This window comes from Poromitra crassiceps (assembly GCF_964638095.1).
Source record: "Poromitra crassiceps genome assembly, chromosome: 27".
Lineage (NCBI taxonomy): Eukaryota > Metazoa > Chordata > Actinopteri > Beryciformes > Melamphaidae > Poromitra > Poromitra crassiceps.
This window is the reverse complement of record NC_139650.1, coordinates 11,175,938-11,320,116: the sequence shown is the minus strand read 5'-3', so window position 1 is coordinate 11,320,116 and position 144,179 is coordinate 11,175,938. Positions and strand designations below refer to the sequence as shown.

At 43.3% G+C, this 144,179-nt stretch overlaps 8 protein-coding genes across 8 annotated transcripts; 5 read left to right on the top strand and 3 right to left on the bottom strand.

Moving 5' to 3' along the window:
* Positions 1-35,245: 35,245 nt before the first annotated feature.
* Positions 35,246-37,093, bottom strand: LOC310799046 (uncharacterized protein; the record flags this gene model as incomplete). The annotated part of the gene is made up of 1 exon (XM_083661614.1): positions 35,246-37,093. The coding sequence occupies one exon, from the start codon at positions 37,091-37,093 to the stop codon at positions 36,131-36,133; it is 963 nt and encodes a 320-aa protein (XP_083517740.1). The 3' UTR covers positions 35,246-36,130.
* An 18,811-nt stretch (positions 37,094-55,904) lies between these two features.
* Positions 55,905-65,612, bottom strand: LOC310799183 (G2/mitotic-specific cyclin-B2-like). The gene is made up of 3 exons (XM_083661750.1): positions 63,911-65,612; positions 57,583-57,693; positions 55,905-57,495 (listed from the first exon to the last, which is right to left on the bottom strand). The coding sequence occupies exons 1-3, from the start codon at positions 64,031-64,033 to the stop codon at positions 57,427-57,429; spliced, it is 303 nt and encodes a 100-aa protein (XP_083517876.1). The 5' UTR covers positions 64,034-65,612; the 3' UTR covers positions 55,905-57,426.
* Positions 65,611-91,452, bottom strand: LOC310799045 (uncharacterized protein; the record flags this gene model as incomplete). Its single annotated transcript, XM_083661613.1, has 11 exons — positions 65,611-65,815; positions 65,966-66,588; positions 66,806-66,985; positions 77,023-77,080; positions 77,734-77,851; positions 78,429-78,683; positions 78,868-79,206; positions 80,991-81,215; positions 81,536-81,625; positions 81,899-82,045; positions 91,446-91,452. 10 exons carry the CDS (start codon positions 91,450-91,452, stop codon positions 66,280-66,282), a joined length of 1,728 nt encoding a protein of 575 aa, XP_083517739.1. The 3' UTR covers positions 65,611-65,815; positions 65,966-66,279.
* Positions 91,453-92,470: 1,018 nt separating this feature from the next.
* On the top strand, positions 92,471-95,575 carry LOC310799238 (uncharacterized protein). Its single transcript, XM_083661811.1, has 3 exons — positions 92,471-93,205; positions 93,566-93,882; positions 95,135-95,575. Exons 1-3 carry the CDS (start codon positions 92,961-92,963, stop codon positions 95,164-95,166), a joined length of 594 nt encoding a protein of 197 aa, XP_083517937.1. The 5' UTR covers positions 92,471-92,960; the 3' UTR covers positions 95,167-95,575.
* A 15,424-nt stretch (positions 95,576-110,999) lies between these two features.
* On the top strand, positions 111,000-112,631 carry LOC310799044 (uncharacterized protein; the record flags this gene model as incomplete). Its single annotated transcript, XM_083661612.1, has 5 exons — positions 111,000-111,157; positions 111,234-111,473; positions 111,747-111,836; positions 112,157-112,381; positions 112,603-112,631. Exons 1-5 carry the CDS (start codon positions 111,016-111,018, stop codon positions 112,629-112,631), a joined length of 726 nt encoding a protein of 241 aa, XP_083517738.1. The 5' UTR covers positions 111,000-111,015.
* Positions 112,632-121,500: 8,869 nt separating this feature from the next.
* Positions 121,501-132,801, top strand: LOC310799043 (uncharacterized protein; the record flags this gene model as incomplete). The annotated part of the gene is made up of 7 exons (XM_083661611.1): positions 121,501-121,718; positions 123,261-123,542; positions 124,243-124,327; positions 124,450-124,662; positions 124,956-125,042; positions 131,005-131,244; positions 131,590-132,801. 7 exons carry the CDS (start codon positions 121,501-121,503, stop codon positions 132,055-132,057), a joined length of 1,593 nt encoding a protein of 530 aa, XP_083517737.1. The 3' UTR covers positions 132,058-132,801.
* Positions 132,802-134,170: 1,369 nt separating this feature from the next.
* LOC310799042 (uncharacterized protein) lies at positions 134,171-136,646 on the top strand (the record flags this gene model as incomplete). Its single annotated transcript, XM_083661610.1, has 4 exons — positions 134,171-134,918; positions 135,135-135,625; positions 135,776-136,285; positions 136,615-136,646. The coding sequence occupies exons 2-4, from the start codon at positions 135,523-135,525 to the stop codon at positions 136,644-136,646; spliced, it is 645 nt and encodes a 214-aa protein (XP_083517736.1). The 5' UTR covers positions 134,171-134,918; positions 135,135-135,522.
* Positions 136,094-138,656, top strand: LOC310799275 (arylsulfatase I-like). Its single transcript, XM_083661869.1, has 2 exons — positions 136,094-137,004; positions 137,438-138,656. The coding sequence occupies exons 1-2, from the start codon at positions 136,882-136,884 to the stop codon at positions 137,729-137,731; spliced, it is 417 nt and encodes a 138-aa protein (XP_083517995.1). The 5' UTR covers positions 136,094-136,881; the 3' UTR covers positions 137,732-138,656.
* Positions 138,657-144,179: the final 5,523 nt, after the last annotated feature.

Below are 144,179 nucleotides of genomic sequence, written 5' to 3'. Positions count from 1 at the left end.
TAATTATGATCGGTAAGCTGAAATCATTCGGGAAAATGTGGGCAGCAAGTTCACCTGTTATTGCTTGGCAACTTCTGGTAGTGCACTCCTAAGGGAACTACTTTTTTGTGGGGGCGGAGACAAATAACAGACAGAAAGCATCTGTTGTCTCAAATGACTTTAAAATGTGATTATTTCTTGATGAATAGCTTTGTTTACATCTGTACAACTGTTGTATAAAAGCAATATCACACTCGAGGTCGTGCTGTTTGTACTCTAACATCGTCACGGCTGTGATTATCTTCCCTCCCCTTCGTGTGATAGTGCTTAAAGGGACAGCTCACCCTAAAATCCAAAATTACATGGTTTTCTTCTTACATGTAGTGCTATTTATCCATCGACATCGTTTTGGTCTGAGTGTAACGTGGCCCCACTTTACCACATTAAAACTGTTCAAGGGTTTCCAACCAATAAAAGCGTTATCCGACAACGCCACCTAGGTTGTTTGGTAGAGCCTAGGACTCAAATAAAAAAGGCTGCACAGGTTCTTTAAAAATCAGGAGTGAGCAGAGTTAAAAGTTGACCACCAAGGTAAAAGGAATAACAATGTTTATTAATACAAGAATGTTAAAAGGTTGTCCCTGCCCAGTCCCAAGTCCACTGCTGGAATCAAAGTCCGCTAGTCCCGTCCTCCTGTTTTGGTCCTCCCGTTTTCATTTAGGGGACCAAGACACAGCGTCAGCCACCGCCACTCACTTCACACAAAATCTACTGCAACAAGTATCCACTGCACCGCAGGCAGGTCACTGCACCCTTTGTGAAAGACGAACCCGTAGGTAGTAAGCTCAAAAACATGTGCAGTCAAACACAGCACTCTGATCGAGATTAGGGGGTGATCTGCTGTTAGCAGCCCAACAAAAGTCCCAGCAGCCTTGGCAAGGGGGTAACACAAATAAAATAGGACGGTGGGACAATTAAAAGTGGCTGGGGATAAAAGGGCCCATTAAGATAAAAACAAGGAAAAAATGTCTAAGATTAAAACGTTACAAGGGGATTAAAATCTGGCAATCGCCGTATTCAAATAGTATGCTGGAAGGAGGAGGAAGGAGCCAGGGGTAAAAAACGTGTACTTAACTCGAGAGAGAGGGGCTCGTTGAGATGCCACCCCTCTGCTGCGGTTCAATGGCTTCCCCCTGGCTTTCACCGATGATTAGACGCTCCGCTCCACCGACACCTCGGCCGGATCCCAGGTCCTCGTCACGGTGCCACACACCTCGCCTGTCTCCTGATCGTTGGGATGCTGCTGCTGGCTCCTCCGTCTTGGACTGCGTCGAGCCGTCTGTTCCGTCGGCCCACTCCGCCTCACTTTAGCTCGGTGCGTTCTCTCAATACTAGTCTTGGAGGAGGAACGGCAGCTTGAAAGAGACTGGGGAGCCCCACCCCGCCCACGGCTCCCAGTTCCAGGTGGAGCGGCTTCCGGGCCTTCCCCCTCTCCCCCGTGAATCCGCCACGGTGCGCCCATAGGTACGCGTAGGAGAGAGGGGTACTCGGCGGCCATCCCAGCCGAAGCCGCTCACACCTGCATCTTACCCAAGCCGCGGGCAGGGCTACACACGGCTCCCCATCTCAGCTGCTCCTCCTCTGGACTCCTGCTGTCAGCATGGCATCTTCATTCCCTCTGGTCTCTGCTTGTCTGTGGTTCCTTCACCTTATATCCCCTCACCTGTGACGTCTGCACAGGTGAGGGTACTTGCTGTGATTTCAGGGACAGTCAGACAACAGTTCTCAGTAAAACAGAAGAGATACAATAAATATAAAACTGTCCCCATCACATGAGTTGCTGAGTTTTGGAGATATCGGGAGTAGAGATTTCTGCCTTTTCTACAATACAATGGAACTGGATGGCACTCGGCTTGTGCTGCTCAAAACGGCAAAAACATACATTTGGAAAACTCAACAGCAATGTCTCTTTCCAGAAATAATGACCAGGTTACCCAAGATAACACAGACCTAGTTGTGAGCAGTTTCATGTCGGAACTAACTAGTAGCTAGTGGGTGTATTTCGGTCTAAAGAAGATAGTTCCTACATGAAACTGCATACAAGGTTTGTGGATTATCTTGAATAACCGGGTCATGATTTCTGGAATGAGACATATTGCTGCTGAGTTTTTCAAATATATGTTTTTGTCACTTCGACCAGCACAAGCCGAGCGCCATCCAGTTCCATTGTATTTGAGGGAAGGCAGAAATCTTTAGGGTTGATATTAGTGCTGCATGATTAATCAAATCGCAATCGCAATCGCGATGTCAGCACGTGCGATTACATAACCGCAAAAGTGTGCGATTATTTTATTTTTTTCACTTTGAGTGTGTGTGCGTGTGTGTGAGCCTCCTCTAAACTAATGTTACACGCGACGCAGCAAACACACGTTTCTCTGCCATCACACTGGGCATCAACACTAGCGGGAGACTTCTCCCATGCACTCCCGCAAATACGTAATGTTATGCGCATCACGGTTACATAATATCTTACCGAGAGGCAGAGAGAGAACATCCATGATCGCTAACAGCAAGCTATGCTAATAACTAGCTAGCCTGTTAAGAAACGCATGTAAACAGCCGTGTGATTAGTGAGAATGTCAGTAAAATAAGGAGAGAGCTGCAGGTGCTTATGCAGAACTAGTGCACTATTAAGTGCACAGTGGGTAATGACCCACTGTGATGAAGAATATAACAAGATTAACAAGGTTGATCGCAGCAAAACACGGTTGCAGCTGCCAGCACTGGCAGCATCACCTCTAGGCTAGCAAACTAGCCTGTCACATGATGCCTTCATGGTCCCTCGTTAAAGTCTGCAGATGCACGTTACCTCACCTCTCTCTCAAGAAGCGTCACGTGAGTGTGGCGTTTAAGGCCATCTGTCGCTACAAAATAAATAAACGGGGTGTATCATTAGTATTACTGGACAGACATGTAACTAACTTTGCAACTTTGCTGAGCCATCTTCTATGTGCTGTAACACAGTGCAGTTTCTATTTGTCTGGTGTTTATTTTTTACATGTTTGGGACAGGCAAATATCTCAAAATGTTTTATTTTTTTGTAAAGATAATTTTATTTCAAATTGTTTTATTTGTTTATTTTTTATATATTTTAAATTGTAACATATTTCATGTATTTTAGTCTGTGATATGTGAAACCGTGGTATTTTTGTCCAAGGTTATCATACCGTCAAAAACTCATGCCCGCACATCCCTAGATACCATTTGTTTATTATATCGCAATCACAATCGCAATATTGTGCACCATAATCGCTAATCGCACCTTTCCCCCAAATCGTGCAGCACTAGTTGATATCTCCAAAACTCAGGCAACTAACACAAAATGATCTAGGTGGATAAATAGCACTACAGGTGAGAGGGAAAATGTGTATTTTGGATTTTAGGGTGAGCTGTCTCTTTAAGTGAAGTTTGTCTTATACCCCGTCACACCATTATGGCTTCTCTCCAGTGTGAATGCGTGAGGCTAGCCTGAACACTTTCTGTGAATGTGTTGTTGATGTACTGCTAGGTCACTTGAGAGACTGAACCTGCCCACACATTGGTCACAGGAGTACGGCTTCTCTCCAGTGTGAATGCGTTGATGTGATGTTAGGTGACTTGAGAGACTGAAGCTCCTCCCACATTGGTCACAGGAGAATGGCTTCTCTCCAGTGTGAATGCGTTGATGTCTTGTTAGGTTAGTTAAGTCACTGAAGCTCCTCCCACATTGGTCACAGGAGAATGGCTTCTCTCCAGTGTGAATGCGTTGATGTGTTTTTAGGTGAGTTAACTGACTGAAGCTCCTCCCACATTGGTCACAGGAGTACGGCTTCTCTCCAGTGTGAATGCGTTGATGTGATGTTAGTTGGCTTGAGCGAGTGAACATTCTCAGACATAGTTCACACCAGTGTGGCTTCTCTCCAGTGTGAATGCGTTGATGTGTTTTTAGGTATTTTAACTGACTGAAGCTCCTCCCACATTGGTCACAGGAGTACGGCTTCTCTCCAGTGTGAATACGTTTATGTGTTTTTAGGTCACTTGAGCGGCTGAAGCTCCTCCCACATTGGTCACAGGAGAATGGCTTCTCTCCAGTGTGAATGCGTTGATGTGTTTTTAGGTCACTTGAGTGGCTGAAGCTCCTCCCACATTGGTCACAGGAGAATGGCTTCTCTCCAGTGTGAATGCGTTGATGTGTTTTTAGTTGACTTGAGTAACTGAAGCTCATCCCACATTGGTCACAGGAGAATGGCTTCTCTCCAGTGTGAATGCGTTGATGTGTTTTTAGGTGACTTGACCGACTGAAGCTCCTCCCACATTGGTCACAGGAGAATGGCTTCTCTCCAGTGTGAATGCGTTGATGTATTTTTAGGTTACTTGACTGACTGAAGCTCCTCCCACATTGGTCACAGGAGAATAGCTTCTCTCCAGTGTGAATGCGTTGATGTGTTTTTAGGTGACTTGACCGACTGAAGCTCCTCCCACATTGGTCACAGGAGAATGGCTTCTCTCCAGTGTGAATGCGTTGATGTGTTTTTAGGGTACTTGACTGACTGAAGCTCCTCCCACATTGGTCACAGGAGAATGGCTTCTCTCCAGTGTGAATGCGTTGATGTGTTTTTAGGTCACCTGACTGACTGAAAGATGTCCCACACTGCAGAGAGCGGTGGTGTTTTGGTCTGTTGGTGTCTCTCTGTTTCATGGAGAAAGATATAAAGGATATAAGTCATTACTATCTCTGACAAAGTATTTTATGATATGAAAGCATATGCTAACAGACAAACATATCTTGTTGTATGTACTGTGTAACCAGTGTTTGGGGGAAACACATTACAAAAGTAACACATTACAGGTAATATATTACTTTTAGCAGTAACACAGTAATATAACGCCAATAGGATTTTGGTAATATTATACCAGTTACTGTACTATGTCAAGTAATGTGAGTTACAACTTGAAACTGAGCTGCTGTCCGCTCTTCGTTAGGGTGCATTGAGTTACATTATGATGCATTCATCTACTCAGTAAAGTCAAGTATAAGGTAAATTATAACGTTATGACTTCACAAAAGAATATTAGAGGGAATTATGCCCCGTTTACTGTAACCTCCTACACTATAGTTCTAAGCAGCTTATAATAATTAAAACTACTAATGCCAAGACTTTATTTTTTATTTTGATCAAAGCACATATTTAAATAAAGATATAATCATTTCCTAATCAAATTGTGTGTTTTTAAATAACCACTATAGATAACAATAACAAAGTAAAAGGATAACATTTAGAACTGTGGACGATTTACATTGACTTTAGGGCGGTTGACATTCTTTTTCGGGACGGTCGTTCTGCGGTTATTTTGGCGAAAGCAACGCAAAAGTAGTTTGATAAGTAACAAGTTACTCTACACAGACAATAATATTGTAAAATAACTTATTACTTTCAAAAGAAAATAACTAGTATGTACATTTTGAATGTAACTTGCCCAACACTGTGTGCAACATATCAGAAAATTGCACATCATAAAATAAATGGCAAGTCATTTTACTTCATCCAGACCTGGACAACAGCAGCAGCCTTGCATTGTGAAATATCTCATCAATATCTCATAAAATCATAAACCAACAGATTCTAATGTTCTCACCTCTTGTGAAGAAGTCATCTTTGTCTCTTGCTCTCTTCCTCCACCAGATCTCTTCCTGCCAAAAAGCTGTGACATAATCAAACAGAGACTGTTGGTAAGACAGGGAACACAATGATGATCATAACAATGCTGTGAAATCAGTGTAGTGGAGTATAAAGTACAATATTTCCTTCTGAAATTATAAGTAGGAAGTATAAATTGATTTGTGTCCACATTCATGCCCAGGTTAATGTTAGGCCAAGAGCAGCCGCAGAGGAACCAGTCAGGAAGAGCCAGGAGGAAGCCAGCCCTATCAGACTTATTTCCTGTGTTGAAATAGACTAGGCCTACAGCCTGTGTGTTGATAGACTAGGCCTACAGCCTGTGTGTTCAAATAGACTAGGCCTACAGCCTGTGTTGAAATAGACTAGGCCTACAGCCGGTGTGTTGAAATCATTGACAGTACATAATATCTGGACCACCTTAGCTATATGTTTTTGACACGGCAAAATGAAGCTCACTTCCCGATATTGTTTGATTTCGTTTGATTGGATGAATGGATTTTCCTGTTGCATTGTGGGAAATCTGTTCAAACCTGGAGCCGGGAAAACAGGAAAGGGCGTGAGCGTGGACGGGACTCGGGGAAGGGTTTCCGGTTTCCTCCGCCACGGCATCCATCTTGTTCATGTTATTTTCCCTGCTAGCCGTTAGCTTGGCTAACAAATGTTGTTAACGTTAGTTGCTATTGCTAGCCTTGCTCCATTGCTGTCACAGTGAATACAATAGCCCGAAGAAAAACCAGAGTATTATTTCCTCCAGACCTCGCGCTGCGTCACCAGCCTGCCGCTTGCATCTTCCACAAAATCGAGGTAATCTTATTTTCTAACGTAACGCTAATTGCATAGCATGACATTAACGCTAGCTACATGTCCATTTGTCATTACAGGAGGACGTTAGACTAGAGTAGCATAAGTTAACGTTATACAACGTTAAACAGTATTGCATGCTGCACAGATTCGGACGTAGACAGAAAACAAACGCAGTTCTGTTTACCTAGGTTACCTCTTTGAGATGAGGCAGACTCAAAGTAGGGCTGCACGATATATCGTTTACACATCGACATTGCGATGTGCGCATGCGCGATAGTCACATCGCAGGACGTGCGATGTCAAAAGCAAATTAACTCGTCATGTTGCTTGATAAACTCTCACTTTAGGGGTAGCCTACTGAGTGAAATGCAGGCTCTCTCAAAGGAGAGAGACGCCCCGCTACTGTACTCACTCATTTAATGCTTAGCTTCAACACAACAAACATGCACAGAGAGCAAAATTGAATTGTTTTCGCTTATGTTGCGTTGCTGACAGTAGCCTGTCTGTAAACGATGTGATTGCGGAGGCGGACCTGTTCACAGCTTGCAGCGCACTAGTATACAGCAGGCTGGCTGCTGTAACTCAACATGTCCGTGGAGTGGAGATATTTACTCTTGAAACACCAAAAAGCAAGACCGCAACTTATGACACGAAGGCTAAAGTGATTACTGAGAAGTTGTCCGTGTATCACCGCAGCTCTCTCTCCCCCTCAGTCTGATGAGGCATCAGATGATAGCAGTAACGTTACGGTAGAGGTAATCATACATAGCGACTCATTTACACAAAACATGTCGGTGAAAATAAAAAGACAATAGACATAGCTGGGCAATTAAATGTATATTTATTACTTTTCACGAATGAATTGTTTGTCACCGGTCGGCTGCATGTGAATCCTCGTCTCTCTGTACTGCCCTGCGTGCGCTCAAAAACCGGAACTCCCCAAATGCGGAGCGTACCACTTGGTAGTTTCTGGAGGGGGGTCAGACCAAGTGTGTGAAGTAACCATGTGTGAAGTGGCAGCGGTGTTTCATTGTTGATTTATTGAAACGTTAGAAGAACGAAAGAAGTTGAAAGCAGTGATTATAATCAATTAAATCTAATGTTTTTTTGCAAATAGCATCATTGGGAGGTAGATTCTGGCACTCAATATTAGGGGTGGGCAATATATCAAATTTATATCCATATTGTATTGTGATTTGAGACTATAGTCTTAGATGTTGGATGGTAATATGGTGATACAGCATACATGTTGTCTTTCCCTGGTTTTAAAGGCTGCATTACACTAAGTGAAGTATAGGCTAGTGACATTTTAAAGTAGAATGTCATAACTCACTTTTTCATGTATGTAAGTCATGGAAATCCATTGGTCAAAATGTGTATGCACCCTGATAGATGACGCTCTGAGGCCTACCAGTAGGTCACAGCCCAGTGGTTGAGAAACATTAAAATACCTAATTTCCCCTCCAAAATCAGATGGACTCCTCTACAAAATCATCCCAATCATTCTAGAAATATTATTTTCTTTCAAATAGAGCTAATCTGGTGAAAATCTGTATTTTTTCATATCGCAATATATATCGCATGGGCGGGGAATATCGCAATGTCAGTTTTTTCCAATATCGTGCAGCCCTAACTCAAAGCATACTCATATGATCTACCAGCTAATAGCGTTATATATCTAGCTAACGTTAGATGAGGGGGAACAAGCTGGGGGTTCAACTCCTCTGGATAGTTATCCACCTCTGCATTTACAGTATTTACCAATCGCACGTAGTGTTGGGTAAGCAAACGTTAACGTTATACAGTGATTAACAGTGTCTAATTCGTTTCTTCCAGGGGGTAGCTGCTGTCCAGTACCAGATGGGACACACAACAGAGGATCATGATTTGAAGATCAAAGCTATAATATTCTGTTCTCCTGAGATTAACTATACACGTTACTGCTGATCAGTTGTTTCAACATAGGAAATTGCAATAACACACAAGCCAAATGCTGACATGAGAGATTTGCTTTGAACAATTGTAGCTATCTGCCAGTGACCGGAGAATATTGTTATATTTGCTTGTTTTAATGCTTTTGTCAATAAACATTGTCAACAAAGATAGCCTTGTTGTATATTATCATGTATCTGAATGTCGCAAATATGATCGCGCAGAACGATCCATTAGTTGTCTGGTCAGGGGCAGGTTGGATAAAATGATCAGGTGTGATATAAAGATTGTTGATGTCGAGTGAACACAAACTACGAACCGAAGATTGGACGAGGACATGACGACGGAGAAACAACCGATCAGCAGTCTGCTTCAATCAACGAATGCTTTATATTTATTGAAATGAAATATGGTGATATCTGGTGGTCTGAAATTACTCTCTAGCTAGGCTAACTGGCTCATATTATGTCATATTATTGTAACGTCTGAATCAGCGTTTCATAACTTTATAATATCCTAACATTACTGTATAGCCTGACGTTAGCTAATGCTACCCATCCTTCCATTGGTGTATGCTGCCTTTAGCTTGTGGTATTATGGTACAGTAATATTGTCTAGCTAGACAGACAAGTTTATCTGAAATCAGGGTGACAAGATCCCTGCTGCTAGCTCGTCTGCCTTTCTGTGTCACAGAGTATCTTGCATGTTTACAGTATCTTAACAGACTGCATTACATGCTACACCATGCAAATATATTTTGATATAATTCAAACAATGGTTCCTTTCCATGGTGGGCTGGACTGTATGTATTGCTGTGGAAAAAGTTACATTTGATTGTTTCAAGTGTTACACGTTATTTAACTGAGCTTTGCGGAATTACCTCAACACAATTGTGTATCAGCTTTAAATGTCCAATATATACATCATTAAACAAACGACCAGCAGCATTCAAATGTGCAAAAACGTTATATTTATTGAAATGTGGTGATCATGTCACAAGTCACATTACATAACGATATAGCGTTAGGTGTTCTTTTGATCAACAGACCTCGGGGGCTCTATACTGTTGCTAGCTAGCTAGCCGCAGATCAGCTCTGAAGCCCCAACTTCAGAGCTGCCCGTCCACTAAAACCCGATTTCGATATAGCGTTTTAGGTGTTCTTTTGATCAACATACCTCATCACGGGGATCTATACTGTTACGTGTGTCTACTAACATCATTAAAATATCATAAGGGTAACGCTGTTTCTGTTATTTTACTTTTATCTCTGGCTACGTTGCTAGCTAGCTAGCTAGCCTGCCTTGGCAACTGGTTGGGATCATCTGATTTCCTGTGGCTGGTGTAAATCAAAGAAAATCCCGCCCCCAAAGTTATAATTTTTATCGGCTCTTTTACTCGAAATGGGACCATAATTTAGAAAACGGAGCCCAGGGGAGCATGAAAAAGACTTGAAATTGTTTATTCAGACCATAAGCTCATTCGGAAAATGTTTATTTAAGACACAGAACGAGAGAGAAGTCGGCTCATTTTTACATTGGAGCCAATGTACGTGTCGTCACTTCCGGACCTGACGTGCGCCCCCCTGCGGACTTTTCGAATTAATGGAATTTCACGACTGGCTTCATACATTACCTAATTCTGTTGCCCACTGGTTGAAATAGACTTGGCCTACAGCCTGTGTGTTGAAATAGACTAGGCCTACAGCCTGTGTGTTGAAATAGACTAGGCCGACAGCCTGTGTGTTGAAATAGACTAGGCCGACAGCCTGTGTGTTGAAATAGACTAGGCCTACAGCCTGTGTGTTTAAATAGACTAGGCCGACAGCATGTGTGTTGAAATAGACTAGGCCGACAGCCTGTGTGTTGAAATAGACTAGGCCTACAGCCTAGTAAGGAGGGGGGGGGGGTTGGTATTAGCAAAGAAGAATAAGAAAATATTCCTAGAACTAGGGTTATGCTCGTAACCTCCGTTACTCACTCAGTCCAGGAATTGGCACAGTTCAAGTTTCCACGAGCAGTCCGGGAGTTTGGCACAGTTCCAAGATGTGCGCGGACGGTCCGCAGGTGGCTATGATACAGGCGAGAGGAAAGGCTTGCTTCTTGGTTTACAGAACGAGATTAGAGGCCTTGCTTCTGGTAGCTGCTTGGTCAGCACGAAATCCAACGTTGCCAGAGGAAGTTTGAGCATCCACAGGTGGCTCAAACCGCTATCTGGTGTGTCCGACTGTCCGTGATGATCCTCTGTAGGCAGGCGTAGCAGCAGCAGCGTATGTCTGCTGGGTTAACAGAGCGCTCCACGCTGATAGACGTCTTTAGCTAGCTTAGCCAACTAGCTTGCTAACAGTGCATTGACTGGGGAATAACTCTCAGTAACTTCTAGCCGAAGTCTACTATATATCCACCAGTCTCACTTACAGTTTACACTCCCGATTAGTAGGTCACTAAACTGGTCAACGATAAGACTGTAGGAGCAAAAACGTGCGTTACGTTTTCTAAAAGTTTCTTAGATATCTGGCTGCTAGCAATTCACCATCATCTCATGTTGTTTTCTTTTTCCCTCTCTCCCGATCACTTCCTCCTTCCGTTCCACTGAACCATCACCCTCGCTCCGGATTGGCCATTCTTCTTCATAGGTAAGTAAACTTTTATCATAACTCATACATATTCTGAATGAATATTTCAACCATTTCAACATAATGCAATATAATACAACTTATTTTGGCAACATGAATATAGTGTAACTGGTTGGGTTTGTGTGCACTGTTGTGTGTTGTACTGTTCTGTCCATGGGCATTTACGGGGGGTCTGTGAAGGCGACATTTAGCCAGTGGGGGGGGGTGAGAGAGGGATTCACCTGTGATTGGCTGGGGGGAGGGGAGCTGTGGGCGAGAGGGGAACAGCTCGGAGAGTTGGTGCGTGGAGCCTGAGGAAGACGGCTGTGTTTGGGGAGAGCGGAGAGCTAGGAGGGAGCTAGCGTGGTTTTGGGGTGTGTGTGTGGGGTTGTTTTGGCGTCGGCTACGGCTGACAGTAGCCCCGGACCTGTGTGTGAAACAGAATAAAGTGCGGTGACTAGATCCTGACTCTCGCCTCGTTCCTGACAATGCTACAATATTATTTCAAACGTACAACTGTACCCAAAATAACTTATTAACCCAAATCACTTTTTCAACTGGGTTACACTTACATTTAGCCACCCGCACAGATAGAAGTGACTAAAAAGCAGAATGGAATGGAATGGGTGGTCAACAAGCGCCAAATAACTTTTATGGAAAGAAATGACAGCTCCATATTGCCCCATTGCAACATCAGCGCCCAGCAGCCTCCGCCATTTTTTATTTTTGGAAGCGTGACAGCGCCAAAAGAACCTCGCACAGGCTCGCAGTGGTCAGCTGCGGTAGCGCGGGCCCCTATAATCAGCCTCTCTAAACAGTAACTCAACGGGAGAACACTCTAAATTTCGTGGATTCACATCTTTTCTGGGCTACTGCAAATCTTGATTGAAGTGGTGTAGTGCAGGGATGTAAAACAACAACCATATTGTGGAAACTAAGCAAAATTTTTCGTTTTCTTTGTTTAGTTTTTTCAAGATAAATAGCTAATGCGGCTGTCGTCCACTCCGTCAGAAGTGCGTTGCCGTGGTTTTAACCTCGGGTCCTTTGCATTTACTATTTATCTTGAAAAAACTAAAAGAAAAAAAAGAAAAATTTTGCTTAGTTTCCACAATATGGTTGTTGTTTTACATCCCTGCACTACACCACTTCAATCAAGATTTACAGTACGCCCAGAAAAGATGTGAATCCACGAAATTTAGAGTGTTCTCCCGTTGAGTTACTGTTTAGAGAGGCTGATTATAGGGGCCCGCGCTACCGCAGCTGACCACTGCGAGGCGCATTCTGTTTCCAAAAATGGCCGGAGTGTCGTCTCTTTCCTTCCATGCTCTTTGCAAGCGCATCGCTTCTTCTTCTTCTACTAGTGTTTTATGGAGGTTGGCAAACAACTTATGGTGCATCACCGCCACCTTCTGAAATGGAGTGTGGATCAGAATATCAGAATGCACATAACTTCTTCTTCCCCTTCTGCTTCTTCTTCTTCTTTTAGGTTTTATGGCGGCTGGCATCCATGTGTTGCATTACCGCCACCTACTGTATTATAAAAGCGTCACATTTCAAACTACTACAGTATGGCAATACTGTAACAAGAATGCCAGCTTCCAATTTGTCTTTTCATGTTTGGTTAGACCTTTTTCTTGTATGACTGTCTGTTTAGGTCTTGAGTGCTGAGGTACATAAAAAACGTTGTTTGTTTTACGTGGGTGTCTTGCCTTCAGAAACGGTGGCACAGCTGATTCAAATAACATCCCACTGTGCCACCCTGACTGACAATATATTCACAAACCATTATGGAAAACAACACTGAGTGGATTATTAATGAACGACATCAGCGATCACCTGCCTGTCTTTTCAATTCATGAATGTGATTATAGGAAGAAGTTTAATTAAGGAAATAAAATACAAGAGAAGCAGAACTGACAAATCTATAGTTGCATTTAGAAATGATTTAATGATTTATAACTGGAATGGAGTATGTGAAGAATCTGACTTTGACAAAGGATAATATGGTCTATTTCTAGACATATCCAACACTTTAATGAGGAAAAACTGTCCATTAAAACAGTATAGCAACAAGGATATTTACGCACTAGTAGGGACAGCGATATGATACATATGGAGACACTAGTAGGGACAGTGATATGAGACATATGGAGACACTAGTAGGGACAGCGATATGATACATATGGAGATACTAGTAGGGACAGTGATATGATACATATGGAGACACTAGTAGGGACAGTGATATGATACATATGGAGACACTAGTAGGGACAGTGATATGATACATATGGAGACACTAGTAGGGACAGTGATATGAGACATATGGAGACACTAGTAGGGACAGTGATATGATACATATGGAGACACTAGTAGGGACAGTGATATGATACATATGGAGACACTAGTAGGGACAGTGATATGATACATATGGAGACACTAGTAGGGACAGTGATATGATACATATGGAGACACTAGTAGCGACAGCGATATGATACATATGGAGACACTAGTAGGGACAGTGATATGATACATATGGAGACACTAGTAGGGACAGCGATATGATACATATGGAGATACTAGTAGGGACAGCGATATGATACATATGGAGACACTAGTAGGGACAGCGATATGATACATATGGAGATACTAGTAGGGACAGTGATATGATACATATGGAGACACTAGTAGGGACAGTGATATGATACATATGGAGACACTAGTAGGGACAGTGATATGATACATATGGAGACACTAGTAGCGACAGTGATATGGAGACATATGGAGACACTAGTAGGGACAGTGATATGAGACATATGGAGACACTAGTAGGGACAGTGATATGAGACATATGGAGACACTAGTAGGGACAGTGATATGATACATATGGAGACACTAGTAGCGACAGTGATATGGAGACATATGGAGACACTAGTAGGGACAGTGATATGAGACATATGAGACACTAGTAGGGACAGTGATATGATACATATGGAGACACTAGTAGGGACAGTGATATGATACATATGGAGACACTAGTAGGGACAGTAATATGGAGACATATGGAGACACTAGGACAGCGATATGGATACATTTGACCTTAATTATGATCGGTAAGCTGAAATCATTCGGGAAACTGCAGGCCGCAAGTTCACCTGTTATTGCTTGGCAACTCCTGGTAGTGCACTCCTAAGGGAACTACTTTTTGTTGGCGGAGACAAATAACAGACAGGAAGCATCTGTTGTCTCAAATGACTTTAAAATGTGATTATTTCTTGATGAATAGCTTTGTTTACATCTGTACAACTGTTGTATAAAAGCAATATCACACTCAAGGTCGTGCGGTTTGTACTCTTAATATCGTCACGGCTGTGATTATCTTCGGCACTCAGGCTGCGTCCTCGTGCCTACGAACGAATCGTAGCCGTGACGATATCACAGTACAACAGCCCTCCCTCTCGTGTGAATAGTGCTTAAAGGGACAGCTCACCCTAAAATCCAAAATGACATGTTTTTCCTCTTACATGTAGTGCTATTTATCCATCGACCTCGTTTTGGTGTGAGTTGCTGAGTTTTGGAGATATCAGGCGTAGAGATTTCTGCCTTTTCTACAATACAATGGAACTGGATGGCACTCGGCTTGTGCTGCTCAAAACGGCAAAAACATACATTTGGAAAACTCAACAGCAATGTCTCTTTCCAGAAATAATGACCCGGTTACCCAAGATAACACAGACCTAGTTGTGAGCAGTTTCATGTAGGAACTAACTAGTAGCTAGTGGGTGTAGTTCGGTCTAAAGAAAATAGTTCCTACATGAAACTGCATACAACAAGGTTTGTGGATTATCTTGAATAACTGGGTCATGATTTCTGGAAAGAGACATATTGCTGTTGAGTTTTTCAAATGTATGTTTTTGTCACTTCGACCACCACAAGCTGAGTGCCATCCAGTTCCATTGTATTTGAGGGAAGGCAGAAATCTTTAGGGTTGACATCTTCAAAACTCAGGCAACTAACACAAAACGATCTAGGTGGATAAATAGCACTACAGGTGAGAGGAAAAATATTTATTTGGGATTTTAGGGTGAGCTGTCCCTTTAAGTGAAGTTTGTCTTACAGCCCGTCACACCATTATGGCTTCTCTCCAGTGTGAATGCATGAGGCTAGCCTGAACACTTTCTGTGAATGTGTTGCTGATGTACTGCTAGGTCACTTGAGAGAGTGAAGCTGCCCTCACATTGGTCACAGGAGTACGGCTTCTCTCCAGTGTGAATGCGTTGATGTAATGTTAGTTGACTTGAGCGACTGAACCTTCTCGGACATAGTTCACACCAGTGTGGCTTCTCTCCGGTGTGAATGCGTTGATGTCTTGTTAGTTTACTTGACTGACTGAACCTTCTCGGACATAGTTCACACCAGTATGGCTTCTCTCCAGTGTGAATGCTTTGATGTGTTTTTAGGGCATTTGAGTGACTGAAGCTGCTTCCACATTGGTCACAGGAGAATGGCTTCTCTCCAGTGTGAATGCGTTGATGTGTTTTTAGGGCACCTGACTGACTGAAGCTCCTCCCACATTGGTCACAGGAGAATGGCTTCTCTCCAGTGTGAATGCGTTGATGTGTTTTTAGGTGAGTTGAGTGGCTGAAGCTGCTTCCACATTGGTCACAGAAGAATGGCTTCTCTCCAGTGTGAATGCGTTGATGTGTTTTTAGGTCACTTGAGCGACTGAAGCTCCTCCCACATTGGTCACAGGAGAATGGCTTCTCTCCAGTGTGAATGCGTTGATGTGTTTTTAGGTAAGTTGAGTGGCTGAAGCTGCTTCCACATTGGTCACAGGAGAATGGCTTCTCTCCAGTGTGAATGCGTTGATGTCTTTTTAGGTCACTTGAGTAACTGAAGCTCCTCCCACATTGGTCACAGGAGAATGGCTTCTCTCCAGTGTGAATGCGTTGATGTGTTTTTAGGTTACTTGACTGACTGAAGCTCCTCCCACATTGGTCACAGGAGAATGGCTTCTCTCCAGTGTGAATGCGTTGATGTGTTTTTAGGTGAGTTAACTGACTGAAGCTCCTCCCACATTGGTCACAGGAGAATGGCTTCTCTCCAGTGTGAATGCGTTGATGTGTTTTTAGGTTAGTTAACAGACTGAAGCTCCTCCCACATTGGTCACAGGAGAATGGCTTCTCTCCAGTGTGAATGCGTTGATGTGTTTTTAGGTCACCTGACTGACTGAAAGATGTCCCACACTGCAGAGAGCGGTGGCGTTTTGGTCTGTTGGTGTCTCTCTGTTTCATGGAGAAAGATATAAAGGATATAAGTCATTACTATCTCTGACAAAGTATTTTATGATATGAAAGCATATGCTAACAGACAAACATATCTTGTTGTATGTACTGTGTAACCAGTGTTCGGGGGAAACACATTACAAAAGTAACACATTACAGGTAATATGTTACTTTTAGCAGTAACACAGTAATATAACGCCAATAGGATTTTGCTAATATTATACCAGTTACTGTACTATGTCAAGTAATGTGAGTTACAACTTGAAACTGAGCTGCTGTCAGCTCTTCGTTAGGGTGCATCGAGTTACATTATGATGCATTCATCTACTCAGTAAAGTCAAGTATTGGTTGAAGGTAAATTATAACGTTATGACTTCACAAAAGAATATTAGAGGGAATTATGCCCTGTTTACTATAACTTCCTACACTATAGTTCTAAGCAGCTTATAATAATTAAAACTACCAATGCCAAGACTTTATTTTTTATTTTGATCAAAGCACATATTTAAATGAAGATATAATAAGTTCCTAATCAAATTGTGTTTTTTATGCAAATAACTACTATAGATGACAATAACAAAGTTAAAGGATAACATTTAGAACTGTGGATGATTTACACTGACTTTAGGGCGGTTGACATTCTTTTTCGGGACGGTGGTGTCGTTCTGCGGTTATTTTGGTGAAAGCAACGCAAAAGTAGTGTGATAAGTAACAAGTTACTCTACACAGACAATAATATTGTAAAATAACGTATTACTTTCAAAAGAAAATAAATACTATGTACATTTTGAATGTAACTTGCCCAACACTGTGTGTAACATATCAGAAAATTGCACATCATAAAATAAATGGCAGGTTATGTTATTTGATCCAGACCTGGACAACAGCAGCAGCTTTGCATTGTGAAATATCTCATCATAAATGTAGGAAGAACCACGTCAACAGGCTAATGTTAGCAAAGTTAGCGAGGGAGAGAGAATACTTAGCAATCATTCAGACATACAGTACAACATCCTATAAATAGGTGAGCTAACAGATTACATTTACCAACAGATTCTAATGTTCTCACCTCTTGTGAAGAAGTCATCTTTGTCTCTTGCTCTCTTCCTCCACCAGATCTCTTCCTGCCAATCAGCTGTGACATAATCAAACAGAGACTGTTGGTAAGACAGGAAACACAATGATGATCATAACAATGCTGTGAAATCAGTGTAGTGGAGTAGAAAGTACAATATTTCCTTCTGAAATTATAAGTAGGAAGTATAAATTGATTTGTGTCCACATTCATGCCCAGGTTAATGTTAGGCCCAGAGCAGCCGCAGAGGAACGAGCCAGGGAGAAGCCAGCCCTACCTGACTTATTTCCTTGTTTGAAATAGACTAGGCCTACAGCCTGTGGGTTGAAATAGACTAGGACGACAGCCTGTGTGTTGAAATAGACTAGGCCTACAGCCTGTGTGTTGAAATACACTAGGCCTACAGCCTGTGTTGAAATAGACTAGGCCTACAGCCTGTGTGTTGAAATACACTAGGCCTACAGCCTGTGTGTTGAAATAGACTAGGCCTACAGTCTGTGTGTTGAAATAGACTAGGCCTACAGACTGTGTGTTGAAATAGACTAGGCCTACAGCCTGTGTGTTGAAATAGACTAGGTCTACAGTCTGTGTGTTGAAGTAGACTAGGCCTACAGCCTGTGTGTTGAAATAGACTAGGCCTACAGCCTGTGTGTTGAAATAGACTAAGCCTACAGACTGTGTGTTGAAATAGACTAGGCCTACAGCCTGTGTGTTGAAATAGACTAGGCCTACAGTCTGTGTGTTGAAATAGACTAGGCCTACAGTCTGTGTGTTGAAATAGACTAGGCCTACAGTCTGTGTGTTGAAATAGACTAGGCCTAGACTGTGTGTTGAAATAGACTAGGCCTACAGCCTGTGTGTTGAAATAGACTAGGCCTACAGTCTGTGTGTTGAAGTAGACTAGGCCTACAGCCTGTGTGTTGAAATAGACTAGGCCTACAGCCTGTGTGTTGAAATAGACTAGGCCTACAGCCTGTGTGTTGAAATAGACTAGGCCTACAGCCTGTGTGTTGAAATAGACTAGGCCTACAGCCTGTGTGTTGAAATAGACTAGGCCTACAGTCTGTGTGTTGAAGTAGACTAGGCCTACAGCCTGTGTGTTGAAATAGACTAGGCCTACAGCCTGTGTTGAAATAGACTAGGCCTACAGCCTGTGTGTTGAAATAGACTAGGCCTACAGCCTGTGTGTTGAAATAGACTAGGCCTACAGCCTGTGTGTTTAAATAAGACTAGGCCTACAGCCTGTGTGTTGAAATAGACTAGGCCTACAGCCTGTGTTGAAATAGACTAATCCTACAGCCTGTGTGTTGAAATAGACTCGGCCTACAGCCTGTGTTGAAATAGACTAGGCTAACAGCCTGTGTTGAAATAGACTAGGCCTACAGCCTGTGTGTTGAAATAGACTAGGCCTACAGCCTGTGTGTTGAAATAGACTAGGCCTACAGCCTGTGTGTTGAAATAGACTAGGCCTACAGCCTGTGAAACACAGACTGTGTTTTGAATTGTAACTTCTCTAGATTATAAATTATCTCACATGCTGACATGGCAGCCACTACACTACAGCATGTCCACTACACTACAGCATGTCCACTACACTACAGCATGTCTACACTACAGCATGTCCTCTACACTACAGCATGTCCACTACACTACAGCATGTCCACTACACTACAGCATGTCCACTACACTACAGCATGTCCTCTACACTACAGCATGTCCACTACACTACAGCATGTCCTCTACACTACAGCATGCCCACTACACTACAGCATGTCCACTACACTACAGCATGTCCTCTACACTACAGCATGTCCACTACACTACAGCATGTCCACTACACTACAGCATGTCCACTACACTACAGCATGTCCTCTACACTACAGCATGTCCTCTACACTACAGCATGTCCACTACAGCATGTCCTCTACACTACAGCATGTCCTCTACACTACAGCATGTCCACTACACTACAGCATGTCCACTACACTACAGCATGTCCACTACACTACAGCATGTCCTCTACACTACAGCATGTCCTCTACACTACAGCATGTCCACTACAGCATGTCCACTACACTACAGCATGTCCACTACACTACAGCATGTCCACTACAGCATGTCCACTACAGCATGTCCACTACAGCATGTCCACTACACTACAGCATGTCCTCTACACTACAGCATGTCCTCTACACTACAGCATGTCCACTACACTACAGCATGTCCTCTACACTACAGCATGTCCTCTAGACTACAGCATGTCCACTACACTACAGCATGTCCTCTACACTACAGCATGTCCTCTACACTACAGCATGTCCACTACACTACAGCATGTCCTCTACACTACAGCATGTCCTCTACACTACAGCATGTCCACTACATTACAGCATGTCCTCTACACTACAGCATGGCTATTACACTACAGCATGTCCACTACACTACAGCATGTCCTCTACACTACAGCATGTCCACTACACTACAGCATGTCCACTACACTACATCATGTCCTCTACACTACAGCATGTCCACCCTCTACACTACAGCATGTCCACTACACTACAGCATGTCCACTACACTGCATGTCCACTACACTACAGCATGTCCACTACACTACAGCATGTCCACTACACTACAGCATGTCCTCTACACTACAGCATGTCCACTACACTACAGCATGTCCTCTACACTACAGCATGTCCACCCTCTACACTACAGCATGTCCACTACACTACAGCATGTCCACTACACTGCATGTCCACTACACTACAGCATGTCCACTACACTACAGCATGTCCTCTACACTACAGCATGTCCACTATACTACAGCATGTCCACTACACTGCATGTCCACTACACTACAGCATGTCCACTACACTACAGCATGTCCTCTACACTACAGCATGTCCACTACACTACAGCATGTCCTCTACACTACAGCATGTCCTCTACACTACAGCATGTCCACTACACTACAGCATGTCCTCTACACTACAGCATGTCCACTACAGCATGTCCTCTACACTACAGCATGTCCACTACACTACAGCATGTCCTCTACACTACAGCATGTCCTCTACACTACAGCATGTCCTCTACACTACAGCATGTCCACTACAGCATGTCCTCTACACTACAGCATGTCCACTACACTACAGCATGTCCTCTACACTACAGCATGTCCACTACACTACAGCATGTCCTCTACACTACAGCATGTCCACTACACTACAGCATGTCCACTACACTACAGCATGTCCTCTACACTACAGCATGTCCACTACAGCATGTCCTCTACACTACAGCATGTCCTCTACACTACAGCATGTCCTCTACACTACAGCATGTCCACTACACTACAGCATGTCCTCTACACTACAGCATGTCCACTACAGCATGTCCTCTACACTACAGCATGTCCACTACACTACAGCATGTCCTCTACACTACAGCATGTCCACTACACTACAGCATGTCCTCTACACTACAGCATGTCCACCCTCTACACTACAGCATGTCCACTACACTACAGCATGTCCACTACACTGCATGTCCACTACACTACAGCATGTCCACTACACTACAGCATGTCCTCTACACTACAGCATGTCCACTACACTACAGCATGTCCTCTACACTACAGCATGTCCACTACACTACAGCATGTCCACTACACTACAGCATGTCCTCTACACTACAGCATGTCCTCTACACTACAGCATGTCCTCTACACTACAGCATGTCCACTACACTACAGCATGTCCACTACACTACAGCATGTCCACTACACTACAGCTACAGCATGTCCTCTACACTACAGCATGTCCACTACACTACAGCATGTCCACTACACTACAGCATGTCCACTACACTACAGCATGTCCAAGGTTCAAGGGTTTTTATTGTCATTAGATGCTTTCGCATGAACAAGTTTGGCAAGAACACGACGAGACAACGTACACTATGTTGGTGACGCATTATTTACTGTCCTCTTCTCTTTCTGTTACAAGTAGGCTTATCGTTACCCTGCTAGTTACAAGTAGGCTTATTGTTACCCTGCTAGTTACAAGTAGGCCTATTGTTACCCTGCTAGTTACAAGTAGGCCTATTGTTACCCTGCTAGCCGGGCGCTTCTCGCTCATACTGAGCATTAGCTACATTTCTGCGTTTGGGCCAAGCAAGTTGCAATACCATTCCGGAAGTGTGGGGGACATTAGTGAGTACACAGTGAGTAAACAGTGAGTCGTATGTCCGGGTTGCTCCAGATGAATGATTTTGTGTTTTTCAAAGGCAGAAAAGTGGATTTTATGCAACAATTTGGAAGCGGCAACTATATTTATTTAGAACAGTGGTTGCCAGTGGTGCCACGGACCCCCAGGGGTCCGTGGCACTTTGCCAGGGGGTCCGCGAAAAGTTTTCATTTTTTTTTTTTTTTTTTTTTTTATTATTTATATTATTTAAAAAAATGCTACATGTTACTTATTCCTTCTCAAACTACTTCCTACATGGTGCTAGTCTATCAAAATATCTTGGCTGTCATTGATTGTGTTGCATAGTGGTTTTCTGTACTGTTGACAAATTGTGATATTGCAAGTCGCTTTGGACAAAACAAAAGCGTCTGCTAAATGACGTAATGTAAATGTAATGTAATAAAAAAAAATATATAGATATTTTTTTTTTTTGCAAAATCTTCATAGTTCAACGAAAATAGTTTATGCTTTAAATCTAAAATGGTTCATGGATTACATTCTAATAACAAACCTATCAAATTAAAAGTCAAGCACGTTACCGTGGAAACAATTAAGCTTAGCCCAAAATCACAAATCAGAATGAGGGGGTCCCCGGTATATTTTCTATCTTGTAAGGGGTCCTTGGCTGAAAAACATTTGAGAACCTCTGATTTAGAAGAAGAGGGTGTTGGGCGTCGGATAGCGTCTTCACTTCAAGTTTCTGGCTCAGGTAAGGGTTGCTTTTAAGACCTAAGGGAACTGACGCCTTACACGACCACTTATACTAGGGCTGCATGATATTGGAAAAAACTGACATTGCGATATTCCCCGCCCATGCGAAATATATTGCGATATGAAAAAATACAGATTTTCACCAGATTACCAGAATAGCTCTATTTGAAAGAAAATAATATTTCTAGAATGATTGGGATGATTTTGTAGAGGAGTCCATCTGATTTTGGAGGGGAAATTAGGTATTTTAATGTTTCTCAACCACTGGGCTGTGACCTACTGGTAGGCCTCAGAGCGTCATCTATCAGGGTGCATACTGCATACACATTTTGACCAATGGATGTCCATGACTTACATACCTGAAAAAGTGAGTGAGTTATGACATTCTACTTGACATTCGACAACATGTATGCTGTATCACCATATTACCATCCAACATCTAAGACCATATAGTCTCAAATCACAATATGGATATAAATTTGATATATTGCCCACCCCTAATATTGAGTGCCAGAATCTACCTCCCAATGATGCTATTTGCAGAAAAACATTAGATTTAATTGATTATAATCACTGCTTTCAACTTCTTTTGTTCTTCTAACATTTCAATAAATCAATAATGAAACACCGCTGCCACTTCACACACTTGGTCTGACCCCCCTCCAGAAACTACTAAGTGGTACGCTCCGCATTTGGGGAGTTCCGGTTTTTGAGCGCACGCAGGGCAGTACAGAGAGACGAGGATTCACATGCAGCCGACCGGTGACAAACAATTCATTCGTGAAAAGTAATAAATATACATTTAATTGCCCAGCTATGTCTATTGTCTTTTTATTTTCACCGACATGTTTTGTGTAAATGAATCGCTATGTATAATTAACTCTACCTTATACCATGGTCTGGGTGAATACTCGATTCTGATTGGCTGCAAGGTGTCCATTAAAAAGTGATATTGTACAGTGATAATGGACACCTAGCTAAATGGTCTGTTCACCGTTCATATCAATGCGCCATAGTTTCATCAGTGTTATCAGGAGAGCAGTTTGAGCTCTATACCCCCGTTAAGGGTTAATATGACAATTTTGGATGTTGAGAAAAAAATTGACTCGGTCAAAGTAAGTATTTAAATCACCCCTGTGTGCTCAGTTTATCAAAAATAACTCTTATTTACAATTTTGATTTTCGTTTCGGAGATTTTTAACCTCGCGTCACCAGGCTCTTCTCGGCGAAGAGGATGTTTCCCTCGGCTCGTGCACGAGCGGGGGCGAGCCCTTTGAGAGAGAGAGAGAGAGAGAGAGAGAGAGAGAGAGAGAGAGAGAGAGAGAGAGAGAGAGAGAGAGAGAGAGAGAGAGAGAGAGAGAGAGAGAGAGAGAGAGAGAGAGAGAGATGCATGCAGTGCGAGCCCCCGCTGCACTTTTCACTTCCTGAAACTTCGCTCTTAAATGTTAATATACTTGGCCAATACGTATCTATCATACAAAATAAAGCAAGCAGCCAAACGGTAATGTCTTCATTTAATGTAGAACGCAAAACATCGTTAAACCTGCATTCCTGTGATGAAGTTAACGTTTGAGTCGGCTTTAAAACGGAGATTGGTGGAGGTGGGAGGGACTATTTTATTTCGTGGAATTCTGATTTACAGTATGAATAACAGACATTTAGCCATTTAGATTGCTTTATTTATTACACATGGAAATATAAATGACTGGTCTTATTGTTTTGTTGGCAAGTGACCATGGTATAAGCGGGTTAATGCACTTCGAGGTGTACATTATCACTTTTTAAGGGACTTCGCGGAGGCAAACCATCCTCGGCTTCGCCTCGGACGGTTCACGCCTCCGCGTCGTCCCTTAAAAAGTGATAATGTACACCTCGTCGTACATTAACCCTTACGTAACTGCTATCATGTGATGCAACATCAGAGACTGAAGGGGGGAGACAGCCGCAGTGATAACACGGACAACTTCTTAGCAATCACTTTAGCCTTCGTGTCATAAGTTGCGGTCTTGCTTCTTGGTGTTTCAAGAGTAAATATCTCCACTCCATGGACATGAGTTACAGCAGCCAGCCTGCTGTATACTAGTGCGCTGCAAGCTGTGGACAAGTCCGCCTCCGCAATCACATCGTTTACAGACAGGCTACTGTCAGCAACGCAACATAAACAAAAACAATTCAATTGAGCTCTCTGTGCATGTTTGTTGTGTTGAAGCTAAGCACTAAATGAGTGAGTACAGTAGCGGGGCGTCTCTCTCCTTTGAGAGAACCTCATTTCACTCAGTAGGCTACCCCTAAAGTGAGAGTTTATCAAGCAACATGACGTTAATTTGCTTTTGACATCGCACGTCCTGCCATGTGACTATCGCGCATGCGCACATTGCGATGACGATGTGTAAACGATATATCGTGCAGCCCTAACTTATACCCAAACCCGACCAACGTTAGTTTGGGGACCGAGTGACATACTTCCTCCTCCTTTGCGGGCTATTCAAGAGGTTAATTGTCAGCTGTCGCAAGTTGCTTTTATTTGCAGATATGTGTAAAGTTTCATATTAAAATGTGCATGATAAAAGCTCCAAATACTGAAAGTGCCTTAAAGAGAAAGTAGCAGTGAGCCGCTTGGGCGACGGTACCACAGAAGAAGAATATACCATGAAGAAGAAAGGCCCTGTAAAACTAGCCTAGGCTACTGCAAAACTACGTTAGCAGCATAGACGTTCAGAGAGGACTGGTCGTGTTTGGGTATTTTAGCTCGCAGTAATTAACGTAATTCCCCAGACTCTGCTAAGGAAAAGGCTATAGTGAATGATTCAAACAAGATGTCTCCAGAAAGATAAGAAGTTTGACTTGTGCTTTCAGCCATTAAACCAGGTGGAAACAGCACATGATCATTTGTAGCAGCAGTTGAAACAGAATTTTGATAGAATATTGGCAAAAAAGTGGTCAGGTTTGGTGCCGGTGGCGGCTAGACGCGAAAGTGGAGCGGCGGTTTGATTGGAAATGCGTCGTAGGTCCCCGGGTGCTAATGCTCAGTATGAGCGAGAAGTGCCCGGCTAGCAGGGTAACAAGTAGGCCTATTGTTATGTGTGCTTCTACAGAAAGAAAAGGATACATCAAATACCAGATTTAAATTGGTGTCATATACAGATGCAAATGACTCGGCATAGCAATGTAAATGAACTCTTATTACATATATGATTGAAATGTATATGACTTACATTTAGCCGCCCGCACAGATAGAAGTGACTAAAGGTGCGTTCACAACCGACCTATTAAAGTGGCTCGTAGTGGACACAAACATCATTACATTGCGTAACGTTATAGCCCCCAGATGTCTGTCAATTATTGTGCCTGTTGAATGCTGTTGACGAGCGATTTAAACACAGCGAGAGAGCGATTCCAAAGGGTTGAATCGAGCGACACAGAGAAAAATAAATATCTCGGTGTGAATATTGCCCCCGTGGCCTAGTGGTGGCCAGGAGGCTTGTTTCAGCTTGGCCGCAGGATTTATTCTACAAAAGGTACACAATATGTTTATCACATATTAAACTCGGCTTTAAACTAATGACATTGACAAATGACTTTGACTTGACTTCAGACTTTAGACTTTGAACCGTACATGCTCTATACTATAACAGTCCAAAAACACACAATGTGAATACTTGTCACTTTTCCATTCAATAAACCATTCGGTCGTTATACTCATGAAAATACATGCAGTATTAATATAAACATTGTATCAAAAATGAATATCTATAATCTGTAATGTCTGTAATAGTTTCTATTTTAATTTTTAAATTTCCCTTTAAAAAGAAAATCAAAATAATAAAGTGCTTAGCAGTAAACTCTTCAATTAGATTAAATATAGATTCAATATAAAATAACATTCACACTCTAGAAAAACCAACTAAACCCATACGCATCCATCAACAATAACTTTTGTTAAAAGTACGGAATGCTCCTTTAATGAGCAAAGTCTCAATCTGTCTCAATGCGCACTTCAGGCAAATGGTGCCATGTGAAACTTAACAGCTAACTGTAGCATCTAGCATGTAGCTCAGTACTAAACTCCCAGGTCCACTTAGCTTAGCACATTAGCATGCAGCTCCTGACCAGACGCAAACACAACACAGTCCCCACTACCACTACTTCGACTGGAACTGACAAACTACCAAGACAAGCAACATGCTTAACTACCAAATAACGTTGTGCTTTACATTTATGGAGGAATCTAAACCCACCTGTAGTTATAAAACCAGAGACACGTTGTTGGCTTGTTTCAGCTTGGCCGCAGGATTTATTCTACGATGAGGTCTCCGTGTAGTTTTGATGACCTCTCAAGCGCTAGGCGCCCTCTAGTGACCTAATGAGTTACTTAAGCTAGATGACAGAAAGTACAATGAAATGACATTTCCTTTGCTTATCAAACCAAATAAACTTAAGGGGTGACTGTTTTTATCATTTTAACTTCACATTCTAATAATGCAGATCAATCTTTTTAAATTCACATTTTAAAAATGCAAATAACATTAACTTTATACTCTATGAATTGTTTGATCTCTTTTTAACCCATTTTATACTATGAGCTATAATTACATTTTTACCCCAAAACTATGAGCTAAACCATTTTATACTATGAGCTATAATTACATTTTTACCCCAAATCTATGAGCTAAACCATTTTATACTATGAGCTATAATTACATTTTTACCCCAAAACTATGAGCTAAACCATTTTATACTATGAGCTATAATTACATTTTTACCCCCATTACATGAACACAGCTTAAGCAGAATGGAATGGAACAAGGGTCAACAAGCACACCACTTCTTCCCCTTCTGCTTCTTCTTCTTCTTTTAGGTTTTATGGCGGTTGGCATCCATGTGTTGCATTACCGCCACCTACTGTATTATAAAAGCATCACATTTCAAACGACTACAGTATGTCAATACTGTATCAAGAATGCCAGCTTCCAATTTGTCTTTTCATGTTTGGTTAGACCTTTTTCTGTCTGTTGAGGTCTTGAGTGCTGAGGTACATAAAAAACGTTGTTTGTTTTACGTGGGTGTCTTGCCTTCAGAAACGGTGGCACAGCTGATTCAAATAACATCCCACTGTGCCACCCTGACTGACAATATATTCACAAACCATTATGGAAAACAACACTGAGTGGATTATTAATGAACGACATCAGCGATCACCTGCCTGTCTTTTCAATTCATGAATGTGATTATAGGAAGAAGTTTAATTAAGGAAAGAAAATACAAGAGAAGCAGAACTGACAAATCTATAGTTACATTTAGAAATGATTTATAACTGGAATGGAGTATGTGAAGAATCTGACTTTGACAAAGGATAATATGCTTTATTTTTAGACATATTCAACACTTTTAGGGATGCACGATATATCGGCAATCATATCAGTATCGGCCGATGTTAGTCATTTTTTTACATATCGGCATTAAATTGGTCCGATGTTGCAATGTTAATATTGGTTATCGGTAGCCAAAATTTTCACATTGAGATTAAACAATGTGGTAAATTTATGAATTATGGGCTTTTCCAAATGTTTTGGAAATAAATAAATGCATTTCTTTTTCAAAACCACAGTGTTTACATGTGTTTTTCACTATGTACAAAATTGTATTATCATAGAAATGTGTTATTATACAGATCATATCGACATCGGTAAATATCGGTTAGCGGCCGTAACAGCAATGTCAATATCTGTTATCGGCCAAAATGTTCATATCGGTGCATCCCTAAACACTTTATATGAGAAAAACGGTCCATTAAAACAGTAGAGCAACAAGGATATTTACGCACTAGTAGGGACAGCGATATGGAGACAAATGGAGAAACTAGTAGGGACAGTGATATGATAGATATGGAAACACTAGTAGGGACAGTGATATGGATACATTTGACCTTAATTATGATCGGTAAGCTGAAATCATTCGGGAAACTGCAGGCCGCAAGTTCACCTGTTATTGCTTGGCAACTCCTGGTAGTGCACTCCTAAGGGAACTATGTTTTGTTGGTGGAGACAAATAACAGACAGAAAGCATCTGTTGTCTCAAATGACTTTAAAATGTGATTATTTCTTGATGAATTGCTTTGTTTACATCTGTACAACTGTTGTATAAAAGCAATATCACACTCGAGGTCGTGCTGTTTGTACTCTAACATCGTCACGGCTGTGATTATCTTCGGCACTCAGGCTGCGTCCTCGTGCCTACGAACGAATCGTAGCCGTGACGATATCACAGTACAACAGCCCTCCCTCTCGTGTGAATAGTGCTTAAAGGGACAGCTCACCCTAAAATCCAAAATTACATGTTTTTCCTCTTACATGTAGTGCTATTTATCCATCAACATCATTTTGGTGTGAGTTGCTGAGTTTTGGAGATATCAGGCGTAGAGATTTCTGCCTTTTCTACAATACAATGGAACTGGATGGCACTCGGCTTGTGCTGCTCAAAACGGCAAAAACATACATTTGAAAAACTCAACAGCAATGTCTCTTTCCAGAAATAATGACCCGGTTACCCAAGATAACACAGACCTAGTTGTGAGCAGTTTCATGTAGGAACTAGCTAGCATCTAGTGGGTGTAGTTCGGTCTAAAGAAAATAGTTCCTACATGAAACTGCATACAACAAGGTTTGTGGATTATCTTGAATAACCGGCTCATGATTTCTGATGAGACATATCGCTGTTGAGTTTTTCAAATGTATGTTTTTGTCACTTCGACCACCACAAGCCGAGTGCCATCCAGTTCCATTGTATTTGAGGGAAGGCAGAAATCTTTAGGGTTGACATCTTCAAAACTCAGGCAACTAACACAAAAACGATCTAGGTGGAAAAATAGCACTACAGGTGAGAGGAAAAATATGTATTTTGGATTTTAGGGTGAGCTGTCCCTTTATGGCTTCTCTCCAGTGTGAATGCGTGAGGCTAGCCTGAACACTTTCTGTGAATGTGTTGTTGATGTAATGCTAGGTCACTTGAGAGAGTGAAGCTGCCCTCACATTGGTCACAGGAGTACGGCTTCTCTCCAGTGTGAATGCGTTGATGTGATGTTAGGTGACTTGAGTCACTGAACATTCTCGGACATAGTTCACACCAGTATGGCTTCTCTCCAGTGTGACTGCGTTGATGTATTTTTAGGTGACTTGACTGACTGAAGCTCTTCCCACATTGGTCACAGGAGTACGGCTTCTCTCCGGTGTGAATGCGTTGATGTATTTTTAGGTCACTTGACTGACTGAAGCTCTTCCCACATTGGTCACACCAGTATGGCTTCTCTCCAGTGTGAATGCGTTGATGTGTATTTAGGTGAGTTAACCGACTGAAGCTCCTCCCACATTGGTCACAGGAGAATGGCTTCTCTCCAGTGTGAATGCGTTGATGTGTTTTTAGGTGACTTGAGTGACTGAAGCTCCTCCCACATTGGTCACAGGAGAATGGCTTCTCTCCAGTGTGAATGCGTTGATGTGCTTTTAGGAAACTTGAGCGGCTGAAGCTGCTTCCACATTGGTCACAGGAGAATGGCCTCTCTCCAGTGTGAATGCGTTGATGTGTTTTTAGGACACCTGAATGACTGAAGCTCCTCCCACATTGGTCACAGGAGTATGGCTTCTCTCCAGTGTGAATGCGTTGATGTCTTTTTAGGTTCATTGGGAGACTGAAGCTCCTCCCACATTGGTCACAGGAGTACAGCTTCTCTCCAGTGTGAATGCGTTGATGTGTTTTTAGGTGAGTTAACCGACTGAAGCTCCTCCCACATTGGTCACAGGAGAATGGCTTCTCTCCAGTGTGAATGCGTTGATGTGTTTTTAGGTGACTTGAGTGGCTGAAGCTCCTCCCACATTGGTCACAGGAGAATGGCTTCTCTCCAGTGTGAATGCGTTGATGTGTTTTTAGGTGACTTGAGTGGCTGAAGCTGCTTCCACATTGGTCACAGGAGAATGGCTTCTCTCCAGTGTGAATGCGTTGATGTGTTTTTAGGTTAGTTAACCGACTGAAGCTCCTCCCACATTGGTCACAGGAGAATGGCTTCTCTCCAGTGTGAATGCGTTGATGTGTTTTTAGGTTAGTTAACAGACTGAAGCTCCTCCCACATTGGTCACAGGAGAATGGCTTCTCTCCAGTGTGAATGTGTTGATGTGTTTTTAGGTCACCTGACTGACTGAAAGATGTCCCACACTGCAGAGAGCGGTTGCGTTTTGGTCTGTTGGTGTCTCTCTGTTTCATGGAGAAAGATATAAAGGATATAAGTCATTACTATCTCTGACAAAGTATTTTATGATATGAAAGCATATGCTAACAGACAAACATATCTTGTTGTATGTACTGTGTAACCAGTGTTCTGGGGAAACACATTACAAAAGTAACACATTACAGGTAAGGTAATATATTACTTTTAGCAGTAACACAGTAATATAACGCCAATAGGATTTTGGTAATATTATACCAGTTACTGTACTATGTCAAGTAATGTGAGTTACAACTTGAAACTGAGCTGCTGTCAGCTCTTCATTAGGGTGCATTGAGTTACATTATGATGCATTCATCTACTCAATAAAGTCAAGTATTGGGTGAAGGTAAATTATAAGGTTATGACTTCACAAAAGAATATTAGAGGGAATTATGCCCTGTTTACTGTAACTTCCTACACTATAGTTCTAAGCAGCTTATAATAATTAAAACTACCAATGCCAAGACTTTATTTTTTATTTTGATCAAAGCACATATTTAAATGAAGCTATAATAATTTCCTAATCAAATTGTGTTTTTTATGCAAATAACTACTATAGATGACAATAACAAAGTGAAAGGATAACATTTAGAACTGTGGACGATTTACACTGACTTTAGGGTGGTTGACATTCTTTTTCGGGACGGTGGTGTCGTTCTGCGGTTATTTTGGTGAAAGCAACGCAAAAGTAGTGTGATAAGTAACAAGTTACTCTACACAGACAATAATATTGTAAAGTAACTTATTACTTTCAAAAGAAAATAACTAGTATGTACATTTTGAATGTAACTTGCCCAACACTGTGTGTAACATATCAGAAAATGTCACATGATAAAATAAATGGCAGGTTATGTTATTTGATCCAGACCTGCACAACAGCAGCAGCTTTGCATTGTGAAATATCTCATCATAAATGTAGGAAGAACCACGTCAACAGGCTAATGTTAGCAAAGTTAGTGAGGGAGAGAGAATACTTAGTAATCATTCTGACATACAGTACAACATCCTATAAATAGGTGAGCTAACAGATTACATTTACCAACAGATTCTAATGTTCTCACCTCTTGTGAAGAAGTCATCTTTGTCTCTTGCTCTCTTCCTCCACCAGATCTCTTCCTGCCAATCAGCTGTGACATAATCAAACAGAGACTGTTGGTAAGACAGGGAACACAATGATGATCATAACAATGCTGTGAAATCAGTGTTGTGGTGTAGAAAGTACAATATTTCCTTCTGAAATTATAAGTAGGAAGTATAAATTGATTTGTGTCCACATTCATGCCCAGGTTAATGTTAGGCCCAGAGCAGCCGCAGAGGAACGAGCCAGGGAGAAGCCAGCCCTACCTGACTTATTTCCTGTGTTGAAATAGACTAGGCCTACAGCCTGTGTGTTGAAATAGACTAGGCCTACAGCCTGTGTGTTGAAATAGCCTAGGCCTACAGCCGGTGTGTTGAAATAGACTAGGCCTACAGCCTGTGTTTAAATAGACTAGGCCTACAGCCTTGTGTGTTGAAATAGACTAGGCCTACAGCCTTGTGTGTTGAAATAGACTAGGCCTACAGCCTGTGTGTTGAAATAGACTAGGCCTACAGCCTGTGTGTTGAAATAGACTAGAATAGAATACTTATCAATCATTGCGACATACAGTACAACATCCTATAAAAAGACGACCTAACAGATTAAATTGACCAACAGATTCTAATGTTCTCACCTCTTGTGAAGAAGTCATTAGAGATCAGAAGAGGTTAGAGGCGTTGCTTCTGGTAGCTAATTGGTCAGCACGAAATCCAACGTTGCCAGAGGAAGTTTGAGCATCCACAGGTGGCTCAAACCGCTATCTGGTGTGTCCGACTGTCCGTGATGATCCTCTGTAGGCAGGCGTAGCAGCAGCAGCGTATGTCTGCTGGGTTAACAGAGCGCTCCACGCTGATAGACGTCTTTAGCTAGCTTAGCCAACTAGCTTGCTAACAGTGCATTGACTGGAGAATAACTCTCAGTAACTTCTAGCCGAAGTCTACTATATATCCGCCAGTCTCACTTACAGTTTACACTCCCGATTAGTAGGTCACTAAACTGGTCAACGATAAGACTGTAGGAGGAAAAACGTGCGTTAGGTTTTCTAAAAGTTTCTTAGATATCTGGCTGCTAGCAATTCACCATCATCTCATGTTGTTTTCTTTTTCTCTCTCTCCCGATCACTTCCTCCTTCCGTTCCACTGAACCATCACCCTCGCTCCGGATTGGCCATTCTTCTTCATAGGTAAGTAAACAAACTTTTATCATAACTCATACATATTCTGATAACAATGAATATTTCAACCATTTCAACATAATGCAATATAATACAACTGTTATTTTGGCAACATGAATATATTATTTCAAACGTACAACTGTACCCAAAATAACTTATTAACCCAAATCACTTTTTCAACTGGGTTACACTTACATTTAGCCACCCGCACAGATAGAAGTGACTAAAAAGCAGAATGTAATGGAATGGGTGGTCAACAAGCGCATCGCTTCTTCTTCTTCTACTAGTGTTTTATGGCGGTTGGCAAACAACTTATGGTGCATCACCGCCACCTTCTGAAATGGAGTGTGGATCAGAATATCAGAATGCACATCACTTCTTCCATAGACATATATAAAGGCTAGATGGCTTACCCGCGCTGCCGGTCAATGGAGAGCGACGTCGTCGCATGGTGGCCATCTTGCTACGGCACCACAGCTTTATATATATATCTAAGGTTTAAAAAAACGCTAACATTTTATTATTATTTTTGGCTCCAAATTACACCAAACTTAGACCGAAGCATCATCATCATGAGATGAATTCACGCACCTAGTTTCATGCAGTTTCATCCATTTTGCTAGGAGCTATGAGCATCTGTTGTTGGGTTAGTATTATCACATCAGATGATCATAACTCCTAGGGAAATGGATGAAACTGCATGAAACTTTGTGCCTGAATCCCTCTCATGGCATAGATGCTTCGGTTTAATTTTGGTGTAATTTGGAGCCCATCAAAAAAATAGTGTTTTTAGAGTTTTTTTGTTGTTGTTGCCGTATCTCGGGAACGGAATATGCTTGTAATAAACCAAACCATTTGTAAATCCGTCAACATTTCAGCGAGTTATGAGTATTTTTGTCTGTGCACCCTCCAACAGCTACCATAGAACGTACCAGAAAGCCTGCCGTAGCAAGATGGCGGCGCTTCAACGACGCTGGTGACTCCGCCTTAAGCCATCTAGCCTTTATATATGTCTATGACTTCTTCCCCTTCTGCTTCTTCTTCTTCTTTTAGGTTTTATGGCGGCTGGCATCCATGTGTTGCATTACCGCCACCTACTGTATTATAAAAGCTTCACATTTCAAACTCCTACAGTATGGCAATACTGTAACAAGAATGCCAGCGTCCAATTTGTCTTTTCATGTTTGGTTAGACCTTTTTCTTGAATCCGTGTACAACTGTCTGTTTAGGTCTTGAGTGCTGAGGTACATAAAAAACGTTGTTTGTTTTACGTGGGTGTCTTGCCTTCAGAAACTGTGGCACAGCTGATTCAAATAACATGCCACTGTGCCACCCTGACTGACAATATATTCACAAACCATTATGGAAAACAACACTGAGTGGATTATTAATGAACGACATCAGCGATCACCTGCCTGTCTTTTCAATTCATGAATGTGATTATAGGAAGAAGTTTAATAAGGAAAGAAAATACAAGAGAAGCAGAACTGACAAATCTATAGTTACATTTAGAAATGATTTAATGATTTATAACGAATGGTGTATGTGAAGAATCTGACTTTGACAAAGGATAATATGGTTTATTTCTAGACATATCCAACACTTTATATGAGAAAAACTGTCCATTAAAACAGTATAGCAACAAGGGTATTTACGCACTAGTAGGGACAGCGATATGATACATATGGAGATACTAGTAGGGACAGTGATATGATACATATGGAGACACTAGTAGGGACAGTGATATGATACATATGGAGACACTAGTAGGGACAGTGATATGAGACAGAGACACTAGTAGGGACAGTGATATGATACATATGGAGACACTAGTAGGGACAGTGATATGAGACAGAGACACTAGTAGGGACAGTGATATGATACATATGGAGACACTAGTAGGGACAGTGATATGAGACATATGGAGACACTAGTAGGGACAGTGATATGAGACATATGGAGACACTAGTAGGGACAGTGATATGAGACATATGGAGACACTAGTAGGGACAGTGATATGATACATATGGAGACACTAGTAGGGACAGTGATATGATACATATGGAGACACTAGTAGGGACAGTGATATGATACATATGGAGACACTAGTAGGGACAGTGATATGATACATATGGAGACACTAGTAGGGACAGTGATATGGAGACACTAGGACAGTGATATGGATACATTTGACCTTAATTATGATCGGTAAGCTGAAATCATTCAGGAAACTGCGGGCAGCAAGTTCACCTGTTATTGCTTGGCAACTTCCGGTAGTGCACTCCTAAGGGAACTACTTTTTATTGGCGGAGACAAATAACAGACAGAAAGCATCTGTTGTCTCAAATGACTTTAAAATGTGATTATTTCTTGATGAATAGCTTTGTTTACATCTGTACAACTGTTGTATAAAAGCAATATCACACTCGAGGTCGTGCTGTTTGTACTCTAACATCGTCACGGCTGTGATTATCTTCGGCACTCAGGCTGCGTCCTCGTGCCTACGAACGAATCGTAGCCGTGACGATATCACAGTACAACAGCCCTCCCTCTCGTGTGATAGTGCTTAAAGGGACAGCTCACCCTAAAATCCAAAATTACATGTTTTTCCTCTTACATGTAGTGCTATTTATCCATCGACATCGTTTTAGTGTGAGTTGCTGAGTTTTGGAGATATCAGGCGTAGAGATTTCTGCCTTCTCTCCAATACAATGGAACTGGATGGCACTCGGCTTGTGCTGCTCAAAATGGCAAAAACATACATTTGAAAAACTCAACAGCAATGTCTCTTTCCAGAAATAATGACCCGGTTACCCAAGATAACACAGACCTAGTTGTGAGCAGTTTCATGTAGGAACTAGCTAGCATCTAGTGGGTGTAGTTCGGTCTAAAGAAAATAGTTACTACATGAAACTGCATACAACAAGGTTTGTGGATTATCTTGAATAACCGGCCATGATTTCTGGAAAGAGACATATTGCTGTTGAGTTTTTCAAATGTAGGTTTTTGTCACTTCGACCAGCACAAGCCGAGTGCCATCCAGTTCCATTGTATTTGAGAGAAGGCAGAAATCTTTAGGGTTGATATCTTCAAAACTCAGGCAACTAACACAAAAACGATCTAGGTGGAAAAATAGCACTACAGGTGAGAGGAAAAATATGTATTTTGGATTTTAGGGTGAGCTGTCCCTTTAAGTGAAGTTTGTCTTATACCCCGTCACACCATTATGGCTTCTCTCCAGTGTGAATGCATGAGGCTAGCCTGAACACTTTCTGTGAATGTGTTGTTGATGTTCTGCTAGGTCACTTGAGAGAGTGAAGCTGCCCTCACATTGGTCACAGGAGTACGGCTTCTCTCCAGTGTGAATGTGTTGATGTGATGTTAGGTGACTTGACTGACTGAACATTCTCAGACATAGTTCACACCAGTATGGCTTCTCTCCAGTGTGAATGCGTTGATGTCTTTTTAGGTTCATTGATTGACTGAAGCTCCTCCCACATTGGTCACAGGAGTACAGCTTCTCTCCAGTGTGAATGCGTTTATGTGTTTTTAGGTTCGTTGATTGACTGAAGCTCCTCCCACATTGGTCACAGGAGTACAGCTTCTCTCCAGTGTGAATGCGTTGATGTCTTTTTAGGGTAGTTAACTGACTGAAGCTCCTCCCACATTGGTCACAGGAGTATGGCTTCTCTCCAGTGTGAATGCGTTGATGTCTTTTTAGGTTCATTGATTGACTGAAGCTCCTCCCACATTGGTCACAGGAGTACAGCTTCTCTCCAGTGTGAATGCGTTGATGTGTTTTTAGGGTAGTTAACTGACTGAAGCTCCTCCCACATTGGTCACAGGAGAATGGCTTCTCTCCAGTGTGAATGCGTTGATGTGTTTTTAGGTCACCTGACAGACTGAAGCTTCTCCCACATTGGTCACAGGAGAATGGCTTCTCTCCAGTGTGAATGCGTTGATGTGTTTTTAGGTTAGTTAACCGACTGAAGCTCCTCCCACATTGGTCACAGGAGAATGGCTTCTCTCCAGTGTGAATGCGTTGATGTGTTTTTAGGCCACCTGACTGACTGAAGCTCCTCCCACATTGGTCACAGGAGAATGGCTTCTCTCCAGTGTGAATGCGTTGATGTGTTTTTAGGTCACCTGAACGACTGAAAGATGTCCCACACTGCAGAGAGCGGTTGCGTTTTGGTCTGTTGGTGTCTCTCTGTTTCATGGAGAAAGATATAAAGGATATAAGTCATTACTATCTCTGACAGAGTATTTTATGATATGAAAGCATATGCTAACAGACAAACATATCTTGTTGTATGTACTGTGGAACCAGTGTTTGGGGGAAACACATTACAAAAGTAACACATTACAGGTAATATATTACTTTTAGCAGTAACACAGTAATATAACGCCAATAGGATTTTGGTAATATTATACCAGTTACTGTACTATGTCAAGTAATGTGAGTTACAACTTGAAACTGAGCTGCTGTCAGCTCTTCATTAGGGTGCATTGAGTTACATTATGATGCATTCATCTACTCAGTAAAGTCAAGTATTGGGTGAAGGTAAATTATAACGTTATGACTTCACAAAAAAATATTAGAGGGAATTATGCCATGTTTACTGTAACTTCCTACACTATAGTTCTAAGCAGCATATAATAATTAAAACTACCAATGCCAAGACTTTATTTTTTATTTTGATCAAAGCACATATTTAAATGAAGATATAATAATTTCCTAATCAAATTGTGTTTTTTATGCAAATAACTACTATAGATGACAATAACAAAGTGAAAGGATAACATTTAGAACTGTGGACGATTTACACTGACTTTAGGGTGGTTGACATTCTTTTTCGGGACGGTGGTGTCGTTCTGCGGTTATTTGGGTGAAAGCAACGCAAAAGTAGTGCGATAAGTAACAAGTTACTCTACACAGACAATAATATTGTAAAATAACGTATTACTTTCAAAAGAAAATAACTAGTACCGTAAATTCCGGACTATAAGGCGCACCGGTCTATAAGCCGCACCTTCAAAGGTGACTATTTTTTTCTTCTATAAGCCGCACCGGTCTATAAGCCGCGGGTGTTTTGATGTTTAATTACCATATGTAAGGCTTCGTGCACAGAGGGGATTGTCGGGAAAGAGATGGCTGTTTGGGGAAGCTCCCATTTATTAACATTTCAACAAAACAAAAGTCAGGTCACTAATCCCCAGACAAAATCACACATTGTGAGATGCTTAAAAATCACCATCGGCGGGAGCTGCTGTGCAGCCAAGAACACAAGTGAAATTCGTTCTCTCATGACCTGTGGTTCTCAACGTGATGGACGATTCACCTTTCTTGTTAACAGTCCTAGTGAGAGGCAGGTCGAACGTCAAAGGCACTTCATCCATATTTATGATCTGCTCCGGTCCGATGGAATATTCCTTGATCTTTCTTTGTGTGAATTCGCCGAAGTTTGTAATTTTCTCCTGGTAGTCGGGAGGGAGTTGCTGACACACAGTCGTCCGCGCCCTGACGGACAGTCCCTTTCGTCTCGGGTTTGTGCATGATCCTTTGCTGCTGCTGCTGCTGTTGTTGTTCCTGTCTCGCTACTGTCTCAGACATGGCTTTCAGGCTCAATCGCCGCCATCGTCGTAACACAGCCAGTTCTCCATCTTTTGAAGCATGATGTTAGATTACAACGAGCTAGTTGTGTGGCTTAGCCTTCCAAAATGTTGCTGTTAGTTTTTTAGAATGTAATACATAGAATTGGGAATGTTACATTCAATTTCATTCAGACTGTCTTTCTGGCTCAATCGCTGCCTTTTTCCCCCCGGAGCGAGGGAGGAGGGAGGGAGGGTGTTTTACCGCAGTGGCTGAGAGAGAGTAGTGGCACAGTGCTCCAATCAGGTCGCGAGGCACATTTTTTGCAACATCATCCAATCAGGGTCTCGCTCTCATAATGTCTGTCTTGCTCTCGTTCTGCCTCATACCAACATCCATAGATTTTGGAGGTTCCCGAGTGGCCGTTTGCTGGAAAAATCCATAGATAAGACGCACCGTTATATAAGCCGCAGGGGGCAAAAAAGGCCAAAAAACGGGAAAAAAGCCGCGGCTTATAGTCCGGAATTTACGGTATGTACATTTTGAATGTAACTTGCCCAACACTGTTTGTAACATATCAGAAAATGTCACATGATAAAATAAATGGCAGGTTATGCTATTTGATCCAGACCTGCACAACAGCAGCAGCTTTGCATTGTGAAATATCTCATCATAAATGTAGGAAGAACCACGTCAACAGGCTAATGTTAGCAAAGTTAGCGAGGGAGAGAGAATACTTAGCAATCATTCAGACATACAGTACAACATCCTATAAATAGGTGAGCTAACAGATTACATTTACCAACAGATTCTAATGTTCTCACCTCTTGTGAAGAAGTCATCTTTGCCTCTTGCTCTCTTCCTCCACCAGATCTCTTCCTGCCAATCAGCTGTGACATAATCAAACAGAGACTGTTGGTAAGACAGGAAACACAATGATGATCATAACAATGCTGTGAAATCAGTGTAGTGGTGTAGAAAGTACAATATTTCCTTCTGAAATTATAAGTAGGAAGTATAAATTGATTTGTGTCCACATTCATGCCCAGGTTAATGTTAGGCCCAGAGCAGCCGCAGAGGAACCAGTCAGGAAGAGCCAGGAGGAAGCCAGCCCTATCTGACTTATTTCCTGTGTTGAAATAGACTAGGCCTACAGCCTGTGTGTTGAAATAGACTAGGCCTACAGCCTGTGTTGAAATAGACTAGGCCTACAGCCTGTGTGTTGAAATAGACTAGGCCTACAGCCTGTGTGTTGAAATAGACTAGGCCTACAGCCTGTGTTGAAATAGACTAGGCCTACAGCCTGTGTGTTGAAATAGACTAGGCCTACAGCCTGTGTGTTGAAATAGACTAGGCCTACAGCCTGTGTGTTGAAATAGACTAGGCCTACAGCCTGTGTGTTGAAATAGACTAGGCCTACAGCCTGTGTGTTGAAATAGACTAGGCCTACAGCCTGTGTGTTGAAATAGACTAGGCCTACAGCCTGTGTGTTGTGTCAAAGACAAAGGAGCTAGTGGTGGACCTGAGGAGGGTCAAGGCTCCGGTGACCCCTGTTTCAATCCACGGGGTCAGTGTTGACATAGTGGAGGATTACAAGTACCTTGGAGTGTACATTGACAATAAACTAGACTGGGCTAAGAACTCTGATGCACTCTACAAGAAGGGGCAAAGCCGTCTCTACTTTCTGAGACGGCTGAGGTCCTTCAACGTCTGCCGGACCATGCTGAGGATGTTCTATGAGTCGGTAGTGGCTAGTGCCTTCCTGTATGCTATTGTGTGCTGGGGCAGCAGGCTGAAGGCAGCGGATGCCAACAGACTCAACAAACTGATCCGTAAGGCCAGGGACATTGTGGGGCTGGATCTGGGCTCTCTGACTGCGGTGTCAGAGAAGAGAATGTTGTCCAGGCTACGCTCCATCATGAACAATGACTCGCACCCACTCCACGGCGTGCTAGTCAAACACAGGAGTACGTTCAGTGAGAGACTGATTCCACCTAGATGCAATACGGAGAGGCACAGGAAATCATTCCTGCCTGTGGCCATTGGTCTATTTAATGCCTCTCTTAAAAGAGCACATCGGAGACGCTCAGTCTCCCTGAGACTGAGCCAGCCGATAGGTTAACTGTGCCTGGCTGAGCCACGTGTAACGTATAGGGCAAGCAGACTTAATATAAGTCCAGGGTGCAATAATGATAATTGACACGGAATGTATACCGTAAATTCCGGACTATAAGACGCACCGGTCTATAAGCCGCACCTTCAAAGGAGACTATTTTTTTCTTCTATAAGCCGCACCGGTCTATAAGCCGCGGGTGTTTTGATGTTTAATTACCATATGTAAGGCTTCGTGCACAGAGGGGATTGTCGGGAAAGAGATGGCTGTTTTGGGAAGCTCCCATTTATTAACATTTCAACAAAACAAAAGTCAGGTCACTAATCCCCAGACAAAATCACACATTGTGGTATTTTTTGTTTTTTTTACAGTGCACACAGTGTCCGCGGTGTGGTGAAAAGAGGGCAAGAGAGGAAATTAAAACAGAAGTGGATTTATAGTTAGAAAGAGTGCTAAAGAAGAGAGAATTCCGTTTTTTATTTTTTTATTTTAGTTACTCACAGTACTATTGACCAGTCCAACTCAAAAGATATTCGGCAGTTTCACTTTGAGCTCTTGTTCCGCCGCTGTCCAGCAATGGTTATGACGAGTCTCGCTGGGTACAGTACGCCAAAGCGATATCCATTGACTCGATGATGCTGTTGTATGTTGCGCGTTTCTGTTGCACCAACGCGGAGAGGTCCTGCCGGACGAAAAAGCGCGTACCCTCCCAGGTGAGGGGCTTCTTCCCCGCAGCCTGGAGGATGAGTTGACGGTCGGGCCAGCGGAGTAGGCAGATGAAGATGGCCCTCGGTGGCAGGCCGGGGTCTGGACGTGGCCGAGGCGCCCGGTGTGCCCTGTCCACCTCTGGTGGTTTCTCGCCTTCCTTCAGGTCCAGGATGTAACACAGGATTTTGCCACGAAAGCGTCCATGTCACCAATCTCAGCTCCCTCTTTTACATTGATCAGGCGAATGTTATTTCTTTTACTCCTGCTGATTAAGTCATCAACCTGCGTGTGCAGCGTTTCGATGTTTTTGCATTTTATCCACTTTCGGACTCACTGTGTTGTTTTTGTCCTCCAGTGCGCTGATGCGCTTTTTTTAGAAACTCTGTTCACGGTTGCATTATTTTCTTTAGTGAGTGAGTGGATGGACTTCTGCACGTTTTCAAACTTGTTTTCAAGCTGCTCAAACCTCTGAGCGATGTCGGACTTAATCGATAGTGTTTCACGGAGTAAAAGTTTAGCCCAAGCCGTGAATCTCCAGCCTCCAGCAGGTGAGTCATTTCCTCATTCATGGCGGTGATTGCTTCTTTCTTTCTTTCGTCTTTTTCTTTCTGCTTACCTGTGTTGTGTTATGTTATGTTATGTTGTTAAAAGAGGGCAAGAGAGGAAATTAAAACAGAAGTGGATTTATAGTTAGAAAGAGTGCTAAAAAAGAGAGATTTTTTTTTTTTTGGGAAAAAATCCATAGATAAGACGCACCGTTATATAAGCCGCAGGGGCCAAAAAAGGCCAAAAAACGGGAAAAAAGCCGCGGCTTATAGTCCGGAATTTACGGTACTTACTCTACATATTTTGTATTTTGCTACTTAGACATTCTACTTATTTTTTGCTTCTATCGCATTTACTAGTTATTCTATGCTATGTTGTGTTTTTCTGCTTATTTGCTTAAAGGCCGGCTTTACCGTGGGGAATATGAATATATATTAATTCTTAAAAAATCTTAAATTTCGAATCCGTTGAAATTTTTGAAATTGCTTGTTCACAGCCAGAGAAAAAAATAAATGAAAAAAAAAAAAAAAAAAAAAATTGGGCCAGGTGACGCGTTTCGCGTCGAAACGCGTCACCTGGCCCATTTTTTTTTTTTTTTTTTTCTCTGGCTGTGAACAAGCAATTTCAAAAATTTCAACGGATTCGAAATTTAAGATTTTTTAAGAATTAATATATATTCATATTCCCCACGGTAAAGCCGGCCTTTAATATTGCATTTACTACTGTTTATTTTATGCCATGTGTGTTCTGTGAGCGAGCTACTGTAACTTGTCCCAATTTCCCCCCGGGGATCATTAAAGTCTTTCTGATTCTGATTGCAGCCAGTGAATCATCACTGGCCTCACGATTCGATTACGATTATCGATGCATCTCGATGCATCTTAAATCGATCCATCACTTTTTTCCGCAATACATGATTTATTTTTTCTCACTTTCTTTTTTCTCACTGTGTGGCTACTTTTAAAATAAAAGTGCATTTGGAATTGCATTGTATTATGATCCACAATTAAAATAAACAACTGCATGTACTTCCATTATATTTTATTTGATTATATATATATATATATACGGTATATATATTTTTTTAACACATTGAGTGCCAGCGACGCCATGTGGCGTCATTAGAAATTTACCGTAGGCTGCCAGCGACGCCAAATGGCGTCAGTAACTCCAAATTGTTTTTTTGACGGGGGGGGGGGGGGGGTGTCGATCTAAGCTTCTTACATCGCCTCTTACAATATTGTAGCTATTGGAGGTCTACAAACCCATTAGGTGGCGACAGCACTCTCCTGATAAGAGAAAGTGGAGCCAAACACACAGAAGAAGTCGCTGGGGAAAAAGGAAATCGCATCGCATCCGTCCGTATGCATCGACATGCATGAAGCCAAACGCCAGCTGTGCCCGCAGCAGCTGCATCCGCTGTCACAACTGAGCACCTCCGTGTCCGCTGCGACAGCACATACGCATAATCAGCCTTATTATTCTCAACTGGAAGCATGAGAGCCCGTGACAAACACACGCGGAACCAAAAAGCTGGATGTCGCGCACCCTTTACTGTGTGTGCACAGCAAACTCAGCAGAGAGCCAACAGACACACCCAGGAGGAGGCGTGTGCAGTTGAGGGGGGAGGGGGGAGGGGGGCACGCAGAGCACGCAGAGCAGCATACACTTCACCCAGACAGACCCAGACATCAGAAAATTAGCTTCAGAGTCAGTGATGTGCTTGAAATGTTTAATTTCACAAAAGGCTCATTATCTCAGCTCGTAGAAAAAAAGGGCTGTTTTTGGTTCAATCAAGCTATCTTCTCCGGCTCATAACTAAAGAACGGAAAATGGGATCAATAAACTTTTTTTTGCAGGTGATAGAAGAGAGTCTCATCGTTATTTGTGCGTGTTCAGTGTTTACATAGTAATTATTAAAGAAATTATATGACTGTTTTAAAATGCATTGCGGCCTATGTGGCACAGCAAGCAACCTTTTGCCCAAGGGCCGTGGCACTCAAAGTGTTAACACATTCACTGCCAACAACGTGTAAACACGTTTTCAGAATCCAGCTGTTGACTGCCAACAACGTGTAAACACGTCCTTGGCATCGATTTTTTTTTTTTAACGGGGGGTTGTGCATCTAACCCTTTTACATATCTTATATAAGTATTGGACGTGTACAGCCCATTCCACCGACCCACTAAGTGGCGACAAGGAAGTAGGAAGGCAAGCAAAAAGCAGTGTGATCCATTTCCATTCTCATGAAAATGGATTGGCGGAGGCGCTTTCGTTTTCGCGTTGATTGCTGGCGGTGCGGGATTGCAAACTTGCATCGTGGATTGCGGATGGAGCACACTTTGAGGCACGCAGCGTAAATATGACCAGAGTCGCAGGGGCTTCATCGGAGCTCTCGGCCAGGGCTCCGGGAGGCGGGCGAGTCCAGCCGGGCTTCCTCGGGGAGCGGCCACGCAGACAGGCACAGCCAGGCACAGCGGCAGCGGGGCAGTGAGGCTGGTGACAAGCAGCAGGCCATTTTGCCTTGCAAAATAGCACCAAATTGGAAACAGCCATAAAAGGCTTTTAGAATGGGATTTTCAACCCATTCTTTTTTGTTTCTTTTTCGCTCTAATTTAGAGTAATTTAATTTCTATTCAGAAATTTATTTGAGAGGTCGAGAGTATGAGAAAGTGAATTTGCACAGGTAGGAAAGTGCTTGTTACACGGCGCTGCAGCCAAGAAGAACGCCCACGGAGGGAGGAGTTGAAGCAACTCTCCCTCTCGCTCTCTCCCTCTCTCTCTCTCTCTCTCTCTCTCCCTCCCTCCCTCTCTCTCTCTCTCTCCCTCTCCCCCTCTCACTAGGATTAAACCTAGTGCGTCTCCCTCCCTCTCGGGAGGGAGAGAGAGAGAGAGGGAGGGAGAGCGAGAGGGAGAGAGAGAGAGAGAGGGAGGGAGAGCGAGAGGGAGGGAGAGAGAGAGAGCGAGAGGGGGAGGGAGAGAGAGAGAGAGAGAGCCAAAAATGAATGGTTAAAGTGACTGTTCTATCCAATTTCACAAAAAGCCGTTTATCTCTGAATATTTTTTCTGACGCTAAAACCATGCTGTATTCAACTGCTAATGCTTACATAACTACTAACTCTACAAACTAACTCTTTTAGACAGAGAAAGTACACATTCTATTAGTACTTTTGAGATATTGTATGTTCACAAAGTCCAAGCTGAAACGAATCCTCGGCTCTTGTAAAATGAGCCAGAATCCTCAAAAAACGGCTTGGCAGAAGCTACCTACAGCAAAAAAAAACGGCTGGCAGTCAATGTGTTAATAATCGATTTTTGACATTTGTGAATCGATGCAGAATCGTGCACGTCCGCATCGCGATGCATCTTATAATCGATTATTTTTGACACCCCTAGTTGAAATAGACTAGGCCTAAAGCCTGTGTTGAAATAGACTAGGCCTACAGCCTGTATGCTGAAATAGACTAGGCCTGTAACAGCCTGTGTGTTGAAATAGACTAGGCCTAAAGCCTGTGTTGAAATAGACTAGGCCTACAGCCTGTATGCTGAAATAGACTAGGCCTGTAACAGCCTGTGTGTTGAAATAGACTAGGCCTGCAGCCTGTGTGTTGAAATAGACTAGGCCTACAGCCTGTGTGTTGAAATAGACTAGGCCGACAGCCTGTGTGTTGAAATAGACTAGGCCTACAGCCTGTGTGTTGAAATAGACTAGGCCTACAGCCTGTGTGTTGAAATAGACTAGGCCGACAGCCTGTGTGTTGAAATAGACTAGGCCTACAGCCTAGTTAACACATTGACTGCCAGCCGTTTTTTTTTTGCTGTAGGTAGCTTCTGCCAGGCCGTTTTTTGAGGATTCTGGCTCATTTTAAAAGAGCCGAGGATTCTTTTCTGCTTGGAGTTTGTGAACACAAAGTTCAGAAAAGTACTAATAGAATGTGTGCTTTCTCTGTCTAAAAGAGTTAGTTTGTAGAGTTAGTAGTTATGTAGATATTAGCCGTTGAGTACAGCATGGTTTCAGCTGTCTGAGAGTGAAAGCTGAGATAATCGCAGTTTTGTGAAATTCAATCAAACAGGCAGAACAGTCACTTTAACCATTTATTTTTGGCATCAGTGAGAGATCAGACATCCAAACAATATAGTTCCGAACGCCCTCTCCTTCAACTCCTCCCTCCATGGGCGTGTCTAGTGGCTTTCAGCCTGCGTTTGTCACAAGCGAGTGCTCTGCTGCTGCTGCAGCGAGTTCGAGCAGCCTCCCTCCCTGGCAGCGAGTTCGAGCAGCCTCCCTCCCTGGCAGCGAGTGTGGATAGGTCTCACTCGTCTCTTGGGTTTGAGAGCCCCGATGAAGCCCCGTGCGACTCTAGGCTTATGCAAATTTGCAATCCCCCGTGTGCTGCTGCTGGCGCGGCCCGAGAGCGGCGAGTCTGGTGACTGATGACTGTAAAATCGGCAAGCCATTTCCTTGAGAATGGAGGAAGCAGCCGCGGGAGGCGGCTGCTTTTGGTTGACTTTCTCTCTGTCGGGAGGGCACCGTCGCCACCTAGCTGGTCGGTAAAATAGTAGGCAGTAATGGCAGTGAACCGCTGGATTTTTTTTGACGTATTCATACGTCAGTGGCAGTCAACGTGTTAATAATCGATTTTTGACATTTGTGAATCGATGCAGAATCGTGCACGTCCGCATCGCGATGCATCTTATAATCGATTATTTTTGACACCCCTAGTTGAAATAGACTAGGCCTACAGCCTGTGTTGAAATAGACTAGGCCTACAGCCTGTATGCTGAAATAGACTAGGCCTGTAACAGCCTGTGTGTTGAAATAGACTAGGCCTGCAGCCTGTGTGTTGAAATAGACTAGGCCTACAGCCTGTGTGTTGAAATAGACTAGGCCGACAGCCTGTGTGTTGAAATAGACTAGGCCTACAGCCTGTGTGTTGAAATAGACTAGGCCTACAGCCTGTGTGTTGAAATAGACTAGGCCGACAGCCTGTGTGTTGAAATAGACTAGGCCGACAGCCTGTGTGTTGAAATAGACTAGGCCTACAGCCTGTGTGTTGAAATAGACTAGGCCTACAGCCTGTGTGTTGAAATAGACTAGGCCTACAGCCTGTGTGTTGAAATAGACTAGGCCTACAGCCTAGTAAGAGGGAGGGGGGGTTGGTATTCGCAAAGAAGAATAAGAAAATATTCCTAGAACTAGGGTTATGCTCGTAACCTCCGTTACTCACTCAGTCCAGGAATTGGCACAGTTCAAGTTTCCACGAGCAGTCCGGGAGTTTGGCACAGTTCCAAGATGTGCGCGGACGGTCCGCAGGTGGCTATATGATACAGGCGAGAGGAAAGGCTTGCTTCTTGGTTTACATTAGAGGCCTTGCTTCTGGTAGCTGCTTGGTCAGCACGAAATCCAACGTTGCCAGAGGAAGTTTGAGCATCCACAGGTGGCTCAAACCGCTATCTGGTGTGTCCGACTGTCCGTGATGATCCTCTGTAGGCAGGCGTAACAGCAGCAGCGTATGTCTGCTGGGTTAACAGAGCGCTCCACGCTGATAGACGTCTTTAGCTAGCTTAGCCAACTAGCTTGCTAACAGTGCATTGACTGGGGAATAACTCTCAGTAACTTCTAGCCGAAGTCTACTATATATCCGCCAGTCTCACTTACAGTTTACACTCCCGATTAGTAGGTCACTAAACTGGTCAACGATAAGACTGTAGGAGCAAAAACGTGCGTTACGTTTTCTAAAAGTTTCTTAGATATTTGGCTGCTAGCAATTCACCATCATCTCATGTTGTTTTCTTTTTCCCTCTCTCCCGATCACTTCCTCCTTCCGTTCCACTGAACCATCACCCTCGCTCCGGATTGGCCATTCTTAACCTCGCGTCACCAGGCTCTTCTCGGCGAGAAAGAGCCTGGCTCCCGCCCACAATTGATTTTGTCACCCTACTGGTTCCAGCCTAGAGCCCGCCCTAGACCGGATGGCAGCGTTTCTAGCTCGTCAACTTTCACGTTAACTTGACAATTTGACCCAAGTATCAGAATCCTCTTCCACCGTTTTGACCGGTGTGTCAGGCGGTGGTGGCGGAGATGCCATATTGCATGAACGTTTTGTTTTATGTAACGCTAGCTTTGTTTTGATCAGACTCTAGTTTAGGTAACATCACCGCGTCAAGCTAACGGCAACAAAGACGTTGTTAGGCGCATTGCCATCCGGTGTTAATTCTGGGTCCGGGGTTTACGCCCCCATGACAAAAAGCGGGGTGGAAGGTGCCCAGACTAGGCCATTCTTCTTCATGGTAAGTAAACAAACTTTTATCATAACTCATACATATTCTGATAACAATGAATATTTCAACCATTTCAACATAATGCAATATAATACAACTGTTATTTTGGCAACATGAATATATTATTTCAAACGTACAAATGTACCCAAAATAACTTAACCCAAAACAATTTTTCAACTGGGTTACACTTACATTTAGCCGCCCGCACAGATAGAAGTGACTAAAAAGCAGAATGTAATGGAATGGGTGGTCAACAAGCGCATCGCTTCTTCTTCTACTAGTTTGTTATGGCGGTTGGCAAACAACGTATGGTGCATCACCACCACCTTCTGAAATGGAGTGTGGATCAGAATGCACATCACTTCTTCTTCCCCTTCTGCTTCTTTTAGGTTTCATGGCGGCTGGCATCAATGTGTTGCATTACCGCCACCTACTGTATTGAAGCGATCCGCTCCCGGGACCGTTACGGGATGAAGAGAGGAGGCGATACTCGGTGGTACAGGTTCTTTATTCACAGTTAGGTAACTTTACAACTCTTTCGGTTGTCCCGCTCTCTGGTTAGCTACCGGCTTCCTAGCTCATAACACAGTCTCAGGCATGCGCAGTTAGACCGACAGACAGTTCCGGAGTCCCGCACTTATTATCGTTCCCCCCAGAAACCACCCCCCACATCAGTTCCTATCTAAAACCCAGGGTCGCCACATTACCCCCTCTCAACAAGAGCCAGCTTCCACGCTGGCACCCACAACCTACACACACCCCCTGTACCAAAATAACAACACATCAACACTATTTTTTTTTTCACTGCATCAAAATCCATTCCCCAGCAAACAGTCTCTTCCTTTTTTCTTTTAACACACCACTTATTTTCACTTAACATTCTGTACTTTTTTTTTTTTTTGCATTTCCATTACCACCATTTCCCTCAACACTCCTCCCGAGTGGCACAGTAACCATGCAAGCCCACAACATCAACCATTACAATTTTTTTTTTTTTTAACTAGTAAGGCACATAGTCCCGGTCCCGGTCTGGAGGCCTTCTCTGTCTCTGCGGCCTCCTCGACCCTGTGGGCCCACCTTGGAGGGCAGCAGGGAGAGGACTAAAGGGGCTAACACTCTCTGTCCCGGGGGATTCCACCACAACATCTCTCCGCAAGCGTGTTGGGCGGACAGCGTCCATGGTGGGAAGACAATCCCCCCGGTACGGGGCCAGCCGGTCCCTGTGAAGCACCACCACCCTCCCCCCGAGTGGCATTTGGACCCTGTACACCACCTCCCCCAACCTTTCCAACAGCTTACATGGGCCCACCCAGTGACTGTCCAGCTTGGGACACCGACCCTTCTTCCTCCTAGGGCTATAGACCCAGACCAGCTCCCCTGCCTGGAACTGCCTTCCCCTGGCCCTCACATCATAGTTCCTCTTCTGCCTCCTACCCGCTTTCTCCTGCTGATCCCGGGCAAAGTTGTGGGCGGACTCCAACCGATCTTGGAGTCTCCTTGCGTACTCTCTTCCCGGAGGCGCGTCGGGTGTGTCCGGGGGTTTGCCAAACGCCATTTCCGCTGGCGTCCGCAGTTCCCGTCCCAACATGAGCAGGGCTGGGGTGCAGGAGGTGGACTCTTGAACAGCAGACCTGTAGGCCATGAGGATGAGGGGAAGGTGCGTGTCCCAGTCCTGCTGGTGTTCTTCGGTGAGGATGGCCATTTGTTTTCCCAGAGTCCTATTGAATCTCTCTACGAGGCCGTCACTCTGGGGGTGTAGCGCCGTGGTCCGCGTCTTGTTGATGTTCAGTCGTTCGCACATGGTGGCGAACACGCGTGACTCGAAGTTCCTCCCTTGGTCACTGTGGAGGGTCTCCGGCGCCCCGAACCTGCTGAACATGCCCCCCACCAGTGCGTCGACCACCGTTCCAGCCTCCTGATCTGGCAGCGCGTATGCTTCTGGCCATTTTGTAAAATAGTCCATGGCTGCCAGGACGTATCGATTCCCTTTTTCAGTGCATGGGAACGGTCCCATCACGTCCACCGCCACCCTCTCCATGGGGGCTCCCACCGCTAGTTGTTGGAGCGGGGCGTGAGATTGACCTAGCGGACCCTTGTAGGCCGAGCACAGGTCACAGCGGCGGCAAAAGTCCTCTATGTCCCTCCTCATTCGCCCCCAGTAGAAACCCTGTCGAAGGCGGCGGAGGGTTTTATTGACTCCGAAGTGTCCAGCCCCCGCGGTGCCATGGCAGCTCTTGAACACCTCCTCCCTCAATGTTGTTGGCACCACCTTCCGCCACTTGCTGGCTGCGGGAGGCGGCTGCTTTTGGTTGACTTTCTCTCTGTCGGGAGGGCACCGTCGCCACCTAGCTGGTCGGTAAAATAGTAGGCAGTAATGGCAGTGAACCGCTGGATTTTTTTTGACGTATTCATACGTCAGTGGCAGTCAACGTGTTAATAATCGATTTTTGACATTTGTGAATCGATGCAGAATCGTGCACGTCCGCATCGCGATGCATCTTATAATCGATTATTTTTGACACCCCTAGTTGAAATAGACTAGGCCTACAGCCTGTGTGTTGAAATAGACTAGGCCTACAGCCTGTGTGTTGAAATACACTAGGCCTACAGCCTGTGTGTTGAAATAGACTAGGCCTGCAGCCTGTGTGTTGAAATAGACTAGGCCTACAGACTGTGTGTTGAAATAGACTAGGCCTACAGCCTGTGTGTTGAAATAGACTAGGCCTACAGCCTGTGTGTTGAAATAGACTAGGCCTACAGCCTGTGTGTTGAAATAGACTAGGCATACAGTCTGTGTGTTGAAATAGACTAGGCCTACAGACTGTGTGTTGAAATAGACTAGGCCTACAGCCTGTGTGTTGAAATAGACTAGGCCTACAGTCTGTGTGTTGAAGTAGACTAGGCCTACAGCCTGTGTGTTGAAATAGACTAGGCCTACAGCCTGTGTTGAAATAGACTAGGCCTACAGCCTGTGTGTTGAAATAGACTAGGCCTACAGCCTGTGTGTTGAAATAGACTAGGCCTACAGCCTGTGTGTTGAAATAGACTAGGCCTACAGCCTGTGTGTTGAAATAGACTAGGCCTACAGTCTGTGTGTTGAAGTAGACTAGGCCTACAGCCTGTGTGTTGAAATAGACTAGGCATACAGCCTGTGTTGAAATAGACTAGGCCTACAGCCTGTGTGTTGAAATAGACTAGGCCTACAGCCTGTGTGTTGAAATAGACTAGTCCTACAGCCTGTGTGTTGAAATAGACTAGGCCTACAGCATGTGTGTTGAAATAGTCTAGGCCTACAGCCTGTGTTGAAATAGACTAGGCCTACAGCCTGTGTGTTGAAATAGACTAGGCCTACAGCCTGTGTGTTGATATAGACTAGGTCTACAGCCTGTGTGTTGAAATAGACTAGACCTACAGCCTGTGTGTTGATATAGACTAGGTCTACAGCCGGTGTGTTGAAATAGACTAGGCCTACAGCCTGTGTGTTGAAATAGTCTAGGCCTACAGCCTGTGTTGAAATAGACTAGGCCTACAGCCTGTGTGTTGAAATAGACTAGGCCTACAGCCTGTGTGTTGATATAGACTAGGTCTACAGCCTGTGTGTTGAAATAGACTAGGCCTACAGCCTGTGTGTTGAAATAGACTAGGCCTACAGCCTGTGTGTTGAAATAGACTAGGCCTACAGCCTGTGTGTTGAAATAGACTAGGCCTACAGCATGTGTGTTGAAATAGTCTAGGCCTACAGCCTGTGTTGAAATAGACTAGGCCTACAGCCTGTGTGTTGAAATAGACTAGGCCTACAGCCTGTGTGTTGATATAGACTAGGTCTACAGCCTGTGTGTTGAAATAGACTAGACCTACAGCCTGTGTGTTGATATAGACTAGGTCTACAGCCGGTGTGTTGAAATAGACTAGGCCTACAGCCTGTGTGTTGAAATAGACTAGGCCTACAGCCTGTGTGTTGAAATAGACTAGGCCTACAGCCTGTGTGTTGATATAGACTAGGTCTACAGCCTGTGTGTTGAAATAGACTAGGCCTACAGCCTGTGTGTTGAAATAGACTAGGCCTACAGCCTGTGTGTTGAAATAGACTAGGCCTACAGCCTGTGTTGAAATAGACTAGGCCTACAGCCTGTGAAACACGGACTGTGTTTTGAAGTGTGACTTCTCTAGATGATAAATGATCTCACATGCTGACATGGCAGCCACTACACTACAGCATGTCTGGCAACGTACACTATGTTGGTGACGCATTATTTACTGTCCTCTTCTCTTTCCGTTACAAGTAGGCCTATTGTTATGTGTGCTTCTACAGAAAGACAAGGATACATCAAATACTAGATTTACATTGGTGTCATATACAGATGCAAATGACTCAGCATAACAATGTAAATGAACTCTTATTACATATATGATTGAAATGTATCTGACTTACATTTAGCCGCCCGCACAGATAGAAGTGACTAAAGCAGAATGGAATGGAACAAGGTCAACAAGCACACCACTTCTTCTTCCCCTTCTGCTTCTTCTTCTTCTTCTTCTTTTAGGTTTTATGGCAGGTGGCATCCATGTGTTGCATTACCGCCACCTACTGTATTATAAAAGTGTTACATTTCAAACTACTACAGTATGTCAATACTGTATCAAGAATGCCAGCTTCCAATTTGTCTTTTCATGTTTGGTTAGACCTTTTTCTTGAATCCGTGTACGACTGTCTGTTGAGGTCTTGAGTGCTGAGGTACATCAAAAACGTTTGTTTTCAGTGTTGGGCAAGTTACTTTCAAAATGTAATATGCTACATATTACTACTTACTTTCATTTGAAAGTAATAAGTTACTTTACAATATTACTTTCTGTGTAGAGTAACTCATTACTTATTACACTACTTTTGCATTACTTTTACCAAAACAACAGCAGCAGCAGAATGACATCGCTGCCCCGGAACATCCCGAAAAATAATTTCAATCGCCTTGAAGTCAGTGTAAACAATCCAAAATTCTAAATCTTATTCTTTTCCTTTGTTATTGTCATCTATAATGGTTGTTTGCATAAAAACACACAGTTTGATTAGGAAATTATTGTATCTTTTTTAAATTTGTGCTTTGATTTAATAAAATGTAACTCAATTTGTAACTTGAGTTACTTGACAAAGTAACTGGTATCATATTACTGAAATCCTATCAGTAATAAGTTTTGAGTTACTGCTAAAAGTAATATATTACATGTAATATGTTACTTTTGTAATTAGTTACCTAAAACGCCAAAACGCTGCAGCAGAATATATACATATACCATCAGGGGTCAACAGACACTATTTGATGACATTTGGGCTCCTTTCATTTGTTATTTAGAGCAGTGGTTCTCAAATGTTTTCAAATTAAGGAACCTTAAGGACCCTCTCTGTCAACCCCTAACCTGACTAAAATTAAACCACGGACCCTCACTTCATAGGATTTTGTCCCACGGTCTCCCATATGATAATAAGATTGATGCTTTAGATGAATGTGTATAAAACCCATGGCCAAAATAGTCATTGTGTTACTTATGAATGGAATTATAGCGAAAATAAATTACCCCTCTTTTGGCTGGGGACCCCCTCAAGGACCCCTGGAGGTCCCTGGACCCCCATTTGAGAACCACTGATTTAGAGGACAGACGTGGCAGATATGATGGAGGCGCCTGGGGATGTTTGAGTAACACTTTGCAAAACACAAAGTCTTCAAAGTTCTTGTTTTTGATTGTTTTCTTCTTTGTCTTCCTTCATTCCACTTTCTATATCTGTGCATTAGACCAAATGTAACTAAATGGAACTGAATTTGACCCCCGGCTAAATCACCATTTGTATGTTGTTTTTGTCGTGTTGTTGTGGGGAGGGGAGGGCGGCTGGTTTGTGTTTTGGTTGTTTGTATTGGTCTGTTATTGTTATCTGTTATTGTATTGTATTGGTTTGAATGTGCTAATTGAAAATAATTAAATACATTGTTGGGAGGGAAAAGAACCTGGAACGAGTTTTTTTTTTTTTGGGGCGGGGGGGTCTTTTTTTTTTTCCTTCCCCGATTTTTTATCCAGAATGCAACTCGGGCAAGTTATCAGATATCTGCACTGATTGCAAAGGGTGAACGAGCTTTTTCATGTGGTGACTTTGTGAAACAGTGTCTGAATGTGGCTGCGGATACTGTGTTCACTCCTGAGATTGCTTCCCTGCAAATTGTCATGGCAAATTGTTTACAAAAGATGGACAATAAAGCTGATTTTCAAAGTACCATGAGGATTTTTCAAGTTGTGAATTAAGTCAAATTTCTCTCTTGATTACAAAGATGGAAAATACAACTGTTTTTAACTGGGTGTTTACTGATTAAATGTTTAAGCTCCCCACAAATGCAATGTTTTTTTAAATATATATAACCAATTGCAAATTATTACAATTACCAAACGGATAAAAAGTAGATTATTATATTGAAATGTTATTTTAGATTTAGAATGTAAATTTTCTATAAAACACAATACATTTTAATGTAATTCCACAACGTTTATTTTTGGCCCTCGGCCCTCCACCCAGATTGAGATTTTGGCCCTTCATGGGAAAGAGTTTGGGCACCCCTGCTTTATGACAATAGCGAGGGAGTGTACGCACATCCCAAATCCTGACCAGCTGCTGCTAGAAAAGGCAAAAAGCACAACACAGCTGAGCAGGCCCATTCTGTCTCATGACCAATGAGATGCTTTCATCTGAGGCCATGTTGAACTGTGTATGTGCTAAAATGCCTCTGTTCTTGACACCTCACAGCCACTAGGGGGCACTCTGTGCAAGCCAAACATGTTCTGGTTAACTCAACTGTAAGGTCTCCCCACAAAATGCATTAATGGTTTATTCCATGATACTGTTCTATATTTTTTTGGTGCCTTTATTTATACAGGGGGAGTCTCACTGAGAGCAATGCTCTCTTTTTCAGGAGTGCCCTGTTCACATTCACACCTGGAAGCTGCCCAGTACAACCACAGTCTGATCTGCTGGCCACTGATCAGCTCCACTGGAGCAGTTGGGGTTGAGGGCCATGCTCAGGGGCACCTCGGTGGTGGTGGTGAGGGAGGGGCGGGCACTGCCTTTTCACTTTCCCCACCCAGATTTATCCTGCCGGTCCCGGGGTTTGAACCGACGACCTTCCGGTCACAAGCTCGCTTCTCTAACCATTGGGCCACCACATAGTCATAGGCTGCTATACACATTTAGTATTTAGCTGATGCACCAATCCGCAGTGACTTGCAATTAGTGAGCAGGTAGCCATGTTGACAAGAGGATCTGATGTGTTTTTGCTGGATATTGCTACAGGACACAATCTGTTGCTGGGGATCTTTGGCTGCGTGACAGAAATGAAACACAGAATCTATTCACCTTATCTGTATCTCTTCTTCATGGCTCACGTCAGCTTTGCACAAGCTACTTCCCTCTAGCTGCAGCCAGTGTGTATATCATGCTGCCCCGACACACCTAGACTATAGAGATAGTCTACTGTGTGTGGAATGACTATGAAATGCCACCTCATGTTCTGCACCAAATTAACCTGCACCCAATGAATATTTGAAAAGAAAATATAATTTACCTGATCAGTCCATCATTCAATATCAACTAGTCATTAATTACTGTTTGAAAAGTCAAATCACAGGTTTAAAGCACATTTATTACAACAATAGAACAATATAACAGTAGAAACATTACATGAAAACTATGTAAACGATTTACAACAGAATATAAAAAGAAAACTTAATATTACAACAATAGAACAATATAACAATAGAAACATTACATTACAATAGAAAACTATGTAAACTATTTACAACAGAATACAAAAAGAAAACTTAATATTTAAAACTTTTTTAGGAAAATTAATCTGAAATGAAAACAGTAAAGATAAAAAGTAAAGTAACGGTAAAGAGAAGGATCAACAGAGGAGGTGGAGGGCACTATTGCCAACTCTCTGCCAGCCATGCTGTTTTCTAAGCTAGAGGGGCCAGGGACTTTTCCAAGTTTGAGTTTTATTGTGAGAAACTCTGTCAGAATTCTGAATCAAGTCAGGAGAGTTCTGAGTCTGCCAGATGTTTCCGTACACAACTCCAACTTTTTTGGCTCCTTGGTCAGACAGAAACTACCAGGCCTGGAGTGAGAAGGGTCTGTCCTCAATCAACGACCTATACATAGATGGTAATTTTGCATCCTTTGACCTACTGAAGAGGAAGTTTGAGTTGCCCGGCACACACTGGTTTAGATACCTGCAAGTCAGAAATTATGTTCTATCCAGGATTCATGACTTTGTAGCACTTCCAGATGAGCATGCTTTTTTTGATGTTTTGCTGAGCCCTCCTCACTCCAAGCATCTCATTTCCAGATTTGTATGTCTGTTTTATAACTGCACCATAGCCTCTACTCAGAGGATTAGAGAAGCATGGCAGGGGGAACTTGGTATCGAGTTATCTGACATATGGGATAGGAGTCTGTCTATGATACAACTCTGCTCAGTTAATAGTAGACACCAGCTGATCCAATTTAAAGTCGCTCATCATCTTCACTATTCTAAGCATAAGTTGCATAGGATCTACCCTTCTGTTTCACCACTGTGCGATGTCAGAGGGCACGTTATCTCATGCCTTTTGGTTCTGTCCTTCACTAGCAGGATTCTGGGCCAGGATATTTCACTGGTACTCTAAGGCCTACGGAATAACCCTTCAGCCGGAGGCAGAACTCGCCATCTTTGGCTGCTCGGAGACCTCTCTGAACTTCCCTGCAGCTGTGCAACAGTCTCTGACACGGGGGACAACTGTCGCCAAAAGACTAATTCTGAAGGAATGGAAGTCTCCCTCTTCACCTTCATTTCAGTTGTGGTTAACGGACATGGTCTCTGTTATACAGATGGAGAGACTCAGGTTCCTGAGGACCAACTCTCTCAAAAAGTTCTCAGTCGTCTGGGACCCGTTTCTGGCTTATCTTGACGAGGTCAGGAGTGACGGGTGACTCGTGGACCCTTTACCTGGGGCCCCATGCACAGCATCTTCTAGAAGCATAAAGGCACTGTGTGTGGCTGGTAGTTCTATATTGTAACACTATGTGTATGTGTTTTTTTTTCCTTTTCTATTTCTTTTCTCTGTGTCTGAGCCTGTTTTTGTTTTCTTTCTTCGTGTGTTCTGTAAAATGTTAAAATGTAAAATAAAATTAAAAACAAAACAAAACAGAGGAGGTGGAGTAAGGGTGACTTGGGACGGGGTGGAGGGATGGATGAATGGGGAGGCAAGGAGGAGTGGAGGGGTTGTCCGTGTCCCAGTTCAGGGCTTCAGGGCAGGATGGAGACTGACCTTCAGCAGTTTGCTGCTGGCATATTTCTCCTTCACAGCCTGGAGGGAAATAGAAGGCATTATTAGGTCATGCTAAAAACAACATTGCATCTTATTGAGACTTGACTGTTTTAGCAACCAACTCACCGTGAACGTCAGTTCCCCCTCATTTGCAGTCTCAACATTCTTTGCAAGATGTTGGATGATTGGCTGGAGGTGGGCCTCATCATACATTGTGCATCCCTGTTGTGTAGGAGACTGCAACACAAGGGAGGAGAGAAGGAGAGAGAAATTCAATCAAGTGTTGGTTGATAGACCCTTTTCCCGGGGGCCATTTTGTGTCAGAAAGGCAGGGTAAACACAGGTGCAAGCAAAACACTAATGAGGGTTTCCAAATTCCACGAGTTTAGGTTGGAAACACTCATTACTGTTTTTCTTGCACCTGTGTTTACCCTGCCTTTTTGACACAAATAGGCCAATATATCGTCACCTTGCTAAACTAATGGCCTAAGTCATATTTTCAAGTTTTTCAGGAGACACAAAAAACTGAACCAAATAGAGAGTATATGATATTCCTTAATCATTTTACACAAAAAGGTTATGACAATATATGACTATTAACATACAAATAACGCTGTATGTCAAATCATGTTGCATAAGTGGATTAAATGACTTAGGCCAATTTATGAACATGCCGTTGCATCTTAGGCAATTTTAAAGCTGACTTAGGCAAAACACTGCACATCTTTTATTCCCACTTCTGTGACCACAAACAGTTTAAAACGCTAGTGGAGCACATAGATAGAGACTCAGGAGACAGAGGGCAGTTTGACTTTCATTTAATAAAGCAAACTCATCTTTACTGGGTCACTCTTAACAAATTGTAATTTAAACCAATGTCTTACTCATAATCCTCACAATGAAGGTTAATCGAGAGCTTGAGGCTTTTCTGACCACATCTGAGGTGCATGTGGTCAACCCACTATGAGCAGTTCATGTACGTGTAAAACTTGTGTCATTTCCTTTTGCCAGTAGGTGGCGCTGTAACTATCACTGAATATTGATCTGCAGATATCTTCAGGCATGGACACTTTATGCACGACAAGTTTGGAGCAGATAGGACAACGTTCAGTTGAGTTACAATCAACTTCATGTGTTGCCAGTAGGGGGCGCTCTGCCTATAATGCTATATTGGCATGTACATGTGTGAAGTCTGGAATGCTCATCAAACATGTGAAGTTCGTTGCGGGTGTGACCATGTACGGCCTAGTTACAAACCGCTTTCTGTGTGGCCAGTAGGGGGCGCTCTGCCTCTAACTCCAAATGGTCATCTAGATGTCTTCAGGCTGGGATGCTCATCAAACATGTTAAGTTTGGTGCACGTGTGAGCATGTAGGGCCAAGTTACAAAGCACTTTCTGTGTTGCCAGTAGGGGGCGCTATGACTATAAATGGATATTGACATCTAGATGTGTTCAGGCATGTACAGTTATCATGCATGACAAGTTTGGAGCAGATTGGACAATCTACAATGAAGTTACTCCAACTTCCTGTGTGACGGCGAAACATCAACATTCGCCATGGCGCCACGCCCACGCCGGTCAATGAGCACTCATAATCATCACAATGAAGCTGCATTGGGTGGTAAAGGATTTTCTGACCACATCCGAGGTGGATGTGTTCAACCCACTCTGAGCAGTTCATAGAGTGGAGATTATCTCTCAACAATTGACAGTTGCAGATATCATGCATGTCATTCCATTAAGTAAACATCCATTTCAAATTGGGATTTTATATAAATTTTATATCAATCAACATATATAAAAGGAATTTCCGCACACTTGAATCTGTACAGATTTCACATTTATTATGATAAGATTTCGGTCGACAAGACCTTCATCAGAGCATACAGATCACAAATGACAGGCAGGTTAAGACTCCTGCTCTGGTCATCAGCAGTATGCCGAACACCTGTGCACACTCAGGTAGAAGCAACACCTTCTGGGAATTGTAGTTTTTGGTGTTTGTAGTTCTCAGGCTGTGAGTCCCATTGAAAGGGACCTACCAGACTAACTGAAAAAACACAGGGGCGTCAGTGCTGTATGAGATAGAATATCCCCCCTAAGGGGATTTGTTTCCAACAGGAGTCATGACATTGGTGGTGATCTGGGGAGGTGGTGGGGTGAAGCTTTTGCTCTGGAGATGCTGGATGAATGCGGGATGCTGGCACGAGGTGAGTGATGACTGCACAAGTGTGATTTAAGCTGTGGTGATGGGGCTTTATATAGTACCAGGAGAAGGGAATTTATGATGTCATAACTGATGTCATTTATGATGTCATAACTGATGTCATTTGGGAGAAGGGCATTTATGATGTCATAACTGATGTCATTTGGGCAACTGACGTCATAGAGAAGGTGACGTCGGAGATGGTGACGTCATTTAGTGATGTCATTTGGGCTGAGGGGTATGACAGCATGGGGTGTCTACCTATGCCTTTTTGGTCTTCCATGATTGAAATTCAGTCTAAGACTACACTAAAGATGAACATTTAGCTGTACAAGAGCTTTCAAAAGACTCTGAGATTGTTATTAAGCCTGCGGACAAGGGGGGCACCATCGTCATCCAGAATATGTCAGACTATAAAGAAGAAGCCTACAGACAATTGAATGATGACCTTTTTTACAGGAAACTGAGAGCCAACCCCACCCTTGATTTCCAAAAGAAGATCTCTGATGTCACATGCCGTGCTCTTGAGCTGAAGTGTTGCCACATTTTTTTTTTTAATTTCATTTGAGTTAAATTCAGATTATTGAAACTGGATTAGCCTGACCAGTTTTACTTGTTTAACAAGCTGAAGCATATGCTCTGCCTGTAATTCAAGAGAATTCTGCCTTTTCATTTCATATTTAATTTTAGTTCAATTGAGATGATTGAAACTGGATTAGCATGGCCCCAGTTTAATTAAAAGTTATGACCAGTTTAACTAAAAAGTAGGGATGCACGATATATCGGCAATCATATCGGTATCGGCCGATGTTGGTCATTTTTTAACATATCGGTATCGGTCAGATGTTGCAATGTTAATATCGGTTATCATTATCAGCCAAATTCTTCACATTGATATGAAATAATGCAGTAAATCTATGATTTATGGGCTTTTCCAAAGGCTTTACAAATAAAGAAATGCATAACTTTTTCAAATTCAGTGTTAACATGTGTTTTTCAGTATGTACAAAATGTGATGATCATAAAAATGTGGTTTTATACAGATCATATCGACATCGGTAAATATCGGTTATCGGCCATAACAGCAATGTTAATATCGGTTATCGGCATCGGCCAAAATTTTCATATCGGTGCATGATGTGACGCTCCTCTTGCTTATGAGAGAGGGGCGTCAGTGCTGTATGAGATAGGACATCCCCCCTAAGGGGATTTGTTTCCAACAGGAGTCATGACATTGGTGGTGATCTGGGGAGGTGGTGGGATGAAGCTTTTTGCTCTGGAGATGCTGGATGAATGCGTGATGCTGACACAAGGTGAGTGATGACTGCACAAGTGTGATTTAAGCTGTGGTGATGGGGGCTTTATATAGTACCAGGAGAAGGGCATTTATGATGTCATAACTGATGTCATTTATGATGTCATAACTGATGTCATTTGGGAGAAGGGCATTTATGATGTCATAACTGATGTCATTTATGATGTCATTTATGATGTCATTTGGGACGTCATGGAGAAGGTGACGTCGGAGATGGTGACGTCATTTAGTGACGTCATTTGGGCTGAGGGTTATGACAGCATGGGGTGCTCTATTAATGCCTTATTTGGTCTTCCATGATTGAACTACAGTCTGCGACTACACTTCAATCATGAGAGACTCGTAATATGATTTTAACAAACTTTATTGAATCAGAATAGACGGTTTGAGTATGGCGTATGACTCCATGATGTGACGCTCCTCTTGCTTATGAGAGAGGGGCGTCAGTGCTGTATGAGATAGGACATCCCCCAAAGGAATTTAAAGTTATTTCAGGAACTGGGAGAGTGAAAACGGGGGTCATGGAGCTCGCCTGGGGTATGCTTTAGTCAGGTCGTGGGCTGACGGGGGGAGAATTTAGGCATGTCGGGAGATGAGGGGCTGACCGGGGTTTTTTAAGGCAAAGCGGGGTTGCAAGGGCGTGGATGTGGATAGCCCGGGCATGGGCGCATTGATGAGGAAAAGGAGAGTTTGATCACCACCAACGAAGTGCTTGTTGCCTCTTTAGTCATGGAAGGAGGGATCTTTGGGCTGATAATATGGTGTCTTGCTCTGGTCGAATGAAAGATGCATAGGCGGATGAGGACCAGCGCCCCAGTTGTTGAAGGGAGGCGGAGGACGCCCCCTGCATGGCTGCTGATGTGGCTGCTCCGATCCTGAAGGAGTGACTGGAATAGTTCTCTGCAGGGATGTTGCATTTCTGGAGTGTGGTCTTGAAGTGAAGGATGAACCAGGATCCTGTCATGTGATGATGGGGAGAGATGAGGAAAACGGGGCCAAGGGCTGATTGAGGTTTATGCAAATGCCGGAATGATGGGTTATGCAGATTGTCGGGACATTGGCTGACTTGTCAGGACGTGGGCTGACTGAAGTTTAAGCAGGATGCAGGGATAATGGGTTGAGCAAGTTGTCAGGATGTGGACTGACTTCTCGGGACGTGGGCTGACAGGTTTAAGCAGAATGCAGAGATAATGGGTTGAGCAAATTGTCAGGACGGGGGCTGACTTGTCAGGACATGGGCTGACTGATGTTTAAGCAGAATGCAGGGATGATGGGTTGAGCAAATTGTCAGGACGTGGGCTGACTGAGGTTAAGCAATGGCAAGGACACTTATGGGGTTATATGCAAATTGCCCGGGCATGGGCACCAAACGGGGATTGGGAGAGAGGACTTGTTTAAAAACATATAGGCATGTAATTCAAGATAAGTCTGCCTTTTATTTAATATTTCATACAGTTCAAATAAGACTTTCTGAGCATGACCAGTTTGACTTGTTTAAATTTAAAAACATATAGGCCTGTAATTCAAGTCTGCCTTATTTCAATTGGTTTTTAGCCCTAGTTGCACTTCTGTTGCACTTTTTTGTTCATTTGAGGTTTATAACAGTGCATGAAGGCATTGTGTATTAACACTTTGAGTGCCACGGCCCTTGGGCAAAAGGTTGCTTGCTGTGCCACATAGGCCGCAATGCATTTTAAAACAGTCATATAATTTCTTTAATAATTACTATGTAAACACTGAACACGCACAAATAACGATGAGACTCTCTTCTATCACCTGCAAAAAAAAGTTTATTGATCCCATTTTCCGTTCTTTAGTTATGAGCCGGAGAAGATAGCTTGATTGAACGAAAAACAGACCTTTTTTTCTACGAGCTGAGATAATGAGCCTTTTGTGAAATTAAACATTTCAAGCACATCACTGACTCTGAAGCTAATTTTCTGATGTAGTCACACCTCAAAAATAATTTCCTTCAATAAAACAGTGAAGGCCAGGGAATTTTGTTTGGCAGAATAATATTTTTGAGCTGTAACCAGCAGCACTGGCCCCTGCGTGCGCTGCTGGTTACAGCTTCCTCCTGTGTCAAATGCCATGTAACCGACCCTTCCTCCTGTAATCCTGTCCTGCTGTCTGGGTCTGTCTGGGTGAATTGTTGTATGGTGCTCTGCGTGCCCCCCCCACCCCCCCCCAACTGCACACGCCTCCTCCTGGGTGTGTCTGGTGGCTCTCTACTGAGTTTGCTCTGCACAGTGAAGGGTCCGCGACATCCAGCATTTTTACAGCGTTCCGCGTGTTTGTCACGGGCTCCTATGCTTCCAGTTGAGAATAATAAGACAGATTATGCGGATGTGCTGTGGCAGCGTACACGGAGGTGCTCAGTTGTGACAGCGGATGCTGCTGCTGCGGGCACAGCTGAGCTGGCGTTGTGCTCGTTGTGCTTCATGCACGTCGATGCATACGGACGGATGCGATGCGATTTCCTCCTTTTCCCCAGCGACTTCTTCTGTGTGTTTGGCTCCTTTTTCTCTGATCAGGAGAGTGCTGTCGCCACCTAATGGGTTTGTAAAATAGGTTATCGACCTCCAATAGCTACAATATTGTTAGAGGCGACGTAAGAAGCTTAGATCGACACCCCCCTGTCAAAAAAACAATTTGGAGTTACTGACGCCATTTGGCGTCGCTGGCACTCTACGGTAAATTTCTAATGACGCCATATGGCGTCGCTGGCACTCAATGTGTTAAATTAATGCGCTATTTTTTGTGCAATAAATTTGAGTGGTTTAAAAAAAAATCTGAAATTTGGGTCGCGACTTCATGACAAGGAAAATAGTGGGTCCTGAGGCTACACCAGTTGAGAACCACTGTGCTAACGGATATGAACTTACCGGTAAGTCCCTGAAAAATAAAATCTGGTTTGTTAGTGTTACAGTACCTGTGGGGGGATCCAGTCTCCGTGTCCCGGGTCTCCTGTCAGCAGCTTCCAGTCCCCAACTCTGATGGCAGCCTGGACCGACGTTGCGTGTCCCATACCGGCTGGCAGAAGTGTCATGCCCATTGAATTGCCCCCTCAGATTTTTGAGAGGATTTTTTTTTTATAAACATAGGCTATAATATTATAGGCTGTGTGTGGTAGTTGAAACATAGTTTCAAGTTGACGTTTATTTATGTTTGTAGTTAAAACAAAAACATAAATAGTGTATGGGCTACATACAGTACAACACAAAAGGCTGTTATTTACCCTTTGTCGCCACCTGGTGAGTAAATATATATGTAACTAAAACCATTAAAATTAAAACTTTTCTTTCCATGTATCTACCAGTCCTTGGCACAAAAAAGGTTGGGAACCCCTGCTCTAGAGGACACTAGATGAGACTAATGGAAGAGAAAAGATTTCTACCTTCTGAAAAGGCAATACCAGCCAAAATATACATTGTGTTACATTGCTTTGAAATGTGTGGTCTCCCTTTTTTGTCAAGTCCATTGAGCCTGGGCAGTGGCAATGTACTTACGGCGGGTTCACACACACGCCTAGAGCGACGCTTAAAGCAACGCCTAAGCAACGCCTAAAATTTAGGCGTCCTTGTTAACAGACGAGAGCGTTCACACATACCGCTGCCACGCTGTGCTGAAGCCACGCTCGCGCTGTGCCTACGCTGCGCTGCATTTATCGTTTAGGCGTCTGTTCTATTTTTCAGCTCTAGGCGCGCTGAACTGTCAAGCTGGCTGTTGTTTCTGGTGGACTTAAGCCATATTTTCTACCGAGTTTGCCCAAAAGGGAGGGTGGAGCGCGAATTAACGAGTGCATAGTAGGAAAGCTGTCCTTCATGTGTTCCTCTATTAACGTCTTTTCTATCAGATGTATATATACCCCCCCTGTCTCAATGCATATATCACTCATGGTGTTGATGACTCATAGTCACATGATTACCCGAGGGACGGGCCAAGAAATAGACAGACATCCTCACTTGCACATTACAATAAAAAAGAGGACTCACCCATGCTATAAATCAGATCTGAAAAGTGTAAAAAAACCGCTGCTCATGTGTTCAGCGTAGCGCAGAGCGTGGCGTCCTGTGTGAACGAAAATAGGCGCCAGGCGTGCATGAAGCAATGCCTATATGCGTAGGCATAGGCGTAGGCATAGGCGTAGGCATAGGCGTAGGCGTGTGTGTGAACCGGCCGTTAGTCTGATTATGGATCTTTCCAGGAGGCTGAGCTGTTTGGAAAATAGCCTGGTTACACCTGCTCAGTCTGTTAATTTAAAATGGGATATTCCTCTAAATCTGGCTTCCAACCCCCCAAAAAAAATTTGCAGCCAAAAATATACCAGAGTTCGCCCCCTCGGGTTGTTGGCTTGCATGACACCCCTGCTGGCTGGGACATCTGGAGCTGGACCTGGGGCGTGGGCTGGGATCTGGCTTTAGGCTGGGGCCTAAAGGCGGCCTTCCTGACTGTAACAAGTCTCGGTGTTGAGATATGCTCCACCTGGACTTGGACTTTAATGTTGACTGGATCTGAGCTCGGCATTTGGGCCGGGCCCGTCCCGTCAGCGACAGGTTCCCACTGGACCGGGACTTGAAACGTGGCTTGTACTGGGACAGAGGCTGGCGCTGAGAGTAGACCTGGGCCTTGGACGTGGGCTTGGACTTCGGGAGGGGTTTGAGCTTGTGTTTGGGAAAGGACCTAGATTTGGGCTTGGGTTTGGGAAGGTACTGAAAGGTCTGGGGTTTCTTGGTGGTCTTTGACTTGGACCCCAACTTCTTCTGCTTCTGTTTCTCCTTCTGGGCCTTCCTCTTGGGCTTCTTGTAAGCCGAATCTGAGCCTCTTGTTATGGAAACTGCTGAGACAAGGGGGGAAATATGGGGGGGCCCACAACCAATACGTATGTATTAGCCATTGACTGTAAATAGGTATTAGCCTGTGATTCTTCCTGGTAAGCAAGGACCCAGGAGTCCAGTTGTAATGACAAGAGCTGCTCAGTGCTCACCCAGCATCACTGTTGGGTCTGTTGAAGTTGACAACAGCATACTGGACCTCCTCCTGTCTCTGGGGCTGAGCTGATTGGACGGCAGAGTAGAGAGGAACCTCATCCTGTCTCTGGGCCTGAGCTGATTGGACGATGGAGTAGAGAGGAACTTCCTTGTTCTTAGAAAAGCGGACGCTGCTGTAGTGAAGCTTAGGCTGCTCTGCTGCTTTATTAACTGTTTTTTTTAAGCATTGCTTACCAAATCAACAATGAATTTGTTTTGCTAACAAGTCGCCGTGCTATTAAAACCGTGCTACTAAAGTGCAGCCATAGAACTACACTGTATTAAAAACCATTAAAAAGCCCGGCACAGAGCCATGAGACAAAGTCATCTCTAGATCGTTCCTGTTCATCAAAATTAGAACCTTCTTGGTCACCTCCAGAGAGTCTCCGGTGTAGGTCTGGTACATCCTATCCACTGTGTCCTCCCTCTTTGCTTCCTCCAACAGGTGCTTTTTGATGGCTGGGAAATGTCCGAGGCAGCCAGGCTGCTGCAGCCACCACTTGAACTTCCTGAACTCTTCGTCTCCCAAATCATACAGCACTTCCAAGAGCTTCCGTTTAACCCTCGCCATCGCTGCTTCCTGGTAAACAACAGTAAATAGTGAAATCCAAGAACAATTAAACAACAACAAAACTATTTGCACTTAGTAAAAAAAAAATCTCCCCATACATAATTAGCAGTAGTTACAACAGTGTAACTACACAGTCTAAGTCAGGGTTAGGGTTAGGGTTAGTCTACAAAGTCTGCAAAGACAATGTATTTTCAGGATAAAAAGGTGCGTGTGATGGTCACAATACCTTCTGCTCGTCTGGTCCTGGTGACCTGGAACCTCTCTCTCCAGGAGACACCAGGTGATCTGTCTCTCCAGAAGACACCAGGGGACCACCAGGTGTTCCATTGGGTCCCTGAAGTTCATTTGATCTGACATCTCCAGGAGACCGCAGGAGAGAGAGCTCTCCAAGTGTGCCTCCCTCTACCTGCACAGACAGCCAGCAGGAGAAGCAGAACAACTATTTACTTCACTATAAGTAGAAAAGAGCTTTATTCCAACATGGTATTTCCACTGTTTGGAAAGAGTGCCCTCAAGTTGTCAACATACAAAGTGATTGATAATGTATTCAAACAACTCCTGAAGTTTGCAGACGACACAACCGTCATCGGCCTCATCCGAGACGTCAACGAGTCTGCATACAGACGGGAGGGCCTCATCCGATGACCGCTTTTTTTTCTTTCTTTTTCTTAAAGAGAAATAGCCCCGGCCCTCAGATCTATTCATCTGTCATTCATGCTTTAAAGCCCTCAAAAATAAAATGATATGATATAGTTAATCAGAAATGCAACAATTTGCTTCCTCTCTGTGTGCAAGTAACCTAAATAGAAGCATCACAGTGTTCACATTTTGCATTGGGGCTAGACTTTGGGGACAGTTCTATTGAAGTGAATGGGGCAGGCATGGAAGGTCCCACTATAAACCATCATACAGTATTTGTGTTGTTTCACCTTTCAGTGAAAACTGCTTCCAGATTACAAAATCCAAAAACTGTGATGTGATGTGATGTGATGTGATGTGATGTGATGTGATGTGATGTGAGTCACGTGAGTGATGTCTTTTACTTCTTTATAGGTTCCTTCTCTGTTTGTCAGTCAAGGCTAATGGTGAAGTTTAACAATTCATGAATTTACAATGGGGACTATCTGGAACTCTCTCAAGGACCCCTGGTGGTCCCCAGACCCCACTTTGAGAACCACTGATCTAGTTTTTCAGTATTCATCTCAAATTGCTTGAAATCTGTACAATTACCTGTGTGATGGGGCTCTAGGGCCAGGGTGATGATGGGTAGAGAACATAGAATATGAATATATATATATATATATAATATATTACATTACATTTTATAATTTCGGATGATCCTCTTATCCAGAACAATATAAAATGATTGCAACTAGGCTTTTGAACGCTGATTCTCAATACCAATATATTTATGAGAAAGTTACTCGTGCACATCCAAAGGGATGTGCAGCAGGTCACAGCAAGATAAATCCAATATACTAAATATACAGTATATACCAATATACCAATATACTAATATAGCCTACCTTTAATAATACCAATTGGTATTTTATATCGTTGGGAAGCCTGATTAGTCACCTTTACAACCAGGTACAACTTGTACGGATCGTGCATTTGTGGAATGAGCAACACAGCTAACCGTGTGGGTAGAGCCCCAACTAAATGTGCCAAAATCCCCTGCAATATTCTTCTGTTGGTATTCACTCTTGTTTTGAGCTTCAAGTGCTGGCAGGTGTGTGCCAGTCACAGGTGTGTGATTCCGCCGTAATTCATAGATTTATTTATTCGCAGATAGACCGCCGACACTGACAGGAGACGGGGATACGCCCACAGGTGAATCCCCGCCGCTAACTGGTTCAGCGCCCTCGACCGCACACCGCCCTGTTTGTTCAGGTGGGTGATCACCGCCATGTTGTCCGAGCGAATCAGCACATGGCGTCCATGTATGATCCGCTGGAAGTGAAGCAGAGGCAGGCGAATCGCCTCCAGCTCTAGCACGTTTATGTGGCGAAGCTCCTGAGCCTCCCACCGGCCGTTTGCCGACAAATGCCCGCACACCGCACCCCAACCCCAGAGGGAGGCATCGGTGCGAATCACTAACCTGAGCGGGACCGGACCCAATCGAGTGCCCCTCGAGAGGTAACGGGGGTCTGCCCATATGACCAACGCCTGGCGGGCCTGACCTGTCATAGGAACCCTGCGATGACGGTCCCTGGCCGGATCCATGCGTAGCCCAAGGAACCAGATCTGGAACGGACGCATGTGTAGCCTCCCCAGAGGGAGCACATGCAGTGCCGAGGCCATCAGGCCCAACATGACTGTGCACTGATGTACTGACACCGAGGAGTAAAGACTTAATGTCCTCGCTGTCCGCACCGTGCGAGCCTGTCGCTCCGGTGAAAGGCGGGCTCGCATGGCCCTGGAGTTCAACTCGAGCCCCAGGAAGGTAGCCATCTGCTCTGGGGCGAGGCAGCTCTTTTTCCAGTTCACCAAGAACCCCAAGGTTTGTAGGTGATTGGTCACCACCCTGGTATGTTTCGTGGCACCAGCCCTCGAGTCTGCCACAATAAGAGCGTCGTCGAGATAAAGGAACATGCGAATCCCCCTCGCGCGGAGGGGGGCCAAGGCCGTCTCCACGCATGCCGTGAAGGTTCGCGGGCTCAAAGACATGCCGAAAGGCAAGACACAGAACTCGTAAGCCTTCCCTAGGAAGGAGAACCTCAGGTATTTCCTCTGCCTCTTGACCACGTGGACATGGAAGAATGCATCTTTCAGGTCCACGGAAGTAAAGAAGTCCCCCTGTCTCAACGCGTTGAACAGGTGGGAAAAGGAGAGCATTCGGAACGGGAGCTTCCTCAGCGTCTTGTTGAGACGCCGAAGGTCCAGAATTGGACGCATGGAGCCGTCCTTTTTGGGCACGACAAAGTACCTGTGGTAGAAACCCGAGCGCACCTCCGCCTCGGGAACCGAGCAGATCGCCCCTTTGGCGAGGAGCGAAATAACCTCCTTGTGGAGTATGTCCATGGACTCCCCTTCCATGACTGTATCGTGGGTCCCGTCGAACCTGGGCGGGGGCCTGGCAAATTGCAGGGCGTATCCCTTCTGGAGGGTACGCCGCAACCAAGGGGACGGGGAACACAGACGTTCCCAGGCATCGAGCCTGCTGGACAGAGATGGTCTCTTGAGGCCAAAGGGGGCGGAGCCCGCCCCCTTGGCCATGAGTAAATTGTTGGGTACCGGGTTCTGGCCCGGTATCTTGGTTGGGGAAGAAAATGGGGGGGGCAGGACAGAAAAGGCTATGCCCCCCTGCCGGTTCTTTACGCGGGCTCCGCCTACTGACGTGCCCTGTGAGCGTGTTGAACCGGCGAAACCCCCCCGCCGTGCGGCTTTCGCAGGCTGGGGGGACCAAGGAGGCAAAGCTCTCTTTCGACCGCCGCGCGCGGACTTGTCTGCTCGTGTGGTCCCCCGGAGAGCTCCCGACCAACAATGTGCGCCTGGCGCCAGTGCTGGTGGGCTTGTCCTGGGGGCCTCTTGACGGTGGGTATGAGACCCTGGGAGAGCTCCCGACCGAACTCGGGCCGTGGGCACCGAGGACGGTGGGCTTGTCCCTATAGCTACAAACCGAAGGCTGGCCCTGAAGCCAAGCCCTGGCGAGCTGCCGTCCCCGCCGGGCGTAAGGCACCGGTGAGTGACAGTTTGGGTAGGCCCTTGCTGAGTCCCGGCCCGAAGTTGAGCGCTGAGCTCCAACGACGGTGGGCTCATAGCCCCCCCCCCCCCTTCCCCCGGGAGGAGACTAAGTGTGGGACTGGTCACCGGCTCCCCGGGCCCTGGCCTGCCGTGGGACCCAGGAGGAGCCCACTGCGGCTGGGTGGGGCGCATCCATCAGAGGTGCCCTAGGTGGTGCCCGTACCCGTGGGCGTGGGGCGGTACGCGGTGCTGGAGGCCCCGGAGGGCGACTCTGTGAGCGTGATTGCACCTGGAACCGGCGGTCCTCCCCTTTGCGCCTAGGCTTGAGGGTACTGACCGCCACGGAGTCCCGCTGCCGCTTCTCTAACCGCTGCGCCTCCACGGAAGGACAGAACAGTCCCTCCGGAGAGATCTGGACGCCTAGCAGCCTCCTCTTATCCTGCTCCAGGAGCTGGGTGAGGTTCAGCCACAGGTGACGGTGAGTCATAACGGAGAAGGCCATGACCTTCCTGCTATTCTGCGCTAAGCAGTCGACCATACGCAGGGCGTAGTCCGTGGCCATCCTGAGCTCTGTAAATAGCTCGGGGGCGGGGTCACCCTGTATCTCCCGCAAGAGTACCGCCTGGTAGCCCTGCAGGATAGCCAGGTTATTGGACATGGCGGCGGACTGGCCCGCCGCCAAGTACGACCTCTCAGCCAGCTTGGCTGTAAGCTGGCAAGCCCTTGAAGGCAAGGTGGGCCTCGCGGGGTTGGGGGCCAGGTGTCTGGCCACCATTTCCTCGAGGGGAGGCATCGCGGTGAACGCAAGCTTATCCCCCCCTTCTAAAGCTGACCAAGGAGCCATGCCCCCACAGAGCGGCTTGGCCTCCTGAGGCTTGTCCCATCCCATCTTCACCGCGCGAACCACGTCTATACAGACGGGTAAGAGGGGCTTCGGGCGGGGCGCCTGTGGTGCCTGGCGCGGCTGGAAGTAACACCCCAGCAGCACTGACTCGGGGGGCGGGGGTGGTTCGGCCCGAGCGATGCCGAGCTTCGCTGCGGCCCTAGCCATCACCCCTTGAAACTGCCTCTGGTAGGGCTCATTGACGCTCGTCTCCGAGCGGGCCCCTGCCAGAGAGGTGACAGTGGTTGCACCGTCCCAGTCCTCCCCGCCTGACATCTCCTCTTGGGGGGTGTCTAGGGGGGGGGGGGGCGACTATGGGGTCGTAAGGGAAGAGCCCACCCCGTTCTAACACGGGATCGATGGGCTCATCCCCCCAACTCAGAACGGAGCTTCGCTGCGTCTGCTGCTCAGGTTGGACCGGAGAAACCTGCTCGTCAGGTAGCTCCCCTTCGACCGAGTGGTCTGACCCAGCGGTAGCGCCTCCCTCGGGAGGTGCATGGCTGAGGGCTGGTCCCACCTGGACAAAGAGCAAAGCTCTCTCGCGCAGGTCGCCCAGGGCGAAGCCTTTGCAGGTCTGACAGAAGTCAGCCTTCAGCAGGGCATCGGTAGCATGGTTGTGCCTGAGGCAAAACACACACTCCCTGTGACGGTCGAAACTCGCCACAGTAGCGTCACAGCTAACACAGGTTCTAACTGTCCCCCCCTTTCTCATGGTAGCCGATCGGTCCATGCGCGAGTTCAGCGAAGCTAACTCGCAACAAGCCTGCCGACTGAACCAGGAATTAGCGGGAGTGCACCGCGTAAGCTTTAACTTTTAACAGTAGCTTACGACGGTGAAGATAGCTGGGATGCTACAAGCTAGTCGAAGCTAACTGCACTAAGCAACTAGCTAACTAGTCTAGCGCCACTCCAGCCGGAGTAACGCGCGCGCTTTGACAACAAAGCCGGCGCCTAAAACACAAGCACACGGAAGCTAACCACACGGGTGCAAGCTAGGCTATCCGCAAGAACCCAGGCTAGCTAGCCTATTGTTCTAGTGCTACACTGTAAGCTAACAGCACGTATGCAACCTAGCCTAACAGTTTTGAGCGCGGACCTAAGTCAGCCCTCAACGATAACGCTGCCCCAGCCGGGGGAGCGAAGCACAGCTACTCGGCGGCAGCAATAACCCACTACACGGCGGTAGCAAGCACAACTACACGGCGGTAGCAATAAACAGTTAACTAAGGAAGATACTCTTAGCTTTAGATGACTTGTTCCGACGCCGCCGGTGGAGAGAACAGGATCGGGTCCCCGAAGCCTGCTTTTACCTCGTTCCACGCAAACCTCTTAAGGTGGGCTAATAAGACGGAACGAGCCTAGTAACTAAAGCTATGTGAGAGCCAACTCAGAGCTAACCGCGGAGCTTTCAAAAACACGTCTTCTCAGTGGCTGGAAGAAACGTAGAGTGACGGACCCTGGGGCTGACAGGACGTGACGTAGTCACGTGGGTGAGGTGGGTGGCCATGTCAGCCCCAGGGGGGCACCACGCCACCTAAAGGTGGGTGGTCAGGTTTTAATGAAAAGTAATTTTGGAGCAAAATGACAGTCTTCCATAGTGCTGCTATGCAGCGTTGTAGGCACTAGTGAGAGCTTGAGTTCGAAACGAAGTAAAACACAATACTAATTGGTATTATTAAAGGGGAGAAATAATCGACCGAAATAACGTTTCCCAACTTTTTTTGAGGAGTTTATATAAAAGACCAACTAGTCAGGAACAACGCACACTCCCAAACAAAGACGGTGACCAAACTTGTCAAAAAGACTTGATTTATTTAGGAACAACGCGTTTTGCAGATGTGCTGGACATGAATGAACCTGATGAAGCATGTCTGCGAAAAGCGTTGCTCTTAAAACCCTTGTACCCTACTAGTCCATCTGATGGATATTTCTTACATTCGCATGGTGGCCGTTTGGACATTTTTTGACTAAATGGTCTGAAATTAAGGCTAGGTATTTTTTTGGGGGGTATTTTACAAAAATCATCCCTATCTATCATCTTTCTACCATCCAAAGACCTTGTTTTGAAATTAGACCTAAATTTACCATTGGTCCATCAGATGGACCCATTAACTTACATTATAAACACTTTATTTTCACAAAAGTAATGGATTTTATTTTCTTCTGCTCTCATCCTGGACCAAATACCTTGACATTTGACCTTGAAAAGAGATTTGGGAGTTGGTTGAAAATTTGGGGGAGTTACATGGTCTCAAAGTCCATTGCATAGTTTTCCCATTGGTTTCAATGTTAATTTTGCATAAAAACAAAAAAACTAATTTTACTCCCAGCTAATTTTCCAAAAAATCATTATTTCCTTGATGTTACACATCTCAACTTGACTCAAGGGGTTAAAATTGTAGTTTCTACTGTGTTTGGCTATTTCCCCATATTCCCCCAGTTTTGGCATAGCAATCAATTCCATACAGTTTACATGAAATGTAAAAAAAACTGTTTCCTATGCCAAAGATGGGAAAATATTAGAAAACTGAATTTGACGTTCCACACTACTGATTTGAAGCCTTTAGACCACGATGGATGCTGGACTAAAGCTCATTTGTGTGTTTTGGGGGAAATGGCTGGTAGTCCAAAACATGCGCTTTTTTGATTTTTGGCTCAAAATATGAAAAATATTATTTTTACAAAAAAAATATGAAAACCCACTGATGATGTCACAATGTCTGTGAAATCATCAGTAATGTCATCAGTGACATCATTATTGACCAAAATCATCTTATGACATCACTGATGATGTCATAGGCTAGTGATGTCATAGGTTATGTGATTTGATTCTAAGATGGATCCTGCCAATCTTTGACACTAGGCATCTTGCAGTGGTGACTTTTGTAAAACACCCCAACCTGCCCTTAATATCAGACCCAAATCCAGTTTGCCTTTATGGGAAGGAAAATAATTCACTTTTTGTGTTTGTATGTCGTTTTTCATTGTACTGTACTTACTGTACACTGGCATTTGAGGGGTTAAAATTCTGAGTAAGTATGAAATGTTGATATGAGGTATTAGGGAGGAAGTTACCAATGAATTATAAACAATAAAAAATAAAAAAAATAAAAATGTATATTCATAAATGAATACATTATAAATATGACGGTCCATCAAATTGAGGATTTCAAATTGAGGTAAATTGAAGATTTCAATTGCAAATGTACATTTCTTGAAAAATTAAAGAGTGATCAGAATAAATGTTGCTGCCAATCTTTGACATATCCCAAGCCATGATAATCCCCCCAGGGGAAATCCAGTTTGACTTTATGGGAAGGGAAAAAATTATTTTTTCTGTACTTTTTTATTTTTACTGTACTTAGTGTACACTGGCATTTGAGGGGTTAAAATTCGAATAGGTATGAAATGGTGGTATGAGGTATTAGGGAAGTTACCAATGAATTATTAACAATCAAAAATTACAAAATTAAAATTAATATTGATAAATTAGTACAGTATTACTCTTAAGGTCCATCAGATGGACCAATGGTAATTTGAGGTTTTTGCATTATTGGGGTACAAGGGTTAAATAAATCAAGTCTTTTTGACAAGTTTGGTCACCGTCTATGTTTAAGAGTGTGCGGTCTACATATGGACTTGTTCCTGACTAGTTGGTCTTTTATATAGCACCAATATATTTATATTGAAGATGCAGACAGCCATTGTTTGGTACAGTGTCTTAGTATTGTAAGTCAATGTAGTTGTGGTCTTGGAGAAACCTCCATCATATCAGCAGTGGACGACATGCCGACAATTCATATTTAACTAGAACGACTGCACCGCAGATTTATGCCTCCGCCATTAGTTCATTCTTGAGTCCAAATCGCCATTTGAGGCAAATTGGAGGAAGTTCCGTCAAGGCGCTCCTGAGATGTTGCGTTACAGAGCTTGGAAATTTGGTGTGTGAGATCACAGTGACCTTGAACTTTGACCTTTGACCATCAAAATCTAATCAGTTCATCCTTGAGTCCAAGGCGATGTTTGAGGCACATTTGATGAAACTCCGTCAAGGCATTTCTGAGATATCACGTTAACAAGCTTGAAAATGGCGTTCGAGAGGTCACAGTGACCTTGACCTTTGACCACCAAAATCTAATCAGTTCATGCTTGAGTCCAAGTCAATGTTTGAGGCAAATTTGATTAACTCATTGGCTGCCAGCCATTTCTGGAAAATGGACGCTCCCAGTGCCAGCCCTTTCAGAGCGTTTTCAGTGATTTCTCAAGACCCACATACTGTAATATTGTGTGATATTACTATGTAAACACCGAACACGCCCAAAGAACGATGAGACTCTCTTGTATCATCAGCAAAAAAAAGTTTATTTATATTTTCCGTTCTTTAGTTATCAGCAGTAGAAGATAGGTTGGTTTCACCAAAAACAGATGTTTCAAACTAGAACGTGAGATAATGAGCCTTTTGTGAAATGAAGCATTTCAAGCACATCACTGACTCTGAAGCTAATATTTTCTGATGTAGTGACACCTCAAATATCTGAAGAGTAATTTCCTTCAATAAAACAGCAAAAACAAAGGAATTTTGATGGCAAAATAATATTTTTTAGCTGCAACCAGCAGCGCTGGCCCCTGCGTGCGCAGACCCTACACCTTCTTGCTGGTCTTGATTTACTGCTGGTGGGCATCAGGTATTCGTATTCTAGCTTGTGTTTGCCAATCTGTCCATTGAGCCTGCTGTCTGGGTCGGTGTTGTATGGTGCCCTGCGTGCCCCACCCCCCTCAACTGCAAACTCCTCCTCCGTGGGAGTGTCTCTGGTGGCTCTCTGCTGCACGAATTTTCTGCTGCACGTTTCAAAGTGCGCTGCACCCAGCGTATATTTTCACAGCGCTCCGCCGTTTTTGTGCGCCGGCTCCCAGCGCTTTCAGCTGAGAATAATTTAACTTTTCAGAAAGACGCTGGTGTCGGGTGCTCCTTTTCTGGCAACTAATCATATGGAGAAACTATCGCAACAGAGACAGAAAGGCTCAATTGTGGGAGCAGATTGGCTGCTGTTCACAGTTAACGTTACAGCATGCATCGGTTTCCGTTTCCCCACGGCTTCTTCTAATCTTTTTTCTCATCTTTCTCTAATCCGGAGAGCACTGTCGCCACCTAAAGGGTCCGTAAAATAGCTTATACACCTTCAAAATCCCCCATACTTTTACAGGAGATGCATCAGGCTTTGATCCACGTCCCACCGTCAAAAAACGCAATTGTCAATGGCACTCTACGTTACTATTTGAATTGACGTCTTTAGACGTCAATGGCACTCAATGAGTTAAATTCCGCCAAGACATTCCTCAGATATCACGTTAACAAGCTTGAAAATGGTGTTTGAGAGGTCACAGTGACCTTGACCTTTGACCACCAAAATCTAATCAGATCATCCTTGAGTCTAAGTCGATGTTTGAGGCAAATTTGTTGAAATTCCGTCAAGGCGTTCCTCAAATATCGCGTTAACGAACATCAGACGGACGGACGGACAACCCGGATCCATAATGCCTCCGGCCTGGCTATCGCCGGTGGAGGCAAAACAAAAGGCTGATATCGTAAACTCATATACCAGTCTAACCTAATTACAAGATGCTTTAATTCCTACGTACATTGACATCATGACCAGCAATACTACCAAGACTACCAATACAAAGGTAAAAGCTGCAGTGCACATACATATTTATAAAGGAAAATATATTTCTGTTCACTAGAATGATATTTATGACAGACCAATTGAAGAAATAAGAGCAAGGGAGAAAAGGTGTAACATTTTCTAAACAAGACAGAAGCATTCACAATATTTATATTTTTGCAATGGAATCGTTTAATTATTGTATTTCACCTGCTCATAGATGTTTGTTGTCCCAGGTCCAGGGGGTTGAGTGGAGGTCCTCGTTCTTCTGGTTAGTGCAACAAATTCATTCATTCATTCATTCATTCAATCTTTATTTAAACTCGAAAATTCATTGAGGACAAGCCTCATTTGCAATGATGTCGAGTAAAGAAATACATACATAATAAATACAGTAAATGTACAAAATGCAAACATAATAAATGGTAAATAAATATAAAGTATGTACAGTTAATCAAAACAAGTGCAGGTTATGGTGGTGGAATGGTTGGTGATCAGAGATTTAAACTGACCGAAAGATACCAGGGTATTGAGTTTTAGTGTTTGTTGAATGGTGTTCCATGTATGAGGTGCACAGTAGTTAAAAGCAGTTTTTCCGAGTTCCGTATGAACTCTTGGAATCACAAGAGTGAGCCAGTTTGTGGTACGTGTGCTATAATAGCCAGATTTCCATTTCATTAACGAAGTGAGATAATCTGGACAGTCTCCAATTAAGGCTTTATATAAAAACAAATGCCAGTGCAATTTTCGTCTTTGTGCTAAGGAACACCAGCCAACTCTATTATATAAAACACAGTGATGAGTATCGTATTTATCACCGGTGATAAATCTATCTATCTATAAATGAATGAATGAGTAATGAATGAATGAATTTTAGACAAGAGATTGAATGTCATTGTTCTGAAACAGAGCACAGCTCACCTCATCCACAGGAAGACAGAGAGGAGTATGACAGCCAGGAGAACAGCAGTGATTCCTGCAGCTATTGTCCATGTCCGAACAGCAGTGATTCCTGCAGCTATTGTCCATGTCCCTGTGTCTGTGAGCAAATCAAATGTGGATTAGGTGGATTTTTTTTTTGTTAATTTATTGATGTTAAGGAGTAAAGTTGTCCATCACTGCATCAGATTTCTGTCACTTGGACTCCAGAAAGTCTGTGATGCCTGATTGATCTACAAATCACTTCCAGTACCAAATGCCAAATCTAATCTATCCCATTTACTGCAATTCTCAGATTATTCCAGCAGTGGAGCATCTGCCTGCATGCAATCATCTTCAGCAAAGTAATAATAGGTTTAAGCCCTTGATTTACAGTCTTTATAAAACAGATATACTTAACATCATTGCTGCAAGCCAATGTCACGGACCTGCTACACACTGTTTCACCAGAGGACTCACTTTTTGAAGGGTCTGGGTTGATATTAGCTTCATACAGATGTTAATAAAATATCCACCAGTCAGAAAGAAATATGTTGTTATTGTGTTGTGATGTAATATGTTTGTGATTCTTAATGTGATACCACAAAAAGGAACAATTATGAAGTTCAAATGCAAAACCTATACTGTACCTGTAACACCTAAACACACCTCATCAAATATCTTAAAGCCGTACTCACCTGTGACAGTGAGCGTCTCTTCAGGGGAGTTGATGTGTTGGAGGGTTGCGACACCACAGGAGTAGGTTCCTGCATGCTGACTGCTGACTGGGTCTAGCACCAGGTGTTTGTGCTGGCTCTCTGGTGAGGTCAGAGGTCGTCTGTTGTGGTACCACATGTAGGGGATGTTGTCAGCCAGAGGACAGCTGGTGCTACAGGTCAGTGTTACTCTCTGGCCGTCTGTCACCACAGCAGGAGTCACCTGCACTGTCAGGGCTGAGAGATGGTTAGACTGAACACTCAGTGTAAAATACATTCAGTCAGGAGAAGGATGTTCTTATTTCATTATTGAAATCGCAGATGAGTCTAGAATTCACAGAAAGGCTCACAATTAGGCCCCATCAGGAAATGATGCTCATGAGGCGGAAGATACAATGACACAACAAAAATTAAGACTTACCTGTTACAATTAACGTGACTCCAGGAGCACCTGAATCTTGCTGTTCCCGGTCATCTAATAGGAATCTGAATGTGTATTCTGCCGAGTCACTTCTTGTCAGGTTTGTGATTCTCAGGATGTGCTGGTTCTCCATGTTGTCATGATATACATGACATGCATCTTCAATCAGACTTTCAGGAAGCATCGTGCCAGGTTTCCTTATAGTATAACCTAATTTAGGCTTGAACTGCTGGTCACTGGGATATGAGTAATCACTAGAAATGTCCACTGAAGAGCCTTCCGGGGCACAGATTCTCCTGCTGATGTAGTTCACACTCCAGCAGTTCTTACCCTCAGTACCTGAAATATAGATGAAAGACTAAAAGTGAAATCTCACTTTGAATGATTGAATATCACTTTTAAATAATACTCATCATTTGATAATCTATGGTGAAGAGAGATATGATATGAGATATGAGAGATGATATGTGGCAAAGCGCTGGACTTGAACCCAGGACATAGTATTTGCCGCTTAGACCACAGAGCCACCAGGATGCCCCAAAGATTTGTTTTACTCCCCCCCCCCCCCCCCATTTTCTTCCAATTCTGCCATTGCCAATTCCAGATACCCACAGTACCCAGACCCCCCTTGTGGACAGGGGAGGGAGTGAGGAGTTTTTCCTGGAGAGTGTAACACATGCAGATAGACACACTCTCAGTCTCCACCCTAACCTCCTAATATCTTTATAATACAAAACAATAAATAAAGGGCCACTTCACCAAAAAACAATGCTGATTTATTTTGCACATGATCTCACACATATCCAAAATCTCTAAACAGTTTGCAGACCAGGGTGGGAATTTCGTCATTTTAGGGGCAAGGCCATCTGACCTTCGGCATCATAAATCTTTTTAGGGCACAAATCTGGTGAAACCCCAAACAGCCGAAATAAATATTAATAAAAAACGGGCCAGTGGTGCATGTGACTGATTTTGTCAGAGCAGGTCACAAATGAACCAATACACATCCTTTGCGTAGAGCAGGCTACATTGAACTGAGACCACTGATGCTTTTAAAGCAACTGACAGTCGCAGGCTGGTAGCAGGGCACTGCCAAGGTGGCCTTAGGGATCTCATGGCATCACGGTCAGAGGGAGGGGCAATGCAGGCCATGGCCATTGTAATTCCCACCCTGTTGACATTAATTTAGTTTGACAATTATTGATAGTTGACTTGAGTTAAGTTGTGGACCACTGATGTCATCGGAACTGAATCATTGGGTTGAAGTCTTCCAATGACATCACTGGTCCACAACTTAACTCAAATCAACTCTCAATAACCATCAAACTAAATTAATGTCTGCAAAACTGTCTACAGTTTTCAGATGTGTGTGAAATATGTACAAAATACAGTAAATCAGCATTGTTTTTCGGTGAAGTGCTCCTTTAAGCATGTATGCAAGTATGGTGTGACAAGGAAAAACACATAGTAATGGGGGGCTGTGGCTCTGGGCGGGTCGTCCACTAATCAGAATGTCGGTGGATCGATTCCCGGCTCCTCCTCGAAGTGTCTGTGGGAAAGATACCGAACCCCAAATGACCTCCGATAGTTGCGGCAGCACCCTGTCATAGTTTGTCACCATCGGTATGTGAATGGGTGAATGTATGTGTTGTAAATCACTTTGACTGGTCAGTAGACTAGAAAGGCGCTATATAAATGCAGTCCATTTACCAAATACAGTCCATGTTTGAGTGTTATTTCCCCCTGATGACCTGGTCGTTGCTCCACCTGTGAGGAGCGAGGAGTTACCGGCAGGACGTAGTGCGGGAGAGGATCACGCTATTCCCCCAAGTTCCCCTCACCCTGGAACAGGTGCCCCGACCGACCAGAGGAGGCACTAGTCCAGCAACCAGGACTTCCTACCCGCAGACATGGCCGATGTCTGTAGGAACGTCTGTCCAACCTGGAAGTACCGCGACCAGGCATTGAACCCGGGTCTCCGTGGTGGTAGCAGAGTGCTTTTACCGCTACTACCCAGACACCCCTCAGATCATGTTTCTTACTGTCTTTTAAACATTGCAGACTAATCAAACCAAAGTTTCATAGCAGAAGTTATACAGTACTGTGAGTTGTTTCATACTCACAAACTGCAGGAGAGCATAAATCCTCATGGTCTGTCACAGCACAGGAGTAGCTGTCAACAGAGGAGCTGAAAGTGGAGATGTCGTCGTTGAAGTTTTCAAATTGTCCATTCTTGAACCAAGTGTTGATGGGTTTGTGGTCAGTCAGAGTGCAGTTGGTGTTACAGGACAGTTTGACAAATTTTCCACGTCTGGTTCCAGTAGCAGGAGTCACTTCAACATGTAGTTCTGTTGGGAGATGATGAATACATTTTTCATCAGTTGCATGGCAATTCTGATGTTTAATGTGAAATAGCAAAGCACTGCAGGCTTATAAAAATGACAGGACCTATAGAATTGAAGTCATTGTCCCAGTAACAAAAGGTAAAATGTTGTATTTATATGGGTTTTGCCACAGACTTGTGGAGGAGAAGACACATACTGTTGATGTGGATGCAATTATTAGTTTGCCCATAGAGGCTGATAAACATTCTAGATTATTGAATGCACTCTTAAACTATGCTTGTGAGTTACTGAGTAAACAGGATAGATAACAGCTACTCTCTAACCTGTGGGATATGTGATGGAGCAGGGCTGCTGAGAAGAACACATGCTCCCTTCAGCATAGGTCACACTAAAGCAGGTTGATGTGACAGAATCTAGAGGAAAATAAATGACATCATGCAGTCTTATATTAATAAACTTCATTACAGTACTGGAGTGGAAACCTAAAGGAGGGAATACATTACAGCATTATATTAATGAGCATAATTAGTTAAACATTTATTTTATGACATTTCTTTTATCATAACTTTGGTTTTTCGTCATAGCTTTTATTATTTTTAAGAAAATAGAATATGTTTTTCCATGTCTTGTTTCTTTATCATAATTCTCTAATGTAGAAGAAGTTAGGAGCTAATGTCACCACTGACCCACTGAGACTTCAGGGGCTCTGAGCTGCTCGTAGCCTTTGACAGCACAGGAGTATCTGACTGCTTCCTCACTGCTGACCAGGTGTTGGTACCAGGGAGACCAGTCCTCCTGATAGAGGAACACTCCATTCTTGTACCAGCTGTAGACTGTAGGGTTTTCAGTCAGATCACAGCTGGTGCTACATATCAGTGTTACTCTCTGTCCCTCTGTCCCTGTGACAGGAATCACCTTTACCTGGAGGTCTGAAATGACAACTGACTGTTAAATGTGCTGATATTATTCTCAAAGTAATGAATCACTGACAAAGAACCACTGTACCTGTAACACGGAGAGAAATATCACTGGACAGATTCCATTCTGAGTTGTCAGTAGCTTCTCTGCAGAAGTATTTATTTGTATCAGTCTCTCTTAGATCATTAATTGTTAGGGTGGAGTTACTCTCTTTAGACTTATCATACATAACACGATTTCTATCTACAGAGATCTCATTCTTCTTCTCGCCATTCCGGTCTACAGTATACCATGTCTTGCTTGAAGTGGGATGTGTAACTGAGCAGGGCAGATCCACCGATGAGCCAATCAAGGCACAGATGCTGTTCGCTTGTCCCAGAAATCCTGAAACAGAAGCTGACATTATGCCTCCCCCACACCTAAAATTTTTCAAATCCTTGAACATTATAAAAATCTTGAGAGTCCACACACCTCACGATAGAGATAACCGATTTTTTTACATTTTAATCTTGGAATGTACACACAATCGCTACCGTTCAGATGCAACCCCACACACTTGACGATTACGCTGAAGATTGTCACTCTATTCAGTGATGCTTTTAGTCAGAACCAGAGATGGGCGAAAATAAATGTATTTGAAATACAAATACGTATTTTGGATTTTGAAAATACATAAAAATACATTTTATAAAAACTGATAAACAGCTGCAACAATCAGTCAATTCATCGATTCATTGCAAAATATTATATTAATTTCATATTTTGATGATCTATTAATCATTTTTAGCCATATTTCTTTAAAAGGAAATTTTCTGGTTTCTTTAGATGGTAAATCATCTCTAGTCCTCTGTGACAGTATTCTCCTTTGTGTACCCTCTAAAGGTCCTTACACATCGGGAGCGGTTTTTTCGTGCGATTAATTCACACGTCAATAATATTCTCCGAACCTATATCAGTCAATGCAACCGTGCATACCAACGGCGAAGTTTCGCTGAGCGTCATTGCGGTGTTTATTTTTTCGAACCACGGTCGATTTTTCAGAAATTACAGATACATGGAAAAAAAGTCGCAGACCGGTTGTCAATTTTAATGGTTTTAGTTACATAATATATATTTACTCACCAGGTGGCGACAAAGGGTAAATAACAGCCTTTTGTGTTGTACTGTATGTAGCCTATACAGTATTTATGTTTTTGTTTTAACTACAAATATAAATAAACATCAACTTGAAACTATAGGCGCTTTCACACCGGCCTCGAAAGCAAAATGCAAATGCACGGAAAATAGGATTCGCGCCTCCGATGTGAAAGTTCTGAACGCGCGTTGGTGGGTAATTGTTGTACGCCTTTTGTCCCGCCAGCCGACCTAGTCACAGCGCCGGCTTAGCAGGTAACCCGCCTCCACTTGAAAGCGTAGGAGCAGCAAGCCGGAACAGTGTGAATGCTCAGCTCATTCATAAAAAAATTACAGGGGAAATCACCTCATGCAGCAAGAAAGACAGTGAAAGTAAAAAAAGTAGCCTATACAATCATGCGCGAGGAGGAATGCTCCGTGCCTGTAAGTAGGTTAGGCTTTATGCTCAAACGATGTTGACATTAGTAGCCTAGGTAAAATTAACGGATATAATAATACGCTTCAGAGGACTAGCTGTCTGTGATAGCTGTCTGCGAGTTGGTCTGAGGATATTCCCTCTGGAAACCAGCTCCAGAACTGCAATCTGTCTAGCTAGCCACTTGTGCATTCCCTTACAAAAACTACTAACGTTATAGTAGTCATGTGCATGTATAGCCTGCCCTATACTATTCCCCCGATGAACGTTATGCAGACTGCAGCTGTTTGATATGCGAGCGTCGTCTTTCAGAACGGCCCCTAATCGGCTACTTGATGGGAATCATCAAAAAACGGGGACCAAAAGATAAGAATTAGCCTTGTAGCCTACCTAATAGGCTACATGATGGTGCGTCTGTGATGCATAAAGTCGATCAGATGAATATTGAAAGCCTTGTTACCATGCTGCATGTGGACAACACTTTTGTGTTTTATCAGTTTGATCCTTAACGAGCGCAGCTTTATCAGCTTGATCCTTAACAACCGCAGCTGCACCTCGTTGGCTGGCATACATCAGCGATGTTTGGTTGTTGAATGAATTCGTTCATCATACAGCAGCCTACCGAAAATATTCATTTGGGCGAGGAGCTGGGTGGAAATTAGGGCTGTGCCGATTCACTTATCTCCCGATTCGATACTATCACGATACTTGGGTGCCGATTCGATTTATATTGCGATTCTTAAGTATTGCGATTCTACGATTATTGCGATTCGATATTACGATTTATTGCGATTTTTGTTTCTTTTTTTCTTTTCTTTTTTCAGTTTGTTTGCTTTTTTACACTAGATTAGAACATGGGAAAAGTTGAATCATACACTAGAGACTGTATATCATGAGTAGGGCTGGGCGATATAGTTAAAAACAGGGGCGGACTGGGATCATAATTCAGGCTGGGCATTAGATACCAAGCAGGCCAGGCCGATATGGGCCGATGCGCGTGAAATTTGGGCCGTTTGAAGCTCAATGTCGGTCGTTTGAAGCCCAATTTGGGCCGTTTGAAGCCTAATTTGGGCCAAGTCCAATTTTACAATGAGATGCACCCACTTTAACCCTGAAGTGTAATTATTACTTCAGACTAACTAATAAAGTAATACAACCACTAGTAAACCAGTAGGCGGCACCTGACCTGCTGTTCAGTGAGTGGCCTGACTGCAGCACCAAAAAAAAAAAAAAAAAAATTTTTTTTTTTTTTTTGCTTTTGCGATTATCGATTCTTGAATAAAATATCGATCCAAAAAATCGTGACATTAAAAATCGCGATACTTAGGTGAATCGATTTTTTCTCCCACCCCTAGTGGAAATGCCTCCGCTCGCCTTTCAATCCGGGAGCGGTGGCTGTCGCCTGAAAGCACACCCCAGGACGGGAATGTGGCGGTGCTGCTTGGCTGTGTGTGAAAGCAATTTCTGTGGTGAGGCTGCCGGTTTTGCGGGCCTTTTGAACTGCAATTTTGCGTGATCTGTGTGTGAAAACGGCTTATGTTTCAACTACCACACACAGCCTATAATATTATAGCCTAAGTTTATAAAAAAAAAAAAAAAAAATTTGACCGGCTCACGGCCCGGTACCAAATACGTTGCGGCCCGGTACCGGTCTGCGGCCCGGTGGTTGGGGACCACTGCTCTAACACACTACAGTTCTTCCATTTCAGTTGTTTTTCAGCACAACTTATTTCTCCTTCAGTTCAGCTGTTAAGGACCCGAGTGACATCACATTAACCCGTCTGGGGGAACAGAGCGTTAGGGGGCGTGGCTTGAAGGAGACTGCAGGGGGAAGCTGGATAGGGCTAGTTTAATCTCAAACCCTGCAGGGAGAGCAGGTGGTGACATAGGAGTGAGTGAGAAAAGGAGCAAATATATGATTGTTAACTCATTGAGTGCCAAGGACGAGTATGTTCGTCATTTCGTTTAGTAACGTAGAGTGCCAAGGACGAGTATGTTCTTGCCCCTTTCGGAACTGCTAACCTAGCTAACGCGGAGCAGTCCCTTATTAGTACACCGCCGATGTAGCGTCCACAGGTCGCTCCGTCTGCTAAATCTTTCAAACTACTCGATAAAGTTTCGCAAATGAAATTTCAAATGTACTTACGGAGCGAAAAGGGTTGTGTGAACCTCGGCGCATGGTGTTGAAACAATAGCGCCACTAATAAACATGTTTAATCCCTCACTGAAACCCGGGTGTCATTTCCTCAAAATGAATCAGCGACAAACACTACAGGAGTTCGTGCAGGAAGTTATTGGCTTCCTTGCTAAAAAGCAAGGATGAGACAACACTTGTTGTCCGTCATAATTAGGGATGGGCATCGAATTTCGAATTTTCGAATAATCGTTGTTATTATCAAGGTCGACTTTTATTATTGAAATTCGAAATTCGGGGGGGGAAAAAAAAAAAAAAAAAAAAAATTGACTGAAATGTTGCATTGTCTCCCCTGATTCTAAGTATAGTCAAATCGCTTGGTTTGAGCAAGTAAAACAATTTTTATAAGCATTTTAAGCAAGGTTTATGGAAAAATGAATGGCGGATGAAATCCCATGAAGAGGGAGAGGGGGTGACTTTGGCACCCCTTTGGCACTCAGACCTGAGCCTACTAAATATTTAATGAACCACTCATGATTGTCAAAACTGTTTTTTATTTTCGAAAATGTCAATGTCATGTAACATGTTCTTTACTTCAGTGGTGCAATGCTTGTTTGAGCTAAAAATCCACAGCAGAAGCTTTTTATATTAATTAATAAAGCCGTAGACTTAGAATCAGGGGAGACAATGCAACATTTCACTCACAAAAAAAAAAAAAAAAAACACATTTTTAATTTTTTTTACATTTTTATTTTTATTTTCGAATTTCGAATTAAATTCTAATTTGGCCAGCGAATTTCGAATAGTGTTTTTGCTAGAAATGTCCATCCCTAGTCATAATGGAACTGGAAGTGCTTTATTGGCTACAGGCACACTTGACATATGCAATGTCTCCTCCTGTGGGGAGTCTGCATATGGAGGAATTATAGTGAGCCAACAATAGTCGAAAGGAGTTTTTTGTTGGTGGTTAGACACTGATGCCATAGGGTAAGACACCATCAGAGAACTGGAGCAGCAGGTAAGCTTTTGGACATTAATTTGTGGCCGATATAGAGGGAATTTGTTAGTTATAGTTGTTATAGTTAAGTTGTCATCAGAGCTTTCATAACAAATTACAAAAATATAAAATCCCTATAAAACTGAAGGCAAAGTGACAATTGACATATGTAGTAGCCTACTTAACACCAAAACAGACAATAATAAAAAAAAGTAAAATAAAAAGTAAAACATAGCTACACAACAGGAAGTGTCAGAAATAGACAATATTCAGTACAGCAGCACAACACAATATACAAATTTTAAGTGTCCATCAACCAAACCCACGACTTCATTCATCTGAATATTTCTGTGGCACAAAACAAAGCAGCTTGTCATGTAAAATTTTGTCTGTGACTCTACAGAGGTCTTTGACATCCTCCGAAGCAGCAGTTAGTAGGCCTAAACCAAACTCTGATCTGGGGAGTGCAGAGTAACAAACCCTTCTGGTGAGTGATGACATCTTTTTTCTTCCCTCTCACGGTTTATAATGCATTCATATTGAGCTTGTTCTCTTTGATGCAAGTGTTATCATGCAAAGCTCTGAATAGTGAAAAAAGTATGGTTCTCTAATGAAACTGTCACTTACCAAGCTAAGGCCAAGCCTTACTCATTATTTTTTAGCCTATATGCCTATATGCCTAAGCGTATGTGTGTGTGTGTGTGTGTGTGTGTGTGTGTGTGTGTGTGTGTGTGTGTGTGTGTGTGTATGGGCACTAGTCTAGGGCCGCTCAAAATTGCTCTGCACTGGGTCCCGTCATGTGCACCTTTCTACGCCGCTGCGCCTGTGAGTAGCTACATTTCAGTGATTCTTTCATCAACAAACTCAATTCCTATTCTACAAATACTATGGCCCTGTTTGATTCTCAAGTGAACAAGCTATATAGGTGGCATTTCTAGAGCCCTTTTCCCACATGCGCTTTGTACCGCAAAATGACCGGAACGTGGTCTAATGCCTTCATGTGGGAAAGTTGTTTTCCGGTATAAGCGCGACGAGTATGTTCGTCAATTGCGTTTTTTGACGGTGGGACGTGGATCAATGCCTAATACATCTCCTGTAAAATTTTGGGTCATGTTGAATGTGTATAACCTATTTTACCGACCCATTAGGTGGCGACAGTGCTCTCCAGATTAGAGAAAGTTGAGTAAAAACAGCAGAAAAAGCCGTGATGAAACCATTCTCATGAGAATGCTTTGGCTTTTCGCGGTCGCGCTGGGAGCCGGGCAACAACGGTGGGGGGCCTCGAAAATAGACTCTGGGTGCAGCACACTTTGAAACGCGCAGCAGAAAGACCAGGAAGCCCAGAATCGGACGCAGCTTCATCCCAGCTCACAACCGAAACCCCAGAAACGAGCGAGGCGAGCCCGATCCAGACTCCCCCGACGAGCGGCGGCCATCCCGAACGTGGATCCGCAAGCAGCAGAGACTCGCCTGACAAGCAGCAGAGCGAGCAAAGCCACCAGCAGAGACACACCCACGGAGGAGGAGTTTGCAGTAGAGGGGGGTGTGGGTGCTGTTATATTGAAGGAAATTACTGTTCAGATGTTTCAGGTCAGAAAATATTAGTTTCAGAGTCAGTGATTTGCTTGAAATGCTTAATTTCAAAAAAGGCTCAATATCTCAGCTTCTAGATGGAAACGCATGTTTTTGCTGTTTTTGACCTATCTTCTCCGGCTGATAACTAAAGAACGGAAAATGATATCAATAAACTTTTTTTTGCTGCTGATACAATAGAGTCTCGTCGTTCTTTGTGCGTGTTCGGTGTTTACATAGTAATATCACACAATATTCTGTGGGCCTCGAGAAATCACTGAAAACGCTCTGAAACTCTGGCACTGGGAGCGTCCGTTCTCCAAAAGTGGCTGGCACTCAATGAGTTAAGACTGAATACTGACATCACAACCGTCTAATCCTAATGTTAATTTGAAATTAGATTTTCCTATATGAATCTGGCTTCAAACGACCAAAATCGCCCCCCCCGACACGCCCCCCCCCCACACACACACACACACACACACACCCCCCACCCCTAAGTACAGATGCGTTCCACTACCTATGGTCATAACAACATCACATTTCTCAACAGCAACAGGGCCTCTGTTCATCTCCTTCGGTACGTAGGCTACTCTGATCTGCAGAATGAAATGTTCAACAGCTTGCTGCCTCATCTGCTGCTCATATTGGGCACATTCTTGTTAAATAATTATTTGATAGTAAAACCAGAAATCCCAATATCGCAGGTGGTGTTGCTCCATGGTTTGTGATTTGCGGATTCACTTGTGTTGTTCAGTCAGCCCCCAGCCAGGCTAGAAGCCTGCTGAAGAGAAGAGAGATTTCCCCTCTCTATTCTGTGAAATAGACGAGTGACTCTGGGGGAGTTTCCACTAACGGTTTCAGTAGCCCTGTCTGGGGGAATTTCCACTAACACGTGGTTCCAGTAGTTCTCACAGTGCATAGATGGTTACAGATAGTCACTCAAACACTTGTTTGCATGCAGTAGCCTAAACAGCTTAATTTGCAGATAGAGCAGTGTTTGCCTTAGGCTAGCATGCAATATCTAATCATCACATTTATAGTACTTTATCTCTGGGGGAATTTTCACCATAAAAATGTATTTTATGTATTTAAAATGCACAAAATACAAGATCTGAAAGTATTTTGATACAAATTAGCCTACATCTTATTTTTCTCGGTCCAGCCAAATACAAATGACAAAATACACAAATCTATTTGAAATATACCCACCTCTGGTCAGAACGGCAGCCAATTAAGTGATCAGCGGGTAAGGTTACATTGTACAACTGTACAATGTACAATTGTACAAGTAGCCTACAAGTGTAGTGAGAATAGCCCGTCAACTGAAAAGTTGAGTTGAAAAGGGGGGGGGGGGGGGGGGGGGGGGCGTGGTTTCGGCCGGAAGTGGGCGGACATTCGACCAATTTTTTGTTGTTGTTGTTCCTCCCCAAATTTACAGAATAGCTTCAGCTAGTGTCCTCTAGAGAGAGAGTGGTGTCAGCGGAGGACCAACATGCGAGACTCATTAGCCAATGAACAGCCACAGTGAAGCCACAATCGGGCAAACTCTCGTCAGGTGTGGGGGAGGCATTAAAAAGATCTGGACATATTTCTTCATCTAAAATCAAGGATTTCTACACTAGGCTATTTAAATAATAGCATGCTGTAAATTAAGTGCACTTGAAAAAAAGTTCATTTTACACATGTTTACCTTGCAAAATCTAGCAAAATCTTCAGATTATTACTTATATTTTCTAAGTAGCCTAGAAATGGCTCTTTAATTGGCCACCATAGCAAAAATCAATAATAAGCCCTAAACACAGACAAAAGTCCCAAGACTATCAAGGTCCACATTGAATACTGTAGTGTGTAACCCTAACCCTAGACACATAATCAACTAGCCTGCAACTCCACTTTACTAATAATGACCACAAGAGATAAACAATCATACCTGAGAGGTGCAAACAGGTCACAAATACAAATGTAGGTCCTGCCAACAACATGGCTGCAGTCCTTCAACCTCCACAAAGATGACTGAGAACAATATTTGAGACGGCATTCATGATGGTGTGCAGAGATATTCAAAGAGATCATTTCCTTCCTCTTGGCTTGTGGCTGGTAACTACGGCAGTGTAGAGCTGAAGAAGAGTGTTAGCAAGTTCACAGAAAACAGTCTGTGAACTGCCGCCTCGCCTGGAAAGCAGACGAGAGCAGGCGAGCACAGTCAGGCGAGGCGTCAACAAGTCGAACACCCCCGCAGCACACTCGCTGCTGCTTTTCTTCTTCTACAGTTTGGTTTAACAGCGGTTTGTAAACAAATTAAAACATGCATTAGCGCCACCCACACTCACTGCTCAAATAACACAGATCTTCAGATTCCTTATTTTAATTTTAATGTAGGCATTCCAGGTGGTATTTATGTAAAATATGGAGTGACAGCTTGGAATAGATATAAAATTGAAGTTTCTACACTTCACTGTGGGTTTGTGATGCACCTGTGTTGAACCAATGGGCGCTCAGCTTGATGCGTTTCTCGTCATCCTCTGTCATCCACAGTCGGGCGCAGTTGGTGGGGAGCAACTGCGGCGCCTCGCTCCAAATCTGTGCCCGCCTCGCTCTCGCGAGAGTCACGTGACTCACGCAGTCGGGCAGGACGGAGCAAGTCGGACAACTTTCTAACCATCATGCAACGGGGCAAGCAAGGCGCTGGTCGAATCTGCGCAGAATTTGCTCATCTCAAACGAGCCTTGTGATTGACTCTCTCAGCCTCTCTGTCAGTATTATGAAACCTCATTGGCTCGATGATCTCTTAAGGGGCGTGGACAAAGAAGCAAAAATAAAAGAAACACGGATGTTTGGGAGACTGACACACGCTGCCTGCGGCCTGCCAAACAAACAGAGAACGAAAAAAGACGGGAGATAAAATAGAGAGAGATACGATACGTTGAGAAATAGGTAGCGTCTGCGACTTAAATAACATGAGCGACGCCGAAGAAAGTGACGCTGACGCAGAGGTTGGAGTTGTAGAGTCCGAGACCGACGAGCAGCAACAAGCCATTACCCACCCATGGCCTTACTTACAGGACATGTTCACACTTGTCGGATCAAAGAAAGATTCGTGGCGAATGAGCTGTCTCTTGTGTAAACCTAAACACCACGAGCTGCTGACCTACAAGAACTCCCCGTCAAATTTGAAGAAACACATACAGGTAATCATTACTGCATCTTTTCTGCTATGCTTAATGTAATGTTAGCAATGCTATGGGAACATGCGCCATTTCTAATGATAGCATTCGTGTTTTAGCAACATAGTTAGCTAACACACGAATGCTAAGCTGTGTTGTTATAGCTACATATGTACACATGGGTAACTGTCTGCCTTTCCGAAGCCCTGCCACTCCGAAAGTTAACTTCCATTATTCGGACTGGCGGTCGTTCACCTTAAGCCGCAATGCCAACCTTAGGTTTAGGCGTGGGGGTGGGAGAGGTTAGGTTTTGGGTTAGGGTCTGGGGGAGGTTAGGTTTAGGCATGGGGGGAGGTTAGGTTTGGCGTGGGGGCTGGGAGAGGTTAGTGAAAAACGGGGAATATAGACCCCCTTTCTGAGTGCCGATATTTCGGAGTGGCATTACGTCGGAGTGGCAGCACGTCGGAGTGGCAGCATGTAACCGTACACATGTATAGTTAGTTAAGAAAGTATGGTATGTTAACTAACGTACTAACGTTACTCTCTCTCTCTGTGTGTTTCTCTCTCTCTCTCTGCCACTAGAGAAAGCATGTGAATCACCTGGAGAAGTACACAAAGCTCACTACTCAAAAAAGGAAATCTTTGGAGGCAGAGGAAGGCCCTTCATCATCCAAACAGCTTAAACTGTGCGATAGCAAGAAGAAAGTGTCACAGAAAAGTGTTGATGATGCCATCATTAACTTTGTCATTCAAGGTCTGCAGCCTCTCAGTGTTGTGGAACAGCCGGGCTTTAAAGCTCTCGTGCATCACCTACAACCCCAGGTGGCTGTAATGTCTCGTGGTACAGTGAAAAACAAAGTGGAGAAAGTAACACAGGAAATGAAGAATAATCTAAAGGATGCCATGAGTGAGGTTGAATTCATCGCCACCACCACAGATTGCTGGACAGCACACAGATGGGGTTTCATCGGTGTCACAGCACATTGGATAGAGCCTGAAACACTGGAGAGATGCTCTGCTGCTCTATCATGCAAACAACTTGAAGGCTCACATAGCTTTAATGTGCTCGCTCGTGCCCTGACTGACATACATACAGAGTACAGTATCAGTGAGAAGATTGTACGCACAACCACTGATAATGGGTCCAATTTTATAAAAGCTTTTCGAATCTATGGTGAGGATGAAAACAATAATGCAGCACGGCCATTTCAGGGGACAGGGCCAAGTCAAACAGGAGGAGAAATCGAAAGCAGTGAAGAAGAAGAGGAAGAGGGGGAAAATGCGTCGGTTGAGTTTGTTGAAGCGGGCACCCTGTTGGATGAAGATGATGGCATGGAATACCAACTGCCAAAGCACCATCGCTGTGCCTGCCACCTTCTAAACCTGGTGTCAACAGTTGTGTCAGCAGCAAATGCCAATGCAGTCTAAGAAGCTCTCTCGTTCAGCGTTTGCAAAGTGCCAGAGTCTCTGGAACAAGAGTGCTAGATCCACCATAGCTGCAGAGATCATACAAAAAAGATGCAAGCTGCAGCTAGTGAGGCCAAATGACACAAGGTGGAATTCTCTCTTCTTCGCCGTGGAAAGGATCATAAGGATCATTAAAGAACAAGGAGAAGCAGCCATTACAGCTGTGTGCAGCGCACTCAAAATTCCCATGTGAGTACCACTGTTATCTTGAAAACTGATTGGATGAGGAAATATTCCTCAATTTATGTCTCACTACTGACAGATTAAAATGTCCTATTTTGTAATCAGCACTTTTGCACTATGTATGAAAAGTGCTATGCATTATTCACATTACTTTTAATTTTAATTAATAAAATATAGTACTAGAGTGTGTGTTGACATGCTCATATTCATATAGATGAAATAATATCATCCAGAAATACCCCCCCGCCCCCAACACACACACACACACCTAGAAAAATTATAAATCCTGGGTTCTTAATGGGAACAATAAAGCAGTTCATTGTATTTACTGTAGCAATTCATGTTTGTTTGTTTGTTACTTGACAGGCTCACTCCTGCTGAGATTGCATTTCTCGGAGAATATGCAAAGACCATGAGCCCAGTTGCAAAGGCGCTCGATGTCCTTCAGGGAGAGGCCAATGTGCAGATGGGATGGCTTGTACCTACAATAACACTACTCAAGTCCAAGCTCCAGCAACTCCGAATCTCCTCCAAGTACTGTGGGTCGTTGGTGGATGCTCTTCAAGCAGGACTTGAAAGGCGTTTCGGAGAGATGCTTGCTGATCCAGAGCTCATTGCTGCGGCCATCCTTGTCCCCAAGTTCAGGACATGCTGGACAAGTGATGATGGCATCCTAAAACGTGGTGAGTGTTGCACCATGCTTTATGCTTTTTCATTTATTTATGATAATGGGACATTTTGGCATTTGAAGTATCCATAACATAATGAGCAATTGTTTCCTGTAATACCAAGTAAACGTCACATACCGTAAAATACCAAATAGAAGCCGACTTCCAAATTGCCGCGGGTCCCATATTGAAGCGGGGTCTGGATACATATTTTGTACATAAAAGCAGGTCCCAATTTGACGCCCGGTTAGTTTTTTCAATGTTTTCTTTTTACCTTTGCGACATCCTGTTGAATGCATCTCCCAAACACAACGAAGAAGAAAAATCGGATGAAGAATACGAACAACGAGGAAACGGGAACAACGAGGGAAAAAAACACATGCACGAAACTTGCTGATCAAAATTCGTTTTCCCTCAACATCTGATGATTCTGAAAATTGTGTAGGCATTTCCTGAAGATTTTTATACACAAAAACCGACATCTCTGGTGTAATAATTATTTTGAGAAATGTGCCTATGGTATATTTCCCTGCCAGCGGGCATAGAAGTCCGCTTCTAATTGGTATTTCGCCGCACTTTCACATGTGCGCTACTGAAGAGGGTGCTCCATGAGTGATGAACAGCGGAGGAGGCAGCGCATGCAACAAATAATCTGCTCACATGATGATCATGTTCTCTCACCTTCAGCGGAGAAAGTTTAGTGGTAAATACCGGTAGGTCACAGTTCAGCTCAAATTTTATTTGATTTCATGTACAGGCCAGAACTGGCATGCAATGTGCTCTGCTGCGCTGAGAGGGAGGCGCGGCTCTCCCCATAGACAAGCAATCGTGTGGGGTGCTGTAGCCAACTCATTAAAATAAATGGTTTAAATAAACAATTTCATACTATTTACAATCTTTGCTGAGCAATATTTTTGTACAAAAATAATTAAAGCAGGTCCCAAACTGCCGCAGGTCCCATATTGACGCGGGGTCTGGCTACATATTTTGTCAATTAACGCCCGGGCTAATAATTGGTATTTTACGGTAATTCACTTGTGACAACATAACTACAATCTTAAAATAACCCTCATGTATGTGTATCAAAGTCATTTTTAAAAACATTTTGGCATTAAAATTGTGTTAATATAAATAAATAAATATTTTATAGACTCCAAATAAATAAATATTTTATAGACTCCATGATCTAAATTCTATTTATATCTAGGTATTACAATGGCGATTTCATGGGGAAAATGCTTAAATCCATTGGTTTTGTATTCCATAGGCCTTGACTACCGTACATCAAGAGCCATCTGAAGCAGCAACCCACGGTCCAGTCAAGTGACACTTCCCGTTCCCTGTCTTCAGAAGAGGAGGACTTCTTTTCCACCATCAACAAGCAGGGTAACACTCATGAAAACACCAAGCAGATCGAGTCCTACCTGGCCTCTCCAGCTAATACCATGGATGTCCTCAAATCTTTCTCCGCAGTGTGCCACTTGTCTCTCAAACTCAACACAGCGCTACCTGCCTCAGCTGCCTGTGAGAGGCTTTTTAGCACTGCAGGACTGATTTTTCGCCCGAAACGAGCATGCATTAGTTCAAAGAACTTTGAGAACCAGCCTCTGCTGAAGCTAAACAAAAGATTTTGGTAGTCCTCCTGAGTAGTGTACTGTGCCAGACTGCCAGTCCTGCAGAGCCTCGAGCACACGTCTCACCTGTTCATCACCGCAAGTGCAATGTTTACATGGCTGCTATTTTTTTTTATTCAGCTAATCTGGAATATGGTGGTGTTCTAACACCAGAGACAGTAAATAAATAATAATAAACCTTGAATTTGTGAATGTGATCAACCTTGTGGACATTCAGTTTCTTATCCATTAGGTATCAGTATCGTATCAGTCTCAAGTATTATGATACTGCACTTTGTAAGGGACACCTTGTATCCAGCAGTTAAACTTGTCTAACCATTTGCACATTCATATATCATGGAAATATTAATGATGGAGGACTAGATGTGATTTTAATGGGGGGGGGGGGGGTTGTGTGGAAAAACCATAGCACACTATTTAAAGAGTAGAGTTTTAAGATGTGTAAAACATTTGTGGGGGATCTTTTATCATCAAAATTATATTCTATGATGTGAGGTTCAGTCATTCAGAAAGATACGGTAAAAATACTTTTACTTTTACTCGTTGGGTACATTTCAGAGCCTGTACCTTTTTACTTTTACTTGAGTAAAAGAATTTAATCAGTACTTCTACTTTTACCAGAGTAGTTTTTCACACAACTAACTGTACTTCTACTCAAGTACAGAATGTCAGTACTTTTCCCGTCTCTGCCAGGTGCTCATGCTCATGTTGGGCTCCGGGACACATTCCTGTGCGATATTTCTTTGCGGAGGCATAACCCGCCATATGACTATAAACAAACACACTGGCGTGTTTCATGCAGGCTAGCAAGCGTAACTGCTGTCTGTCTGAGTCTGACCCACTGAGTCTGACGGTCTGACCACAGACTGTAGAAAGAGATGTAATGCAGGATAGCCAAGCGAATGTGTTTGGATGGAAGTTTGACGCTAGGCCAATCATAGGCAGAGAGGGGCGGGTTATGCCTTCGCCGCCATCCAAAAAAAAATATCGCTTCCTGTGAGAAGCAACTGTTGTGTTGGGTTCTCTTATGATGAGCACTTTGAGTTAGACTTGAAGGTTCTTTACTTTATAACCGGCAGGCTTGTACAACATAGTCAGTGACAGCTACATACCATGCTACATACATGACAGCTCGCATCTTGACCCCGGAACTGATACTGCCTCGCGCCTGTGACGTCATCCACAGGTCACATGCCAAACAATAACATTACACCACAGCAACAACACCAAGCGAGGCTGCAGCGAGCATATTGAAAGACAAAATCCTACATCGCACCAAAGCATACAATGTATTTTAATGTTATTTGACTTACTGACCACCCGCCTCAGTGCTTATTATGAGGCCAGAATAACAGATGCTGCTGGCCATTGGGAAGGCTAACCCTTTACTTTTGGTTTTATTTATTGTGTATGATTCAACTTTTTATCTATGATTTAATAGTATTGCATGTTTTGTAGATTGTTGGGACTTCACTGGCCTGGAACACACGGCTGCCCTGGGGGGGGGCTAGGCCTATTGTATTGTAACGGGTCAGGAATTACACTGAGGCTTTCTTCTTAATTATCTCTTAATTAGCCATCATCGACAGAGCACTGGTGGCCGTGCCCACGCCAAACCAAACCCCACAACACACACTCAAAACCCCGCTAGCTCTCTTCCACACCCAGCCGTCTCTTCCAGGCTCCCTCCAACTCCCTGAGCTGTTTCCCTCTCGCCCATCTCTCCCCTCTCGCCCATAGACCAGAACAGCACATCCGGGTAATTTGCAAAACTTGAAGGCCGCGCCCCTTTTTAGGGGATAACACAAGCCACTCGCGTTGACTTCAATGTAAAATAGCAGTACCCAAAACATCTATAGAAAAATAACAGAATTCATTTCCTTTATAAATGACCCAAAGACACCATGACATGACAATATATTTCAACTCGGCCGGCCATAGAATGCGCAAGATACATCGACACGAGGTACTTGCCTTATATGAACGCTGTATCCAGTTTCCACCAGGTTACATGCATCGTCCACATTGACGGTGTCACGCCTACCCTATCGCAGACCTTTTTTTTTTTTTTTTTTTTTTTGTTAGTGAAACTATAACAACACAGCAACTCTTCGGCATATCTCTATCAAATTAAACCGTTTTAAATAGTTTGTTTGAAGTGGTTTCGGCTTCTTGTACCGTCGTTTACTATGGTGGGTTTCCCCTAAAAAGGGGCGCGGCCTTGGAGCTGGGCGCTTGAAGACGCGATGCAGAGGGTTCTGGTCTATCCTCCCTCCAGCCAATCACAGGTGATCCCCTCTCACTCCACCCACTGGCTGTATGCCGCCTTCACAGAACCCCGTAAATCCCCACAGACATGTCAAACCCCACAGGTAACCCACATGCACAGGACAGTCACAGACAAATACAGTAGCACACAAATCCAGCCCGCTACAGTATTTTTAATTTTTATATTTTTCCTTTGCAGGTTAAACTGTCAGCTGAGCTCTGTTATTGAAGCTTTGGCTAAAGGCCTGAATTTTACAATTATGTTTTGAAATACATGTTTAATTGTGTTAAAAGCTTGTGTTTTCTGGGCTGGGCACAGTGTTTGTGGTGTGTGCAGTAGCGGAGCGTACGCCGGGGCAGAGGGTGCGGCCGCCACGGGCCCACTCGTCAGGGGGGCCCATCAACAAAAACAAAAAAAAAATTTTTTTTTTTTTTTTTTTTTTTTTGCAGGCCAGGCCACCTGGCTGGCAACCTGTGTTTTTATTTTTCTTCTTCAGAACAAGCTTGTCTGTAAAGTGGCTTCACTGTAGTCTTTCTTGGACATAATATTACTTGGCTCAATGAGTGACAAATTGTGTTTTCGGATATAGGGGCTATCAGCTATTTTACAGTTGTGACTTAAAATGACTTTATTTAATAAAGTCAGTGGTGTGAGTCTGAGAGGAATTCAATCAATAGACAATGGCTGGGTTTCCCAAAAGCTTCTTTGCGCTAAGAAGCTAATTCAACCCTTCTTAAGGCCCCCTTAAGAAGCAAACGCGTTTCCCAATTGCTTCTTTACGAAGGCATGCGTTTCCCAAAAGCTTCTTAGCGCTAAGAAGCTTCTTTGACACTTCTTAAGGCTCCCGTAAGAAGCCAACGAAGCCAACGCGTTTCCCGATTGCTTCTTAGCCTAAAATTATCTTCCAATTATCCTCTGTTAAGAAGGCTGCGTTTCCCAAAAGCTTCTTAGCGCTAAGATGATCTTTCGTTAAGAAGGTTTTGTAAGAAGGGTCTGGAGCCTTCTTAACACCTTCTTAATGACAAAACACTGGCAGATCCAGCCGCGTCAGGCAAAAGGAGATACTTGTGTCCACTGTTCCTCTTGTGTTTTTCCCTTTTTCCTTTCTTTCATGTACCCTTTAGTGTTTAAAATTAGGGAACACTTGAAAATCTTCCCTGTATGTATGGTTACTTGTGTTTTAAATGTTTTACCGTAGGCTATATTCCTCTAATCAGAATGGATTCCTTTTATAATGTTGTGGATTTATATAGCACCTTTCACAGAACCCAAGGTCGCTTAAATTCTGTAGTGTTTCTCTGTTTTGTTGTATGCTGTGTATATAAAGCAATTTGAACTGCAGTCCATGTCTGAAATAAATAATGTTTAATAAAGTTTAACATGACCATGATTAGGTGTTAACAGTGTTTCTCAACCACTGAGTCGTGGCCCACTGCTGGGCTCAGAGTGCCATCAAGTGAGCCGCTCCAGTTAAGATGCTTCTTAAGAGCCTTCTATTTTTTTTATTTTTCTCGACTGTTAAGAAGGCGTTTGGGAAACACTTCTTTGGAGCCTTCTTAACTCCTTAAGAAGCTTCTTAACTCCTTAAGAAGCTTCTTAACTCTTAAGAAGCTTCTTTGTTGGGAAACTCAGCCAATAACATTGGTGTGTTTAAAATGAGATATTCCACTAAATATGGCTAAAACCGATTCAAACATGCAAAAAAGGCACATTTTTCTTCGCGGCCTGGCAGGCCGGTTCTACGGGGGTGCAAAAGCATGCATTGCACCCTTATTTGTCTGCATGCTCAGTTGAAAAGTAAAAAAAAAAAAATTTTTTTTTTATAAATGCTACAGCTGCACACTTACTGTTTAAACTTGAATTATAGTTGTGGTTTTTCTTTGTTCTTTGATGTGATTTTATGGCTTTTTGGCACCTATATGTAACCTTTTAAGGTTGAGATAATTGTATTATCATTATATGGTCCAAATATTTCAGTAAAGCACTTGAAACACTTGAAATATTCTTGCTTGGGTGGTATCATTCTACTTGAAATGATGGTCAAATGCATTATTTTTAGTAAAATAACATGTCAAATTTTTCGGGCCCGGCCATTGGCCGGGCATCTGCACCCCTTCCTATCTAGGATGCACCCCATGTCATCTTGTTCTGGAACCGGCCCTGCGGCCTGGCCTGGCCTTCAAAAAAAAAAAAAAAAAAAAATTTTTTTTTTTTTTTTTGGTGGGGCCCCCCTAAGAGCTTCGCCCCCTCTGGGCTGATAGGGTCGCTCCGCCCCTGGGTGTGTGGGAAATGTTCGTTTGAAAAGGTTGTGTATTAGTATCCTGTTTTCAGCAGAGATAGGTGACGGTGTTACCAGCCACAAGTCACGAGGAAGGAAATTATCTCTTTGATCTCTGCACACCATCATGAATGCCATCTCAAATATTGTTCTCAGTCATCTTTGCAAATGAAAGTAGAAAGCCAAGAGGAAGGAAATGATCTCTTTGAATATCTCTGCACACCATCATGAATGCCGTCTCAAATATTGTTCTCAGTCATCTTTGTGGAGGTTGAAGGACTGCAGCCATGTTGTTGGCAGGACCTAGATTTGTATTTGTGACCTGTTTGCACCTCTCAGGTATGATTGTTTATCTCTTGTGGTCATTATTAGTAAAGTGGAGTTGCAGGCTAGTTGATTATGTGTCTAGGGTTAGGGTTACACACTACAGTATTCAATGTGGACCTTAATAGTCTTGGGACTTTTGTCTGTGTTTAGGGCTTATTATTGATTTCTATGGTGGCCAATTAAAGAGCCATGTCTAGGCTACTTAGAAAATATAAGTAATAATCTGAAGATTTTGCTAGATTTTGCAAGGTAAACACGTGTAAAATGAACTTTTTTCAAGTGCACTTAATTTACAGCATGCTATCATCATTTAAATAGCCTAGTGTAGAAAGCCTTGATTTTAGATGAAGAAATATGTCCAGATCTTTTTAATGCCTCCCCCACACCTGACGAGTGTTTGCCCGATTGTGGCATCACTTTGCCGGGTTTCTTGTATACAAACATTAGTGGGTGCGTGCGCGCTCAGGGACAGAGGATGACGAGAAACGCATCATCGAGCTGATCGCCCATTTGAGCAGTGAGTGTGTGGGTGGTGGCGCTAATGCATGTTTTAATTTGTTTACAAACCGCTGTTAAACAAAACTGTAGAAGACACTCCACCACACACGGAGCCGGGGAGCCCTAGCTGTCTGTTTTGGAGGAGGCTGCTCAAGCTTGTTATATGGTCGCCGAGATTTTTCTAGCAGCACGACCTCCGCACGGAGGTGTGTTTTCAGCTGCGTTTTCATCACATTTCTTCACCCATGTGGTAGGCTAAACTTTGATTTGCAACTATTCGTTTTTAGTCATTTCAACAGAGATAGATTAAAAGCAGGCTATCAGGGCTGAGAACTGAAACAGCTATTTGCTGCACATAATAGCCTATACTGTAGTTTAATTGTGACTTTTCAGTTCACGGGCTATTCTCTACTTGTACTTGTACAATTGTACATTGTACACTTGTACAATGTAACCGTACCCGCTGATCACTTGCCGTTCTGACCAGAGGTGGGTAGGCTATAGGCCTATTTCAAATAGATTTGTGTATTTTGTCATTTGTATTTGGCTGGACCGAGAAAAATAAGATGTAGGCTAATTTGTATCAAAATACTTTCAGATCTTGTATTTTGTGCATTTTAAATACATAAAATACATTTTTATGGTGAAAATTCCCCCAGAGATGAAGTAGCCTACTATAAATGTGATGATTAGATATTGCATGCTAAGGCAAACACTGCTCTATCTGCAAATGAAGCTGTTTAGGCTACTGCATGCAAACAAGTGTTTGAGATCTGTAACCATCTGTTGAGAGAAGTCTGACGCAAACAGGAAAGGATGTCTGACTCAACTACTGGAACCTCGTGTTAGTGGAAATTCCCCCAGAGACAGGGCTACTGAAACCGTTAGTGGAAACTCCCCCAGAGACAGGGCTACTACTGCAAACTTGATCCTGCAGTGCATGCATGCAAGAATTCAAACAATTCAAACATTCAAAACATTCAGCTTCATCACAACTGCTTACCTCTGCTTTACATCGCTCTACAGAGCTCATAATGGATGTGTGTATTGTGATGTGATTACATGCCCAGTCACAGTCTGATCTTATTTTGATTATCATGTCCCTGTTTCTTTATTTAACAAAGCCTACTTGGCCATATCAATTACCTTGATAGATATTGCATTATTTTAGGTCGCTTTCACTAAGCTGGTGGACTCTCGGTGCGATTCGGGGGGGGGGGGGGGTGAAGTTGCAACATTGGTCTGGTTTGCTTTCACACAGCAATTTTGTCACAAAAGCGCACCAAACTTAAGTTCCAAACAATGTCACGTGGTCGAAACAGTCACTCGTCTATTTGACAGAATAGAGAAGGGAAATCTCTCCTCTCTTCAGCAGGCTTCTAGCCTGGCTGGGGGCTGACTGAACAACACAAGTGAATCCGCAAATCACAAACCATGAGCAACACCACCTGCGATATTGGGATTTCTGGTTTTACTATCAAATAATTATTTAACAAGAATTCGTCCAATATGAGCAGCAGATGAGGCAGCAAGCTGTTGAACATTTCATTCTGCAGATCAGAGTAGCCTACGTACCGAAGGAGATGGGGAAGCCACGCGCAAATCAACCCCCCTGTACATGCGCGCTCCCCCTACGTAAACAAACGCGTTAGACAGACCTGCCTCCCGTAGTACCCCATTTTAGCCGCCAGGTGTCATCTGGACATAAAAACACTGCTACATTTACAGGCAGGCAGTAGGTTACCTCAGATCTTCAAATCTCCCTAAATATAGACAGTTTTCACGGAACGATGTTGCAAGGGGACAGTTTGAAACCTAGCTTGATTCCTGTCAGTTATTGTAGCCTATTAGCAAACACTGCAACTGGAAGTAAGCTAGGGACAATTTAGAATGCCAATTGTCAAGTTAAAACCGTCTAAAGATGGATTGTAAAAACGGGTCTTTGTAATTATAAAGAAAAACAAACTAAACAACAAAAAAACAAAATCATGACTTGACAAGTAGGCTATAGGCTAAGTGCTGTATACTCTGTTATAATAAGGACATGCAAAACACATTACAAATGGGATTTGAACTCATGCCTTCCTAATCTGCAACATGGACCAGAAGTCAGCTCTTAACCCACTCCACCACAGAGACCATTAATAGTAATTGGTGTGTTTTGCATTAGTTAAATCGTTTCTATGTGCAACCTTGCTCTCCCGTACATGCTTGTCCCCCCTGTCTAAACACCTCTCCTCACCTTCCACTTGTGTCCATAAACACACGTTGTACAGAAATGCCCCCCCTGCAGTACCGCATTTCCACCACCATGTGTACAAATGTTTCTCCCATGGAGGCTTATGTTTAAACTTTAGAGGCTAAACAAGAATGGAACCTCATCAAGTCTCGTCTGTACACACTGGCCCATTTAAAGGGAAAGGTTTCGAAATGTAGCCTATATTTAGGTTGTGAATTAATTACGAGGCTGAAGTTGGCTCCCGATTCGCAGCTCCCGATTGGAATTTTCCAGTCCACCTTAAAAAGTGGAATAACGCCTCTAGATGGCGTGGTTCGACCATTTTCAAGCGAGTTCATGAACTGGAAAACATAGGTATATAGGGGGGATATGTAAAGAGAATACATTATAGAATGAATCCTGCATTTTGTTCGTTTTTAATGTTGCATGCAATTCTTATTGACCTCAAAAAGGTTCTCCTATTGGTGTAAACAGCTGGAAAAAAGAGTTGATTTCACAGCTTTTGCCCATCTAGACTGCATAAAACCACCTCCAACTCACAGACCATTACACATATTCTTTTCAAACCTGGCCTAGATTATAAAGGGGACATTAGACTCTCATTATAGCACAGTGTCTGATTTGTGAAACATATTTCTGATTTGTGAAACTGCTCTAATTGCAGTTTTCAACTGATTTTTACCATCTAGACCGCATCAAACCAGGTCCAGCTCAAAGACCATCACTCTAATTCTTTTCAAACCTGGCCTAGATTATAAAGGGGACATTAGACTCTCATTATAGCACAGTGTCTGATTTGTGAAACATATTTCTGATTTGTGAAACTGCTCTAATTGCAGTTTTCAACTGATTTTTACCATCTAGACCGCATCAAACCAGGTCCAGCTCAAAGACCATCAATCTAATTCTTTTCAAACCTGGCCTAGATTATAAAGGGGACATTAGACTCTCATTATAGCACAGTGTCTGATTTGTGAAACATATTTCTGATTTGTGAAAATGCTATGATTGCAGTTTTCAGCTGATTTGGAGCATCTAGACCGCATCAAACCAGGTCCAGCTCACAGACCATTACACATATTCTTTTCAAACCTGGCCTAGATTATAAAGGGGACATTAGACTCTCATTATAGCACAGTGTCTGATTTGTGAAACATATTTCTGATTTGTGAAACTGCTCTAATTGCAGTTTTCAACTGATTTTTACCATCTAGACCGCATCAAACCAGGTCCAGCTCAAAGACCATCACTCTAATTCTTTTCAAACCTGGCCTAGATTATAAAGGGGACATTAGACTCTCATTATAGCACAGTGTCTGATTTGTGAAACATATTTCTGATTTGTGAAACTGCTCTAATTGCAGTTTTCAACTGATTTTTACCATCTAGACCGCATCAAACCAGGTCCAGCTCAAAGACCATCACTCTAATTCTTTTCAAACCTGGCCTAGATTATAAAGGGGACATTAGACTCTCATTATAGCACAGTGTCTGATTTGTGAAACATATTTCTGATTTGTGAAACTGCTCTAATTGCAGTTTTCAACTGATTTTTACCATCTAGACCGCATCAAACCAGGTCCAGCTCAAAGACCATCACTCTAATTCTTTTCAAACCTGGCCTAGATTATAAAGGGGACATTAGACTCTCATTATAGCACAGTGTCTGATTTGTGAAACATATTTCTGATTTGTGAAACTGCTCTAATTGCAGTTTTCAACTGATTTTTACCATCTAGACCGCATCAAACCAGGTCCAGCTCAAAGACCATCACTCTAATTCTTTTCAAACCTGGCCTAGATTATAAAGGGGACATTAGACTCTCATTATAGCACAGTGTCTGATTTGTGAAACATATTTCTGATTTGTGAAACTGCTCTAATTGCAGTTTTCAACTGATTTTTACCATCTAGACCGCATCAAACCAGGTCCAGCTCAAAGACCATCACTCTAATTCTTTTCAAACCTGGCCTAGATTATAAAGGGGACATTAGACTCTCATTATAGCACAGTGTCTGATTTGTGAAACATATTTCTGATTTGTGAAACTGCTCTAATTGCAGTTTTCAACTGATTTTTACCATCTAGACCGCATCAAACCAGGTCCAGCTCAAAGACCATCACTCTAATTCTTTTCAAACCTGGCCTAGATTATAAAGGGGACATTAGACTCTCATTATAGCACAGTGTCTGATTTGTGAAACATATTTCTGATTTGTGAAACTGCTCTAATTGCAGTTTTAAACTGATTTTTACCATCTAGACCGCATCAAACCAGGTCCAGCTCAAAGACCATCACTCTAATTCTTTTCAAACCTGGCCTAGATTATAAAGGGGACATTAGACTCTCATTATAGCACAGTGTCTGATTTGTGAAACATATTTCTGATTTGTGAAACTGCTCTAATTGCAGTTTTCAACTGATTTTTACCATCTAGACCGCATCAAACCAGGTCCAGCTCAAAGACCATCACTCTAATTCTTTTCAAACCTGGCCTAGATTATAAAGGGGACATTAGACTCTCATTATAGCACAGTGTCTGATTTGTGAAACATATTTCTGATTTGTGAAACTGCTCTAATTGCAGTTTTCAACTGATTTTTACCATCTAGACCGCATCAAACCAGGTCCAGCTCAAAGACCATCACTCTAATTCTTTTCAAACCTGGCCTAGATTATAAAGGGGACATTAGACTCTCATTATAGCACAGTGTCTGATTTGTGAAACATATTTCTGATTTGTGAAACTGCTCTAATTGCAGTTTTCAACTGATTTTTACCATCTAGACCGCATCAAACCAGGTCCAGCTCAAAGACCATCACTCTAATTCTTTTCAAACCTGGCCTAGATTATAAAGGGGACATTAGACTCTCATTATAGCACAGTGTCTGATTTGTGAAACATATTTCTGATTTGTGAAACTGCTCTAATTGCAGTTTTCAACTGATTTTTACCATCTAGACCGCATCAAACCAGGTCCAGCTCAAAGACCATCACTCTAATTCTTTTCAAACCTGGCCTAGATTATAAAGGGGACTTTAGACTCTCATTATAGCACAGTGTCTGATTTGTGAAACATATTTCTGATTTGTGAAACTGCTCTAATTGCAGTTTTCAACTGATTTTTACCATCTAGACCGCATCAAACCAGGTCCAGCTCAAAGACCATCACTCTAATTCTTTTCAAACCTGGCCTAGATTATAAAGGGGACATTAGACTCTCATTATAGCACAGTGTCTGATTTGTGAAACATATTTCTGATTTGTGAAACTGCTCTAATTGCAGTTTTCAACTGATTTTTACCATCTAGACCGCATCAAACCAGGTCCAGCTCAAAGACCATCACTCTAATTCTTTTCAAACCTGGCCTAGATTATAAAGGGGACATTAGACTCTCATTATAGCACAGTGTCTGATTTGTGAAACATATTTCTGATTTGTGAAACTGCTCTAATTGCAGTTTTCAACTGATTTTTACCATCTAGACCGCATCAAACCAGGTCCAGCTCAAAGACCATCACTCTAATTCTTTTCAAACCTGGCCTAGATTATAAAGGGGACATTAGACTCTCATTATAGCACAGTGTCTGATTTGTGAAACATATTTCTGATTTGTGAAACTGCTCTAATTGCAGACCATCAATTTATAATCTAGGCCAGGTTTGAAAAGAATTAGAGTGATGGTCTTTGAGCTGGACCTGGTTTGATGCGGTCTAGATGGTAAAAATCAGTTGAAAACTGCAATTAGAGCAGTTTCACAAATCAGAAATATGTTTCACAAATCAGACACTGTGCTATAATGAGAGTCTAATGTCCCCTTTATAATCTAGGCCAGGTTTGAAAAGAATTAGAGTGATGGTCTTTGAGCTGGACCTGGTTTGATGCGGTCTAGATGGTAAAAATCAGTTGAAAACTGCAATTAGAGCAGTTTCACAAATCAGAAATATGTTTCACAAATCAGACACTGTGCTATAATGAGAGTCTAATGTCCCCTTTATAATCTAGGCCAGGTTTGAAAAGAATTAGAGTGATGGTCTTTGAGCTGGACCTGGTTTGATGCGGTCTAGATGGTAAAAATCAGTTGAAAACTGCAATTAGAGCAGTTTCACAAATCAGAAATATGTTTCACAAATCAGACACTGTGCTATAATGAGAGTCTAATGTCCCCTTTATAATCTAGGCCAGGTTTGAAAAGAATTAGAGTGATGGTCTTTGAGCTGGACCTGGTTTGATGCGGTCTAGATGGTAAAAATCAGTTGAAAACTGCAATTAGAGCAGTTTCACAAATCAGAAATATGTTTCACAAATCAGACACTGTGCTATAATGAGAGTCTAATGTCCCCTTTATAATCTAGGCCAGGTTTGAAAAGAATTAGAGTGATGGTCTTTGAGCTGGACCTGGTTTGATGCGGTCTAGATGGTAAAAATCAGTTGAAAACTGCAATTAGAGCAGTTTCACAAATCAGAAATATGTTTCACAAATCAGACACTGTGCTATAATGAGAGTCTAATGTCCCCTTTATAATCTAGGCCAGGTTTGAAAAGAATATGTGTAATGGTCTGTGAGCTGGACCTGGTTTGATGCTGTCTAGATGCTCCAAATCAGCTGAAAACTGCAATCATAGCATTTTCACAAATCAGAAATATGTTTCACAAATCAGACACTGTGCTATAATGAGAGTCTAATGTCCCCTTTATAATCTAGGCCAGGTTTGAAAAGAATTAGAGTGATGGTCTTTGAGGTGGACCTGGTTTGATGCGGTCTAGATGGTAAAAATCAGTTGAAAACTGCAATTAGAGCAGTTTCACAAATCAGAAATATGTTTCACAAATCAGACACTGTGCTATAATGAGAGTCTAATGTCCCCTTTATAATCTAGGCCAGGTTTGAAAAGAATATGTGTAATGGTCTGTGAGCTGGACCTGGTTTGATGCGGTCTAGATGCTCCAAATCAGCTGAAAACTGCAATCATAGCATTTTCACAAATCAGAAATATGTTTCACAAATCAGACACTGTGCTATAATGAGAGTCTAATGTCCCCTTTATAATCTAGGCCAGGTTTGAAAAGAATTAGATTGATGGTCTTTGAGCTGGACCTGGTTTGATGCGGTCTAGATGGTAAAAATCAGTTGAAAACTGCAATTAGAGCAGTTTCACAAATCAGAAATATGTTTCACAAATCAGACACTGTGCTATAATGAGTCTAATGTCCCCTTTATAATCTAGGCCAGGTTTGAAAAGAATTAGAGTGATGGTCTTTGAGCTGGACCTGGTTTGATGCGGTCTAGATGGTAAAAATCAGTTGAAAACTGCAATTAGAGCAGTTTCACAAATCAGAAATATGTTTCACAAATCAGACACTGTGCTATAATGAGAGTCTAATGTCCCCTTTATAATCTAGGCCAGGTTTGAAAAGAATTAGAGTGATGGTCTTTGAGCTGGACCTGGTTTGATGCGGTCTAGATGGTAAAAATCAGTTGAAAACTGCAATTAGAGCAGTTTCACAAATCAGAAATATGTTTCACAAATCAGACACTGTGCTATAATGAGAGTCTAATGTCCCCTTTATAATCTAGGCCAGGTTTGAAAAGAATTAGATTGATGGTCTTTGAGCTGGACCTGGTTTGATGCGGTCTAGATGGTAAAAATCAGTTGAAAACTGCAATTAGAGCAGTTTCACAAATCAGAAATATGTTTCACAAATCAGACACTGTGCTATAATGAGAGTCTAATGTCCCCTTTATAATCTAGGCCAGGTTTGAAAAGAATTAGATTGATGGTCTTTGAGCTGGACCTGGTTTGATGCGGTCTAGATGGTCAAAATCAGTTGAAAACTGCAATTAGAGCAGTTTCACAAATCAGAAATATGTTTCACAAATCAGACACTGTGCTATAATGAGAGTCTAATGTCCCCTTTATAATCTAGGCCAGGTTTGAAAAGAATTAGAGTGATGGTCTTTGAGCTAGACCTGGTTTGATGCGGTCTAGATGGTAAAAATCAGTTGAAAACTGCAATTAGAGCAGTTTCACAAATCAGAAATATGTTTCACAAATCAGACACTGTGCTATAATTAGAGTCTAATGTCCCCTTTATAATCTAGGCCAGGTTTGAAAAGAATATGTGTAATGGTCTGTGAGCTGGACCTGGTTTGATGCGGTCTAGATGCTCCAAATCAGCTGAAAACTGCAATCATAGCATTTTCACAAATCAGAAATATGTTTCACAAATCAGACACTGTGCTATAATGAGAGTCTAATGTCCCCTTTATAATCTAGGCCAGGTTTGAAAAGAATTAGAGTGACGGTCTTTGAGCTGGACCTGGTTTGATGCGGTCTAGATGGCCAAAATCAGCAGAAAACTGCAATTATAGCACTTTCACAAATCAGAAATATGTTTTACAAATCAGACACTGTGCTATAATGAGAGTCTAATGTCCCCTTTATAATCTAGGCCAGGTTTGAAAAGAATATGTGTAATGGTCTGTGAGTTGGAGGTGGTTTTATGCAGTCTAGATGGGCAAAAGCTGTGAAATCAACTCTTTTTTCCAGCTGTTTACACCAATAGGAGAACCTTTTTGAGGTCAATAAGAATTGCATGCAACATTAAAAACGAACAAAATGCAGGATTCATTCTATAATGTATTCTCTTTACATATCCCCCCTATATACCTATGTTTTCCAGTTCATGAACTCGCTTGAAAATGGTCGAACCACGCCATCTAGAGGCGTTATTCCACTTTTTAAGGTGGACTGGAAAATTCCAATCGGGAGCTGCGAATCGGGAGCCAACATTTTATCTCTTGCCAAAGGATGGACTGTAAAAACAGGTGCTAGTGAGATAGATAAATAAATAAATAAATACATAAATAAATAAATAAATAAATAAATAAATAAATAAATAAATAAATAAATAAATAACATTTCACCTCTAGGTCTCTAGATTGCCATAAGATGGACTGTAAAAACAGGTCAGTAAAATAAATAAATGAATAAACTAAAGAATTCATGGCCTTACAAGACATACTTAGGGACAAGCAACAAAAGCCACTTTCACACATGTCTGGATTTCAGAGTTATTTAGAGGGCATCCGTATGGCGGTGTATGTGTGAACAAATTTTGGTGGCTCATGCGCGCTCCCGCGAGCCTCCTCCTAGCCGGAGGTAAGTCTTGGGCTCAGGGTACACACAGGGGCGGATTGTCCCCCCCCCCCCCCCCTCCAGAGCTCCGTGAAGTAGCCAGTGCTGCACTCACTGAGCTGCACTCAGAGTGCATGAGGACAGAGACAGAAGGCCAGCGTGATTATTATTATATAAATAGTCGATGTGAATGAGCGAGCAAAAAAACATCACCTGCTCCGTGTGCGACAGCCAACATGTTGCTGGATTGAAAGGCTCATCATGAATCGATGAATTGACTGATTGTTGCAGCTCTTTATCAGTTTTTATAAAATGTATTTTTATGTATTTTCAAAATCCAAAATACGTATTTGTATTTCAAATACATTTATTTTTGCCCATCTCTGGTTCTGACTAAAAGCATCACTGAATAGAGTGACAGCGTAATCGTCAAGTGTGTGGGGTTGCATCTGAACGGTAGCGATTGTGTGTACATTCCAAGATTAAAATGTAAAAAAATCGGTTATCTCTGTCGTGAGGTGTGTGGACTCTCAAGATTTTTATAATGTTCAAGGATTTGAAAATTTTTAGGTGTGGGGGAGGCATAATGTCAGCTTCTGTTTCAGGATTTCTGGGACAAGCGAACAGCATCTGTGCCTTGATTGGCTCATCGGTGGATCTGCCCTCCTCAGTTACACATCCCACTTCAAGCAAGACATGGTATACTGTAGACCGGAATGGCCAGAAGAAGAATGAGATCTCTGTAGATAGAAATCGTGTTATGTATGATAAGTCTAAAGAGAGTAACTCCACCCTAACAATTAATGATCTAAGAGAGACTGATACAAATAAATACTTCTGCAGAGAAGCCACTGACAACTCAGAATGGAATCTGTCCAGTGATATTTCTCTCCGTGTTACAGGTACAGTGGTTCTTTGTCAGTGATTCATTACTTTGAGAATAATATCAGCACATTTAACAGTCAGTTGTCATTTCAGACCTCCAGGTAAAGGTGATTCCTGTCACAGCGACAGAGGGACAGAGAGTAACACTGATATGTAGCACCAGCTGTGATCTGACTGAAAACCCTACAGTCTACAGCTGGTACAAGAATGGAGTGTTTCTCTATCAGGACTGGTCTCCCTGGTACCAACACCTGGTCAGCAGTGAGGAAGCAGTCAGATACTCCTGTGCTGTCAAAGGCTACGAGCAGCTCAGAGCCCCTGAAGTCTCAGTGGGTCAGTGGTGACATTAGCTCCTAACTTCTTCTACATTAGAGAATTATGATAAAGAAACAAGACATGGAAAAACGTATTCTATTTTCTTAAAAATAATAAAAGCTATGACGAAAAACCAAAGTTATGATAAAAGAAATGTCATAAAATAAATGTTTAACTAATTATGCCCATTAATATAATGCTGTAATGTATTCCCTCCTTTAGGTTTCCACTCCAGTACTGTAATGAAGTTTATTAATATAAGACTGCATGATGTCATTTATTTTCCTCTAGATTCTGTCACATCAACCTGCTTTAGTGTGACCTATGCTGAAGGGAGCATGTGTTCTTCTCAGCAGCCCTGCTCCATCACATATCCCACAGGTTAGAGAGTAGCTGTTATCCATCCTGTTTACTCAGTAACTCACAAGCATAGTTTAAGAGTGCATTCAATAATCTAGAATGTTTATCAGCCTCTATGGGCAAACTAATAATTGCATCCACATCAACAGTATGTGTCTTCTCCTCCACAAGTCTGTGACAAAACCCATATAAATACAACATTTTACCTTTTGTTACTGGGACAATGACTTCAATTCTATAGGTCCTGTCATTTTTATAAGCCTGCAGTGCTTTGCTATTTCACATTAAACATCAGAATTGCCATGCAACTGATGAAAAATGTATTCATCATCTCCCAACAGAACTACATGTTGAAGTGACTCCTGCTACTGGAACCAGACGTGGAAAATTTGTCAAACTGTCCTGTAACACCAACTGCACTCTGACTGACCACAAACCCATCAACACTTGGTTCAAGAATGGACAATTTGAAAACTTCAACGACGACATCTCCACTTTCAGCTCCTCTGTTGACAGCTACTCCTGTGCTGTGACAGACCATGAGGATTTATGCTCTCCTGCAGTTTGTGAGTATGAAACAACTCACAGTACTGTATAACTTCTGCTATGAAACTTTGGTTTGATTAGTCTGCAATGTTTAAAAGACAGTAAGAAACATGATCTGAGGGGTGTCTGGGTAGTAGAGGTAAAAGCACTCTGCTACCACCACGGAGACCCGGGTTCAATGCCTGGTCGCGGTACTTCCAGGTTGGACAGACGTTCCTACATTCATCGGCCATGTCTGCAGGTGTGAAGCCGGTGGGGAATGAGTCCTGATTGCTGGACTAGTGCCTCCTCTGGTCGGTCGGGGCACCTGTTCCAGGGTGAGGGGAACTGGGGGGAATAGCGTGATCCTCTCCCGCACTACGTCCTGCCGGTAACTCCTCGCTCCTCACAGGTGGAGCAACGACCAGGTCATCAGGGGGAAATAACACTCAAACATGGACTGTATTTGGTAAATGGACTGCATTTATATAGCGCCTTTCTAGTCTACTGACCAGTCAAAGTGATTTACAACACATACATTCACCCATTCACATACCGATGGTGACAAACTATGACAGGGTGCTGCCGCAACTATCGGAGGTAATTTGGGGTTCGGTATCTTTCCCACAGACACTTCGAGGAGGAGCCGGGAATCGATCCATTCTGATTAGTGGACGACCCGCCCAGAGCCACAGCCGCCCATTATTATGTGTTTTTCCTTGTCACACCATACTTACATACATGCTTAAAGGAGCACTTCACCGAAAAACAATGCTGATTTACTGTATTTTGTACATATTTCACACACATCTGAAAACTGTAGACAGTTTTGCAGACATTCATTTATTTTGATGGTTATTGAGAGTTGATTTGAGTTAAGTTGTGGACCAGTGATGTCATTGGAAGACTTCAACCCAATGATTCAGTTCCGATGACATCAGTGGTCCACAACTTAACTCAAGTCAACTATCAATAATTGTCAAACTAAATTAATGTCTGCAAACTGTTTAGAGATTTTGGATATGTGTGAGATCATGTGCAAAATAAATCAGCATTGTTTTTTGGTGAAGTGCCCCTTTATCTATTGTTTTGTATTATAAAGATATTAGGAGGTTAGGGTGGAGACTGAGAGTGTGTCTATCTGCATGTGTTACGCTCTCCAGGAATCAGGTATGGGTACTGTGAGCACATCTGGAATTGGCGATGGCAGAATTGGAAGAAAATGGGGGGGGGGGGGGGGGGGGGGGGGCATGCTATACAGCAGGGGTCAGCAACCTATGACACGGGTGCCACCTCTGGCACGCGAAGAGGTAACCAGTGGCACGGCGCACACAGTAGCAATAAGTGCGCAACTGAGATTTTTTTTTTTATGTTGAAATGCCCTGCCAAATTACCTATTCCACAGCCATTTGCAGTTGCACAGCCTGTTATTTATCATATTTACGGTAGTGACCCACTCTACTCTGCCACTCTGATTGGTTGCCTTCCAGGGCAGCAGAAAGCAGATGAAAGATGCCAGCGCAAAAGACAAAGAAGGACAGTGCTGTGTATCTTGTATAATGCTCTCATTTCAATGTCCTGACTTTGGATGGAATAACATTACAGATACATTGGAGATTTTAATTTGGATGTGCGAGTCATTAATCTTGGTGTGGCACACTGATTGACAAGCAAATTTGAAAATGCCACTTCATATAAAAAAGGTTGCCGACCCCTGCTATACAGTATTAACTGTGACATTCTGCGTTCAAGTCCAGCCCTTTTCCACATATCATCTCCTCAATCCTTCCTGTCTCTCATAGATTATTGAATGATGAGTATTATTTAAAAGTGATATTCAGTCATTCAAAGTGACATCTATATTTCAGGTACTGAGGGTAAGAACTGCTGGAGTGTGAACTACATCAGCAGGAGAATCTGTGCCCTGGAAGGCTCTTCAGTGGACATTTCTAGTGATTACTCATATCCCAGTGATCGGCAGCCCAAGCTTAAATTAGGTTATACTATAAGGAAACCTGGCATGATGCTTCCTGAAAGTCTGATTGAAGATGCATGTCATGTATATCATGACAACATGGAGAACCAGCACATCCTGAGAATCACAAACCTGACAAGAAGTGACTCGGCAGAATACACATTCAGATTCCTATTAGATGACCGGGAACGGCGACATTCTGGTGCTCCTGGAGTCACGTTAATTGTAACAGGTAAGTCTTAATTTTTGTTGTGTCATTGTATCTTCCGCCCCATGAGCATCATTTCCTGATGGGGCCTAATTGTGAGCCTTTCTGTGAATTCTAGACTCATCTGTGATTTCAATAATGAAATAAGAACATCCTTCTCCTGACTGAATGTATTTTACACTGAGTGTTCAGTCTAACCATCTCTCAGCCCTGACATTACAGGTGACTCCTGCTGTGGTGACAGACGGCCAGAGAGTAACACTGACCTGTAGCACCAGCTGTCCTCTGGCTGACAACATCACCTACATATGGTACCACAACAGACAACCTCTGACCTCACCAGAGAGCCAGCACAAACACCTGGTGCTAGACCCAGTCAGCAGTCAGCATGCAGGAATCTACTCCTGTGGTGTCGCAACCCTCCAACACATCAACTCCCCTGAAGAGACTCTCACTGTCACAGGTGAGTACGGCTTTAAGATATTTGATGAGGTGTGTTTAGGTGTTACAGGTACAGTATAGGTTTTGCATTTGAACTTCATAATTGTTCCTTTTTGTGGTATCACATTAAGAATCACAAACATATTACATCACTTACACAATAACAACATATTTCTTTCTGACTGGTGGATATTTTATTAACATCTCTATGAAGCTAATATCAACCCAGACCCTTCAAAAAGTGAGTCCTCTGGTGAAACAGTGTGTAGCAGGTCCGTGACATTGGCTTGCAGCAATGATGTTAAGTATATCTGTTTTATAAAGACTGTAAATCAAGGGCTTAAACCTATTATTACTTTGCTGAAGATGATTGCATGCAGGCAGATGCTCCACTGCTGGAATAATCTGAGAATTGCAGTAAATGGGATAGATTAGATTTGGCATTTGGTACTGGAAGTGATTTGTAGATCAATCAGGCATCACAGACTTTCTGGAGTCCAAGTGACAGAAATATGATGCAGTGATGGACAACTTTACTCCTTAACATCAATAAATTAACAAAAAAAAAATCCACCTAATCCACATTTGATTTGCTCACAGACACAGGGACATGGACAATAGCTGCAGGAATCACTGCTGTTCGGACATGGACAATAGCTGCAGGAATCACTGCTGTTCTCCTGGCTGTCATACTCCTCTCTGTCTTCCTGTGGATGAGGTGAGCTGTGCTCTGTTTCAGAACAATGACATTCAATCTCTTGTCTAAAATTCATTCATTCATTACTCATTCATTCATTTGTTGCTAATGACTGGTTTCTTCTAACCAGAAGAAAGAGGACCTCCACTCAACCCCCTGGACCTGGGACAACATACATCTATGAGCAGGTGAAATACAATAATTAAACGATTCCATTGCAAAAATATAAATATTGTGAATGCTTCTGTCTTGTTTAGAAAATGTTACACCTTTTCTCCCTTGCTCTTATTTCTTCAATTGGTCTGTCATAAATATCATTCTAGTGAACAGAAATATATTTTCCTTTATAAATATGTATGTGCACTGCAGCTTTTACCTTTGTATTGGTAGTCCTGCTAGTAGTCTTGGTAGTATTGCTGGTCATGATGGCAATGTACGTAGGAATTAAAGCATCTTGTAATTAGGTTAGACTGGTATATGAGTTTACGATATCAGCCTTTTGTTTTGCCTCCACCGGCGATAGCCAGGCCAGAGGCATTATGGATCCGGGTTGTCCGTCCGTCCATCTGATGTTCGTTAATGCGATATTTGAGGAACGCCTTGACAGAATTTCAACAAATTTGCCTCAAACATCGACTTAGACTCAAGGATGATCTGATTAGATTTTGGTGGTCAAAGGTCAAGGTCACTGTGACCTCTCGAACGCCATTTTCAAGCTTGTTAACGTGATATCTCAGGAATGCCTTGACGGAATTTAATCAAATTTGCCTCAAACCACGCCTTGGACTCAAGCATGAACTGATTAGATTTTGGTGGTCAAAGGTCAAGGTCACTGTGACCTCTCAAACGCCATTTTCAAGCTTGTTAACGTGATATCTCAGAAATGCCTTGACGGAGTTTCATCAAATGTGCCTCAAACATCGCCTTGGACTCAAGGATGAACTGATTAGATTTTGATGGTTAAAGGTCAAAGTTCAAGGTCACTGTGATCTCACACACCAAATTTCCAAGCTCTGTAACGCAACATCTCAGCAGCGCCTTGATGGAACTTCCTCCAATTTGCCTCAAATGGCGATTTGGACTCAAGAATGAACTAATGGCGGCGGCATAAATCTGCGGTGCAGTCGCTCTAGTTAAATATGAATTGTCTGCATGTCGTCCACTGCCGATATGATGGAGGTTTCTCCAAGACCACAACTACATTGACTTACAATACTAAGACACTGTACCAAACAATGGCTGTCTGCATCTTCAATATAAATATATTGGTGCTATATAAAAGACCAACTAGTCAGGAACAAGTCCATATGTAGACCGCACACTCTTAAACATAGACGGTGACCAAACTTGTCAAAAAGACTTGATTTATTTAACCCTTGTACCCCAATAATGCAAAAACCTCAAATTACCATTGGTCCATCTGATGGACCTTAACTCATTCACTGCCAACAACGTATGAACACGTTTTCAGAATCCAGCTGTTCCCTGCCAACAACGTGTTTACACGTTTTTGGCATCGATTTTTTTTTTTTGACGGTGGGTTGTGCATCTAAGCCTTTTACATCTCTTATATAATTATTGGAGCCACCGAACGTTTACAACCCATTCCACCGACCCACTAAGTGGCAACAGTGCTCTCCTTGCTAGAGGAAGGAAAGCATTTTTTTAACTTGTCAAGCCATTCTCAGCCCAGCCATTCTCCTTTTCGCGCTGATTGCTGGCGATGCGGGATTGCAAATTTACATAATAGATTCAGCCGATCTACTATGATCGGGTGATAGATTACAGGTGCAGGAACACACTTTGAAACACGCAGCATAAATATGACCAGAATCGCAAAAGCTTCTCTCAACCAAAACTCCAAACGAGCGAGTCCCTCCCGACTTCCTCAAACAGCGGCCCAGACATGCAGGCACAGCAAAGCACTGACTGGTGACAAGCTTGTCCGCCCACGGAGGGCGGAGTTGAAGCAACTCGAGAGGGAGGGAGAGAGAGAGAGAGAGAGAGAGAGAGAGAGAGAGGGAGGGAGAGCGAGAGGGAGGGAGAGAGAGAGAGAGAGCGAGAGGGGGAGGGAGAGAGAGAGAGAGAGAGCCAAAAATGAATGGTTAAAGTGACCTTTCCATCCAATTTCACAAAAAGCCGTTTATCTCTGAATATTCTTTTTCACGCTAAAACCATGCTGTATTCAACTGCTAATGCTTACATAACTACTAACTCTACAAACTAACTCTTTTAGACAGAGAAAGTACACATTCTATTAGTACTTTTGAGATATTGTATGTTCACAAACTCCAAGCTGAAACGAATCCTCGGCTCTTATAAAATGAGCCATAATCCTCAAAAAACGGCTTGGCAGAAGCTATCTACAGCAAAGAAAAACGTCTGGCAGTCAATGTGTTAAGAGTAATACTGTACTAATTTATCAATATTAATTTTAATTTTTTAATTTTTGATTGTTAATAATTCATTGGTAACTTCATCCCTAATACCTCATACCACCATTTCATACCTATTCGAATTTTAACCCCTCAAATGCCAGTAAGTACAGTAAAAATAAAAAAAAGTACAGAAAAAAGACAAAAAGTGAATTTTTTCCCTTCCCATAAAGTCAAACTGGATTTCCCCTGGGGGGATTATCATGGCTTGGGATATGTCAAAGATTGGCAGCAACATCTATTCTGATCACTCTTTAGTTTTTCAAAAAATGTACATTTGCAAATTAAATCCTCAATTTACCTCAATTTGAAATCCTCAATTTGATGGACCGTCATATTTATAATGTATTCATTTATGAATATACATTTTTATTTTTTTATTTTTTATTGTTTATAATTCATTGGTAACTTCCTCCCTAATACCTCATATCAACATTTCATACTTACTCAGAATTTTAACCCCTCAAATGCCACTAGTACTAGTAAGTACAGTACAATGAAAAACGACATACAAACACAAAAAGTGAATTATTTTTCTTCCCATAAAGGCAAACTGGATTTGGGTCTGATATTATGGGCAGGTTGGGGTGTTTTACAAAACAAGTCACACTGCAAGATGCCTAGTGTCAAAGATTGGCAGGATCCATCTTAGAATGAAATCACAATACCTATGACATCACTAGCCTATGACATCATCAGTGATGTCATAAGATGATTTTGGTCAATAATTATGTCACTGACATTACTGATGATTTCACAGACATTGTGACATCATCAGTGGGTTTTCATACTTTTTTTTGTAAAAATAATATTTTTCATATTTTGAGCCAAAAATCAAAAAAGCGCATGTTTTGGACTACCAGCCATTTCCCCCATAACACACAAATGAGCTTTAGTCCAGCATCCATCCTGGTCTAAAGGCTTCAAATCAGTAGTGTGGAACGTCAAATTCAGTTTTCTAATATTTTCCCATCTTTGGCATAGGAATCAGTTTTTTTTACATTTCATGTAAACTGTATGGAATTGATTGCTATGCCAAAACTGGGGGAATATGGGGAAATAGCCAAACACAGTAGAAACTACAATTGTAACCCCTTGAGTCAAGTTGAGATGTGTAACATCAAGGAAATAATGATTTTTTGGAAAATTAGCTGGGAGTAAAAAAAAAAAAAAAAAAAGTTTTTATGCAAAATTAACATTGAAACCAATGGGAAAACTATGCAATGGACTTTGAGACCATGTACGGTAACTGTCCATCTGATGGACCAATGGTATAATTTCAAAACAAGGTCTTTGGATGGTAGAAAGATGATAGATAGGGATGATTTTTGTAAAATACCCACAAAAAAATACCTAGTCTTAATTTCAGACCATTTAGTCAAAAAAAATCCAAACGGCCACCACGCGAATGTAAGAAATATCCATCAGATGGACCAGTAGGGTACCACGGTTTTAAGAACAACGCTTTTCGCAGACATGCTTCATCAGGTTCATTCATGTCCAGCACATCTGCGAAACGCGTTGTTCCTAAATAAATCAAGTCTTTTTGACAAGTTTGGTCACCGTCTATGTTTGGGAGTGTGCGGTTGTTCCTGACTAGTTGGTCTTTTATATAAACTCCTCAAAAAAAGTTGGGAAACGTTATTTCGGTCGATTATTTCTCCCCTTTAATAATACCAATTAGTATTGTGTTTTATATCGTTGGAAAGCCTGATTAGTCACCTTTACAACCAGGTACAACTTGTAAGGATCGTGCATTCATGGAATGAGCAACACAGCTAAACGTGTGGGTAGCGCCCCCCAAAAAATGTGCCAAAATCCCCTGCAATATTCTTCTGTTGGTATTCCCTCTTGTTTTGAGTTGCTTGGTGGATTGGATGATTGCACTCTCCTACAGTCATAAGGACAAAACAACACATATTGGCCATTTTTACACTTTATTCATTTTACACTGTCAGGGACCTCATTAGCGTGTGGAAGATCCTTACGCAGCCACAACAGCTTGGCACCTTGGCACCGCACATTAGGTGCCAATCAGGTGCCAATCACACACCTGCCAGCACTTGAAGCTCAAAACAAGAGTGAATACCAACAGAAGAATATTGCAGGGGATTTTGGCACATTTAGTTGGGGCGCTACCCACACGTTTAGCTGTGTTGCTCATTCCACAAATGCACGATCCGTACAAGTTGTACCTGGTTGTAAAGGTGACTAATCAGGCTTCCCAACGATATAAAATACCAATTGGTATTATTAAAGGTATATTAGTATATTGGTATATACTGTATATTTAGTATATTGGATTTATCTTGCTGTGACCTGCTGCACCTCCTTTTGGATGTGCACGAGTAACTTTCTCATAAATATATTGGTATTGAGAATCAGCATTCAAAAGCCTAGTTGCAATCATTTTATATTGTTCTGGATAAGAGGATCATCCAAAATTATAAAATGTAATGTAATATATTATATATATATATATATATACCGTATATATATATATATATATTCATATTCTATGTTCTCTACCCATCATCACCCTGGCCCTAGAGCCCCATCACACAGGTAATTGCACAGACTTCAAGCAATTTGAGATGAATACTGAAAAACTAGATCAGTGGTTCTCAAAGTGGGGTCTGGGGACCACCAGGGGTCCTTGAGAGAGTTCCAGATAGTCCCCATAGTAAATTCATGAATTGTTAAACTTCAGCATTAGCCTTGACTGACAAACAGAGAAGGAACCTATAAAGAAGTAAAAGACATCACTCACGTCACATCACATCACATCACAGTTTTTGGATTTTGTAATCTGGAAGCAGTTTTCAATCAAAGGTGAAACAACACAAATACTGTATGATGGTTTATAGTGGGACCTTCCATGCCTGCCCCATTCAATTCAATAGAACTGTCCCCAAAGTCTAGCCCCAATGCAAAATTTGAACGCTGGGATGCTTCTATTTAGGTTACTTGCACACAGAGAGGAAGCAAATTGTTGCATTTCTGATTAACTATATCATATCATTTTATTTTTGAGGGCTTTAAAGCATGAATGACAGATGAATAGATCTGAGGGCCGGGGCTATTTCTCTTTAAGAAAAAGAAAGAAAAAAAAGCGGTCATCGGATGAGGCCCTCCCGTCTGTATGCAGACTCGTTGACGTCTCGGATGAGGCCGATGACCGTTGTGTCGTCTGCAAACTTCAGGAGTTGTTTGAATACATTATCAATCACTTTGTATGTTGACAACTTGAGGGCACTCTTTCCAAACAGTGGAAATACCATGTTGGAATAAAGCTCTTTTCTAATCATAGTGAAGTAAATAGTTGTTCTGCTTCTCCTGCTGGCTGTCTGTGCAGGTAGAGGGAGGCACACTTGGAGAGCTCTCTCTCCTGCGGTCTCCTGGAGATGTCGGATCAAATGAACTTCAGGGACCCAATGGAACACCTGGAGAGACAGGTCTCCTGGTGTCGTCTGGAGAGACAGATCCGCTGGTGTCTTCTGGAGAGACAGATCCGCTGGTGTCTTCTGGAGAGACAGGTCTCCTGGTGTCGTCTGGAGAGACAGATCACCTGGTGTCTCCTGGAGAGAGAGGTTCCAGGTCACCAGGACCAGACAAGCAGAAGGTATTGCGGCACTCTTTCCAAACAGTGGAAATACCATGTTGGAATAAATCTCTTTTCTACTTATAGTGAAGTAAATAGTTGTTCTGCTCTCTTGTTTAGATAGCTGCGTTTCAAGGTAGAACATGTGTTGTGGCTGCTATGCATAATGTGCATGATGTTCTTTATATAGACAGTGTACCTGTTAACTGCTATACAGTATCCACTCCAGCATTAAGAAGGGGGATGTAGACTATGTTGATAGTTGCCATAACAACCAGTCGCCCCGTCATGCATTCATTTGTGACGCTCGCTAGGAATGCTGGGTACTAGGAAGCGCGGTACAGTTGTGGTTACCTGTCTGCTGCTAGCTGGAAGCTATTAATAAAAGTATTATTCCATCACATCTACAATCTCGTGTCATACGCAGAAACGCGATTTGGTGCGCAGTTTGGCGGCAACAGTGGGCGGCAAGTAACGTTAACAAACTCGCAACCACTAACCCAAACCCTAACCCGAACCCTTAACCTAACCATAACCCTAAACCTAACCCCCTAACTTCCATGTAAAGTTATTATGCATGTTCGATTTCTAATGTAAGTGGATGAGGCAAAGTTGCATATGAACTGCATGAGAAACTGCGTTTTTGCGTATGTATTCCACGAGATAACACCCGCGTGTCATACATACGCTCTCCCAACAGACACCGAATTGGGCACTGAGCAGACAAGACAATCAAATGCCAACTTGAAAACATTCCTGGATGAATGATGAAGGACTTTTGCGCATCGGAGGCGCCATGAAACCATGCGTAAAAGGGGGTCATCCCTATGTTCCCCGGGTCCTATGTTCCCTGTTTTTGTGGGACCGGGGAACATAGAACCCCGCTATGTTCCCTGGGAGAGGTTAGGTTTTGGGTTAGGGTCTGGGGGAGGTTAGGTTTAGGCGTGGGGGGTGGGAGAGGTTAGGTTTTGGGTTAGGGTCTGGGGGAGGTTAGGTTCGGTCCCACAAAAACGGGGAACATAGGACCCGGGGAATATAGGACCCGGGGAACATAGGTACGCTCCCGCGTAAAAGCACCCTCTCCCCCTCTCTCATGTCAGGTCCATGCATGTAAAAGCAGCTGCCAATTAACCAATAATTAAGCAGACACAGCTTTGTGCAGCCTCTGTTAAAATGTTGAAAACTGAAGTGTGAGTATCTCCATAATTACAAAGATAATGAACATTGCCCTATGAGCATTAAAACGACATGTGAAAGGACTTACATGGTTTCCTGAAGGCACACAAAGGGTAAGTCCACTTTAGGCTTCTCACTGCAGTCAATTAACAACATGTGCTCCCTATGCACTGCCGCATGCAATGTCCATGGATCTGACATTATGCTGGGAACGGGACAGGCTCTTGTAGAATTTAGAAGCAATTTATAAGAAAAGTAGCTGTTGTTTATGTTGACATAATGACAGCAGATGTGTTTCCTTTTTGGAAATGTGATCATGACGGCTTCTGTTCTGTGGGTTTTGATTGACAGGCAGCTGCTGTGATACTCTGTCTCTCCCCTATTAAGGGTGCGGCGTTCAGGCACGGAATCTTTTACCGGAGGGAAGCACCGGATCATTCAGGTCCACCTTCACCAGTGCTCCTACGGTCTCCTGGAGATGTCAGATCAAATGAACTTCAGGGACCCAATGGAACACCTGGAGAGACAGGTCTCCTGGTGTCGTCTGGACAGACAGGTCGCCTGGTGTCTTCTGGAGAGACGGATCCGCTGGTGTCTCCTGGAGAGACAGATCACCTGGTGTCTCCTGGAGAGAGAGGTCCCAGGTCACCAGGACCAGACAAGCAGAAGGTATTGCGACCATCACACGCACCTTTTTATCCTGAAAATACATTGTGTTTGTAGACTTTGGACTTAGACTGGGAAAGGGGGGGGGGGGGGTGTTACAACAGGTAATTGTACAGACTTCAAGCAATTTGAGATGAATACTGAAAAACTAGATCAGTGGTTCTCAAAGTGGGGTCTGGGGACCACCAGGGGTCCTTGAGAGAGTTCCAGATAGTCCCCATAGTAAATTCATGAATTGTTAAACTTCACCATTAGCCTTGACTGACAGAGAAGGAACCTATAAAGAAGTAAAAGACATCACTCACGTCACATCACATCACATCACGTCACATCACATCACATCACAGTTTTTGGATTTTGTAATCTGAAAGCAGTTTTCAATGAAAGGTGAAACAACACAGATACTGTATGATGGTTTATAGTGGGACTTTCCATGCCTGCCCCATTCACTTCAATAGAACTGTCCCCAAAGTCTAGCCCCAATGCAAAATTTGAACGCTGGGATGCTTCTATTTAGGTTACTTGCACACAGAGAGGAAGCAAATTGTTGCATTTCTGATTAACTATATCATATCATTTTATTTTTGAGGGCTTTAAAGCATGAATGACAGATGAATAGATCTGAGGGCCGGGGCTATTTCTCTTTAAGAAAAAGAAAGAAGAAAAAGCGGTCATTGGATGAGGCCCTCCCGTCTGTATGCAGACTCGTTGACGTCTCGGATGAGGCCGATGACCGTTGTGTCGTCTGCAAACTTCAGGAGTTGTTTGAATACATTATCAATCACTTTGTATGTTGACAACTTGAGGGCACTCTTTCCAAACAGTGGAAATACCATGTTGGAATAAAGCTCTTTTCTACTCATAGTGAAGTAAATAGTTGTTCTGCTTCTCCTGCTGGCTGTCTGTGCAGGTAGAGGGAGGCACACTTGGAGAGCTCTCTCTCCTGCGGTCTCCTGGAGATGTCAGATCAAATGAACTTCAGGGACCCAATGGAACACCTGGAGAGACAGGTCTCCTGGTGTCGTCTGGAGAGACAGGTCCGCTGGTGACTTCTGGAGAGACAGATCACCTGGTGTCTCCTGGAGAGAGAGGTTCCAGGTCACCAGGACCAGACAAGCAGAAGGTATTGCGGCACTCTTTCCAAACAGTGGAAATACCATGTTGGAATAAATCTCTTTTCTACTTATAGTGAAGTAAATAGTTGTTCTGCTCTCTTGTTTAGATAGCTGCGTTTCAAGGTAGAACATGTGTTGTGGCTGCTATGCATAATGTGCATGATGTTCTTTATATAGACAGTGTACCTGTTAACTGCTATACAGTATCCACTCCAGCATTAAGAAGGGGGATGTAGACTATGTTGATAGTTGCCATAACAACCAGTCGCCCCGTCATGCATTCATTTGTGACGCTCGCTAGGAATGCTGGGTGTCTCCTGGAGAGACAGATCACCTGGTGTCTCCTGGAGAGAGAGGTCCCAGGTCACCAGGACCAGATGAGCAGAAGGTATTGCGACCATCACACGCACCTTTTTATCCTGAAAATACATTGTGTTTGTAGACTTTGGACTTAGACTGGGAAAGGGGGGGGGGGGGGGGGGTGTTACAACAGGTAATTGTACAGACTTCAAGTAATTTGAGATGAATACTGAAAAACTAGATCAGTGGTTCTCAAAGTGGGGTCTGGGGACCACCAGGGGTCCTTGAGAGAGTTCCAGATAGTCCCCATAGTAAATTCATGAATTGTTAAACTTCAGCATTAGCCTTGACTGACAGAGAAGGAACCTATAAAGAAGTAAAAGACATCACTCACGTCACATCACATCAGTTTTTGGATTTTGTAATCTGGAAGCAGTTTTCAATCAAAGGTGACACAACACAGCACAACACAGCTGTATGATGGTTTATAGTGGGACTTTCCATGCCTGCCCCATTCAATTCAATAGAACTGTCCCCAAAGTCATGCAAAATTTGAACACTGTGATGAGAGTGATGTCTCTTCCTTCTATATAGGTTACTTGCACACAGAGAGGAAGCAAATTGTTGCATTTCTGATTAACTACATCATATCATTTTATTTTTGAGGGCTTTAAAGCATGAATGACAGATGAATAGATCTGGGGGCCGGTGCTATTTTTCTTTAAGAAAAAGAATGAAAAAAAAAGGCGGTTATCGGATGAGGCACTCCCGTCTGTATCATTGACATAAATAAAATGGACCGAGCGTCCCTATCTCCTCCCTGTATGGTCTATTGAAGCCAAAATCCTGCCAGATCAGTGAACCAGAGTCTGCACAGTAGCTCCGTTGAGTACCTCTGTGGGCTCCCCGCCCCTCTGAATTTTCTTATGTAGAGCTGCTGTTTCTAGAATGCGCACAGTGCGTTGTGTATTTATATACAGTCTAGCTCTGTAAATATGGCACTTTAAGTTGTAATATTTTTTGTCTCGCCAAAAGTAACCAGGAAGATTCCCACTATGAGATCAGTTTATCAAAATGACGCCTGTACGAAAATCTGATTTTGGTTGTCGGAGATTGAGACCTCCGGGCTGCTGCTGAGTGCGGTTCCATGCCGCTGTTCCGACCTCCCGCTGGTCCGACCTCCCGCTAGTCCGACCTCCCGCTAGTCCGACCTACCCTTGACCACCCAATATTCCACAGACATCGCATCGCATCTCTCCTCACACTCAAGAACATCCTTTCCCAGGCAGGCTGATGTCGCTGTCCATCGGCAAGGGTGTTGAAATGTAAACCAACTAAAAATGAATCTTTTATTGTAGTCCTTTAGGATACTTTAACTAGTTTCCTCTTCTCTCTCTCTCTCCACTCCACAGCTGTCCACGTAATCTAATGTTATGCCTCCACTCGGGAGTATAGGCTATGGAAACGCACATTCAACTCGAGCACATTTTGCGCATAAAATGCCCCGCAATTTGAAGATCAATAGCCTACACATAACATGTAGACATTAGGTTGAATCCCTATATAAATGCAACATCACAGACGGGCCCGGCGCCAGGATGAAATGACTGAGGGTGCAGTTATAACTGGGGAGGGGGCAGATATTTTTTTATAGTAAAACATAGGTTATATACCCGCCATGCCTATTTCTGCACTTTTTAACCATGCAATATAGCCTCTGAAAAGCTAAATAACAAGAAACTAAAGACTACTGTTTCAAAATCAAATATGTATTTCACAGCAGTGGTGAAATGAAGGCAGTAGGCTATTAAACCTGAGTGTCCTTGCACAACCCAAAATGTCGGGAACTGTCTGAACAATCTGAGTCTGAACAGAGGTCTATGCAAAATCATAGAATGAATGGTTAGTTCACTACACAAATCAACAAAAACTAAACAAAATAATAGACTGCAGACTCACTGTTTGAACCAAAGTGATGTGTCTGTCTCAAAATGTAGATATTGAAAAAAGATCGATTTAATATTTTTTTTAATCCATAACATATTTTTAGCAAACGAAATTTTCATTTTAAAATGGTTTTTGTTGACATTTATTTCAAAATAATTATCTATGCACTGCGGTCTGTGCTTGCAGTGCGTGAGTGCGGGAGTGAGGAGAGCCTCACTGCTCATTAATTAATTCGGTTCAGGTTTGAATTGTTTAAACAGCAATAAAACACACAAAAACAAAGGCTATGATGCAATCATCCAAGAAATGTGTTTTATCGATATAAGGGCGGCTCGACCTAGTAGACCGAGTAGCAGGAGCTTGATGCTTTTCTGTCGTCTTTCTGGCCTTGGCTGAAGTCGCTAGTTGCACCATCATTACTTTAAAAAAGAACTTGCCCAGCTATGTCTGCTTTGCCATTTTGATCTTGTCAAAGCGCTGTCGGCCGTCCGCGGGAATCGGGATGCTGCTGCATGTGTGCATATGGCGGACTATAAAGAGACAGCTCAGCTACATTTTTCCTTTTTCACCAAACACTCCACATAGGCCTATATATATGAGGTTCAAAAGTAATAGATCTCTGACACCTTGTAACAACCAAAGCACAGCAAATAGCGCTTCCCTGCCAATTCTGAAACAGAGCTATGTTTATAGGGTTATAATTGGACCATTCTGGTAACATTCTTGGATGTTTATACATTGCTCCACTAGCTGGTAAAATCTGTTGTAGGCTACTGCATCACAATGACACAATGTCGCGGTCATGACGAGCAATGTACATACAGATTTTTATTAACCACACACACACACACACACACACACACACACACACACACACACACACACACACACACGACATAATAAATAATAATAAGAATCATAATAAGAATAATAACAATACTTATAATAATAATAATAACAGTAATAATACTAATAATACTAATAATAGTAATATCATAAACATAATAACAATAACAATGATAATAACAATAATAATAGTAACAACAATAACATAATAACAATAACACTACCAATAATATAGTAATAATAATAATAATAAACAATAATAGTAGTAATAATAATAATAACAACTTACAATAACAACAATAATAATAATAATAATAATAGCCTAATAATAATAACAGCTTTCTTTTATTTATTTTTAGGGACAGAGTTCACTCAAAAGGTAGCCTACATGTCAGCTGGGCTGAGTTGATTTGGGCTGGGCAGTGTGTGTGTGTGTGTGTGTGTGTGTGTGTGTGTGTGCGCGCGCGCGCACGTGTGCGTGCTGTGTGTGTTGTGCGAAACAGCGCCTAGTGTCTGCGGCTGTTTGTGTGCGCTTCCCATGGCATTGATTTACATGTGATTAAAGCTTGGTTGACACAGCCGAATTTACAACAACAATAATAATAATAATAATAATAATAATAATAGCCTAATAATAATAATAACAGCTTTCGTTTATTTATTTATTTTTAGGGACAGAGTTCACTCAAAAGGTAGCCTACATGTCAGCTGGGCTGGGCTGGGCTGGGCTGGGCGTGTGTGTGTGTGTGTGTGTGTGTGTGTGTGTGTGTGTGTGTGTGTGCATGCTGTGTGTGTTGTGCGAAACAGCGCCTATTGTCTGTGGCTGTTTGTGTGCGCTTCCCATGGCATTGATTTACATGTGATTAAAGCTTGGTTGACACAGCCTAATTTATGGCAGTGTAGGTCGGACTAGTGGGAGTTCGGACTAGCGGGAGGTCGGACTAGCGCCCGGACCCCCTGAGTGCAGCCCGGACCGGAAGTGGAGGACCCGTTAGCGATTAGCTAATGGTGCTTGTGTACACTTGTGTAGGCCCCGTGTTGGTTATACCCAGGAGTTAACATTATAAAACACATTTCCTGGCATATGCAGGTAGTTGCACAGCCTGGTAAGTTCTGAAAATATGTGTCAACGGTGGTGTAGTGGTAAGCGCTGTTGCCTCACAGCTCGAAGGTCCTGGGTTCGATTCCCACCTGGGACGCTGTGAACGCTGAAGGAATGCGTGCCCGTCCGCATGTCCTCGAGTGCCCACCGCCCGGGTGGGGTCGTCAAAAGGGCCTTTCTGTGTGGAGTTTGCATGTTCTCCCCGTGCCTCCCGGGGGTTTCCTTTATATAGGAACCCCCTTCACCAAAACCTGCAATATGCTGGTTGCTAATGTGGTCCCTCCTCTGGTCGTTAAGGGCGCCTGTTCGGAGGGAGGGGAACTGGTTGGAATAGCGTGAACGTCCCACGTGCTATGTCCTACCGGTGAAGCTTCCCCTGTCAGGTGAAAAGAAGCAGCTGGCTAACTGCCCATGTCTCGGAGGAAGCATGGAGCCAGTTTGGGCTCTCCCCAGATCGGCAGAGGGTGGAGCAGCAACCAGGATAAATAAATTAAATTAGCACTAAAGGGGGATAAAAAATGGGATAAAAAATCGGGGTGGGGGGGGGGGGGGGATCAGAAAAATGACCACTTGCACAGGCATTAGCATGATAATGACTATCTAAAATGATACAAACCACCTTTGGAAAAAAATTATCTGACGTATACTGTGATTATTTCGGTTGTGATTTTCCCATCCACTAACATGGGGGAGGCGGGCCTTGTGACCTATACTGGCTACAGCCGCCAGAGCGGCGATCTAACATGCACCTAGCCTGGGTAAACCCACCCAGTCGTGAGCAGGGTAAGCCTGAGAGCAGGTCACTGGGGGCTGGGTTTACCCAGGCTAACATGCACCGGCCTCACTGAACGGGACCAGAGCTGCACCCTGGAGCCGAGTGCACCAGCTGGGCGTACGCCTAGGTGTAACGCTACGTCCGACGTAGAACTCAAAGATACGACTAACTTAATTTTATGACTGGTGCACCATGTAGTCTTAAGGCCTGTATGCGCTGCGCCTGGGTGTAACTTTTACGTCTGGTATGGAGCGGGTGTAAAAGTTACACCCAAGGCGTACTCACTGACAACTGTCTCATCTTGATCTGCGCTGTCGGGACTGACAGCTCTGTGCCATCAGTGCCGTTCAGTCCTGTGATGCGGGGGAATCTTCTCCAAAAATATCGATCGATATGTGCTGTAAATGGACGTTTTGGGCGCAGGACCTCCGCTCGTCGGCGGGTTTTTAAAAGCTGATGCGTCTGATGCATCTTTCCATTTCTTCCTGACTTCGTCAACTCCCCGCAGTGCGCAGTCCGCCATCGCATTCAGTAGCCTACTGATTGCACTTGTGATCAAATTCCATGCATCTCGTTTCTGTTTGTTTGTGTTGGCGCTGTTAAATGTAGCTGTGAGAACGTTTGAATGCTTTGAATACAACTCTATAAGTTTGAGCTGAGTTGGAGCTGTCTGTCAGCTGTCTCGAGCTCGTCTGAGAGAAGTGTGTTGCTTGGCAACAAGCACGTATTCAGGTGAACGCGCACGTCCGCAGCCTAAAGACCGGGCGCAGCTACGACCGTGTTAAGTCAGGCTTGGTGGTGCCGCGTCTATGTGCCGACAGGCCGCAGTGCCGACAGGTCGCAATGCCAATAGCCCACAAGCAGAACCAGCTGAGCGAGGCGGCGTGCAGCGTGTCGGTGGAGCTAACCTCTCCCAGCCCCCACGCCAAACCTAACCTCCCCCCATGCCTAAACCTAACCTCCCCCAGACCCTAACCCAAAACCTAACCTCTCCCACCCCCACGCCTAAACCTAAGGTCGGCATTGCGGGTGGTCGGCATAGCGGGTGGACCCCGGCTTGGTGCACTCGGTGTAAATTCAAATCACAACGTCGGGCGTAGCTAAGACCGGCGTAACAGTTAAGACCTACTTTTTTACGCCCAGCTGGTGCACTCGGCTCCTGGTCGTATGCAGACTCGTTGACGTCTTGGATGAGGCCGATGATCGTTGTGTCATCTGCAAACTTCAGGAGTTGTTTGAATACATTATCAATCACTTTGTATGTTGACAACTTGAGGGCACTCTTTCCAAACAGTGGAAATACCATGTTGGAATAAAGCTCTTTTCTACTCATAGTGAAGTAAATAGTTGTTCTGCTTCTCCTGCTGGCTGTCTGTGCAGGTAGAGGGAGGCACACTTGGAGAGCTCTCTCTCCTGCGGTCTCCTGGAGATGTCAGATCAAATGAACTTCAGGGACCCAATGGAACACCTGGAGAGACAGGTCTCCTGGTGTCGTCTGGACAGACAGGTCGCCTGGTGTCTTCTGGAGAGACGGATCCGCTGGTGTCTCCTGGAGAGACAGATCACCTGGTGTCTCCTGGAGAGAGAGGTCCCAGGTCACCAGGACCAGACAAGCAGAAGGTATTGCGACCATCACACGCACCTTTTTATCCTGAAAATACATTGTGTTTGTAGACTTTGGACTTAGACTGGGAAAGGTGGGGGGGGGGTGTTCCAACAGGTAATTGTACAGATTTCAAGCAATTTGAGATGAATACTGAAAAACTAGATCAGTGGTTCTCGCACCTTTTTATCCTGAAAATACATTGTCTTTGTAGACTTTGTAGACTAACCCTAACCCTGACCTGTGTAGTTACACTGTTGTAACTACTGCTAATTATGTATGGGGAGATTTTTTTTTACTAAGTGCAAATAGTTTTGTTGTTTAATTGTTCTTGGATTTCACTATTTACTGTTGTTTACCAGGAAGCAGCGATAGCGAGGGTTAAACGGAAGCTCTTGGAAGTGCTGTATGATTTGGGAGATGAAGAGTTCAGGAAGTTCAAGTGGTGGCTGCAGCAGCCTGGCTGCCTCGGACATTTCCCCGGACATTTCCCAGCCATCAAAACGCACCTGTTGGAGGAAGCAATGAGGGAGGACACAGTGGATAGGATGTACCAGACCTACACCGGAGACTCTCTGGAGGTGACCAAGAAGGTTCTAATTTTGATGAACAGGAACGATCTAGAGGAGAGTATGGGCCCTATCTTCGTACAGGCGATATCCCCTATTTGCACTTGTGCACCTGTTTGCGCATGCATTAAGGCAGGGAAGATACCGGTCTGCCTTGCGCATTTGTCCAGGTCTTATCCCGAGGTTTGCACCCCCGCCCTGCAGCATCCCCACCTCACGGGAGCATATTGTAATGATTGTAACTGTTTAAAAGTTATATAATTGTCTGGGTAGACGTGACCCCTCCGATTTCTACGTTAAAACAGCCCCAAAATATGTTGAACATTCACGTTACGTGCCACTGGCGCAAATTAGAGCTGTGCCAAAATCATCTACGCCCCCAAAATACCTGCGCAAACGGGATTTGGGCGGTCTTAAGTACCAGAATTATTCACAGGTGTGGCCAGGCAATGCTGGGCATTATGTCAATCAAAACCAATCAGATTCCCGTCGCGCGAACGCTGTTTGCGCGAGGCATGCAATATGCTGTAATTCTCTCCATGTGTAATAGAGTGGACTCACTCATGCCAAGGACAAAGAGAGATGGAGAGAGCTTATTGACAGATCGTCTGTGGTGCCAACGACCCTCTGGGTTATGGAATAGGTGAAGGTGAATAGCCTATATGCAGGGGTCTCAAACTCAAATGACCTGGGGGCCGCTGAGTGTCCAGTCTTGTCACAAGGGGGCCACTTCATGTATTTAAAAAAAAGAGAGAAAAATGCAACCGTTCGAATTTTCAACATTAACAATTTATTCATTTATTTGAGGGACAATCTATTTTTTACATTAACAATTTATTTGTTTATTTGAGGGACTTTGTTTTCTTTTTTTAGGGACAATGCACATTACTAAATTAGGCAGTGTTAATTTTCAACTGTCCCTTGGAACTCCAGCTAGAATTAGAACTGATCATAAATGTCACTTGACAGCTCAGTAATCCGCTCTGCCACTGTGTTGGCTGAAAGGCTGATGTTGCTTAAGTGACTTTTTTTCTGGACAGACGATATAACATATAACAGAAGTGGAGTATTGGCCAGAATGACATGAACATTTGGAAACTTATTCAGCGGGTATCTTGCATGTTGCGTTCAGGTGCATTGTAAAAATTTTTTTTTTTTTTTTTTTTTTTTTTTGCAATTCCATCGCGGGCCACACAGGGGGCGCCGGCGGGCCGCATGCGGCCCGCGGGTTCGTGAGTTTGAGACCCCTGCTAGAGACTGCATGAAATAGGCCACGCCCATCACGGGGGAAATCGCTCCGTTCACTCCCATTCACCAGCGTCATTTCCTTGAATTAAACATAGCTAAAAGCTGTTGTGTGGTGGGCTGCGCAGACAACAAATGTAAAAAATCGCCAATTAAAGTTTTTTTCTACTCCCCAGCAAAACAAGGAAGCCATTGAGCATTTGCGAGAAGAAAATTAGATTTAGCTGTCAAGGAAGTAAGTCGGAGTGTTCATCTTCCATATATATGATCTTTGTGTGCAACTACGTGACATAGGAGAACGCCAGCGCGTCTGATGCCATCTGTCGGATGTTACACCAGCGTTATTTTCATTAATTTAAACATGCCTAAAAGCTCATGTCATAGTATTTCACTTCAGGCCACTGTGTGGCCTGAAGTGAAAATACATGTATTTAAAATACGCATTTCAAATACATTTGTGTATTTTGTAATTTGTATTTGGCTGGACCAAGAAAAGTAAGATGCAATTTGTATCCAAATCATATGTTATTTTTGAGGGCTTTAAAGCATGAATGACAGATGAATAGATCTGAGGGCCGGGGCTATTTCTCTTTAAGAAAAAGAAAGAAAAAAAAGCGTTCATCGGATGAGGCCCTCCCGTCTGTATGCAGACTCGTTGACGTCTCGGATGAGGCCGATGATCGTTGTGTCGTATGCAAACTTCAGGAGTTGTTTGAATACATTATCAATCACTTTGTATGTTGACAACTTGAGGGCACTCTTTCTAAACAGTGGAAATACCATGTTGGAATAAAGCTATTTTCTACTTATAGTGAAGTAAATAGTTGTTCTGCTTCTCCTGCTGGCTGTCTGTGCAGGTAGAGGGAGGCACACTTGAGCCGTTTTTCCACATGCGTACTGGAAAATTACCTGTAAGTCAATATCGGACATTTCCCAGAATTTCCCTTCACACCTGAGCGCTCGCATGTGGGAATCTAGTCGTCAAATAGCCGGTATGTTGGGGGGTGGGGCGGGGGGCGGGGTTGGCGGGGGGCGGAGGAGAGTGGCCTGGGGTCATGACGTATAAACTGTGCTGCAGGCCACTGAGGCCAGTCAGAAAAAAACAACAAACAAACATAGAGCCGGCGTCCACTCTTTTGATAATATTGCTGACGCGCTTTTTCCTCAAACGTAGACAGCGACGCAGACAAATTAAGGCGAAAATGGAAAGGGATATACGTGCGAACAGAAACAGATTCATGTTCGCAGTCTTCTCCGCTCAACATTGTGCAGAATATGAAGATAGACTAAACCGGGGATAGATGATGACAGTGTTAACTACCTCTGCGCTGCTGCGTGAGACTAGAGCCATCTGGAAGCGAGAGAGACCAGGAGGGAATTTATTTTGGGAAGATGCTCTGAACAATTTTGACAACGTGGAATGGAAGCGTCATTTTCGCATGTCCCGGTCTACGTTCGAGACACCACCTGAGACAACGCCCACTGATAGCGGGAAATGACTGGACCCGTTTCACACTTGTGTCCGTTATCGCGCATACCGCTCTTCTGACTGGCTCGAAACTGGTGAAATGTCCGCGATGACGGGGTCGCGCTTATACCGGAACAACAACTTTCACACATGAAGGCATTAGACCACGTTCCGGTCATTTAGCGGTACAAAGCGCATGTGGGAAAATGGCTTTGGAGAGCTCTCTCTCCTGCGGTCTCCTGGAGATATCAGATCAAATGAACTTCAGGGACCCAATGGAACACCTGGAGAGACAGGTCTCCTGGTGTCGTCTGGAGAGACAGGTCCCCTGGTGTCTTCTGGAGAGACAGATCACCTGGTGTCTCCTGGAGAGAGAGGTTCCAGGTCACCAGGACCAGACGAGCAGAAGGTATTGTGACCATCACACGCACCTTTTTATCCTGAAAATACATTGTCTTTGTAGACTTTGTAGACTAACCCTAACCCTAACCCTGACTTAGACTGTGTAGTTACACTGTTGTAACTACTGCTAATTATGTATGGGGAGATTTTTTTTTACTAAGTGCAAATAGTTTTGTTGTTGTTTAATTGTTCTTGGATTTCACTATTTACTGTTGTTTACCAGGAAGCAGCGATGGCGAGGGTTAAACGGAAGCTCTTGGAAGTGCTGTATGATTTGGGAGACGAAGAGTTCAGGAAGTTCAAGTGGTGGCTGCAGCAGCCTGGCTGCCTCGGACATTTCCCAGCCATCAAAAAGCACCTGTTTGAGGAAGCAAAGAGGGAGGACACAGTGGATAGGATGTACCAGATGTGCACTTTAATAGCACGGCTTTAATAGCACGGCGACTTGTTAGCAAAACAAATTCATTGTTGATTTGGTAAGCAATGCTTAAAAAAAACAGTTAATAAAGCAGCAGAGCAGCCTAAGCTTCACTACAGCAGCGTCCGCTTTTCTAAGAACAAGGAAGTTCCTCTCTACTCCATCGTCCAATCAGCTCAGGCCCAGAGACAGGATGAGGTTCCTCTCTACTCTGCCGTCCAATCAGCTCAGCCCCAGAGACAGGAGGAGGTCCAGTATGCTGTTGTCAACTTCAACAGACCCAACAGTGATGCTGGGTGAGCACTGAGCAGCTCTTGTCATTACAACTGGACTCCTGGGTCCTTGCTTACCAGGAAGAATCACAGGCTAATACCTATTTACAGTCAATGGCTAATACATACGTATTGGTTGTGGGCCCCCCCATATTTCCCCCCTTGTCTCAGCAGTTTCCATAACAAGAGGCTCAGATTCGGCTTACAAGAAGCCCAAGAGGAAGGCCCAGAAGGAGAAACAGAAGCAGAAGAAGTTGGGGTCCAAGTCAAAGACCACCAAGAAACCCCAGACCTTTCAGTACCTTCCCAAACCCAAGCCCAAATCTAGGTCCTTTCCCAAACACAAGCTCAAACCCCTCCCGAAGTCCAAGCCCACGTCCAAGGCTCAGGTCTACTCTCAGCGCCAGCCTCTGTCCCAGTACAAGCCACGTTTCAAGTCCCGGTCCAGTGGGAACCTGTCGCTGACGGGACGGGCCCGGCCCAAATGCCGAGCTCAGATCCAGTCAACATTAAAGTCCAAGTCCAGGCGGAGCATATCTCAACACCGAGACTTGTTACAGTCAGGAAGGCCGCCTTTAGGCCCCAGCCTAAAGCCAGATCCCAGCCCACGCCCCAGGTCCAGCTCCAGATGTCCCAGCCAGCAGGGGTGTCATGCAAGCCAACAACCCGAGGGGGCGAACTCTGGTATATTTTTGGCGGCAATTTTTTTTTGGGGGGTTGGAAGCAAGATTTAGAGGAATATCCCATTTTAAATTAACAGACTGAGCAGGTGTAACCAGGCTATTTTCCAAACAGCTCAGCCTCCTGGAAAGATCCATAATCAGACTAAGTACATTGCCACTGCCCAGGCTCAATGGACTTGACAAAAAAGGGAGACCACACATTTCAAAGCAATGTAACACAATGTATATTTTGGCTGGTATTGCCTTTTCAGAAGGTAGAAATCTTTTCTCTTCCATTAGTCTCATCTAGTGTCCTCTAGAGCAGGGGTTCCCAACCTTTTTTGTGCCAAGGACTGGTAGATACATGGAAAGAAAAGTTTTAATTTTAATGGTTTTAGTTACATATATATTTACTCACCAGGTGGCGACAAAGGGTAAATAACAGCCTTTTGTGTTGTACTGTATGTAGCCCATACAGTATTTATGTTTTTGTTTTAACTACAAACATAAATAAACGTCAACTTGAAACTATGTTTCAACTACCACACACAGCCTATAATATTATAGCCTATGTTTATAAAAAAAAAAATCCTCTCAAAAATCTGAGGGGGCAATTCAATGGGCATGACACTTCTGCCAGCCGGTATGGGACACGCGACGTCGGTCCAGGCTGCCATCAGAGTTGGGGACTGGAAGCTGCTGACAGGAGACGCGGGACATGGAGACTGGATCCCCCCACAGGTACTGTAACACTAACAAACTAGATTTTATTTTTCAGGGACTTAAGTTCATATCCGTTAGCACCTCCATCAAATAAGACTCGCTTTAAAGATTCACAAGAATCGATATAAGTTCATAGGAATAAATATGAAAGTGAAACAAATAAATGCCTTCAGACAGACCTTTTTATGTATTTGGTGTTGTCTGAAGTATGTCAAACAGCAATATCAGGCTATCTTGGCTCAACTGTTGGGTGCCTATGGGATCAAATAACATAATCATGATCCCATAGGCATCCAGGAATTGAGCAAGAGGGAGGAACCTTTTTCTAAGCTTTGTCTGGAGGAAGGCCCACAGTCTCAGACTTTGAACACCCCTTGAGTACAATCTATGAACAAAACTCTCCTTGTGACGAGCTGCATGAGCAACATCCAGTCCCCCCCCCTTCCCCCAGGTTCTCAGCACTCTGCCCGGCCGCTGGTGGAACCTGGAGCGCCCCCTGTCTGCCGCCTCCCAGAAGAGCGTGTGGCTGTTCAACATCACGGCTGACCCGTGTGAGCGGCAGGACGAGGCGGAGCACTGGCCGATTGTGGTGCAGCGCCTGCTGGGCCGCCTGGCCGCCTACAACCGCACGGCCGTGCCCGTGCACTCGCCCCCCCCCCCCCCCCCCCCCCCACGGGGGCGCCTGGGTGCCCTGGGCCCAGGAGGACAAGGAGGACGGGGAGGAGAGGTACAGAGGCGTGTATAAGAACAGGAAGAGCAAGAAGAAGAAGAAGAGGAAGAAGTGTACACTGTGTAAGCTCAAGTCCTTCTTTATGAAACTCAACACCAAGATGATGGCCAATCGGATTTGAGACACGTGGAAGTTTTCCACCATGAAAAGAAATCAATGGTTATTTTTTTTATGTGAAGCCCTTTGAGGCACACTTTGGTTGCTATAAATTAATAAAACTTGACTTGTGATGGATGTGTCAGAGACTAGAAAAAGCAATGTTCATTTTTGGGGGGATCAAGTTTTTTTTACGGATTTTTCAACCATTTTCTCCCAAATTGTACTTGGCTAATTCCCCCTGCTGTCCCACACGTTTCTCCACGCCCTCTGCCAATCTGGCGAGAGATGTAGACTAGCACATGCTTCCTCTGATACATGTGCAGCCAGTCGCCAGCCTCTTCTTTTCACCTGACAGCGAGGGGTTTAACCGGCAGGACGTAGCGCATGGAATGATCATGCTATTCCCCCCACCCCCATTTTCCTAAAGCAAGCTGTGCCATTCCACTGGCTTTATATGCCACTTGTTACATTCCTAGGTGTTTTTCTAACTCTTCCTAAAGGTTATTACTGCTATAACAGTCTTCACACCACCTGAGTTACGTTTGGTGACATCAGAAAGCCTATCCACTGTGTTTCTCCGTTATTATGTTGATTTTCACTCACAATTTGACCGAGTTCTTGCGAGGACTGACACAGTCTGTGTGACATCTAAATGTATTTTGACACTGTAAATGTTTTAAGTTTTTTATCGTTTGTTAACATTAAGCAAAATGGACCAATACGTTGAGTTGAGATTGAATCAGAAAGTTGCAAAGAGACTATTTTTCATCCGAAAGCCATTGTGTTCAAGAATGTATGTGTGAAGCGATATACAGACTTTCTTTCTATGTTGATTGATATAAAATTGATATAAAATCCCAATTTGAAATGGATGTTTACTTAATGCAATGACATGCATGATATCTGCAACTGTCAATTGTTGAGAGATAATCTCCACTCTAAGTAAGATTTTTTTTTTCTCTTATCTCTGATGTTCACAAACAAGATAAAACGAGACCAAATAGACTGTAAGGAGTTTGTGATTTACACGTGAGGAGTCTCCAGGACTTGTTTTGATACTGTGGTTGTTTGAATGTATCTCCAGTACAAGTATATTTTTTGTATGAGTCTATGAACTTCACTCATTTCAACATCATTCATACTGTGAACATTGCAGAAACCTCTATCTTAACAAGTCATTTCAACTTTTATTGAGCCCTGAAATGCTTTTTTTTATCAAGTTTTCTTTCTCCCCAATTGTACCTGGCCAATTCCCCCTGCTGCTGCTCCACCCCCGCTGCTGATCTGGGGAAAGTTGTATGTAGACTATGGCACATGCTTCCTCCGATACATGTGCAGTTGCAACCGCTTATTTTCACCTGACAGCTAGGGGTTTCACCGGCAGGACTTAGTGCGTGGGAGAATCATGTTATTCCCCCCGGCCAATTGTGCCTGTATGGACGCCCGACCAAGTCGCAGGTAACAAGGGGGCTCGAACCTGTGACCCTCATGTTGGTAGGCAGGGAATCTAATGCTGCACTACCCGGACGCCCAAAATCATATTTGATTGAAATCTTATTTTGTGCCCGTGAAGTGAGATCATCTTGTTTTAATTTAATGTATTATTATAATAACATTCAGCCTACAATATGGAAGAAGAAAAAAAACATTAAAAAAATACATATATTATCAACATTCCAACGCCAAAATGTGGTGCTACTGTACCAGCCGCATAAGGTGCTTATGTTATGTGCTTATGTAACGGCGTTGTGTTTGGTGGTAATTGCAGCAATGTTAAGGGCTTGCCCAGGGGTGGATTCGAACTGCCGACCTTCGGCTTGCTGGGCGGACACGCTAACCACTTGGCGGAGCTGATTAACATGTCTTTATACTGGGGGAGTGAGTTTAACCAACCTACTCGCTACCACTCGGGACTCACGAGGACTCACATTCATTCAGTTACACTTATAAGAGGTGTTGTTGTAAGAGGTGCATGTTGATACCACCAAGTGGTCCATGAGAGAACAGCTGGGCAAGTTGCTTGTCACTTTTAACCTCGTCAAAGTAAGCCAGGAACGGGTCCCATGATAGTTGAACATTTCTAAAGTGAGTTGGTCCTCAGGAACCTGAGTCTCTCTCCATACATCTAACTGAGACCATGTCCATCAGCCAGAGCTCAAAGGAACGTGGAGAGGGGAATATTTTAGTCTCTTAGAACAGACGAGTTGGCTTCCGCAATTTTCAAATGCTTCCGCCATACCGTCTGTACTTCGTAAGGGAGAATCATGCACCAACCGGAATGGGAAGCAGAAAGGCAAATCTTCCGCTCATTAGTCCAATCAGAATTATTTTAAGGCGGGTCTTCCACTCATTAGTCCAATCAGATTTTTTTTTCTTGGACACACGTGTCGTGATTGGTCGGATTTTGTCGAACTTCCTTCCAGTCTGAAGGTTTTTTTCCCAACTTCCTTGTGCATGTTCTGGGGGTGTAACGTACAGACTGTATAGCTGCATTCGTCGGATGTAGATGAGACAGTCTGTTTTAAGAGACTAGGAATATCTCATTTTAAATGACTAGCTCACTCACTAGCATTGCAGGCGCATGCAAATAAGCACAAACACAACAGCTGCAGCAAGCAAGAGCCTGATTACAGCATTGTAAACAGCACACACCACGGACATAACAAAAAATCAACACTGATCAACAGCATTGCTGCGTAAAAGCGCACAGCCGCACACGTGCGCAAATATGACCAAATCAACAACACAGCATGATCAACAGCATTGCGTAAAAGCGCACAGCGGCGCACAACATTATATAAAAGGTACACACAGTGACCCCGTACAATCAATCAACAGCACTGCGTTTTGTGCAAGGCATACAAATAAACAGCATGAGAGCAGGGCCGCTGGAAGTCACTTTAAGCAGGGGGTGCTGGGAGGAAGGGACTCTCGGTGGGGCCCGCAAGGGCCCTGCCGAAAAAGGATTTGGCGTTTTTTTTTATGTTTTTTTGCCATATTTAGATGAATATCTCATTTTAAATTAACATTAGGATTATACTGTTGTGATGTAATTATTCAGTATTTTCTCCTTTTCTCACTCATTCAGAGCAAAGAGGGAGATATATAGCATGATGATAATGCTCTATATCTCCCTATTTGCTCTGAATACACCAGTTAACATGACACAGAGTTAACATGATAGAAATATTATCAGCAAACTTAATGACTAGACTAATTATTCTGATCTGAATGGCAATGATTATAGCAAGAAACATTGACTCCTCTCTTTGCTGTATAGTGGGAGATGCATTTTTGAGTAGGCTATTAAAATAGCATGTCAAGTTCACATTTCTTTATTGCCAGATTAAACAATTCGTATTGGTTGTTGGTTGGTTCAACACAACATGTGGGCGCATGCACGCTTCTTCTTCTTCTCTACCCTACAAGCATGTAACTTCCTTTATTGTTATTGTTGATAATTCTATTTAAATAGGCAACATTTTCAGTATATCAATAATGCAATAATTTCCCGAAACATTCCCAAACAAGAAAGGAACATAGTGCACTGCAAAATATTTGTAATTACATTTGTAAAAAAAATATATATATATTTTTGCCACTAGGGGGTGCTGCAGCACCTGTACTTCCCGCGGCCCTGCATGAGAGAACAACAGCAGCATTATAGGCCCTATGCTTGTCCAACAACACTGACTGACCTCTGAACAGCAGAAAAGATAAATACAGTAACATGAAAATAGTCTACTCACCCCGGCTCGTCCGCAACTGCAGCACTTTCTTGACGACGCTGGCCTTGCTGGCTTGATGTTTTCTCCTGGACTTTTACTAAAAACTTTCTGATGTCGATTTTGTTTAAACAAACAAATTATGTGGCACGCAACGCAGAAGTGGCACAACAGTGGACGGCACAGTGGCTCAGTGGTTAGCACTGTTGCCTCACAGCAAGAAGGTCCCAGGTCCGAACCCCATTCCGTCCCAGGTCCCTTCTGTGTGGAGTTTGCATATTCTCCCCGTGTTCGTGTGGGTTTTCTCCAGGTTTTCCGGTTTCCTCCCACCATCAAAGACATGTATGTTAGGGTTAAGACTCCTGTCAGTGCCCCTGACCAAGGCAATGACAAAAGAACTGGAGTTGGTCCCCGGGCGCTGCACTGCGGCTGCCCACTGCTCCTAGTTCTAGAAAGGTTCCTAGTAGAGGATGGGTCAAATGCAGAGGATGAATTTCCCCATGGGGATAAATAAAGGATCACTTAAGTTAAGTTAACTTAACTTAATTTCACTTAAGGACACAGAGGTCACTTTCCCACCAGAACACACACCCTCAATCAGGACTGAGTTGCAAAACATTCAGCAGGTTCCTCCCTGAGCAGCAGGTGTCTGTTATCTAGGCTGATTACTGCGCACACGTCCTGATTTGTGATAGGTCTAAATGTATGTCAATCATAAAATAGCCTATATGGCATGTATTTGATTCAGTTACAGTATATTTATTTTTTGGTTTTGATGTTGCCTGCAAATCTCTCTAAAGATTTCTGTGCAAGTGTGTTTTTTTTCTTTTTCTTTTACACACACATTATCTGGCCGGGCAAAGACAGGAAATAGGCGGGCCTGCCCCGGTCTGGCCCGCCCCCAACGCCGGGCCTGAGTGAGGATAATACAGTACATGCTTAGTTTTAGCTCTGCAGTGTTCTAAGCAGACCAGATGGTATGCAGCAGATGATAGAACGCTCATCCATAAGAGACTTGAGACTTGACTTAGACTCGTGACCAAAGACTTGAGAATTGGCTTGGAGATGATCTCACTGCACTAATTTGGTGATCTATTTAACCCATTGATACCTGATGCAGCATTTGTGTGTGTATCCCTTTAAGACTCGGTTCGTGGTCTTAAAGGGATACACACACAAATGAGGGATATACACGCAAATGCTCCATCAGGTATCAAAGGGTAAAGGCCTTCACACTCACATCCACACTGTATGCGGTCATGTGCTTCTGTTGCATGCTTGCTGCTGCGGCAAGAGTCTCCTCCAAACCAGCCTCCACCTTTGGCTCTGATGTTTGTTGGCAATCTGGAGGGTCTTTACTTCTAAATTAATCCCCATGGGGATTACGGTTAGGGTTAGGGTTAAATTAGGGTTAGGGTTAAATATTATTTATCATGACGCTATTTATTCTGTTATGCTACAGCAGGGAGTATTCCCAAGAGTAGGACCATAACACTAAGTCCAAATCTATTGTCATCTCTATTTGCATGAATGATAGAAGCTACAGTATGAATGATTCCCGAGTACAAAACACTTATTTCTAAAGTATCACACTATGTTAATTCTTCTGATTTACTGTTTCCCTCCTTATCTTACCAGGCAAAATGGGATGGGCTACACCAGTGTCATGAGTCGTCTTGGCGTGTCAATAGCACCACTCGTTCTTCTGTTGGATGATGTGTGGAAACATCTTCCAGAGGTCATCATCTGCTCTGTTGCCATTATATCAGGCCTAGTCAGGGCCGTAGCCAGGGTTCCGAAATAGGGGAGGTCCAGCAAGGGGAGGCGGATTCGGTGGCGCCCGTTAGGGCGCCGCCGAAAAAAAGTTTGAGGGTTTTTTTCCCCCTTTTTTAGCCATATTTAGAGTAATATATCATTTTAAATCAACATTAGGATTATACTGTTGTGATGTCATTATTCAGTATATTCTCTTTCATGTCACCACCTGCTCAGCTCTCCTGTCAACATAATTGTAACTAACAAACACAAACTGTTTTAGCCAAATTCATATCAAAATGACACCTACAAACACAGGTACACAACCCAAGCCGTACACAACACACAAAGTCATCATCGATAATAAAAAAAACATACAGAGGGACATTTATTTATTCCTGATAGGAACGATTGAAAAATAAAATAAAATATATTATGTTGTTTTTAACTTTACACCACCTCTTTTTGTTACTTATTGGGTCATGAAACTGAAACCATGCATATAGCCACCTGCATACCTGACTTCGGGAGCTTGGCAATTGGCATCATGCATGATTAGCCAGTAGCATCCCAACGTGTCACACAGGTAACATTACTTAAGAGACAGACTAGACACTTACTTTCTTGGTTGTTGCTAAAAAATCTGTCAGTGTCACTCACTGTCTGTCGTTCACTCGCTCACTGTCTCGCAGCTCGCTCACCTTCAATTATCTCGCCAGGCAGACAGAGAGTCATCACTCACCACCATGCTGCTGCTCTCTCAGAATCAAGTTACCGCGGATGCGGCGTCAGATGACTTCCTGCCTGACCTGCCTTTCGTTTCAAAATAAAAGAGATCCCGTGTTTTTCATGCTTTTCCATGCAGATTGTTTTATTTTTTTCTC

Excerpts from the sequence above, each read along its gene's own strand:
- LOC310799183 (XM_083661750.1), bottom strand. The coding sequence starts at position 64,033 with ATGGGCATGACACTTCTGCCAGCCGGTATGGGACACGCAACGTCGGTC. Across the intron at positions 57,694-63,910 it reads GAGACTGGATCCCCCCACAG|TCTCCTACACAACAGGGATG; the intron begins GTACTGTAACAC and ends CTTGTGTTGCAG. Across the intron at positions 57,496-57,582 it reads AGGGGGAACTGACGTTCACG|GCTGTGAAGGAGAAATATGC; the intron begins GTGAGTTGGTTG and ends ATTTCCCTCCAG.
- LOC310799238 (XM_083661811.1), top strand. The coding sequence starts at position 92,961 with ATGCCAATGCAGTCTAAGAAGCTCTCTCGTTCAGCGTTTGCAAAGTGC. Across the intron at positions 93,206-93,565 it reads AGCGCACTCAAAATTCCCAT|GCTCACTCCTGCTGAGATTG; the intron begins GTGAGTACCACT and ends GTTACTTGACAG. Across the intron at positions 93,883-95,134 it reads TGATGGCATCCTAAAACGTG|GCCTTGACTACCGTACATCA; the intron begins GTGAGTGTTGCA and ends TGTATTCCATAG.
- LOC310799275 (XM_083661869.1), top strand. The coding sequence starts at position 136,882 with ATGGGCATGACACTTCTGCCAGCCGGTATGGGACACGCGACGTCGGTC. Across the intron at positions 137,005-137,437 it reads GAGACTGGATCCCCCCACAG|GTTCTCAGCACTCTGCCCGG; the intron begins GTACTGTAACAC and ends CCCTTCCCCCAG.